This window comes from Pempheris klunzingeri, chromosome 2 (genome assembly GCF_042242105.1).
Source record: "Pempheris klunzingeri isolate RE-2024b chromosome 2, fPemKlu1.hap1, whole genome shotgun sequence".
NCBI classification, from domain to species: domain Eukaryota; kingdom Metazoa; phylum Chordata; class Actinopteri; order Acropomatiformes; family Pempheridae; genus Pempheris; species Pempheris klunzingeri.
In genome coordinates, this window is record NC_092013.1 from 10,692,507 (window position 1) to 10,834,355 (window position 141,849).

The following is a 141,849-nucleotide window of genomic DNA, read 5'->3' on the forward strand; positions in this document are numbered from 1 at the left end:
AAATGTTCTTTCTTTTGCAGCATTAGTATTTTGCAGTTTGGCATGGACCTCAAGATCATGGTTCAGATTTACATGTTATGTCTTTGGCTTTGAATAAACTCTGCTCACAAAGTGAGAATATCATGCTGGAGCTGCCTAAGTGTTTACATGGTTTGAGTGAACAGAAGGACAAGCTTTACATTTTCATACTTAAATGATCATACTAATACGTTGGCTTAGATCCTGAACTTCAAATCATAAACACTGTGTTTAACATCTGTGCTAATAATTTTGAATGCATGCAGTGTTTTCTTTTTTAAATGTTTTTTTCCTAGTTGAAGAAAGGGAAAAGTATTCATTTGCTTCTGTATGGTATGAAAATCAATTAGCAGACTCTTTAATCTGCAGCAGTTTCTGTTCATGTTAAATGCATGTCTGCACTGCACAACCTCATAACAATAATTTAACTTTAATTTAAAAAATGCAGACTTGATGTTAACTGGACCACAAAACTCACACGTCTCTGCAGTCTGAAAAGAAATGTTCTCACCATAAATAAGGAGAAACTAATGGATGAATGGAACAATACAAATATATCCAAATATTAAGAAAAAGAGTGATGTTAAGTATAAGAATTTTATGGTCTCAAACATGTTTAATTCTGCTGATTCAACAGGAATGGTCAGTATGAATATGTTAGCTATGAGCACATGTTCACAATGTCATAAACCAAAGTGTCGGACAAATTGAAAGTTTGAACTGGTGGTAGCACAGATGGGAATCACTAAAGTGATTGAAATTCATCCTGAGGTGGACATGAACATGTGCACCAAATAACTATGACAATCAAATTTCACTCAAGACTCAAGAGAAAAAATGTTCTGTAAACATTTGAGAAAAAGTCAGGAGATCACTAAAGCCAGTAGAATAAGAATCATGGATGTCTGTACCAAATCTCATCCAAATCCTTCCAATAGTTGTTGATATTTTTCAGTCTGGAAGTGTTGGACTGACTGACCGATCGCCACGGTGCTGAAAATGAAAATGAGCTCAGATAGACCAACACGGCCTCCTGCTTTTCCCATGATGTCTTTCAGTCAGCCAGACCAGTTTAGTCCACCTTTCATGGAGAAAACTGGGGGGTCTTGACTGCCAGCTCAGGGAAAAAGACATGTCCACACCTTAAATGCAGAATGTAAGAGCGCCCATGTGCTTTATACCATCTAATGGTTGAGTTTGTGTGTGCACATTGCAGCACAGAGTGTGTGTGTGTGTGTGTGTGTGTGTGTGTGTGTGTGAGTATATGTGTGTGTTCATGCATGTTTTTGTGTGCATCTCTCTGCTGATTCTGTGTCTGATCCTCGGTGATTGCGAGTCTATAAATCCCCTGACTTTCCTCCTCCTTCTGTGAAGAAATGTCTGCTGCTTTGCTTAAGCTGATTCTCCAGAGCTAACCGGTCCTGCCTGTCACACACACAAACACCCCCCCCCCCCCCCCCCCCCCCCCCCCAACACACACACAAACACACAGACAGCAAATAAACAAGATCTGATCCATCTTCCATTGATCTGTGCTCCTTTGTCTCTTCAGTCATTCTCTGCTACCGTCCACACACACATACACACACACTCACACACAAAATCTTATAAAATGTAGAGGAATTCACTGTGCCCTTTGCTGCTGTTCAAAGAGAGGATACTGAAGTTGTGAGACATTGCAGCTATAAGATCTGTGTGTGTGTGTGTGTGTGTGTTTGTGTGTGTGTTACTCTGCCACAATGCTCTGCAGGTGCAAAAGAGAAAGCGACAGAGAGAAGAGAAACACAGCTGACCATTAGTTTGCTTTACCACATCCTTACTGTACCTCACTCCCCCCACCCCCCCCACCCCCCCACACACAGACACGCACACACATAGACACACACAGAGTTGTTTCATCAGTTTTGACAAACACAGTGTGCATGTTTGTTGGTGCATTAATTGTCAAACATTTTCCTGGTATTTTATGTGGATTATGATGAGCTGCTTCTGACCTCCTGGTGCTTTCCTTTCATGTCTGTCTCTGTCAATCTGCATTATCAGATTAGATAATCCTTTGATTTCAGAGTCTGCCTGATCAGCATTCTCAATCTCTTCACCTTTCCTCTCGCTACGTTATTTTCTCTCTCCATATCAGAGTGACAGTTTGGTGGATTATAGTGGAAACAGTCGACACCAGAGACTCTGATACAAAAGGGGACTAAAGAGGGGAATTGATGTGAAGCATCACCAGCAGATATTGTCTTGGGCATGAAGGTTTCAGTCAGTATTTCTGGAAACAAACATTTATTTCACTTTCGTTTAAATTAGTCACAAAAATGTTTTTGAACAAGCATAAATTAGTTTTTAAAGCTTGTTTGTACATGATGCCGTAAAGATAACCTGTCCTGATATGTTCCCCTCACAGTGAAGAAAAGATTTACCGTAAACCTACAATAACTTCAGTGACTCAGCTGCTAAATGCTCCACTATGTTCACCTGCTAGTTGCTAGCTATTGTGTCTGCCACTGGGCAGATAGTGTACAGTGAGTTTTTACAGCTTTTTCACTGAAAATGGCTGCCTGAGACACTCATGAGAGTGAACCAAAACAGTAAAGATGTGGGAGAGTCCACAGAGCAAAGGGCCGAAAGAAGCTTTAAACCTCTTGCTGAAGGGAGCTATCTGAGGGTTCATCACTATAAGTGACCCCTTTCACATATACAAAAAGTCATGTGATCCACTGTTAATATAAAAAGATAGAAATCATAGCGGCTTAAAAGAATATTTGAACTAATAAATTAAGTAAAGCTCTCTTATTATACCAAAACTCAGCACTATGTGATTACATAAAGCATAAATGACATAATTAGATCATCTAAATGTGGATTGTTTTTACAAAATGTAGAAAATGATCATAATAAAAACAAAGTAGTGATTTGCAAAGAGATGCTAATAAAGATAAAAAGGTGTTGCAGCAGAAAGTGCCGACAGGCTCAACAGTCTCTCCACACCAGAGAAGTGTATGATAGGATGGTTTAAAACTTTTTTTTTTTTATCTGCCTCATCAAACCTTGTCAACATTACACAAGATTTTAAGAGTTCAGTGCATAAAGATAAAGGAAAAAATGTGGGATAAGCCAGCTAGGATATAGAACCTGAAAAATGGCATCTCTAGGTCGCCTACTCTTTCAGACTGATCTGTCATACAGTAATGAGTGACAACTACCATACACATAATAATCTTATTACTATTATTCTTAATAAATTCTCATCAGTCAGGTATCAAAGCCCTGACCATCCAATGAATCCAGCTTTGTGTCTGCTGTGTCATGCAAGCATCTGACAGCCACTGTTTACAACCAAAATGAGTATCAAGCAGACAACAAGCAGACGCTGCACATGCCGAGTGTTTATTACATAAATATTTTATCTCATTAAAATGTTTCTCAGTGTCACTAAATTTCACACACAACACAGCCTCTTCCTCTCCCTGAGAAACCTTTTCACCTCCACTTTTGTTGCGCAGATCTAGAAATGACAAGAGATGGAGCGAGGCCTGCCACATGGCGCCCTCTGTGTCCTCCCCTCCCTCCTCTCCCCTCCTCACCCCAGCTCCTCACCACATCAGGATACACTTGTTCTGGTGAATTCCGGTTTCAAACGGAACGCTGCCTTGCACTGGTTTTCTGCAGGACCAGTTTTAAAAGCAGGCACATACTGTCTCTCAGTGGCCCTGTGGTCAGGGAGGGGGAGCCTCTAACGGCCTGTTATGCTCACACACCTTTGAAAACCTCACCCAATTCAGCTTCCTCCCCCTGAGCCGTCCTCCCCTCCTCACCCTCGACAGACCACATGGACACCCTTATCACCATGAAAGCAGATTAAAGAATGAAAAGTTCCTTCCACTGGAGGCCACAGACTCCATCACCTCCTCCCGCCTCGTTCACGCTGTCACTTCACTGATGACACACTGATGCTGAGCCTGTTTCATAAATAACCTCTATATTCCACATTAAAACTGCACCAAGAGCTTATAAATTAAGTCTTTACATTCCTCAAACTCTTTTCATTGTAGTCTGGTTTTGTCCTTTGACCTCCAACCTCACTTATGGTGTCCCTAGTGTTGAAAAGATGCACTGCAAATGTTTTTTTTTGTTTTAGTTGAACCTCAAACTAAAAGAAATGTAATTAAACATTTTGTACACATCAAAAAACATGTTTTTGCAGTGGTTCTGTGACATGGCTGTCATACCTATCAGTCTGAAGCATCAAAAATAACAAAAAAAAATCACATTTTACTGAGATCTATAGCTTTAATAAAACATTTACCTTCTCACCCAGCAGTTTTTCACGTAAACATATTGTTTTGACTGTTTATTTTCATATAGAGCACAATATCTATTGTTATGTACTTTCTATACACAGGACGTTTCTGCCTCTTTGTGTTTGTGACGGAGATGCATTTTCTCATGTGAAAGCGCCAGCGAGACAGAGGGAAAATCATTTTCCAGACTTCCTCATTGCTAAGCAACATTGCCACCTGCTGTTAAATAGGGACGGTCTGGCTGACAGTCTCAGTCTGAAAGTAATCAAGATGAACATTGACGGGCTTCTAACTGTTGATCTATAAAGGCTGAACGTATTCTCTCTCTGCATGGGATGCCTGAGGACCTTTTTGGCCAGTTTCTGGTCTGTGCAGGTCCTTTCTAAAACTGAACTAAATCCCAGGAAGGATTGGAGCTGATTTTCTACTAAAGTGAAATTTTGTCTGTAGCGAAGTCAGACTCTGCCTTTACACATGGTATTGTCACTATTCACCCAGACTGATTACTGGACGATCATAAAAGTTAGATGGACTGATGGATGGATATCACCTGAAAAGATAATTTGACCAATAATCTAAAATGAAACTTACTGCAGTGGCCATTTGGGGATTTTGTTTTTGTTCATATTATCACTTAAGTTTCTGTGACCATCAACACTATTCAAATAATTTTTGCATCAAATGATGAGACACCCTGTGAATGTGTTCCCCCAGAAGGGTGGAGAGTGCTTTCAGCCTTATCTATAAGGCTCAGTAAGGTAGTTTAAAGACGAATTAGGCTTCTGTTTTCAGTCCGATGTCTTATTGTAACACGCATTAATGAGTGACACAGGTCACAGGGGGACTTCCCTCAGGGGAGCGCAGTGTGTCTCAGAGGGATGTGCAGGCTAACCGCTGCCCAGGCTGGGCTTCCGGCCCCGGGGCAGCAGAGTCTGCCGGTACCCCTCACACCCTTCAGCACCACCACTATCAGCCCCACTCCAGACACTGTGCCAGGATACTGTGGTGACACAACCCTGGGCCTCTGTTCCTCCCTTGTCAACAAGACTGATGGATGCAGAGAGGAGAAAAGAAGAGGACAAGAGGACTCATTGATATTAAAGGTTACTTCTACTTCTGTGTGAGGGCTGACTTTTTTTGGGGGAGTGGATTAATTGAAAATACAGAATGGAATGAAAGGTTGAGCACAAAAAAAGGGGTGAATGAGCAGAAAATGACAAAGAGTAGCTTCAAGTGATTTATTTTCATATCAGTAATTGTCATTTTCTAGGAATTAAACTGCATTTGAAAGGTTGACCATCATCCAGCACTGCTCAGAAAATATTTCTCAGACACAAAAATGTGAGTGATCAACGTGTCCACTCTAAATAGACCCACTGCAGGCTTTACCAGCTATATTCAGTTAAAATGCAGCTTTTTTCTGATTCTACAATATGATCCAGATCCACCAGGGGGCAGAACATGGAGCTTATTAACCTTTCAACCTTGTATTGTTGTCTCCAGTAATACAACACACACACACACTATCAAATGAGAAAGCTGATATGTATAATTGCTTGTATGGTTGATTGATCTTGATTACTTACTGTCTACTGTGTGTGTGTGAGTGTGTGTATGTGTGTGTGTGTGTATGTGTGTGTGTTTGTATGTGTGTGTGTAAGCATATGTAAGACAGAGAAAAGGGGAAAAGGAGCTTGTGGCTGCATAACAATAATTAAGGCGGCACGATCAAGCCATCTTAATTGGACGCCATTTTATTTCTATTGTGCACTTGTTTTAATGAAGTCATGCACATCATGCACCTCCTTATCTGCTGAGAGGGTCACTGTGTGTGTGTCTGTGTGTGTATCTGTGTGTGTGTGTGTAAAAGTGTCCACATGAATACAGGCATGTCCCAGAGTGTATAAGTAGTGTATGTGAAATACCGTGACTGGTCGGGAGTCTGTGTCTGTGTGTTTGTGTGTGTGGATCAGAGCCCGCCGAGCCGCCCTCACAGGTTAATATTAGTCACCCTGCTTGTTGGAGAGACTGGCAGCTCATCGTGAACGCTGCTAAAATAGGTGCAGCCATTTACACACACAGTAAGACACACACTCACTGATCATCCCCACACACTCACACAGACACAGACACACAGACAAGCATCACACGTGCACAGTCAAACTCAGCACTCACACACCATCTCTAAACTCCCAGAAAAGCCTTTGTGAAGCACAGCCAGAGAGAGAGAGAGAGAGACACCCGCCTGGCGCCAACTCCAAAAAGCAGGTGAGGCTGAGTGTGTGTGACTTGATAGTGGCGTGGGCAGAGGGCGGTTTCGTGGTATGACAACAGGGTAAAACGGTCAGCATCAGTGTGTCAGACCTGGGAAAGTATGAGCAAGGTAAGGTGAGAAAATGGCTTCTCCAAAACTGGGCTTCTCTTTGTTTAGTGTCCAACCGTGAGCTTTGGCTTTGACTCTATATTAATACTGCTGGAGGGTGAGCATGGGGGCCTGTGGGTAGACAGAAATGGGTTTTAAAAAACCCTATCAGCTCTCTGTCACATGAGCAACATGGTGATGAAGTCTGAATATAAGGAGCTGTGTGTTACCCGACAGCCCCCTGCAGGGTCACTATGACCTCTCAGCTTCACCAAATCAGACATTTTCTCTCTTTACATCATCTGACCTTAAATACATGTGACAGCTTGTAGTATAATGGAGCTAAGGCAGGTGGGTCAATCTTGTTTCATCTTTATCATGCTGTATGTGAATGTCATTACAATAAAATTTATTACAACAACTTCTATAAGCAGATTTTTTTTGTTTCACTGTGACAGAGTAACGGTATAAATGTGGTTTTTGCAAAAGAGAAGAATTATTTTTTTTTATATGTTTTCCTCTTTAATCTATTAGCTGCCATCTGTATGTAGCCGGTGAGTGACATGAAAGCTTCTCTAAGTAGAGTGATGTCCACCCAGTGACTAAAACATCCAACAAATAGAAAGCCGATGCAAAACTATGAGTGACATGATTATTATTGCAGTTTAGCACACGTTCCTGTGGGAACTGTCATTGTTATATCTTTAGGATGCTCCTCCAAAGTTCCTGGGTCTTGTCTTCATCTCCACCCTCTTGAAGGAGTAGCGTTCTCCGGTTCGTCCGTCTGTCAGGATGTACCACGTCCCCCAGTAAATACCATTGGTCACCCCGCTGTAGCGCCCACGGTAATACCGCCCATTCAGGTTTGCTGCCAGGCAGGCATCGAACCACCAACCTGCCCCGTAGTACTGACCACAGTTTCCGGCTGCATAACGGTCATGGTCTCGGTCAGTAGTGCTGAAGGACCTGCCGTCGTGGTTGTAACGTTTGCTGTAGCTCAGTGCATTTCCTGCATCACCAGAATACTCCCGAGCTGTTAGACGGTACCTGGAAGAAAGAGAAATAACATGTGACACATTTGAGAGGGTTGTGTGTAACATCCAAGTGTGTGTGCTGAGGGACCAAGTGGATAGAAACAAAACATACACATACACCACCACCAATCCTATAGGTATGATACCACAATCAGACCAATTAAGTTTGAAGATTTAAGAGATTAAAGATTTTAGAGCTAATTCCACCCATCTAGCAGAAAGTGTGTGTTTGTGCGTCTGCAGTGTGTTTCACCTCTGTGCCTCTGAGGCCACTTTGAAGTTGTTGTAGGTAGCATGGCGCTTCTGCTGGTGCCAGTCCTCCAGCTCGATGCGGAGTTGGTGTTGGCCTGTGGAGGTGAGGGCGTGCAGGGCTGCGTTCCCCAGCCAGTGCTCTCCCTGCGGACTGCCAAAGCCCTCCCGGTATTCCTGCCATGTCCTGTTGAAGTCCAGAGAGCCGTCCCACCGATTCTGGATCATCGTCCACCCACCGCCCGCCGTCTGCATGTCACATTTAGCCTGAACCAAAACAAAGACTTCGATATTATGAGGCCGAGATTTTAGAGATCCACAGATAGCACAGACATCTGTACAAGAAGAGGAGAAGGGTGGGGGTCCGTCTGTGTGTTTCACCTGTGAGGTGAATCTGACATACCTCCAATGCTGGCCTGTGCAGGTCAGGCTGGATCGTGTAGATTCCATCCTCTTTGATCCCAAGCCTGTAAATCTCTGCACAGTCCTGAGGATGTAACCTCTCCAAGGGGGGAACTGATAACCGCACACAGTACATATTTTTTTCAATTCATTAATCAACAACAAGTACATCACGCGGTCGCTACTGATGCCCTCACCTGTGGGTGGATATTGTGTGATGCTCTTCAGGAAAAGCAGCAGGTCTTTCTCCCCCTCTCTTCCCACGGCTGCACTCTCTGTCAACCCCGGCAAAGATCAGGTTATCAGTAAGACACATCACGCTGTTGTCAGGGGTTGAAAATAGAAGCTTTGTCTTTAGATACTACACACAGGGGTCCCAGTTTGTATGATGACTCTTTAAGGCCCCTTCACATCTTGAGCCATGCAGTATGTGTATCTGTGTGTGCATGTACACAGGGTTTGTCTCATCTTTGTCAGTGCAGTTAAATTCCTATGCACTCACCTATGACCGACACTTAGCAGGCCTCATTGAGAGTCTGTTTACTATGTGTGGGGGAGTGACTGCGCTGGCATTTGTCCGTGTCCGTGTGTGTGTGTGTGTGTGTGTGCTGCAGAGGTGGGGGATATAAATGTGTACTACTTACCCAGTCGTTTGGCCATCGCTCCAAGGGCCTGGCTGTGACAGTGGAGGTCACACTCTGTCAGTACAGCTGCCATTAGTGCCAGGATGGCCCCCAGAGAGTTGCTCTCCTGGCCCCCCTGACTCCAGGGGCCCGCTGTTTCCTGGAGAGAGCGCATGCAGCGCTGCAGCTGAACGAGACGCTCTTTGACACCACCGGTCTGCAAAGACGGTGTTCACAGGTACTTCTTAAAAGACATTGTCAGCAATCAATCACGAGTAAACTTCCAAATCGTCTTTATTCATCATGGTTTCATATCTCACAGCTCAGTGGCAGGCTTTGTGTCACACTCAATCTGTCTCTTACACTTACATCAGCCATTGTAATCACGTCCCTCACACACCTGTTGCTGCATGAGCTCAGCACAGCGATATGATGAGGACATTTTTAAAGCAGATCTAATTTTATCCCTTCTTTGATTGCTGACCGTCAATGCTCCGTGGCTGTTAGGTGGTGCCAAGTTTAGTGTGCCGACTGTCCCATGAGAAAGGGCCTGCTGGCCTGTGCCCGATAGTACACTGCTCAGTCTCCTTGGCACACGTGCATTACCAGACAGAGTCAGCTCTACTTCAACATGATCATGTAGACCTCATTGTTGGCTGAGAAATATCTGATTAAAAGTTGCATTATTTGGTTTTTAGTTTCTCATTTTTGTAAGTTAGAAACAATAAGTCTCATTTGGAAAAGTAAAGCACCCGACTGACCACCCACTAAACTATACGTGATGCCACTTACCTTAGGCTGAGCCTGGGGGAAATCATGCCTGTGATCCACCCTACGAGGAACATCTGAGATGGCTGGAAGTGAAACCCTCATCCTGCAGGCTGTTGTCCCAGTTTGACCCTCACAGGCCTCAGAACCCACTCCTGCTCCCATCCCAGGCTGGATGGGTGCAGCCACCAGACTGTCCCTGCAGGGAGGGAGTGTGCAGGCCGGAGATGCATCTGAGGACAGCAGTGCTCCCACATACAGAGACATTAGAGGGAGCAAACCGAGAAAACCGAATGGAATCATGGGAAAATGCACCAAATGCAGGCTTGTCCTGACCTTTGTCTTAAACTCTTGAGCAGTGGTTCCTCCTGGAGGAAAACCTCCGTCCTGCGAATTGTAAGTTATTCGTCCTTTTGTTGTTGATGATTCTCAGCAAACTTCCACTTCCCTTTCCTTTCTGTCTCAATAACTGCCTCTTCAGGTGGAAAGCGTTCGTCCTTTTTGTTTAAATCGTTCTATTGTTGTCCTCGTCTGTCTTGCTTTCTACTCTTTACGTTTCTTTCATCCTCTTCTTCTTCCTTTGTTTTTTTCCTCACTTCATCTCACTCACGGCCCTCTTCTTTCTCCTGCTCTCTGTCTCTGTTAGTGAGGTTGCTTTGGCTCAGATTCCTAGATAACTGCGGCACTCTTTGCTGTCTGACACGGGCTAATGCACCCACCCCCTGATGCACACACACACACACACACACACACACACACACTGTCCATCTTAACTCATCTCATTCTCTCTCTCTCACTCTCTCTCTTAGACTCCCACACAGCCACACATAGTGGTGCATGTTTACACACACGCACACACACACACACACAAAATGTGCCTAGAAATCCTGCTCTGTCTTGAACACATGCAGTGTAACATTACACACATATAAACCACTCTTGGACCTTTTTTTAATGCTGTCAATGAGCTCTGCACCTGCTTCTGTGAATGTACCTGTCTCACATGCTGTATGTTCATGTTAGAATTTTTTATTCCTCTTAAGACTCCCAGGCCCATTCTGGACTGACTCTAACCTCCTCTTATCCTTACACATCAACGTGCATACGCGGCAATGTTTGTAGAGATGAAAATGCAGCAGATGCTCAAAGTATGTGGCTCCTTCGCTCCTGTGTACCATTTTGTCACTCACGTCCTTTTGTGTTGCAGTGTTTGTGTTTACAAACTGAGTTCCGAAGAGGTCATAAAAACTCCACGTTCAATGGGAGCGAGAGGGCAGGAATTCCTCTATAAACACCAGTCATCAGGACTCTGCAGAGGCACACTCCCACTAACAAGGAGCACAAACACACACATGTAGACACGCTTATACATGAACATGGAGCAGGATGAAATCAAGATGAGATCTCTGGTAGACTCAGTATTTTTTTCAGGCGAAAAAATTACAGTCTGTGAGTTTAGATGAAGATGTTTAAGACTCAAAGTGGAGTCAAGATTTGCAAGAATTTAGTGTTAAATTCAAACACTTTTCTTTTGGCACATAATCATTTTAAGCTTCTGTCAGTTTAATGCTGAGAACATGGTGAACAATAAGATCTCCATAAGATCAGATGCTGCTCTTCAGAATTTCTCCAAATGTAATTCTATGTTTTATTTTGTATTTATTTATTGGTCAACAGATCAATGGTGAATCACTATAAAGGGCTTATACGGTTAATTTTCATCTCTTGCCTCAGGCCATATGTTTAAAAGGTACCCTAAAAGTAGAATAAAACAGTAAACCTTATGAAGTGAATATCTATGATATAATAGATATCATGCACAAGATAATACAGCACACATTCACCTATATATAATGCCACAGAAAAAAAACACTATATATGACTATTGTGAGATAATTCAGAATAGTTTAATTTAGCTGCATCTGAATTAATGAAAACATGTTAATAGTGAGTATATTTGTCTTATAACTCACATTCAAGTTTAGAAAATTGATTTCTGTAAACTGAAGGCATGTAGTGGTATAATACCTGACAGACATGCAGCAGTTGTGACACATTTTCCGATGTTATGAATACAGTTGTTAAAAGTATCTGGCATCTATTATCTCTCACTACCCATATATTATATTTCTTTAAGAACATGCTTTAAAGTCTGTCTGTGGTATTCAGCTGTGAGTTTTTGCAGTAAGTTGCATTGTTTTATATTTTTGTATTTAGATGTTATATCACATACTTGTCATAAAGTTCTGAGAGCAGACTTAAACTTTCTGTCAATGTGTGTGTGTGTATATGTGTATTTATATCTAATTTAATACACTTAATCTCATGGACTAACGGTCTGCAGGCGGGCTGTAAAGGTCGACCTGCTTTCCCATCTTAGTATGATTCTGCAGCAGTGTGTTTTTGTGTTTAGGGGACAAAGACAGTCTATCAGGCATCACAGAAGCAGATCACTCATCTATCTTTGACCTCTACACTTTGTCAGCACAATATCAACACCACAAAGTGCTGCAGAACTCCGAAACTTAACTGTTAGCTAATGTCAGGGACCACCGCTTCACCTCATTCGTTCATTCAAAATGAGTCGACACTGTCCTCTGGTGGAGGATCATCACAGCTCTCCATTTTGACTATGACGTGCACTGAACCTTATCTTTATCATAAAGGCAAAAAAGCATCAGAGTTGATTAAAGGAAGAAGGTGAATTGGTATCCACACACATGACGTCCCAAGGTTCAGTAGAAGGGAGATCAGAGAGGTGACAAGAGCCCTACTGATGTATGGACTCTTCTGCAAAAGTCAAGTAATCTGTTCTGTTCTCAGCTGGGCCTCGTCTACTGCTAAGCCATATCTTGGGCAACTACTCTTTTCATCATAACATTGAGTGAACTCCATCTGCTGATGAAGATGATTGTTGATGTGATCAAAAGCTCCAGAAAGGCTACTAAATGGACCTTGACACTGTTTTCTTAATTGATGTTACTAAGGTCAAGAAAGACCTTTGAACCAAAGCTTTTGAAGCTCAAGAGGCCGATTTGACACATGAGGTTAATTTTACTGGTCATGGAGTTTGCTCAGCCAAAGTCTCAGAAAATAACCCTGATGATGTCGGGATTGTCTCAACGTGGACTCAGGAGTTAAACTGTTCACAGAAAAACCTTTGTTTCAACTGGGGGTGATGGGTTTGAAAGAAGTGAATGGAGCTGTAAAGACGTGGATATTTCAGCCTCTGCTGCTTTGATTTTAACCATTCTTTTGTTTTTAATCTCTTTTCTGTGAGCCCCCAAAGAGAATGAAATACTACATTTCTGCAGTACCCCTTCAACATGTGCAGGGACCCAACAAACCTGAACCTCAATACCAGTCTGTAATCTTAACAACATGCTATGCTGTGACGTCCAAAAGTCTGAGACTACATTGAAAATATTTTTCACATGAACCTGGAAACAATCAAAAAGTTTCAGGATTCAGAAACATTTGAAAGCACAAGCCGTTATGGCATGTAAAATGAAGAATAAATATTTAACATTCCGCCATATTTCTAGCAATGAAATGTGACCAAATTTTCGGCATTAAGCAACATCACTCAATTCTTTCCATTGAATCACACCTCCAGATGACACTCATGTGGATTTGATCTACTTCCCCTTTTGGATAAAAGGGTTACGTTGGTCAGTGCTACTAGAAATAGTGTAGGTTCTGAAATGTTTCCACATTTTACATGTCATAATACCTTGTGTTTTAGCTGTTTCTGAATCCTCAAACTGTATGATTATTTCCACGTTTATGTGAAAAATATTATTGTATTTTCATTGTGGTCTCAGACTTAAAAACGACTGAAAACTGCAGCTGATGTGGGTGTAATATTTATCTAACAGTTCTCAAAGATATAACTCATTACCTCTGCAGAGATAATGCAGCTTGTTTGGTCCATAATAAATATTCATGTCGTGAGTGGGCGGGGACTATTGATGAGCTGCGTCTGACGTAAGACGCAGGCGTTGTTTTGGAGGAGGAAGTGAAAGGGGAACAGAGAAGCTGGGGGTAGCAGTTAGATAGCTCGCTGGCAGGCAACCCTTAAAGCAAAGTGCCAAATTTTACGTACCAGGTGTAGACAGCCTGCCTCGTCGTTTTACGACAGGGTTTTTGTAAGTGTTCACGCAAAGGGCAACACATTTTTCTAAGAATTTGAAGCGCAGTTTTACCATATTAACGCTAGCTAACGAGTTCAGTACCAGCGAGCTAGCTAGCTAACGTAACGCCTAGTTAACGCTAACTGTCCTGAACAATAACAGCTAGTTAGCTCGCTGCCAGCTCGGTTCCCGTCAAGAAGTCTTTGCTCCGGTGTGTCACAAGTTGAAAGTAAGTTCTTGCGACGACAACTGTTTGTTCATGTGTGTGATATTTGCTCGCTCGTTAGTTCGTTCAGTGTCCCATTAACGTCAACGCTAGAACAGCTAACGGTGGTGCAATGTTTTTTTCGAGAGGCTGGTTGGCAAAAACAAGGCCGGCCTGTGGCTCCTCTGGGTCGGATCCAGCAAGGAAGGAGAACCGAGGAGATGAGGTCTTTCGGTCGGTCAAAGCTTCGTAATATGATGTCCCCTCCTGCTAAATGTTGACGGAAGGGATGCTGATTTACTTTGATTTTTAATTGCCGTTCATGCATACAGGAAGGGTGCGGGGCACACTCAGCCTTTCACCTCAAAACTGCTAATTTATAGATGGAAGGATGGTTTAATCAAATGTCGAGGTGGGTTTTGGTAACATGTCTTGATGGTGACAAGTAGTTGTGTGTGTGTGTGTGTGTGTGTGTGTGTGTGTGTGTGTGTGTATATATATATATATATATATCTCGGTAGGCTGTATGAGAGAAATGCCCTGTGTCTGTGCCCTAGTGTCGCCAGGCTGACGGACTATTTCAGAGTAGGTTTTGTTTCGGTTGTGACTCAAACGTCACGCAGGTACATATCCATTAGATCACAGCTAGTTCATTTAATCATGTGATGTGGCTACAACGCCCAATAATTGGGCTTACTGTCTGGGATGAAGTGTAACTTAGAAATCTATTGCCTGTATTTCTTCTTTACTCAACTACAAATGTTGTCAGATGCTTCAAACTTGTACTTATTACATGAGATTCAGAGTGTGAGGACTGAAACATGTTATTGCTCTCTGATTTTGGTTTTAATGACTATCTGCCGTTCTTTGAATATAGTTGTTCAGCACAACTTGTGTTCATGTGGACTTGTCATGGTTAAAATGCCTGAAATTTTTCTACAGTTGACATTGTAGCATACACAGCTGCATCTAATTTTACGCTGCACAGTGTACCTTCCCATTTGTTCTGCTGTACTGTTCACTGTTTTTAGTCGAATGCCTTGATATGTCTGTAGGCAAAACAGTTGTTTTTCCCATTAATGTAATCCTGAATTTACGGCATCAGAGGGTTAAAGTGCATTACTAAGTATAAGAGTAGGTAAAACATCCTTAAATTAATTATTTTAAACAGGTTTTGCTGCGCATGATTTTGCACTCAGCTTTCTAACACTGTAGTATAGCACTTAATTCACATATTTTGATTTAGTTTTTTTTCATTCTGTCATTACACTTGGTTATGACTGTGCTGACTTTACCCTTTTTGTCAAGCCTGGGCCACAGGATCTTAATCAAATGGTCACTCGCCAATGTGCACCAAGATGCACATTACATAGCGAAGCAGGAAATGTAAAGATGGCTGAACATCACGACGAGTGGAGATGGGTCTGAGCATTGAGAAACATCTGAACTCCGTCTTCCAAATCTATATTTAGTCCAGACTGTTTGTGTCTGTGGGTGTGCATGCATAATCCATATCAAAGGTGATCTGTGAAATCCAGCAGCATGTGCCAGTGATTTACAGGCAAAGGGGGAAATGTGTCCCATCTTTTACTTTAGTCCAGCGCATGGTTTTAAACACACACATTTCTCAATATGAATACATGAAGAGCTAGATTCTACTATTAGCTAGTGCAGTGATGGGAGACTAACCACGAACAACAGATGAATGAAACACCATAAGTAAAAGCATTTGGCTTGAAAATTGTTGAAAGTAAGTGTAGGTAGCAACAAAATTCACAAATCGGTTGATAGCTATTTTGATGGAGGCACACTAAGATTAAAACAAATGTTAAAACAATAGTGATGGTACTTTTTTTAAATACTGCTCTAAACAATTATTTAAGATAATTTGCATATTACATGAACTACCCGTGGCTACTCCAAACCAGCAGCTCTCTAACACAGAATTGGGGCAAACATATACTAGACACAACACATTATGTTATATACATCAATCAGTTTAAACATTAAGGTAGCCCATATGCTACAGTAATGCCATGTCATCTTGTGTTTTCACAGACATGCAGATCGTTAACAACAAAGTTTTTACATTCACTCATTCACTCAATGGAATCTGCCAGATACTGTTGGTGTTTTAATGTATTTCTGTTGTCCTGTTTAATACTGACAGAATAAATTAGACCGAACTTCCTGTCAGAGATCATAGTCTGCATTCAGGAGTCGTGTCCACTGCTCTGCTGTTTGCCAGAGGTTAAAGATCTGAGTCGAGTTTCATTGGTGATCATGTGACTGTGTCAGCGCAGTGCTGTTGTTCATGTTGTCAGCTAATCTGGTAGCCACAGGAGTGCTGTGCTCCTTTCATTCAGAAATGACACAAGTGTACTTCTCAGCTGCTGATGGGAACTGAAGTGTTTGTGTTTTAGTGCAGTAGGTTCAGAATTTGGATTTACTTTAAGGCCTCCTGATTGAGTGTCCTTCGAGTCAAAGTTGAGGTTTTTCATTTTTTTGTCTTGAAAATTAAAAGAAAAATAATAAGTATGTTTTATGATTTTGTTATGCCAAAACCTGTTTGAGTTGGTGGATCGGCATGTATAAAATGTCTTTTGTGCTTTGTGCAGGATGTGTGTTTACTTACGTGAAGAGGTGATCGGAAGTGGTCAGGTTTTCTGTAAAACAGGTTATTGTGCTTCGCTGCAAAATGAAAGGATGAAAGTAATCATTTGTTTTTCTACAAATAAGGGACAGAATTGTTCATTAAACACATTTTTAGTTACAGATTACAAACAATAGCACACTCAAAAATACATTTACCAAGGCTTTATTTTTATGTATACTATGTACTGTGCATACACACCCACATTTTGACCTTAGTCAGAGTTCAGGTATACTTCAGTGTTATGGAGAAGCACAATCATAGGCTCCATATACTGAAGTTTTTCTTCTTGTCAGCAGCATTGTGCTGGACTGTTTACTTGGTTCAAACAGGACCAAGGTGTGAGAAAAGATAAAATAGACTCTTATGAAATCAAGGTTTATTTTAGTCTGTTTAGCATATTTGAGCATGGATGTGGTTTGCAGATAACCCCTTCAGACTGGAGCACAGCCATTTTTTGTTTATTTAACTGCCACACAGTTCGTTTTGTAATATGAGCCCCCTCCATGAAAAGTGAAGTCATTATATTTTTGTCTGCCATAATGAGCTTTTGGAGTGTGGAGACTGCAGACGGACAGAAGGCAGAATGAATGATAGTAGAAGGACTAAAAATGAGTGTCCATATTGTTCCATATCTCAGACATCAGTGGTCTGTGTTGTACCTTATTAAAGAATTTTCTTTATTCCAGCATTCTTAAGATCACAGTAATTGGCCAAATGCCATATGAATGATATCTTGGGTACAGCTGATTTTATTTTCATTAAACATCAAGGAGCGATATAATACGCCTCATTGCTCCTTTCTAAAAAATTCTGGCATTTTTAAAATTACACAGTTAGCTTCCTCACTTGAGTGAAGCATCTCCCATTTGCAATTTTTTAAATTTTCTAAATGAATCACATCTGCTAGAGGGAGACAATCCAGAATTTGCTTGCTCGTTCACATGTGGGGCAATATCTCAGATCTGGCTTTCTTCCTTTTGATGAGGAAATGACGTACTTCACTGCTCACCACCACATTTGAGTTTCCAGAAATTACACAACTTGCCCAATGGCTAACTACAGTTCTTGTTGAAAGTAACATTTGTAGGGAGCACCAGAGGTTCACAAACAGATGCCAAATTCAGGCAAATGTAAATCTACAGTGTCCCCCAACTCATACTGTATATGCAGTCGTAAATGGAGGTAATTTTACATAATCATATTATCATTATTTACAATGTTTTGTGATGTACTGAGGTCAGCATGTAGTAGCAGGTTGTCTGCTTAGTGACAGCAATATCAGCAAAAAATTGCCAGATATATCACTTCATTGGTGCGGAGAAGGAGCCGGTCCTTTATGAGGTAACTTCCCGTGGCGTGAGAGGGAGAGAGGGAGAGAAAGAGAAAGAATGATGTGTTCCTCGTGATTTGCCCAACAGCTTAGAAAGCACATGACTGGAACGAATGGTATTCAAACCTGATTGGTTCAGGGGCATGAAACTCTACAAACAAAATTGTACACTCATGTTTTCCAAAGGGCCAGTCTGCATAGAAACAGATTTACCTGTGTATTGATTGGATTGTTCCTAAACAATTGGAAGCTGGTGATTAGGTTGTGACTTGCAATGAACAGGTTAGGAACTGTTGAGTGCTCTCTGTATGTTAAATGTTTTTCTCTTTGTCTTTCTGCAGCTGTGGAAAGATGACATCCAGGAAGAAAGTGCTCTTGAAAGTCATCATCCTGGGAGATTCAGGGTGAGTCACAAAAAGGCGTTTGTCTCTCCTACATGCCAAAACCAATCTGTCCGGTCTGTTCTAAGAATAGTTTGGTGCGGAAAAAAAATAACAGAGGTATTATCGTGGTTTTGAGATACAAATGTAATTGTGTTACTTCCCTGTTGGAGGGAGTTATAACTTTACCATAAGCTGTCTCCAGGCAGAACTCCTTACAAGTGCAGCCCTTCTGTTTTTCAAGCAGAATCAGAATGAGAATCAGATTTACAAGGAATTTGTCTTGGTGTTTTGGTGCAGAACAATAAGTTATACAATATTTCTTAAAAAGTTTAAGTTAAGTTAAATAAACATTGTGATGACCGATACTAGAGCAGAGATTTTGGAATAATCACATTATGGACCATATTTTAAACATGGGCTGGGTCATTTTCTTTCATGGCTAAACACGTTCAGCATTGTAACAGTCGCACAATGTCAAATCTGCTTGCATCTGTCAGAGTGAAACTAGTCCAGCACTGTGTGGTGATAATGCACCTGAAGCTATTTGGTAACTGCCAAAAATGTCTGAAGGAGAATAACTTCTACATTTTAGCAGTTAAGTTACAACGAAAAGCCGTTTCACTGGGTTCACTGGGTCGCTAACAGTTAGCCATAAACTAACACAAAGTTGCATTAGTGGACTAACAGCAAGACAAACATTTTGCTCTCACGCCAACTATGACACACACCTATAAACTTTAATATTCTTTGATTCAGTGGTTGCACTGAAGGAGGATCAGACTGGAGCCCTCTTTTTCCTGTTGTTTCAGTGTCGCTCTGGTAAAGGGAGGTTAGAGCAATCAGATTTCAGTCTCTCTGATGCTTTCTGGTCCACAGTTGTTTTTCAGATGGTTAGTTCAGATAGTCATTCGATCCTCCCAAGATGCATGAAGTGGTAAAAGAAAGTGTGGTTGGGTCTGGATTCATTCATTTATCACCAAGCTCTGAATGAATCCAATTACCGCAGATTCGATACTTGATGTTGGTCTACCATCTACAGCTTCCTTTACTTTATTCTCTCTGTTGTCTTCTGCTCTCAGTGTTGGAAAGACCTCCCTAATGAACCAGTATGTGAACAAGAAGTTTAGTAACCAGTACAAAGCTACAATAGGAGCAGACTTCCTGACCAAGGAGGTGATGGTGGACGACCGGCTTGTCACAATGCAGGTACAGCTCATCTACACATAGAAAGATTTCATCCTAGGGAACATTTAAAGCAACAGTGTTTTGCATAATCCCCATGGCCATATTTAACAAACTTTTCGCCCCCTTGTGTTCGTCCAGATCTGGGACACAGCTGGTCAGGAGAGGTTCCAGTCTTTGGGTGTTGCGTTCTACCGTGGAGCAGACTGCTGTGTGCTGGTGTTTGACGTGACTGCACCCAACACTTTTAAGACACTCGACAGCTGGCGGGATGAGTTTCTGATCCAGGCGAGCCCTAGAGATCCTGAGAACTTCCCCTTTGTGGTGCTAGGCAACAAGATCGACTTGGAGAATAGACAGGTTTGTATGAGTTGATAATGCCTCCATGATGGCCTGATTTTTAAATCATTACAAACGAGGCTCGTTTCTACAGCAGATATGTGTAAGCTGCATTTATGAGGCACTTTACGTGTGTAAATTGTTTCATCGTTTTGTAGGCTAATAAAGATTGGTGTCTGTTACCCGCTCTCTAAGAGTGATATAATAATGGCCTATTAGTGTTTAATCAGATCAGATGCACGGAACAAAGAACTTGGCACAGAGCTTTGCTCCAAGCTACATTTAAATTTGTTGGGTTTTTTTTGTCTTTTGACAATTTTGGACTTGTCTCTCATTACAGTTTTTAACGTTAAATGCGCTATGAGTTGTGGGTAATTTCCCCTCATGTTTAGTGTGCACAAAGAGATCAGAAAGTTAGAGAACCACCCAGCATCTTGTGCATCATAGTGTTTATTTTGCTCTTATTTATAATGACGTAGAGAAAAAAGCGAGGGTCATGACACACAACAAACTGGGACAATGCGGTTCTGTGGTATGCATCGAAAGCACTGGACGGACATTCAAACTTTACCTGAAAATGTACCTGAAAATGCTTTCACCTTTCTGCACTACGTTAACCCCATGATTTTTTATATCTTACCATGATCCTAATCCACTTAACTCAAAACAGAATTGCGTGAATAACATTTAGTTCAATGCGTCTGACTCAAAGCTTTTTAAAAAAATTTTGAGACAACCTTGAACCCTCTTATACATACAACCGTGTCGATGAATCTCCTCCTCTTCATACACAGGTAACCACCAAAAGGGCTCAGGCTTGGTGTCAGAGTAAGAACAACATCCCCTACTTTGAGACCAGCGCCAAAGAAGCCATAAATGTAGAACAGGCATTCCAGACAATTGCACGTAACGCCCTCAAACAAGTGAGTAACAGTTGCATGAAATTAAAAATGAATGCATGTCAGTGTCTGTAAAACAATATAATAAAATCCTGTCTGTCTGACTTATTCTGGTTAAATGTTCTGCTGTGCTGATTGTTTTCTCTTTTGATGGCTGCCAGGAGACAGAGGTGGAGTTGTATAATGAATTCCCAGAGCCCATAAAACTGGATAGGAACGACAGAGCTAAACCTTCAGCAGAAAGCTGCAGCTGCTAAGGGACAACTTGGACCATCTCTCTTGGCTTTCTGAAACACCCCGTCACCGGTTACATCACCTGCACCTCGCTCCCAGGGAAAGGACTTCCCTACTGGTCTTCCTCCTTCACGCCACAGCTCATGCCATCGACACAGCCCCCTCACGCAGTCCGCTGCACATGGATGTATCACCCCTCACATAGTACACAAATTAATACACTAGTGTACTCTGATAAAACACGCTGACAAATCCAGTGCCCAAAGATCACACGAGAGAAGAATGACACCCCTTCTGACTTCACAGTCCCTGACTAGTTAGTGAGTGATCTCCTGCCCTGCCCACCCATTTTTCTGACTGTGGCCCCTGACTCTCACACTGTGGGGGCAAAATGGAGCCATGTTCAGAGAGTGCAACTGGGAACTCTAAATGGACTGGCTGATGCTCTGTAATGTGAGATGATGTTGGCTAATGTCAGCATCCCAAGTATCTTATTCTCTCTTTCTGTTTTCTCTTTGCTTTCTTCCGCCTATCTGTCAAAAAATAGTCGAGTTGAACTATATACACATATACATATAGATCAGCTTGAATCTTTCTTCTGTTATATAGTAAATGGCTGATGTTATTTTTCATGCCAATCTGAAACACATACTTGTTTGTTTGCACTTTCTTTTTATGTTTTTTGCCTTTAAATGTTAGAGAGGGATGACTGATTTTGGGCAACGTCTGCTACCGCACACCTTTTGGTAAGCTTCAAATTATACCACTTGTTTTCCCTCTCAAATATCCCCTGAGAATCTGTTGAACACTTTGGTGATTGTACTGCCTTTATCCCTTCAAGGTTGTGTGTTAAAAGGTTTATAACGGCCTCACACTGAAGAGGAAATGTTCCTAAGTAGACATTAAGTAAAAGCTGATAACGCAGTCACAGTGTAAAACATGGATTAATTCCTTGGTATATTAATATTTGCCTTTTATGTAACATTACTTGTACTGCTACTATTACTGCTGTATGTGTTATGTCCGTCATCAGACATCTTTCAACGCTATGGAATTGCAACATGTGTCACCAACACAGCATACACCTGTCTTCTGTCATGTCTTTGTTATTGCTGTTCTCTCTATCTGCTTGTAGCTCAGGTTGGCTAAGTAGTTAATATTTTTAACGGATTGTGCATTACGGTGTATAGATGGTAAAGGTAAAAGGCTCATGGATTGAACTGAAATGGATGGTTTCTCTTTCCATTTAAAGAAAAGATCCAACTTTTTGCCCTGGTATTACTCCTTCTCCTTATAGAAAAAAATCACTGCGATGCCAATGATGTTGTCAAAGAAAATTGGGACGTAAAATAATAAAACTCTTGAATATATCAGTGTTTTAGCATTATGTGTCTCAGTTTCTTTTGTGTTTAAGTTTCCTACAATTTCCTAATGCATGACTTGCACAGTGAGAGATTTAGTTATTTTTATATTGTTTGTTTTCATGTGTGACTCCAAACATGAAATTTGTGTGATACTATGAATGAATTGGTGTTTGAAAAATGTGGCCCCAGTGCCCCCACATACAGCAGCTGCTTTCACTGATTTTGGTTGGTGAGACCTTTTCATGAATGTGTATACACAAGGTGCTTGATGGAGAGAAGTGGCTATAATACAGTGTGTAGATTTTAGAAATACTGTGCTCACTAGTCCAGATTTCCTCAGCACAACCTCACCTACTGGAGAAATTTTAACTGCACAGTTTTTGTTCAATTCCTGTACATTTTTCATCTCTTTCCTACATGCAGCCTACATGCTGTTCCACTATTTAAAAAGCTTTTCTACATGGTCAGGTCATTATGGTGATAGAAAATTATAAATGCCTTTTACTTTTAGTTTTTTAATCCATGTTAACCTAAGATATTTAGTCTATAAAACAAAGACATTTTTAAAAAGTGTGTGTAATTTGTGTGTAATCACAGAACTGCTATATTGCCAAAAATAATACTGAGAATAAGACCTCTGTCCATAATGGTGTCACTACAAACTGAATCAAACCAAAATTGTACTGGTTGCATGATCTCAATTGAGAGAAGTCATTTAAGTCCAGAAATTTTAAAACTTTGCTCCTATCTCAACATCATCCATTTATTATTTTTATGATAATTTGACAATGGGAAAGACTAGAACAGAAACTCAAACTGGAAAATAGAATAACCTATTAAACAAATACTAAGCAGTTAGACTAGTATAACATGTTTTGTCTCCACTGAGTTCACAATTTTTGATGAGGGAAAAAAGGAATTATTCGGCTTTTTCTTCAGCTAGAATATTTCCGAAAACACACTTAAATTACATGTGTTGAATATGCACAATATTTACTGCTAATGGGTCATTTTTGTAACCCCTTTCCTCCCACCCCGATAACCACGCCCATGACTGCGGGTGCTTCATACCAGAAGTAGCTCGGAGGCAGAGTTGACTTCCGGTACGTTAAAGGAAAAGCTCTGACAAGTGTAGCTACTTCCGCCTTTAGCCGCCTCTCATCATTCAGAGAAATGGTAAGAGAAATGTGACATATTTGCTGATAAACCGACGCAGTTAAACACTCACACGCGGCAGTCCTTGTTGGTATTTGGTCACTGTCGCTCCCAGACTTGCGCTGCATCTGTTATGAAGGCGCAGCTTGGTTTTATGTGAGTCTTACCTGGACTAGCTAAGCAGCTAACAGGCTAATGCTAGCAGGCTGGTTTTTAGCTAAAAGAGGAAACATTCGAGACGATAGAATTCTACTTCGTCATTGATAGAATGTTGTTCGTAGCTCGGTAGTTATACGTTGTTGCTCAGTAACAGTGGAATTTGAACGTGAATGGTGAACAGCAGAGGACACATCTGGTCAGCTAGCAGCTAGCCAACCTCACTAACAGTTGTTTATATGCATCAACTCGTTTTATAATTCTACCAGAGTGCCCTGCTATTCTCAGCACCGACACCTGGTGAACTAGCTGGTACCAGCTGTCCAGGTGATGTTGTGGTGGAGTCACACATTCCCTCAGCTTTGAAGAAATATCACAGCTAAAATTAACACTTGTTTATGTTTTTCACCCCTTTTTAGAAATAGTACCTGTCGTTCTCAGCAGCATGTGGCTGATGTCCTGAAGCATAGTGTTACCTTAATGCTGTTAGTATTGGTGTTGTATTTGGGTTTGTTGAGCTGTGGTGAGGTAAGATAAGAAACATCAGCTCTTAACTATAGCTTGATCACGATAGTGGATTTTTGAGGGCAATGTTGTTAACAGAGAGCTTACAAAATCAGTAACAACATCTGGCTAGATATGTTTTTACATAAACACACAATAGGCGATCCCTTAAATTTGTGGGTTGAAGTTATGTATTAAGCATTACAGGTTATAGTTGATAAGTAATGCAACGGAGAGTGTGTTTTATTGTAACTTAATTGTATGTTTGGCATTTCTGTCTTGGAATTCCTTGTCACACATTTGCTGTTGAATTACCGGTAGGGCTTTGCCTTGGGGCTCATAGGAAAATATCTCTGAACTGTATGTCCTACAATTTAAGTTGAATGATACTCTAATTGTCAGCACTTGCAGTATCAGTAATAATGTGTCTTTTGTCGTAGCTCAAGGATGTTTTGACTCTGAGGAAACAAACCGTTGTTTGTAGACCAAAGGAGGACATATCCTTCAGATAATTGTCATTATAAGATCATTTGTATCTTGTATTTGAACTAATTTATACTATGTTCGTGTGTGAAACAATTTTAAAATCGTTTTGACAGAATCTTAGTGATGTTTTGCTGATTGTTTTACTTTGTGGCACAGTGGATGAAACTTATTATAGATCTTTGAACACTTGACTCATCTTAAGGGTCATCACAACACCGAAGGTCATCTGAGTAAAAACTTCAAATTTATAATCTGTTCAGTTAAACCCAGAGTGACGTGTTATGGTTTAGCCTTTGTGGTTTGAGTGCATTAATCTCTATCATCTGAAGTCACTTTTAATCGACTCAGAGTTATCTAAACATTTTCCATGTCAAGAGCACTTTCCAGGCTCATTGAGATGAAGTAAAAGACCCCACAGAAAATAGAGACCAATAGCTAAAGGCAGTCCATCACCTTATTCTGTACGCTGTTATCACACCAGCTAAAACCACAGAATCTACATCTGAGACTCGCTGATCCACTGGACCCCTCATCAGTCAGTCTCACCTGCCAGTAGATTTTCAGACTTTCCTCTTTAGGAATGTTTCTCATCTGCTCTTCCTCCCTCAGACGGCAACCTTGCGCCCATATCTCAGTGCGGTGCGTGCTACGCTGCAGGCCGCCCTCTGCCTGGAGAACTTCTCCTCACAAGTTGTGGAGAGACACAACAAGCCAGAGGTGGAAGTACGGTGAGTGTGACTCTGGAGCGATTAATGCCAAGCAGTACATGAAATCTGAGTTTGTGACAGTAAATAGTTTGCGTGTGTGTCTCCCACTTTTAGGAGTAGTAAAGAGCTGCTCCTCCAGCCCGTGGTCATCAGCCGTAACGACAAAGAGAAAGTTCTGATCGAGGGCTCCATCAACTCTGTCAGAGTCAGCATTGCCGTCAAGCAGGTCAGTCAGGCTGCTGTCTGAGTGCCACTGCTTGTGTGTTTATGATACAGAACAGATGGTTGTGTTAGTTGTGATTGATATTATTTATGTAAAGACCAGAACTGTATCTGTAATCCAGACTGTTCCTTTTTAATAATCTGCCGCTGCAGGCCGATGAGATTGAGAAGATTCTGTGCCATAAATTCATGCGCTTCATGATGATGAGAGCAGAGAACTTCTTTATCCTGAGGAGGAAACCAGTGGAGGTGAGTGGGCGTTGAAAATTAGTCACATTTACAGAGTTCCCACTTCCCACTACTTATTCATATCTGATTCATATTCACCAAAATAGACAGATAAATAAAGAGCGGCCTGTAAAAGGTAAAGTGGAACTGTAATGAAAATTATTTTGTCATATGATCTGTCTTAAACTGTCTAAAACACTAAAATTTAGTCCAGTTAATGTTGACATTTATGTTTTGTAAATCTATGAATCACTTGGAAGAGTTAGAACTCTTGAATGCGCCTTGATTGCTCCAGTTAGTGGTGACAGCTGAAACAAAACAGGGTTTTGTCTATGACAGGTTTTCACAGTTTAATGGCCATAAAAGTCAGTTGCTACAGTTTAAAGGTTACCATATTCAGCTCAAATGGACACGTGACAACTGGATCGTTAACACTCTTCTTTTGTGATCCACCTCCATTTCGCAGGGCTATGACATCAGTTTTCTCATCACCAACTTCCACACAGAGCAGATGTACAAACATAAACTGGTGGACTTTGTCATTCATTTCATGGAGGAAATTGACAAGGAGATCAGTGAAATGAAGCTGTCTGTCAACGCCAGGGCTCGTATTGTCGCCGAGGAGTTCCTCAAAAATGTAAGTCACAGTTTTCCGATGTTTTCTGTCTGAATTTGCAAAACTGGTTTATTTTTCATAGTTTTTGCATTATGTGTACATTAGATGTTTGCATGGTAGGAGTCAGTCGTATTATTCTCTTATTTTAGTGCTAGAATAATATTATAGGTGATTGAATATATATTATCAGAATAAAGTTATACATTGTCTTTTATATTTACTGTAGCTTTGATATCGTTTTTGTTTTACTCTTGCAGTTCTGAGAGACAGAGAGAGAAAACCTGGGAACACATTCCTTTTGCTATCCTGGCCGTCACTGTGGAGCGTTCACATCACAGGGCAGAGAGGAGACAAAACATGATCAGCCGAGAGGAGCTGAGACACATAAGACAGTACAGTAAGGACGTACAGGCCAATGGGGTTTCACCCTTCAACCTCAAAATGCCCCTTTGCTCACAAATATTGATGTTTGTACATAATAAATATTCACATCAGACATTATTTCTGCCTTGAAGAACAACAGAAGTCAGGGCAGGTCCTTTAAAAGATGTATTTGTAATCGATATTAATGAGCACAGGGTAATATGGATTTTAAAAAATTTTATTTAAATGTTTTTTTTTAATAACAATATATTATATGCACATAAATTTAATTATGCCATGTTTTGTTATGACAGACCTTAAACCATGTGGGCAATCAATTGGTGCATGTTTCTTGTTTTAGTACACAGAGTAAACCCTATTGTAAATGAAAAACAATTAAGATAAATATACTTGCTGGCAGTGAAGATAAATAAAAGCATTATCCTTTGTATTTCAGTGATTTGGTTTAATCTGTCGTGTTTTTGTTAAGTACAAACAGCAACTCTGTTTACCCCAAACATTGAATGTTTATTGAGACTTCGGTGGAGACAAACAAGGCATCTGTACTTAAATTTTTAGTACAGTAATATACAATATCAAATGTATAATATTACAGAAATCATACAGAGTTCTTCAGGAAACAACATACGGAGCAATACATGTTGATTTACACACAAAACATACAACAAACAAACATGCGAGTGTGATTTCCGCATTATCTGTAAAATCTCAAACAGGCATTTATTTGAGCCACATAGTCACGAGTCAATCAGTAATCGCCTTTTAGAAGTGACAGACAATTACTGAAAATTTGTCATAGCATTTCATCGTATCTCTTGAAAAGTGAAGCCTCATGAAGTTCACAGCAAAAATTATTTTTGGTTCTCCCACAATAGTCATAGAGGCTAGGCCTCGTCTCAAGATTTCAGTTTACAGATCATAAGCTACACCTTAGAGAAAAAGTGTCAAGATACACGGATCACAATGGCTGTCTTTTTCATTCTTTTTAGGCAGAATTTCAGTGATTAATTCATTTTAAAAGCTTCTGCTCAACAGTCAGGGATGAAAGAGTAGTTACAGTCTTCTCGCAGCTTTTTGGGAGTTGTACTTGTTTTTCATACAATGAAAACATCTTCAGAAACACTGGAAGCATATGGCAGTATACACAGTACACATTATAATACACGGATATTAAATAATACCATAAAAAAGATGCTCAAAGTTAAGGGAGTATCGTCATTGCAACAGTAACAGTAGACTTGCATATCAAAAATATTGGCATGTTCCTTTAGATTTCCTCACTGGGATTGGAGCTACAGTAGCAGTAACGTCATAGTTCACAGACCAGATGTAAAAAAACAGATTACATTTAGTGAAAGTGCTTTACAGTTCGAGTCTGGGAAAATGTGTCAGTGAAGAAGCTGCCGCAGTGGGCAGTTGAACAGCACCGTTCCCATAATGCTGTTCAGGGCTCCTGACAGGCAGTCTGACGGGATCTCAGCCAAAACAGGAAGTGCAGGCAGTTAAAAGTGAGCTGGGACTGTTTCCAGAGCGTCTTCAGTGGAGCGCTGCACAGTCACATTCTGAAACAGGGAGGAAAAGGACTGCGTTATAATCCCAGATTACTTAAAAATATATTTAGGATTTTTGAATAATTCCTTGATATTCAGGTCCTGATTAACAGCAATGTGACTTGGATACATTTCTTCATACATTGATGCTTTCTTCTGGTATTCAGAGAGTATGAGCAGACCTGGAGGTTTTTTGTTACAATAGTTTGTTTTTGCCATAAAAACATTTATGAAAAGAGGAGTCCTTTTGGGCCACAGAACTCGCATACTTATTAATGACTTTTCTAACTATTCATACATTACTTACTGCTTTACTGAGACAAATTATTCACTGTTTGGTCCCCCACTGACATACACACATTTACACTTGGACACATAATAGTCAGTGAACTCAGAGCAGATTTGACAAAATGATCACTGATGTTTTCACCAGAAAAAAGTAACAAGAGAAGGAGTGTTTGTTTCAGTTTAGATTTTTATATTTTCATTAAGTAAACTTTGACAAACACAAACAATATGGAAAAAAATCACATTTGAATATATAATTTGAGCATATTATCCAACAACTAGTTAGCGCTATCAGTGATGATTTTATAGTAAACGGTACATCTTGATTGGTACCACTAGTGATTTTAGTGGGGGTTGCAGAGTAACCCTTCACATTTAAACTGTTGACAAGGCTTCATTTAAAACAAAAATATTACTGGAATGAAAATGATAGTTTATCAACTCATACAGCAAAAAATCTATGTTAAGGTTCAGTGTTATTTGTCACATGCGTCACTTGTATAGATAAGTATAAAAAGACAGCAAAGTTGTAGAACATAAATGTCTTCATGTAATAATACAAAACACAATCAGTGATATTCGTTATTTAAAAAAAAAAAAAAAAAAAAAAAAAAAAAAATCGCCCACTGTGACAGTCTACAGATTCAAAACCAATACTAATGTGATGTGCTTGTAGTCATGTTCTCTCATTCATTCAGTATATTTATTCCACAGCACACACACACACACTTCTACTTCTATTCTTGTGAGGAACTTTGCTGACAATGCATTCTCTAGTCTCTGACCCTAACCTGAATTTAAACCCTATTCTAATCTGCCCAGAAGTCCTGAAAAGTGTCCTCATTCCTAAAGCCAAAACAGTCACAAGGGTCTAAAAATCAAACACACACACACACAACTGAGTGATTCGCCCTAAAACTGGATTCCAGTTATGTTATTCCCAAGATGTAAAACTGAGGAAAAAATGGTTGTCCAGAAAACATAAGCAATGTAGAAAACATCTCTTCAGCCCATTAACAGCAGTAAGTTTCTATATTGTGTTTTTTTCCCTAAAGGATACACATGTTGTCAGACTGATGATGTTTTCTTTATTTGCTTGTGTTTTGTCTGTGCATGTGTTTTTTATTTAAAGGTCCCATATTCTGCTCATTTTCAAGTCCATACCAGGAACTTGGAGTTCCTACTAGAACAGGTTTACATGGTTTAATGCTCAAAACACACATTATTTCTCTCATAGCAAACATGGCTGCTGCAGCTGTTTTCAGCCTCTGACTGAACGCTTAGATTTAAAAGAACAGAACAATCTGCTGCTTCGCTCTCGCTTTTGCACAAGCTGATGTTAGGGAGATAAAAAAAAAATAATAATGGCAAGAAGAGGTTTTCAGTGGGAGTGTTGGCCTGTTGTAGAGCTAGAGGAGGTCACATGATCAACAGATCCCACTTATGACATCATAAGGAGTATGAAATCTAAACTGCGTGTTTTCACACACATTTACTGAAAGATGGGGCTGGAGCAACAGAGAAAGGGCGATCTTTTCTCATAGATTGAGCGTCTCTAGACACACTGAAGACACATTTATGTTGAAAAGACTTTAAAAAGTGCATTTTGCATAATATGGGACCTTTAAGTAATAATAGTGTGTTGAGCTCTCACAGCATGATGCTACCCATTTCTGCTCCCACTCGGAGACAAAACGTTAAAGTTAAAAGGTGCAGACGGGATGGAGGTAGGAGTGTCAATGAGTGAAGTCACAGTTGTCAGGGATCACTGGTGGACGGAGGCTAAACACGGCTTCCTCTGCCGTGCCCGAGGGATTTACATTCTCTGTGCAATAAGAAGAGGAGGGGGGGTCAGCACTGACTGAGTGTGCTTGAGGAGGGAGGTGCAGACAAAATATGATGGAAGACAATGGAAATCAAAGAGAGTCACACACAGCTTTTAGAGTTTAAGCGTTAAAACTGCGAGACATCCTCCTGATGGAGTCCGCGGTCACAGGTGAGCTGGATGGAAAACGCAGTGAGTGGAATCACCCTCGGATTGGATTCAAGTTGTCTACGTCTGTGTGCTGCCTGGGATACCTACCTCTGGTCTGTCTCTGTGTGTGTTCACAGAGTCCACGCCTAAATAGACAGACTCCACTTTACATCCTGAGTAAAAGCAAACGGCACAAAGGTGATTAATAGTTGCACCAAGTGGAGATACAAACAACTTGTCATGCTATCTTTTGTCTATAGGTGGCAAGTTGTTATTTTGTCAGACAAAATGATACTTTTTTTTGAGTAACTTATAATGAATTTTGTGTTCATATAAGCCTAGAAAATTACAGAACTCACCGTAAGCCATGGGGGTCAACTTCAACACTGTGTGCAAAGGGCACTTAAGATAAGGCAACTCAACTGTGGAGGCAGACAGTCAGAAAACATTGTGTTTCAGGGTCATGTTGTACAGCATATTGTCAAATGAATGTAAACACTGGCCTGATGTGTATACTAATGCAACAAACAACCAGTGGACTATAAGTCCTTCAAACCTGCAGTCTTGTCCAGGAAATACGCGAGAAGACAGCGCATGACGGCCTGGTGACAGATGACCAGAATGTTCTCCTGTCTCTCCAGCTCCATGATCACAGGCTCCAGTCGCTGCACCAGGTCTTCATAAGACTGGCGGATAATCACAGAGTTGTGACAGCACGCAGATTTCAGGACACAAACAAATCCACTGACCTCTGAAAAAGTCGACAGAGACGCTCACCTCTCCTTTAGGATAGCGGTAGCGGTACTTGTCCTGGTCTCTCAGTGCAAACTCCAGGGGGTAATGCTCCTGGATTTCCTCGTACATCATTTCCTCACACACACCCTTTTTTTTTTTTTAATAAAAAAAAGAGGGAAGAGAGAAGATGTGTTAAGCTGGAGTACACAAGTGCTTAAAAACGTATTCACGTTAATAATAGGGGAATTGACATACGGCATCTATTTCGTTGAGAGATTTCCACTGTTCGTAGGGCACCCCCAGGCACTCGGCTGTCTGGATTGTTCTCTTCATCTGGCTGGTCCACACTTTCAGATCTTTGATGTTCTGATCCTGGATGAATTTCATCAGTCTTTTGGCAAACTAGAAGGTAAGAAACCAGTGGAGAAATATACATATGAATCCATCCAATGAGAACAATGTCTCAGTCTCTTTAAAAACCACACAGACATGCAAACACACACACACCTCTTTTCCTCTGGCAGACAAACCAGAGTCTCCTCCGATCCGTCCCTTAATGTTGAGGTCGCTCTCGCCATGGCGACACAGGTAGATGGAGCGTGGCGTAATATGGATGTTCATCAGGTAGTAGACGATTCGGCTTTGGATGTGGTCGAGGACTCGGTTCACCAGGTAGCGGCGGCCCACATCCATGATCTTTATGTAGGACAGATCCCTGCGGGAGGAGAGACGAGTCGGCGTCTGCGATCTCAGGGAGGCAGTTTGATCTGAACCGAGTCATTCTGTGCATCCTCACCTGTCCAGGACCTCGTCCAGAGGCTGGTAGGAGGACTCGTAACACTTGATCCTCTCCATGAAGTCCTCGATGGCCTTGTCTGTGTTGCAGTGGATGTAGTCTGGGCTTCCTAACTTAACTTGCTGCAGAGGGAGGAAACGAAGGGAGATGATGTGAGCAGAGGAAAGGGGAAGTTAGCTGTCTGACTCCATTTTAGGTTCTGTTTCACATTGAGTCTGTTTGTTAAAACCAGAACCAGAGTTTCAGTCTTCTGGGTCTACACGTTGAATCTGATGCAGCCTTTGTATTAACAGATTTTAAGGAAGGTAACTGCTCTCTGATTTGGACGAAAACACCCCAATGCTCACAGTTTAAGCTAATTTGTCATACCTACTTTTTAAAGAATCAGTTATGTCAGCAATTTTTTGTCTAAATAAATACAGTATATTGTCTATTTATTGTAATTTCCATTATTTGTACTGAATTGAATAAAAAAAAGACACTGAACTTACCACTATATTTTGTGCAATGACGTCTGGATCCTCACACACAGACTCCACAAAAAAAACCTGGATTGGAAAGACGGTAAAGTAAAATCAAAGGTCATCAAGCCGAGGTGAGTGTTTCAATTTGATAAGACCCTGCAAAGGTTGACGTACTTTAAACCCATTCTGCTCGGCGAACTTCACAATGGTCCCTCTTCTTTCTCTTGTTGTATTTGTGGCATCAAAGACCTGAAACAGCAGGAAAAACTCTTCAAGCAGCCCTAATGGACAGTGTGAGTGTGTTGATATTGTGGCCATGGAGAACTCAGACAGAGCATCAGGGACTCACCGCCACCTGTCCTCCTTCGACACTCAGGTACTGCCGAACATCATTAAGTGCCGACATTGCGCACTGACTGTGGACACACAGTAGAGAAGATTAGTAATGCAGCTTCTGATCACAAACCAGCCTCGTCAATGTGAATAATTTTTTTTTTATACCAATGAAGACGTCTTGCACCCAACAAGCTAAAGGCAAAATAAGATGGTAAAAAGGCTTTCACTGATAAAAAAGAATGTCTAATCAAATTAATATTTAATATAAAAACAGTGTGAGCGCACAACTTTGGGAAGAAAAAAGTTAAACCAGATCTAACTGAACTCTCACAAACTGATGATCATGTTTTTCCAAATATGTAGTTAAAATAAAAAACAGGTCCTAAAAAACATTTTTCTTAACTTATCTACAGAATCATTTACATAAATATAATGTGTTAACATGTGACCTATTGACTTACACACATTTCATTGAGCTTATGTTTCACTGTATTTACCATCATATATTCCTAATAAATTTACTGAAGTACTGCAGTTATTCATTACTAAGGTGATTTCACAGAGGAGCTCCTACTTCCTACTGCAAGACGTTGTTATCAGTGGGTGGAGGCTTAGTTGGGAGGAAAACTGGCACACTGTTGTCTCGTCATTGCTCTCGGTTGGCCGGCCCTGCATGCCAGACTCACCGTCTGATTTTTAGGCCCTCTTCGTTATCTGGACGGAAGAACTCGAAGGACTTGTAGATCTTCAGACACTCCCGCCGGTACTGACCAACATTGAACTCTGTTACAGATGAAAGGGTTGTGTTTTTAGCGATGGGAGTATAACCGGCTTCTACTGAAAAACAAAAACATGCAAACACATGGGTGCATGTGTTGGGGTGCAGCTGGTACCTTTGGTTGGCACACCTATCCAGTTCAAGTAGCGCGTGAGCTTCTTTGAAATGTAGGTCTTCCCTCGGGCTGGAAGTCCTACAGTCACAATGAGGGTCGGGCAGTTTGTCATACACACTGTGGGAGAGAGGAAGACAGAGAAACACACTTTTAACAGATTTAACTCACTTCACATACATTCCCTTTGCCGAGCATTGTTTGGCGACATTCCTCCACTCAGAAAGAGTTTAATTACTCTTGAAGGTTGCTCATAATCACACTAGACAGTGAGAACACTTGGTGGAAACACTTCGGCTCACTCTATGTGACAGTGACACACATAACTACAGAAACTCCCCGGTAGAGAGCAGAGATAGCGTTACTACGACGACTGAAACGCTGCACTGAGTGGAAAAACAAGTCACTTTATTCTCTGGACGCTGAAGTATCTTATCGGCTTTTTCAGGACAAGGACAGGAAACCATGAAGGAATGAGAAATTAACAGGAATATCAGGAGGAGATGAGCGTTAACGTGTAGACAGGAGACGGCGACGAACAACAAACGTCAGGCTGGATGCTACAATTGACTGGAAGTCAACCTCACTGAGCCCCAGAGTTAGCTACTGGAAATCTGAAAGTTGAAGATGTTTTGTAAAGAGATGAAGATGAATTCTTGGCTTCTTCTTACCATAACTGCACGGCTCTTTCTGCGTTTACGCTACCATTATTCAGGAATATCATGCACAAAAACAAAATTTGATTCTGCAGCCACAAATTATTTCCCTTAATTTCCTTTATATTGTTTTTTAAAACACTTTAAATCAAAACCGTATTTTTTTATACTCAGGTTGAAAGGTATTGGCTCAAAGTGCCATACTACTGCTTAAAAACATTAAAAACATGATCAGTCACAGCCCTGACGCCTGCAGGACAGCATCCTCCTAAGGTCCACTGAGACAGACTCACAGACGATGTGGGACAAGATTTTGGCCTCATGTCTGAAGAGGCTCTTGCAGTGAGTCTTGTGTAGCAGGCAGAAAATGACTGGACACAACACTGAGGAAAAGGTGTTTTGTATCAGACGCAGGACTGGACGAGTTGCAGTCTGTCTTAAAAGAAAAAGGCAGAGCTTGACTCAGCAGAAAAAAAACAAGCCAAGAAGACGTACAGAGCGGCTGGCTTCAATAAAAAAAAAAAAAAAAACAGCTGCTCTCTCTCACATCCAGACTGAAGGGCTAACGCCATCAGACATGCAGGCTGGGAGTGGTGGTCCTGGGTGTGTGCGTGTCATACGGTCATATTCACCTTAGCGAGCTTGTAATTATTCCCCCTGAGCTCGATTTAAATGCACCATAATGCATGTGGTGTCGGGGGGGTAACCAGCTAGGCTGAGCATGATGCAACACTACCAAGCACTGAGAGAAGGAGATCTTCAGCTCTTCATTAGTGCGCAGCATCCAAAATAACATGAATGTCACAAAATGGGACATCTATGTGTCCAAAGCCAGACTGGGCTCAGGAAAACATGCCCGAGAGAAAGCACGATGAAAAGCATTGTATAGAAAAAGCCAGCACATCAGCAGACGGCTCGCATCACCTCCCGGTCACATCCTCTGGCCAGCTGCATCTTACCCCGTCTCTGGGCAATGTGGCCGTTTCTGCACGGCATCCAGATCTTCCTGAGCGGGTTCTGGGTGAGCTCCCGCGGGGAAGTCTCCAGCATGAACTCCTCGTTGTCCAACATCCTGGACGTGTGATCACCGATGCTGCCCTCCGTGTGAGACACTGAGGCTGCAGCCCCGGCAGTCTGATCCAGCAGGCTGCAGGGGGGTGGTGGATGTCACACATCAGCTGAGAGACACCAGTTTCTCATTACCGTAACGATCGGAGACCGCGCGCAACACGGAGGAGCAAAACAAGCAGGAGGCTCCAGGATGTGACTTTGCTTAACCAGCGTTTTCATCAGAGTTGTTTCACCCAGTATTTGCACTTGTTTACTATGTTCCCAGGTGTTTATCACTTCATTTAACTTATCAGCACACAAATTAACTTTTTTTATTTAAAAACTGGGAAAGCTCGTTTCAGTAAAGATATTTTACTCAAAGGAATTAATAGAAAACTAATGATTGTTTGCCTAAATAATTCAAACTTTAGGTCGAATTACTTGACTTGACTTTTCCTGAACTTAATATGAAGATAACTGTAGAGCCAGTCCATAGAAATAAAGGGATCCAAAAGTGAAGCACGAGTGTCATTAAAACCTCAAATAAAAGATACTTTTCTTCTGTCCTCCACTTTATATATCTATCATTATTCACAGAAAGATACTATGCATGAATGGGAAATTTTACATTTCTTATTTATGAGTCGCACATTTTGTTTTTGTTGAACTATCTGTGGTGTAAATGCAACGAAAGCTCTTTTCCTCAAATGTTTTCATGAAGACCTCCAGACAAACACACACTCGAAGAAAACATGTTACCGTAATAACGTAGGAAAAGCTGGGGCACGCAGAAATTCAGACGAAAAACAAGCGCTCAGCTGTTCACATGCAGCACACATGGGCAGTGAGTGCTGCCGAGCGCTCAGCCAATCAGAGCAGAGACCCGCGGCCAAGCAGCCAATAGGAGAGACGGATCGGGGATAAGGAGGGCGTGCAGACATGGCCCCGATCACACCGTCCTCATGTGGAGGAAGTCTCACACACACCGCAGGATGTCCCCTCTGTGACGATGTAAATATTTACATTATCAGATGCCATAAACAAGATAGAAATAACCCATAAACTGTGCCAAAAATGTGGTGCCCTTATTACTATTATTGTTGTTGTTGTCTCAGATAAAATTAGCCACACAAGAATCTGTTAAAATATTTTGTAAAGTTAAAAAAAGATTCAATTTAGGGCTACTTTTTTAAATTAAAATCCTCTTTTATTCTGATAATCGATTCATCTGTTACTGTATAAAAGCAATAAAATTCCAACAACTGAAGGGATTAGTGGAAAACTAATAGATGATTAGATGACTTGACTTGACTTTAGATGAGATGACTTGTTTTAAAGAAAAGGCAAAACAATGGTTTCAGATTCTTAAATGTGCGAACTTGCTGCTTTTCTCGCTTTAATGTGATAGTATGCTGATTATCTTTGGTTTTGGACTGTTTGTCAGACAAAACAAGCCATTTAAAGAGTGGGCAAACTGAATTTAGCTTTTTTGTGACATTTTCTAGGGGGGATAAAAAAATCAGTCAGTCAAGAAATAATCATCTGACTAATCCATAATGAAAATCATTGTTAGTTTCCTCCTATAAAAAAATTCCCACAGCCCAAGATGTCGTCTTCAAAATGCTTGTTTTGTCTGAAAAATGGTCAATAAGATATTCAGTTTTGTAATCAGTTTGTAACCATTAAGACACAGAAAAGCTGCAGGTCATCAAACTGAGAGGTTTAAATCAGCAAGTGTTTGGTATTTCTGCTTTGAAAAATTATTCAAAACTGTTGTCAACTAATCAATTTTATGCAGGTCAACTAATTGGTTAGCTGATTTATCTTTTCAGTACCTATTATTTATCCTCCCGCACAGTTAACTCTTCCATGAGGTTTGGGGTTCAGTTCCAGCGTAAATGCTTTAGTCTGAATTAACTTTTTTTCCTCTTTACAGCAGTGAAACATTTGTCCACACATAAAAAACACTGAGAAAAGTCCTCACACTTAGGCACAGCAGCCATTTACATACAACCAGCTCAGGTTTCACTTTGGAGTCATGACTGGATCAAATTTAAAACATCCTGACTTGTGATGAGACTTAATGCAGCGTCACAGTTTTAACAGCAGGTGGCACCATGAACCCAACTTTAAATCACACGAGTCTGAAAATCAGAGAAGAAGATCAGCAGTCCTCCAGCTTCTGTGTCAGCTGTACACTCCATTTACACAAACCCTTCACGGATTTATATATTTTCAAATTAGTTGAGCTAAAGTGTATCCACCTCCTCTCTGCAGTACCTCAGGAGGTAAAAGCAGCCCTGGTTTGGATTCACATAAGCAGACAGTGTAGCTGAGACAAACATAGCAGCTGTGTACAGTAAACAGAAAACACATCCACAGCTCAGAGGACACTAGTCAGCACGTCAGGAGGACTAATCCCACCAGCAAGACAGCACAGCGTTAAGCTTCTAGCAGTGATCCCAAAAACATGAAAACACATACAGGTTTTCCAAACTTTCAAGATGTACCGAAGCACACTTGAGCGCAGGGCAGGCGGAGGAGCTTTCCAAAGCTAAAAGTTAATCCTCTGTCGCAAATTAATCAGCTGTTGGCAGACAGCTAAAGCTGGTAAATGTCACTACCAAACTGCTGAAGAAGCACATATGAAAGACAAAAATACAAAGGCAATAATAAATATAGACAAAAGTAACCATCAATAACATGTCTGTAAGCTTAACCTGCTTTGATACATTATCTAAAATATAAACTAGTCAGATGTGAGTATGAAAATAAAGAGTATGTAAGTGAATAAACTAAAAACTAAATCAAACTCTAGAAAAAAAAAACATTTAATGTCTTGGTAGCATTGCAACTTCAGGATTTAGCTACCCTGGTTCCTCTGTTTCTCCAATAGCCCCTGTTAATATATAAAACTCTTTAGTACATCAGACAGTTAACTAGCAGAAAGGGACAGAAGTCAGTGTTGCTGCCTGTGTAATTCCCCAAGACTCCTTTTCAGTAGGACTGCAACTAATGATCATTTTCATGTTCAATCAATAAGTTGATTATTTTCTCGATTAAGCGATTAAGTTGCTTGTGTAGATGGGCCATGATTTTAGAATATTCAAATAGTCGTCAAAGTATAAAAACAATCATATAGTTAGATAGAACAGCACCATATTGGGTCGGGAGCAGTAGATTGATCCGGGGAGCTCTACAGGTGTCTGTAGATGTCGGCTCAAACAGTCTCTGATTTTTCGTCCCATTTCTCACAGCTCTTCAAATGTGTAATTCTGCCATAAGTAATGTGTGTTTCAATAACAAAGCCAAAAAAATGGCAGATAATGGATATAAATTACAATCACTATTGTTTTTCGAATAATCTTCCAATAGTTCGTAGTGACTATTTATTTTCCTTGAAATGAACATCCCTAGTTAATTGGTCAATAAAATGTCAGAAAATGTCGTTCAGTGCTTCCCAAAGCCCAAGATGACGTCCTCAAATGTCTTGTTCTGTCCACACCCTAAAGATTTACTGTCCACACCAGTTTACTGTCACAGAGGAGTAAAGAAACCAGAAAATATACACATGGGATCAGAGAATTTTGACTTTTTCTCTTAAATAATACTCAAGCCAATTCATTAATTAACAAAACAGTTGACAACTAATGAATCAATCAGTTAGCTCTATCATAAATATATTAACCACTTCATAATCCTACTTTTACTCGCCCTCACTCATCTAATCCCAGTATTTAACAAGCAGGACATTTTAAAGAATAACAAAAGCTACATAAGACAGATCAGCCACAATTAAAATCATTATTATAACTTTAACCGTCTGCAGCTAACTGTGGCAACATTATTACACCAACACTTCACAAACAAGGACTTTTTAATTAGCAAAGTAACTCAGACAACTAGTTTGAACACTATAACATAAAGGTGTGTCATATCAGGCCTCCTGTCACATTAATTTGAGCTATAACACTATATGTTTTCATTATTTTTGAGACCGTATTTCTTCATACAACAGCTGCTGGTAACTATTTGCAGTTTGGCCAGTGGCAGCATTTTTAAAAAAATAACATTTCTTATTTAATTCAGGGTTAAAGTCCCTTTTGTATTAAATGTTTCCACCATTTTGTCTATTAATTACGTTTGCAGTATCATCTGGATTAAAAGCTGCATTGCTGTGGCCCTCCCCATTAGGTTATGTTGAGCATGTAACAGACGAACACAAGAAAAATGTATAATGTTGACTCTATAATCTAATAGCGATTTCATCTTGAGCTCATCCAGCTCTTTTAGTTTACAGACATCAGGACCTCAGTATTTATGTTCCTGCTGACCCCTCAACACTTCGACGCCTACGTCACACCCATATGTGACGGATTGGCTCTGTTCAGGCCAGTCAGGCTCCTCTGCACCAAACTTAGAAAACCACCTCTCTATGGACATACTTCTGTTAGCAGTTTGGGAAAGACCTATCCTTTTTCCAAGATGTACACAAAGATGGAAGCATACTATTGTCCTGAATATTACTGAATGCCGCACCATCAGGGTTAATTAGAACTGAGGGCTCAAGTAGAAGCCATGGAAAAAAACAGGTTAGGAATAAGAATGAATGTTTTGTCCAGTCAACAGTCTGAAACCAAAAGATAAACTATTTACAACGATACAAGCACTAGAAAATCTGCAAATCCACACATTGGAGAAGCTGCAAACACACGTTTTTAGCATTTTTTGATCAACAAATGACTTGTATAATTACATTATCAAATATGCTGGGAATAAAATGTATGTCCCTCAGCTATGATTATGAATGGAAAACTCTTTTTGGCACTAATTTGTATCCAGAATAGGTTCCTATTAGGTTCCTATTGTGTTACATGCTGGCTGAAGAGGCGGGTTCGCCTGAGCCTGAACAAACAAGATTAATGTCTCCTCTGTGCAGAAACGTTGCTACATTTGCAAGCATAAACATACAAAAATAACGCTAACAACACTGAACTCAAACGGTCCCAGATGCAGAACATCTGCTAGATGAGCGCACTGAGCAGGCGTACAATGACTGCAGAGGCATTTCACACACACACACACGAAGGCTACAGCTATGCCTGAAGCCTATAATGAGATTCTGAGAGAGCGGGTGAACTTTCCCCCAGATAGAGAGCAGACACAGGGAGGGAGGGAGGGAGGGAGGAGCAGAGAGCGAGGGAACGAGCCCCCCGAACAAGGATGAGAGGAAGTGATTTATTGTGATGATTCAGAGTAGGGATTTAACGAAGATGTAAACAGAAAAAAATACTGATTACGTATAACAGAAAGATGGAAACAGAGGGTGAGGGGAGGTGGGTTTACTGTAGCTGGCAGCGTCTGAGGCGACCTCTCAGGCAGGGAGATAAATATCCAGCAGGTTATACAGCCACTGTGGAGCACACGTAGGGATATAATCTGTGTCGAGTCTGCTGCACCCACTGAAGCATATTTCTCTCCGTCTGCAGTCAGAAACACATGTAGGCTATGAGGGCACTCTTGAGACAAAGATAGCTTGATGCTTTCCCACCCATTGTCTTCTAAACATCATATCTATATCGTTGTAAACAGCAGGGACGGCCTCATATGCATGTCAACTCTCTTATCTAAAGTAGCTTTCATTGTTCTTGAATTAAAACAGACCAACAGGCAAGTATGTCACTTTCTAGCATGTTTGTCCTGTTTTTCTACTTAGCCCCACCTCCCTGTGTGTTGGCAGACAGACAACCAGCAGAGCACATCTCCTGCTCACCAACACAGCCTGAGCTCTGTTCATCCCTCGTGCGTCTGCCACAACAGCTCGGGCCACAGACATTTAAACCACTGTGACCATATTCGTACAAGGGAACAGCAGTAAATCCCTCCCCTAAGATGCAACATCTATCAGAGACTTGCTAGAATTTGTCCTCTCAGCATGGCATTCATCAACAGGACGGCACAGTAACATGTTAAACAGGCCCTCAAGGCTTCATGCTCACTAGAATTATGTAACAGCCTATTCTTATAATAACTGACTCACTGGATTATATAGGCCATAGTATTAGCATTGGTTTAGATATCGTTCATACGCACATAATTCTTTGTAGTATGTGAAGTATTTGCCAAGAAACACCTACGGTGGGGTTGACAGCAGCTCAGACTGAAATATTTAGAGCAACATTCAGGTACATTTGACGTAAGGTGGCACCTGTTAGACCAGGATTTTGGGCCCAAATTAACACTGAAATCTCTTCTCCATCTGTCCCGTCCGCTGCTGCACACGTTCACGGCAGGCGTTGCTTACAATTGATTAAAATGAGCGTTATACAGATTGTGTGGCTACAAGAATATACACAATAACAAGGCAAAAGCAAGTGTACCATTTCCTCTGGAAACAAACTACATGTGTGAGCCATGTGGGGAGCTCCTGAATTTGCGATGCATGAGGATGATGTTAGAAGACTTACAGGGAGACTCAGGTGTTCCCTAAACAAAAGTCAAATTAGTTCAATTGAGTGGACGTAACATGAGCCTGAGGGTCAGGGTGTGCAAAGATGACCATCTGATCCTAAGTTTTACTCTCTTTCTGCCACACAGTAGGTTCACACAGTATTTTCCCACATCAATAACTAACTCTAGAAACAATCTTGGGCCTCAGCTTAACCAAATAGGATCTAAAACCCAATAGAGATCTGTTTGGGGGTCTTTCACACCACATCATGAGGTTAGGCTTATAATCAATTGGTGACATAATGTTTGCAAACCTTTCTGTGTTTACATGCCCTCTGGGTGTCACTCTCCAGCTAGCTTCCCTGCTAGCTAACCAGCAGCTGCAGCCAGGCTGAGGCTTAGCAGCTCACAGGGAGGACACGAAAAGCATCCTCGGCGTGGGGAAAAGTAACAAACTACGTCTCTGCTTCATGAAACCAGAAATTTCCAGTCTCTCCCACGTTTCACGGCGTGGCGTCGCAGCCTGTCTTAGCTGTACAGACCCCTGTCAGCTCTGAAGCATGCCTACGTGACACAGACTTGTTTACTTCATCCGCTCGCTAGCCCAGCTGCTCCGTAGCGCAACGTCGCCTGACAAACAGTATCAGAAAATAGAAAAGAAAAGCCAAAGTGAGAACTCTGCTGCAGTTTGCGCCCTACCTGCTCCGTCCCGCGTGTTTCTGGAGCGGCAGGAGCCCCTCATGGTCCCGGTTTACAGCCTCTTCTGCCCGGCGTGGAGGGGAGAGTGAGTCCCTGCAGCGGCTCAGGCAGGAATGAATGAAGCTAAGAGAGCTGACGGGGGGGGGGGGGGGGGGGGGGGGGGGAGTGAGCGCATGATCGCGCTCACTCGCACGCGCGCACCCACTTGTTATCGTTCAGCTGCACGCGTACACCTCCATTTTCACCCCCAACCGCTTCTAGAGATGTTTGTTGCCTTTTTTCTCCATCAGTCACACCAGGCAGTGCATGCAAACAAACCTGGACTCCAGACCCCTAAGTGGCTCCAAATGCATTATTTCCATTTGGTAATTTCATAGAATTTGCGAGGGAATTTGCAACTGAGGTGAATAGTAATAATGTGTCAAAATGCAGTTATGATGCACTGAGATGTGGGGCATTAACTTTTGCTCTCATAACAGGATAATCTGGCCTTACGTAAGAATCAGGGACAAAAAGCAGCATTTCAGTTTTTTTTAATCAGTGTATCATGCACAGGAAAGATAAAAAGTTTTATATATTTTTTTATTTAAAGATGCATGTCACTTGTGCCTGGCTGGAGCAGTTGCTTTTGTATTTCTCTCATTGCAGTCAGGATGTGGTCACCATTTTCTCCAACTTTTGAGGAGCCCACCTAAAAAAGAGAAGTTACCATCATTCAGTCCAAACATTTTACATAATTAACAGAAATGTAATAGCTTGCGTTCAAGTCATCTTACGTGTTTGAAACTTGCACTCTTTCTCATCCTCTCCGGGATAGCTGGAGCAGGAGGAGCAGGAGGAGGAGGAGGAGGACACAAAGGGTGAATCAGACTCTGGTCTAGCATGTCTGTGCCCTGCAATGTCTGCTGGGAGGTGATGCTGCCTTTGATTGAGGGAACCGGCGGCAAAGGTCCTTTCTTCAGAGCGAGGGAGATGGACGCCGCAGCAGCTCTCGGCAACGTCTGAGACACTGGGCCTGCCGAATTTCCAGAGCACTGTATTACTCTTAAATGTTTGCTTTTGAAGCATAGAATAAACTTAAAGGGAGCATACAAAGTACCTCTGTTCCTCAGCTCTCTCTGCACAGCCTGCAGTCCTCCGAATTGGTTAATGATGCAGTCGACAGCTTCAGCAATGTCTTTGTCTTTAAGGTCTTTCTCACTGAATTTTGCCTGCATCAACAGCTTCCTCATATGGGGGTCCAGATACTTTGCCAAGCAGATACAGCAGGGAAAGGACTTTTAGCGAGTTATTCCCACACGGGTGCATTAAAATGTGACAGTTTCATGATGTGAATTTCTGTCTGTCTGACTGTCTACGTAGGCTCATGTATAATGTGACTTACCGAACTGGTGACTGGTGTACTGTTAGTGGCTGGTCCGTCCAGGGGGAACTGTTGCTCCCCATGCAAATGGTCCAATGGTTTAATTCTACAAAGAACAGAAACAAAGAGTAAACCCTCAATTTCATCCTCTGCCCTCTTATCTTCTTTGCGTCTATGAAGTTGTAGCGTTTTTGTCACCCTGAATCAGGTGGGTCACTAGTTGAGCTGTCCTCTTTTTGAGTGTTTGCTAATTCAGTCATCGTGGTCATCTTTTCTGAAAAACAGCAAATGTACATGTGAATTGCCGGAGGTGCTCTGATGTGCAGAGATCAAACATATCTTTGTCATTTTAACCTTGGTTTCTTTGGACAGCCTCCACAGCCAGATGAAATTCCTCTGCCTCGGTCTCATTTGCAAAGTTGAGGCCTACCTGGTGGCCCTGTGCAAACACACATAATCCACCTTAAACACACTCGAAACTAATACTCTGATGAGCATGTTGCAACCACTGATACTTTACAACAGGGTCACTTACATCTGCAGGGAAAGTGTGGAAGAACGTGCGAGTTGCAGTGTACTTGAATGGGATGTACAGCTCCTGCTCCCACAGTAACTTAGCACGCTGTGTTTAAGGATATATAAGGGAAGGATAAAAGAAAAGAGGGTATGAGAAACGATAGCAGAAGTTATGTGAAGAAAAGTAAAGGCACACCCATAAGTCTCCCTATTGTTACAAAAGGGAAATAGCTAATTAAAGGAAACACTCCAAACTGTCCCACGTGAGCAACTTCACCCAAACACACAAAATGGAGCTACAATGTCAAGTTAAGGGAAGAGGTGTGTTTGTTGTATCTGTAATCAGTTCAGCAGTTCCTCCTACCTTGACGCAGTAGAGACGGAGGAAGTAGGAGCAAATGGACTCATCCTCAATGAGACACATCGTGCCACAACCGAAACAGCTCCAGCCTGGACTCTCCCCACGGGTGTCCTTGGCCTCTAATACCTGTGCTACTGTAGTTTTGATCAGCTGAAACACACAAGTAGTCATACAAATCACAACAATGGAATACACATATTAAAACTTGTGTATTTATATAAATATGACCATACCAGCGCCTGTAATTAACAAATAAATAAATAAACACAGCACAAAAATGTAGAGGAAATGGACTCCCTGACACTATTTAAATTATAAGACTGAATCTTGAAGAAAATACTGAATGATCTATACTGTGGCTGAAAAAAACATTTAATTTTACATGATATTCTAGCAGACTAAATGCATTCTATTGTATTGAGCTGTTTTAAAGCCTTTTCTCTGCTGGTGCAGGAAGGGATTACTTTCAAGTTCCAAAAAACTGTTTTGATTTGCTTGTGTAGGTCAGTCAGTGTTTGTGCATTTTTCCTTTTCTTTTTCTTTTCTTTTTTTAAACCAACTCATATCTTTTGTGACTGAAGAGCCAGATATCTTTGTGGGTAACCTTTGAGACATTCTGATTTAGTTTCACAGCTGTACATAGCAGAAGGTTTGCTCCTCAGAGAGACTGTGACCTCTTTTTAGAGGCTGATGATGCTGGGAAATGAACTATTTAACTTCTGCAATATTCTGTGTGAGCTTCAGGAGGTCAAACCACTTTATTACACCCTCATTTAGTTCCTATATCTCTTCTTAGTAAACACCAGCAAATCATTATCATAGTTCATAGTAGAATAAACATGTGGGGTCCCAAGATTAAGGTCTCATGTTTTCCTAATTAATGATTCATTTTGATATTGAATGTTTGCCGTTATGTTGATGACACGATGTTATAACTCTCTATGAAACCAGCTGCTATCTCTCATTTAAGAATATTTTCAAGTAGTAGTAGTAGTAAACACTTTTTTCAAAAATTAGTGCAACTCTCTGTAGTCCATAAGAGACCTGTCTGTGTCATCTCCAACCTTTTTGATAAAGCAGCTACCAGAGTTTCTTAGCAAAACAAAAGGCTTTTTTGATCACTTAGGGAATGATACACCACAAGTTGTAAATCTAATTAAATCATGGTTTGAAATCCTAAAGCTGGCTCAATATACACCACTTTTTACATAACAAAATGTTCAACTCACTGTTAGTTTCCATGTGTTTGACATCTCTTCTACATTTCTCCCTTCATTTTGTTCTGTTTGTGCTTCAAAAAGTGTCACATGGAAAAAGATAAATATTATAATTTTTACATCTTGCAGCACCTGCTCTGGTAACATGGTGTGGTAGTGCCTGGCAACCCAAACAGCAGATAACTAACAGTAAACAAAACAGCCCTCACAGAGAGCCCATTCATCCACCAGGCCACCTCTGATAGATGCTACTGATAACATGAAAGCAACCCCAGGAAATGAAAGAATTCAAGTTACTGAGTGGAGTGAATTATGATTCAGAGAGACAGGCAGGGAAACCTAAAATAAAACTAATTTAGTGTCATTCACATGTTCAACTCTACAGATGAAAGTATTACTTTTCAATTATTTTACTTTTATAACACACATTCATGTTTTGTTAGCAGTGTTATATATTCATGTTCTAAAATTTAATTCCTCCATTTCACATGTTTATACACTGTTGTCCGTAAAGTTGGAATAAAATGTTTTTTACCTCTTCTCATGAAATGATTGTGACAATGTGATTTATTCTTGATAAATAAAGTGTATATCTTCTCAACTTTATTGATCAAACTCTTCCAAACATATCACAGTGAAACTTAAACCACAATTAACCTTTGCAAACTGTGTATTCAGGCTTTAACAAAATTGGGGGTATTGAACAATTATTCCAACTTTATGGGCAACAGTGTACATACACCAAAACCTGGAGGTACATTGTTAAGTATGGATATAAATCTGAAGTGACAGTAATGAACTTAACTGACCTTACAATGAGGTTCGAGCAGAGTTAACAGGACACCTTTCTCACGGATAGTCAGGAGATCACTCATTACATGACATCCAGGAGTCAGACTTGACGCCATTGCAAGACTCTTCTATTCACTACCTCGTCCTTTCATACTTTTAAAATGAAATCCACTCACCTGTCCAGGACAGCTGGTAATCATGCAAATTTATCTGACATCATGTACACTGTGTATGCACTGTGGTTGATGAATTTGTTAATCAACCAGCAGGCTTTTCTGTTTGTGCGTGTATGATTCACATACAAATCCTATGATGAAAAGAAAAAACTACACTCTTGTACAAAGTAGTTAGAAATTAGCTGCTACCTAGATTTAAAACCATCAGTAATAATTTTGGGTTCAGGTTTATAACGATATAACCTTAAACCTTGAATTTATTATTCATCATTTGACACTTTAAGTATATTTTGTCACTAATACTACTGTACTGTATTTTAAATGCTTTTTTGAAATTTAAAGACTTTTATTTGTGATGAAGGTACAGAGTACATCTTCCACCACTGACAACACTTATTATGTTCCTGTACACATTAAAAATTAACAGTGGGTGTTGGGTTTGCAGTTTCAGTGCTGTAGGTCCTGCTAACCGACACTCTTACACTTTTTGCAACATTATATTGAAAAAATGAACGACATTTGTCTTTTTGACTTTTCTTTGTTATTGGCATACAGCAGCCAGCATTAATGGCTTGGCAGAGGTTCTCAGAGGAAGAAATTTCAAGTGTGCGGAAATGTCTGGTAAGGTTGATAGATCGCAATGTGCCAGAGCATGTTAACACCCTGAACTCTCATAGTTTACATGCCCTTTGATTGTACATTTCATAATACCCGCATGGTTAACCATCAGAAAAATGTCCCCATACTGGACTCAAAAGTTGGATGTAATCTTGCCTCATAAAAATCCTTTATGTCTTCCGCTTACAGTTTTTCTTTGTCTACAGCACAAATAACCAATTTCTCACACTGCCACGAAATCTCTGTATTCAACACACTCATAATAACAGCGGCCAAAGAGGTTTTATACTTATCTCAGTGTAAAACAAACTGTGTAGCATTAGGTTTCCTGTACAAAAGGGAGACAACACAGTTATAAACCATAAAAAACAAAATTTTATTTCAATGCTAGTGTAGTAACAATCAAAATAAATGACATTTATTAGAGTTTTGAGCACAGTGATACAAAAAGGAGAAAAAAGTAAGTAAAATACAATAAGTGATGTGTAGAAGGGAACATATTGCTCACTCTGGCTTTCATAGTTTTATGCTACTTTTGTCAAATGATCATTTTCCCTTGCTCATCAGAAAATGTGATTTCTCTGTGATTATTACACACCACTCCTCCATCTCCTTCATCACCATCTCCTCCTGAGCTGGCTCCTCCAGACCTGGGCCTCTTCCGCCTCTTATTGAGCAGAGGGTTGTTGGACATGTCCAGGTCTTTGATCTTCACTTGGTCATAGTCAACACGCATGGTGGCCAGGGCGCTGGTCATTTCCTCCTGTTGTAACGCGGAAACATTTTGTGCTGTAAATCTGGTGCTTTACTGCCATCTCATGGTCATATTCTGAAAATGAACAGATCTAGACAGTGTGGGTCCCACCTTCACATCGTCCCACAGCTCCCTATCCTCCGTCAAAACCCGGGAGGTGTGGAGGGGTGTTGGAGGGACTACCATTGACTGCTGCAGTATAAACACCAAACACCAAACACACCAAAATCTTATAAATAAAAGGGGGAATAACATACAAGTCTATAGGCAGAGGGCTTACAAAGTGATAACTTACACTGATCCAGGGATGGTTCACAAACTGTCCAATAGTCATCCTCTCATTGGGCTCTGTCTTCAGTAACTGAATGATGAGCTGTTTGGCTACAGTAGACATAAGATAAAACATTTAAACAAGCATTTTGTTGTGTCTTATGTGTTAACTGGAGATGTTGGGCAAGATGCTCAGAGATGTTCAAACATATGATCGTGTCAGTGTTGTATGCCAGATTTAAATCTACATAATTCTTTTTTTGGCGCTTGGGCAAAGTGGAAACTAGCTGTAAACACAACACATATCATCACCTTTAAGTTTGGTGAATAGTTAATTACACATCCAGCAGATCACAATTTATTTATTTATATGGAGTTGTGTTTCTGGCCACCAGATGAATGTTACTTATATATTCACTTTTAGCTCTACTTTTGGTCTCCACCATTTCCTGAAAAAGACATCTGGCTCTTCAGCTGCTAAATGCTCCACTGTGTTCACCAGCTAGTTGCTAACTTTGCCTGTCTGTCACTTGGGGCTGAGTAGGAAGGATACAGTCTATTCATCAGGGCTTATTTTGAGGCTGGAAACAAGGTGAAAGTAAATGAAAGTAGATCAGCCTCAACCAAAAGAGTGAAGTTGTGGGCTGGAAAACCAAAACAAGGAGCTGAAAGTCACTAAAATGCTCTGTTAGGCTGCGGGGAACTGAATTCAGATGATAATTCACTGTGGGTTTGTCACCACGAGTGATTTCTTTCACATCACACATAGTAATTTGCTGCATTGTTAATGTCAACATTTAAACTGGGATGTTAAATTTTATTGTGAATATTATTCATTATATGCCACATCTACTCATGACTTTCTCATTATCTTCATACAAAGTAAGAAGTTGGTTTAATGAAAATTTGCACAACCACGTTCCAGTTTTGAAATCTTTTCCTTGTTATTCATGAATTTTAAGTCCAAAGCCTGACCTTCCTCAGAGACGTCAGCCCACTCAGGATTGGGGAACTCATATTGGCCCAACCTGATCCTCTGCTTCATGCCTGGAGAGATGGCCTGACCTGTGTTTGAGTAGAACGGAGGATACCCACACAGACTAGAGACCAAGCAGAGAAGAGGAAGACACTATTTTTACTTTGCTGTCTTCTTTCACCAAAACATTGTTATACAGTATACCACAATAGCTCTAAACATTTCACCAAGTTGAATCAGTCGCTGACGCACAAGGTACTCACAGAATATACATGATTACGCCCAGAGACCACATGTCACATGATTTGTCATATTTCTCTGGCCCAAGCACTTCTGGGGCTGAAGTGACAAATAGATACAGAATAAACAAACGCAATGACGTGGAGGATGACAGACACACAAGCAGGTAAATATGCAGACACACATGAACAACATGACAGTGAATGGCAGCAACCATATCCAAAGACTATGTCTGTAATTGCTCGTTTATAAAACTGGTGCAAATCTAGTATATCTGCTGATTTTCTGGGAACTCAAACCACAGCACGACCGCAAACACTCACCAACGTAATATGGAGTGTAACAGGGAGTTTGGAGGGAGTTGTGCAGTGTTGTCTCCTTAGCAAAGCCAAAATCTGTCAGTTTTAGTGTGGCATTACTCTCCTTGGTCGTATAGAGGAGATTTTCGGGCTGTAGGAAGCACAAGAAGGAGAGAAATAAAACAATTTATGGTTCAAAAGCTAGAAATTCCCTGTGAGGAATTACTGTGACAGCAGCACTACCTTTACATCCCTATGAGCAATGTCCATGTGGTGGAGGTACTCTATGGCCGTGCCGATGTCGTGCATGATCTCTGACGCCTCTGGTGGACAGACATGACATTGATGTATGATGTGCAGAATACAGAAACCCATAAATTTAAAGTGCGTCACGTGAACTCCAAACCCACCTCTCTCGGTGAAAGCCTGGTCCCCTCTGGCCTGAATGCGGCTGAACAGCTCCCCTCTCTCCATGCTGCTGGGACAAGATTTACAAAGAGATCAGAACTGGGGCAGCGAGGGGACTCTTGGCAAACAAGCACGGCTCTCCACTGCAATCGTGGTTTGACCACAAAGCAAGTCATTGTGCCTCACAATTTACTGCTCAGATGAGTCCAGTCTTCTGGGCAACAGCAGACTGAAATGACTCAAGCAGTAAGGATGCATTAAAGGGAAAATTCACCTAAAAACATCAAACTATTTCTGCATAGTTACACTACAAAGAGAACAGAAACACATAGATATATAGTGGTGTTAACAGGTGACACTTGATTCCATGGGCTCAAAGTTTGTTTTTGTTTAACATATTGCACATCCATATAAGCTTTATTTCAAAGTGCAGCTTATAACGTAGCTGTGCATCAGAAAATGTTTCCATATTCCAATAAAACTCTGTGACAGGCAGTGTTAGCATTATATAAGTTGTGTTTGCTCGAATCCCAAGTGGACGCTGCTACATACAGGTGTGTGAACACAGCTAAAAGTCACAATGGGACACAGTGGCACCCAATCACTCAGGGATGCAAATGAATCATGTCTATTCTGTGGTAAACAAATAGCACAACAAGAGTTGCTGACACTCTGTGTCGGATTATTACCATCTTGTCCCTCTGTTGCTCTGCTCTGCTTCTGTTTCAGTTTAGTTTTCACTATGAGTCTGAATTTAATTATTTACACAAAGAACAGAATAACAATGGAAACTACTGTATAAAGACATGGGGGGGGGGGGGACAAGCTGATATAGTTGCTATTACTATTCAAAGAATATAAAATATCAAAGATATGTGGATTATGTAAGACAGGCTTCCAAATATATTATTAAACAGAGTCCAAAGTCTTCTTCTGTGGGACTAAGGGGATGTAACTTTAACAAACCAAGAAAAAGGTGTTCCATTAGTTACTAGTATATTAGCTAAAAGCAGTGATGTGGAAGAAAACTTAAGAACAAAAAGCAATCAGCATTTTAACTGCCAGTTGTTTTCATCCAGGAAACAAACAGAAACAGGAATAAAATGTATGGGATGTGTATTTTCTTTTGTTTAGGACATTTTCCCCAAAATGTCCAAAATCAAAAGGAAGCCAGATGTGAGATGCAATCCAGCACAGCTGGATCTAGATGATTCTATATGGAAGATGCTGGTTCTGAACTGGACATCACAGGAACTGCTCCATTACGAAGCAACTTCAGGACGCAGGATTCAATACAGTCTGTCTGTTCAGCTTAAGGAAAGACTTTTTGAAATTCTTAAATCAACACAAAGCTGTACATCATTACACACGTGGACACTCTCTGAGCAACGATTTTCCCTTTAAGGGCTGTAACAAGCTGACAATAAATACCACTCACCACTCCATTATGATGAGGAGACATTTCTTCCCCTGGTGCATGTTCTCGTACAGGCTGAGTATTCGGACGATGTGGGGACCTCCGGAAACTCGCCAGTGCAGCTCAACCTCCCGTCTGGCTTTAGGAGTATCATATAGGATCTGCTCCACGTAACAAAAAAATACACGACAATCAAATGCTTCTGTTTCATATTTGTCTAAAAAGTAAAGTTGTACAATCGCATTTAGGTTTGCAGATCCAGATTAGTTTGACGTCCTTGTTAAAAAAATCAATATTCAGAGACAAACACAAGCCCCACTGTGTAGACACTCCCTGTTTACTGCACGATCAGTGGCCACTATTAAAGCCATCAATCTACAGCTGTTTGCTAAGCAGTGATTTCTACAGAGTACATTAAGAGTGAATACTTAAAGATTGCATTCAGCAACAGGCAGAGGTTATCCTATTTTCACACGCAGACCCCAGCCCAAAACCTTATGGGCTTTACAATGCATTTTGAGCACTGGAGGAGGAGAAAGGCTCAGCTATGAAGGTTTATGAAGCAGTGATTCTCCTCCAAAACCACTCACAGCGTACTTACACAGTTAGAGCAAGCTCCTGACATTTCATCATACCTTTTTGGTTGTGGCTCACCACCAAAGATATTCTAAAGAAAACATGTAGAGGCGCTCTTGGGGCTGCTCTTCCTGTTTGTGTTTTCTTAAGGATTTGCTGCAACCCTACAGTCATCTGTTTATTGACTCACCAGCTCTGAATTTCTCACTACGCCTATTTCCCAAATTGGCTTTTTAAAACCATTGTGTAAACATTTAATAAGATGAATACTTAATGTGGGGTAGGTGAGTGAAAACGGGCATTTAAAAAAAAAAAACAGGGATGATTGTGTGATGTATTAACAGAGCAGCTCATTGTCCATTCAACAATAATGGAAATTGTGTCAAAGCATCCCAGACAGCACATCACTGTCTGACACACACATCCACTGTCTGGGTAGCTCACTCGCTGTATTTGCTTTCATAATACTGCTACATTCATCCATGCTTGAACTGATGTTTCATCTGCGCCACATAAAATCCTCCCATCATCACAGAGCGTCACAAAATCAAAATTCTGGACAGTTTTCCAGCACAAGACACAATAAAATGGTGGAGATCACAGAGAGGAAATAAATAATTGATGGGAGCTCTTTTGACAGCAGCCTCCATAGGACTGATCAGACCACACAGGATAAAGAAGCAGACAAACACACACCTTGAGGGCACATTTCTCTCCTGTTTTCTTGCAATAACACTCCAGCACTTTGCCATTGATTCCCAGGCCAAGGACCTGAGATGTGACTTTATAGTCATCTGTCACTGCATGTCTCTTAAACTCCAGTTTAGCAGGTGGCTGGAGGTCAGTGAGGCCCAAGCTGCTCTCCAGGCTGTTGGACTCACTGCTCTGTGCTGTCCCGTGCTGCGCAGTAATTGGATTTACCGTCTGCTCCCCCTTGTTATGATGCATTTTATTTTCCTCTGTAAAAAAAAAACCCAACAGTGATGCAGAGCAAATCACATCAGTCTCTGCCGCAGAATGTATCCGGTGTCATCCTACATCATCCCGGTTCGTCCAGAGGACTCTGCTACTTCCCGAAAGAACACCTCGACCCACTTTACACACCGTGAGACCAAAATGAGGTATGCAGTCTATAAAACCTCCTAGGAGCACAGGAAAGGGGCGGTGGTCTTAAATCGCACCGCTCTACTGGCAGAAAGAACTTCAAAAACACTTCAAATTATCTCGGGATGTATATAGAGAAAGTAAAGCGCACTAAGACTAAGTGGCTGAGAGAAAGGAAAATGCTACAAAAATCTGGTACCCGTCTGGTCCTCATCACAGTTATCTGCCCCTTCCTGCAGGGTACACCAACCTCTCCAATTCCCTTACGTCAGCGCGGAGCGGCTCAAATTCATTTTCTTAAAGGAACCACCACGCGTAAAGACGCACGGCAGAGCACCAGCGCAGAGAGCAGATGACCAGAGATGAATGTAGATGGTACAAATCCAGTGGCGTAGGGAAGGACAGTGGATCCCCTTAAAGAATAGACTTTATACACTTTCTGTGTCCTGTATTTAAAATTTACATTAATGGCATTAAGAGGTTCAGAGTGTGAGAGATCTTCAGGTGAAGTGATAACACAGACTTGTCTGGAAAGGTGCTCTGTGGTGAAGCTTAGTTTAAGTTTCACTCTGAACCCAAGCATCTCCTTAGTCAGTTTCCACCACTGCTGGCAGCAGGAGGACGTCAGCTTCCCTCCAGAGCATCTAGCTTCACTGTTGGAGGTGGACTGAGGGACCATTTATTACTGTTACTATTACTTTCATTCTGACTTGACAATGTTAAAGAAAATTCTAAAAAATTATTTTAAATGATACCAATTCTATTCCATGCAGCACGCTGATTTTGCTTGCTAGCGCGTATTGTATTTATTCTACAGAAATATTTTAATAGATAAAGGCCTTTTTCAATAACATCTATGTAATCTCAGAGTGACTCCAAATCAGTGTCAGAAATTATAATTTACACAATTTAACAGCATGATGGGATTAAATTTGTAATTTACTGATGGTCCCTAAATTAGCAGTCTCAGTATCAGTTTCAGCATCTTCTGCTGAAGGGTCCTTAGTGAATGTCTGTTGAATATCCCATTTAAGACTAATTTCACCGTAGTTCATCCTCCCCACGTCCTTCAAAAGGTAGTGCAGATGTTAACGTAGCCTGTGCTCTACATGTAGAATGTCAATGACGCCATTAACTAAGCACTCAGGATGTGAGAGAAAATATGTGCAGTTGAAAAAAAAACCTGTTGCTGTGGTTCTGTCCCAACCTGTCTTTACTCTCGATGTGCAGAACGACATCTCCGTTTCAGTTTTGCACAATATAAAATGAACAATAACTTAATTTCCCCACAGTTAACCTATAGTTGACATTTTGGCTGTGATTATTGGACACATTATTTTTGTAGATTGACGTACAGATCACTCGTATGGACTATTATTTGTACAGACTGGCAGTTTAATTTTCAGCACAAAAAAAACAAAGAATATACTCTTGCAGATTATATTACTAAAACAGACTGCCACATTATTGTGGCCTATGTTGCATTCTGGACATTCATGGCAAACAACTTATGTAACAGCATTGCCACTGATTCATTAAGTTCTGACAAATGTTTCGAAGGTTTGCAGGATGCTGAGCTGTGTTTGAGAGTGATTTCTAGAGGTCTGAAGCGTATAATTTAAGCAGCTGAATAGGGCCTGATTCAGACACTAGTGAGGTGATTACAGCTTCATGCAGCTGGCTGTTAACCTATATGGCTAGCCCTGCAGGGCACGGTCCAGCATACACTCATCCTGCACAGGAAAGGGCATGGTGACACGCAACTGCCTGTTCTCCTCCATGGTGCGCTGAATGGTCTCATAGGCGTTGGAGTTTCCAGACCAGCAGCGACGAGCCACCTGCAGCACACAGAAACAGATCAGAGCCAGCCAGCAATCATCTGCAATCGCACATTGTGAACAATAAGTGAAGCTGGGATCCATCATGCCGCTCGTCGCCCTACACTCTCACCCCGTTGGAGACGTCCCAGTTTAGCATCAGTCTGGCGCGCTTTGCTGCCTCGTCTGAGCCGTCCAGTAGCAAACCGAACCCTCCATTCATCACCTCCCCCCTGCAGGTGAGGCAGGAGACGAAGCGATAAACACACTGACTGGCTGGCTTTGATGAATCGCCATAAACATTCACACTGATTAGTATTTACTGGATGACCTGCCAGCCTTACCAGCCAACACCACCACCGTTGTGCAGGGCTACCCATGTGGCGCCCCTGAATGCATCACCGACAAAGTTCTGGACCGCCATGTCTGTAAGGGGGGAGACATTGTAAGCTTTCTCTTTGACTTTTTTAAAATGTTCCCTGAAATGTTACTGGTTTATATGAATGAAGAGAGACTGGGAAGCTGGATGAAGGAAATGGAGGTTGAATCAGAGCTACTTCAGCAGTAAAAGATTCTGTGTGGACTGCTGTGCTGCTCACTTAATTTGCAGACTGAACACTTGCTTCAGGTTATATAACACAATGAATAGCAGGTATTTCTTCACTTTTGTGATGTTATTGGTGTCTGGTGATGCATTTGAATGCAGAATCTGACTGTTCCTCCCAGTCTAAGATAGAAAAACTGTCATATTGAACTGCAGACTCAACAGTTTGTTCTTGTGTTCAGCTGCAGTGAACATAACACTAACCTGCACAGAAGGCAGATCCATCATACACATTAGAGGTTTCTCTGAAGGGGCTGTCTGTGCCACTGACATCATGATGGTCTCTGCTAATAACCACAGGAGCCTGAGCAACACAAGTAACAGAAAACACTGCTGAGACGGCGGAGAAAACTTTTACATCATGAAAGACGCAGTAAACATGAAATAATCTTCTTTGAAATTCTTCTTACTGAAACTTTTCCATCAGCGATAGCCTGGTTTATAGCCAGAGCAATGGAGACTCTTCCTTTCTGGTCAGAGTAGAGGATTCTGGCTTGGGATCCCACAACCTAAACAAAGAGAATACACAGAGGAAATCAGCTTTTTGCGGCTACATATCTCTTGAGAGAGCAAAATGCAGCCATTGGTGGCCCACGAAACTACAGACCATTTCATGTTTTCCAGCCTCTCTGATCCAGCGGATGTTGTCATTGTACTGCTGCCTGACACGATCGGCCACGTTGGCACCAACTTGCTTCAGGACAGTAGCAGCAATATCGTCCGTTACAGCGAGATCTTGGGGGTCGCCAGATGTGCACACCCAGCGAAATGGGCCAAAGCCCAAAGAGAAAATGTCCCTGCGGCAAAAACAGCAGGAGAGACATCACAAACTATTTATCAGAGGAAGAAATGATCCGATCACAGCTTATTGAGCTGACTTTTTCTAGACTTGCTCTATTACAGGATCAGTGCTCGATTGAATGAATAACATCTCACCCCATAATGTGCTGGACATAAGAGGGGTAGCGAAATTCTGTTGCTCCTCCACCAGACTTTTCCACATCTGCTCCTACGAAAAAAAAAGAAACACAAGCCTGTTTATTGAGCTGAATGACAATGATGATATATGTGAGTGTTTTTGTATGAGTGTTAAATGACTGACCTGCTCTCTGGGCCTCCAGGAGAAACGCGTTGCCATAGTCCCAGAAGAACATACCAGCATCAGACAGCTTATTGATGGCCTTAACCTGCCTTCGGAGGCTGCGATCATGTGTAAAACAGGTTAAAGGACCCATACACTGCAGGAAATATATCATAAAAGTCAAGTCCATGTGTGCGATTAATTTTTTACCTTTCTTGGATCATGGTTCGGAAACGTTTAGGATCAGTCGACATTAGCTGATTCGCCTGGCGGAAGCTGAGCTGGACTGGGTAGTAGCCCCCGTTGTGTGGGTTATGGAGGGAGGTCTGGTCTGAACCCAGATCCACCAGGAGCTCGCCGGTCCTCTCATACTCCAACAGCAGCCTCTCCCTGGTGAGACAGTCATAGAAGCACGGCAAAAGGTTTCAGGACCACGAAACAAAAGGTCTCCCTGTGGCTGCAGACCTGAGCCGTCGAGTCACGAAGTCTCACTCACCACAGGTCTACAATGTTGCCATGGTAACCCAGACTGAGGGGAGTCTTGGAGCACTTGGCCTCCCTGAAAGACACAAAACAATAATAATTACTGAATCATACAGCAGATGGATCCCAGTATGGGATACATTACACTGTTTTTTCCCCTAAATTTGGAGCAATGCTAACATGCTGAAATGTTGAACATACATCATATATAAATAGACCGACTGTGATCTGTAAAGATCATTTACTCAAGTGCTGTACTTATTAAAAAGGCACTTGTACTATACTTGAGTCATTTTATACTTTTCTATATTTCAAAGGGAAATATTTGACTTTTTACTCTACAACATTTATTTTACAGCCATAGCACCATGTTACTTTTCAAATAACATGGTGCTGCATACTAATAAATAATGATACTGTGTTGTAGATAAAATTCTGTGTTAATTTCACACTTTGCTTTTTGCAAAATGAGATACAACATATTAATTAATATGCTTTAGAGACACTGATCCAGACTGGCTGTTTATGTCTCCAGTTTTTGTGCTAAGCTAACCTGGTGCTGCTTCATATTCACCGTACAGACACAAGAGTGGCATTAATCTTCTCATCTGACTCTTCCAATTTCCCGACATGCTGAACTTAGATAATCTAATTATATAATATATGACTGTACTCACAGTGAGCACTTTAATGTTTGATACTTCCAGTGAATGTACTTTTACTGAAGTCACATTTTCAATGCAGGTCTTTAGTTGTAATTGAATATTTTTACAGTGTGTTAACCAAGTCTGGATGGAACTGACAGTATCTCACACTCATAAAGAGAGATACAAACACTCACACACTAAATGTTAATAAAAACCCTCTGGCCCATCTGTAACAGTTAAATGGAAGACAATAAATATGTAGCATTTTTTACTAATGATGCTCACAATTACTTTTTTCTGTTACCTGATGCGTTTAATGCAGTGCTCTATGCTGCTGGTGACCTCCATCAGCCAGCCCTGCTCATGTCTCTTCCTCAGAGGAGCCTCGTCCACCTACATAAAAATCAAATTCACACAATCACGTGGACGCACAGTGTTTCCCTCATTCTCGCTCAGTCAGCAGTGAGAAAAGGACCGTGTATGGACAGCAGCTGACCTCTGCGATCACGCCAATACAGCCGGCAATGACGGCAGCTTTCGCCTGAGCTCCACTCATGCCCCCCAGGCCAGAGGTCACAAAGACACGCCCACTCAAGTCCCCAGAGCCCAGGTACCGCCGGCCGGCATTCAGCAAGGTCAGCTACACAGAAACACACATGGAAACTAATGACAACAAAGCAGCTACTACATACCGGTAATGTGTACATTAAAGGTCATGATGAAAGCAGTGGTTTCCAACTTTTTGACATGTGACTGGTTATGACAGAGAGAAGTCTACTTATTTTGCTCCTCAAATTGTTTCATTTCAAGAATTTTTACAGGTATAAAGAGGTGAAACTATTCAGTATTTCACTAGAAAGACATCAGAAAAGTCTAAAAAATAGTGGAAGAATTACTTTTTTTCTTCTTTCATTAATCTTACGATGTCTTGGGTGGGTCCTAACCCTCAGGTTGGGAACCACTACTAAAAAACAATCCATATTCTGCACGAGGAAATTAATTTTTAATATCACAAACCATTGTGCCATGAACAATCCCTTGAGGTCCAATGTAGCAGTAGCTGCCTGCTGTCATTTGACCGTACCTGGAAACGGACAATAAAAGAACACAGATTACATGAAGACATCTGCAACCACATAGGAGCCCTAATATAGCATCATTTCCTTCCCGATAAAAAGGAAGGTGAAAAGTATGAAAAGAACCTTTAAAAACTTACATCGACACACCAAGAGCAAACATCTTTTCATACTGCTCTTTGGAGGAGTAATTTGGAATAACCTGAGTGATGCAAAAAGAATATTAGGGGATATGTCTGTGCACACACACACAAGCTAAAAGTATCAGTGTATTAAATCAGTGTGTGTTGGGCCGTTACCATGCCGTTGGTGACGATGGCGCGGGGGGAGGAGGGCAGGCTGGGGAACAGGCCCATTGGATGACCGCTGTACATGACCAGAGTTTGTTCCTCTGTCATCTCCCTCAAGTAATGCATCACCAGGTGAAACTGCACACACACAAACACACACAAATCATCAATATTCATCTGTTTGGGCTCAATGCATCATTCCCCAATCCACTCAGGGCTTACCTGGGCCCAGTTACTAAACACCTGTCCGTTCCCTCCGTAGGTGACCAGCTCCTGGGGGAACTGAGGGACGAAGGAAAACAAAGGCGTCATTGAGACAATAAAGCAAACAGAAGACATCACGTGGAGATTTAGTGAACGTAGCTACCAAGTTAGCACAAGCTGTGTTAGAGGCTCACCTGAGCCACTGCTGGGTCCAGGTTGTTCATGATCATAAGCATGATGGAGGCTGCCTGACGTGTGCGGCACGGGTACTGATCTATGGGGTAAGCTCTGAGGAAACAGAGGGAAACTCACATCACTGCTGCTGGTGGAGCAAAGAACACCAAGACAATACCATCTTAAAACAAGACTTTTTCACTGGTGCATTTTATTGGTTGTGAATTCAGCTTTTAGATCGTGTTACTTCTCCTTCTAAGAGTCACAACTTTGTGCAAAAGCAAAAGGGTTGGTGTAGATATCAATAAAGCCCTGCTGACAGACGGATCAGCAGGTCGATAATGATAATATTACATTCATACATCAGTATCTGTGCTCTGGCTCTGTTGCTCTATTGTTTTTAGTCTTTTATTTCATTTCCACTTCCATAACCAAAGTCATCTTTCATTTATTGTTACTGTCGTCTTAATAAATAACAATCACATGTAAAATATTCTGCCTCGGCATAGATCTTTGTCTTAACCTAATAACACAACCTAATATCAATTAACAGTATTTTTATTAATTGTATCTGCACAAAAACAGTACCAGCCAATACATATGTATGAGATTTATTTTACTCTCAATTTTCAATATGGATATTGGAGAGAAAATCCCATATCAGTCGGACTTTCCTCCACATGTTGCCTCACCTCATGCGTAACGTGGGGCAGAAGCGGTACATGTAAATGTGCCCGTACTGCCGCAGCTCTTGTGCAAATTCGGGTGCAAGCGTTGCGTGGTGGGAGGCAGGGAAGTAACGCAATGCATTTCTCAGCGCCAACTAAAGGGAAGAGGCAGCGGAGACAGTAGGACAGTGAACACAGACAGAAAGATGAGTAGATCTTGTTACACTCCTAATATAACAGGCAGGGAGACGCTCACTGTGTCTCTTTTAATTATTGACTGAAGCCTTTGCTCGGAGTTTGGGGAGACAGTTGAGGCCCTTAGAGAATAATCAATTTTTAGGGCAGAACCTGAGCCAACAGTGGTGATGCAATGAGTCAGAGTACAGAGCGATGCATCATGGTTGTGCCTCCACTGACACATTAATGGTAAAGCAGTTGCCTGACACGACAGTGAGCTGTGGCCTCCCGTAGATCGCTCACATTACTTCACAACAATGTCTGAAAGTGGACTAAATCTTCCGTTTGATAGTAACTAGTTGATAGTTTTGACTTCAGCCAAGCTGATCCACGTGCAGTGGTCTCCAAACAAACATGACATATATCTTCATCATAGAGATAGAGTAAATATCTGACTTCTGCTGTCGGGCACTCAAAAGAATTATCGTAAAATGTGCCTGAATTACTCATTTTCAAATGAATGAATTTGAAATGCAATAATCTAATTGGAATTATATTTGTTTGTATCTACTCACCCGTTCCTCCTCTGCTGTAAGGTTGGGGGTCCGAGTGGGTGCATGCGGCACACTGGGGTCTCTTCCCCGATTAGGGGGCAAAGGCTCCAGGGGTAGACCACTGCATATCTCCTTTAAAGAGGACATCCTGCTAAGTATTTTCAGAGCAGAAACCTGGAGACAGAGACGACGCCGGAGACCGCAGGCAGCCCTCTGTGGAGAGAAAGACTGAGCTCTTGTGAAGGTTTGAGGGCGATCACTCGTCACTTTACTGTCTCATTGGCTTTTTGGTCGTCTTTGCCCTTTGCAGTCCACCAATGGTACGGCACGGATAACAAAGGTTGTTTGGTAATTATTGATCTCTGGAGGAATTTGAAGTAGCACATGCTTCAGTGGACAAACACTGCTGCAGACCTCCGACCCCTCATACTTAGACATGTAACTCAGTTAAACAAAAGAGTGGCCAGAACCTTTGGACAGGTCAACAAATATTATGCAGAATGGCGTTGCTTCCCTTTTCAGTTCTACTGGCACTTTTACTGATAAAAATGCACATTTACAACCTAATATCATACTTTTTGATGAGTTCTAATAGGTGTTTATGCTAATCATGTAATAATATAGACAGTGAAACATTTATAACAGTTACAGAAAGCTGCACAACAGCTAGCGTGTCAATTTTGATAGTTGAATCATATTGTGCTACTGACAATTGAGCTGATTATAAAAATAATTTGAATGAACTGAAATCAAATCAAATTTAAAGGAAGTAACACATTTCTCGTTCACTCAGTTATGGTCAACTCAGAGTTACCTTCCTCTACAGCAGTTCATGAGTTCACACATTTGCTCTTTCACCCTTTCTGACTGTGTAGATTTGCGGTTTGAGGACCATCTGAGGGCATTACTGCACTGTCAGGCTTGAGGAGATATAAGGAGTAAACAAGAATACTTCACAAGTACCAGAGAGGTATAATACATTTTATTACAAAACTTTCAATAATGTTCACTTCAAGTTGCTTAAATAGGTCCTGCGCTGCACACAAATAGTTCTGTTAAACTGAGGTAAAAGTTTTAAGTCTGGTTATAAATTAGCAGAAGAAATGTTTGCAATGTATTCTTCAGTGCATTATTCACACCTCTGTGAATTAATAACTTTAACAGCGACTTCACCAATATAAACCTGGAGTCAAAGTTTAATATGAATATAAACTTCATATAACACATGACGTACATGTAAAATGCAATATGCTGTACATCACAGGAAAACAGCACAGACACATGACAGGATGGAAATGAAAGTTTCAGACCTTGTTAAATCACAGCATGAGCAAGTAGAACCTTTACAAAAATAAAAAAAAGAAATGTACACTACACCCCTTGGTGTGCACACTAAGCTTGGTCCTCTAAGCTCTGGATTGAATTAAAGATCCTTTAATCTTGTTTTGCATGAACCCAAACGCAGGACTGAACAACTTCATTTTAAACACACAAGACGTCATTTTTTTCAGTGATCACATTATGTCAGTTTTACAAAAGTAAAAGCTCGTCTTTTTCATACCAGAACGTTTGAAGTCCAACTGAAATGAATTGCCATCTTTTTCTCTGTCTGCTCTGTGAACCACATGTCCTGTGTTCCCCGTTGAGGAAAAATCCAATAAAATTTATATTTTAGATTTTTTGGTTTCATGATGGCGCCTCCCATTATTTTGCCTTAATTCTTGAGAATATCTTTAGTTCTCCCTCTCTGTAGATGGAGAATCTGTTTCCATACAGCCCATCAAATTGCATAATTTTGAACCATATTTGCATAATGCAGCAGCAACAGACTTTACTACTTATCTGACTTATAAACACACGTCTTGTCCTGCACCTCATCTTGCTGAACAAACCACCAAATAAACAACGGGGAAAGGGGCACTGTTAATCAACTGGTCAGCTGCAACACACTAAACAGTCTGTAAACATACCTGGAAATATCACTTCGGTCAGTTTACATGCTGGTACGTTCCAAACTATGTAAATTGCATGTAAGCTACGGTGCATGTTTGTTAAGTTTGCTGTCAGCAAACACACACAAGCCTCTCAAGCCACTGACAGCTGTGGTAGAAACAAGTGGTGTCCTTAAATACAGTGAAAATTAACATTTCTGATATTTTCCCATTTTCCCATATAATACTTTTATTTCCTTTTAATAAAAAACAAATCTATTAACAGTAAATTAACAGGCGATGACTAAATGTGATTTCAGTTGGACTTTAACGCCTTGTGGCTCACGCTGCCACCAGGGCTCATTATTAGCTTTCTGCTGAGCCCTCTGTGTTGGGTTGTGTGGTGTGAGAGTCCTGCTCAGCGGCAGATGTTGAGTTTGCACCTGACGTTTCCGCAGATGCGGAGTCTTGTGAGGTCTGGTCGGTTTCTGATGATTGTTTTTCCGGCACCTTCTCATCTTCTTGAGGATAGAGCTCGGGGTAGCGCTGCATACACTCCTGCATGGCCCTGAACTGCTCCAGGCAGTCGGAGCCCTTCACCTCCTCCTTACTGTAGTGGAAACAGGAGAAGGCGTCCTTAAATGAAGTCCCACAGGGGCCGCTGGCCATCCCACCCAGGCAGGGGCAGTTCCAGTTGATCTCCCCACTGGGAAGAATCAGACCTGGGATGGAAGAGGAAGTTAATTTGTGGGTGATAAACTTTTTAAAACTTCACCTGAGCTATAATTCAGACATACAACAACAGGTTTCTCTTTGTTGTTTTATGGCTTCTCACCCCGCTCCTCATATGGGTCATTAGGGTCTTCCTCTACGAGCTCAGCACTGCTGGGCATTGCATGATCCTCTTTGGTGACAAAGATGATTCGGTCTTTACCTGTTGTGTAAAATGTGGAAGGACATCGCACACAAATCGTCAGTGATAAGACCTGTGCCTCCAAATCTTACACAGGCTCCCTAAATGGCATCTACAGCCTCTACTTAACTTAATATCTACTGAAGCTGAAATTCACCATTTGAACAGTGTCCTGCAGCTTCCTTATTAGAGCCCGATTGATCAATTATCAAGGTATATAATTATCAGTTTTTGGTATATATTAACTTGTTTTCATTACATAATTTGGCCACTAGAGGCATGTTTTCAACTGTAGAATGCATCTGTACATATCATGGTCAATATTCATTATTAAACCTAATTTAAAAAAATCCTGGGCTTTATTCCAAACTTATTTCTGTGAAAGACATGTCATTCAGACGGCGGCTGCTGGTACACTTCCTAGTCCCTGGTATTAGACATGTGTATAGGCTATATAGATATGAATCTAGAAAAATTGTTTGTATATATTACGACATACGTAGGTTAAACTCTGAAATGTTTAGTCAATGAATCCATCAATCATCAGAAAGAAATTTGCTGTGCAGAGCTTATCAAATGTGAGGATTTGATGCTTTTCTACTTTCACGTAGCTCATCTAGATGTGGAAACTGAGTGGCTCTGGGTTTTAGATTGTAATTGATGGCCATTTTACCAATTTTTCTGGCATCTTACAGACTCAAAAACATTAAAAGTTCTACTGGCACTACTACTCTACTGGCATATAATAAAGAGATCAACAAATAATGGAAATTCAAAATAAGACTATCAGCATGCCAAGTGAAGGGATGAGGGACATGAACATGTCTGTGATTATGGACCTGTGACTCTTTGAATGTGGCCGGTGCAGTGGTGCAAGAGGCATTTGAATCCTTTACTCAACCATAAGTATCAACACAACAATGTAAAAACACTCCAGTACAAATAAAAGTTGTGCATCCAAACTCTACAGGAACAAAAAGTAGCAAAAGTAAAAGTGCTCATTCTGCAGAAAAATTACTCCTGTGAATGTTTTACCAGTGCATGTGTACGCAATACATCACATCAACACATAGTTTGGACTATTGTCTTGGCACATCATTTTTGTACTTCATATTGTGAACATTTGCACATTCATGCACAAACTGTACAGCTCATGTTTTAATGTAAATGTTTCTACTTTAAATTAATCTTTCTTGGCCTCTTGACACTGGTTAAAGTCCCTTATGTGAGAAAATAATGTGGCCAACTTGTTTAAAAACTAATTTCCTGTTATTTGTAAGATAATCCTGAGTTTTTATATAAAATATATATCTGCAGAGTAGAATCTGTAGATGCCATACACATGTAATGGAGTATAAAGTTGAAATCTAGTGTTGAAAACAGCATAAAATACTCATATAAAGTGCTGAGTAACTTTCCACCACAGGAGCAGTTTATCCACCGAAACCTGGACTGTCAGATGATTTTATTAACCTGACACTTTGCTTATAGTGAAGACAACCATTCAATAGTCAAGGTGACTTTCCAAGATAAACACCTAAAGTTGAGTCTCTATAATACAGAGCTGTGGTGTTGATGCTGGTCAAGGTTAAACACTGATGGTCACAGTTAGCTAACAGTCCTGTTCAGTGATGATGTCGCACACAGACTTCAACAGTCCTGACTCTCATTACAGCAACAGGCCTGTTACTACACTTTTAGCAGCAGCGTGATTCACCAACACTCATTTTTCATTCAGACTAAATTCAACTTCAGAGTTAGCTTCCCAGGGTAAGTTAGCCGGCTAGCACAGCATGGTTACCTTCCTCTCTGACCGAGCTCATTTCTTCACGCTGATGAAGATTAAACTCTGAACTCTTCTTGATTTACCGCAACAGCACCGAGGATAACGACTCTTACTGACACACAACACAACACATGCAGACGCCACAGGTTTTAGTCCAGCTTCAGCTAACGTGTTTCACAACTATCCTTGCTTAATTATGAAGTCCTCCTCTTCCGCCTTTTCCTCTTCTTCTCTCTTCCTTTTTCCGGTCGCGCAGGCGCCCTGGGGCGGTGCTGCCCCCTACAGTTAAAAACACTGCATGCGGAAACATCTAAACACTCCTTTCCAATAAATAATGCTTGTGATTTCTCACAGTAAGGTTTTTGAATAAAATGAGAAAGCTTGGGTCCCTAACCTTCTGCTCAGATTTTATTTCTCAGTCAAACTACAAATGTGAAATAAGATATTCTTAGGGAAAATACAAACAATCTACATTTCTCCTCTTTTCTCTGAGCTACACACTTACAACAACTGTGCCACACATATTACTATTCCCCTCTTTTATATTTTAGGGGTGGGAGATTAGGATAAAAGTTCTGTTGCCATAAAAGTAACAAAGTCCATCTTTATAAATGCTGTAAATATATTTACTAACATATAATCGCAATGTAAAAGTTGTATAAAAGAAACAACCTTATTCAGTCAACTGGCTCTTTTACTCAGATAAACTTCTACAATTGTCCAAAAAAATTATTTCCCCATGCTCTGTGGATGAAAATACTACATGGTATGACAATTCCTATATGAAAGGGATATTTAATTATCGCCCAGCTCTAGTAGTAGTTATTACATGGCTTCCATGAGACCATATATGAACTCAAAACATTGTCTTTTTAACATTTTACTTTAACCCCGCCCATTTTAGCAGTATATAATTGATTTTTTTAATAATTACTTTTTAGATTGTAAGACATTATAATGTAGTTGTAAGCAGATATAAGTGTTAAGTGTTGGGGGTATCCTTAAGTGAAGGGATGATGAATAAACATGTGGTTTATTTATTTAGGTATAAGTGTCTGTATGTGCTTCCAACTACATTATAGTGTTAGACATCATTTGTTTATATAGTGCTTATATATGCTTAATACAGGGGTAAAAGTAAAATGCCAACCTTAAAGTTGACCTATTAAAATAAGATAAATATACAAAAATTCTAAAAAGAAAAAAACTATTTACATAACTTGTAACATAAAATATCAAAAAATGTTGGGCAAGCACATAAAATGTATATCAACACCGTATTTAAAAAAAAACATTGTATTAAAAAGGGGAAACGACCCTTCACTGAACCCGTCATCTCAAATCATCAGCTTCTGTAAATTCATCAAGAAAAAGAGTCGAAAGATGAAGAGTTTATCCACAAAAAGGTTTTATTGAGAATGTTTTCCTATAAGTTTGTTCTGAAATGTATTTATTTTTACATATTCAAAAGACTTTTATCTTACACATAAGACAAATTCAAAGGTATTCAATGCATGGCCTATGTACAGAAAATCATATCTTGTCAGGTGTGTGATATTGCCAGTATGCTTAGAGCAGACAATGAAAAAGAAACCAGAACAAAAGAGAAACATCTCAGGATGTGGGTAACGAAGACAAATGTGACATGTGAGTTAATACTGCAGCTCCCTGGGAATGCCATACATTAAGACAGCAGGGAACCTTTTTTTTTTATTATTTTTTATAAATGGTTCATCAGATGAAAATAAGTTCTTATGACAGGCGGACCCCACTGTGAGCTCCACACCCTCCTCTCACGAGGCCCTGTTCATATAACTGCCATAACACGAGGCCACAAACTAGGAAAATTACAGTACTTGACTCAGCGTTTGACAGTTCAGCTTCTGGTCCACACGTTCACGTAAATGGCAGGTTGACAGAAAAATAAAATAAAGTTGGAAGTAAAAGTAGAAACTCAGATAACACCAAGCAGAACATAGAGTATTTTTACACGCGCAGCAGGCAAGTTGACCTCCGTCATCTGTGTCGAGTATGCCTGCATACTGAAGCGCTCATTTGTCAGTCTGAAAAAAAAAAAGGACCAAACTCCTGCAGGACTTCATTATGTTCACAAATGAAGCCTTTAAATGAATCTGGGGCAGCTGAAGTCTCGAGTGAGTTAGAAAATCTGATGATGAAGATGATGATGATGATGACGACGATGATGATAATGTACAGCTGAAATGTCAGTCGCTGTGTTACTTTGGAGCGACAAGCTGTGCAGCCCCAACCACCTCGCAGGTTCCCATTTCAGCTGCGATTCCTGAAGATTCCTCAAACATCCTGAAACTCGAGAGCTGATGGTGCAGGGGCTTCACGTAGATGTAAAATAAATGCAAAGTTGGCGATCCTAATAAAAGTTGGTATAAAGGTGGGAGGATATGGGCTTTTCTAGAAGAGCAGGGCTCCCATGCTGCCTACTTCGCTCTGTTCTTTCACAAAGATCTCAAAGTACTGATAGATGATGGTGACGGCCAGCAGGATACCGGTGCCGGAGCCAATGGCTCCGAGAAAGTCTGCCATTACTGACAAACCACCGATACACAGTCCACCAAAGGCAGCAGCAGTGGGAATGTACCTAGAAGACAAAACAGAGAGATTGAGATGAATATCAACACATGGAATTTCACAGATGCCAAGTAGCAGGAATGATAGACAGTCAGGAGGACAAGGCTATGGACACCACTCTCAGGTTGGTCTGATAAACATACAGCTACAGTCAGCAGCATTATGCCTGGAAATGGGAGGAAACCAACAGCCTGGACAAAGTGAAAAAGTGAGTTTTCCTTTAAGTGGTGCCTACTGGAGATGCCCGAAGAAAAGTTTAGCAATAAAAAAGGCTGTCATAACTGCTGCCCTACTTTTATATATTGATTTTGTCAAATGTATTTCAAATAGCTTTACGTTACTCTACTACACAAACACACACAAGACCAGCAGACCACCTAAGTCCAGAACCGATTGTGTAACAGGCCTTTTTCCTCACAGACAGTGTTACTAATAATGTCTCTGCTGCATCCAGATGTCCCAGTAAACCATGATAGTGTGACAGTGAGCCAGCGTGCACAATACCAGGACCCTGAACCCGAAGCAGCTAAATGGAACCTGCGCTGAAAATCGCATTGTTTTCCACACTGTATTTTTACAAAAATATGTTTACAGGAGAGACAGAATACACTGAGCCTGGATGTGCAAGCCTGAATTTCTGTACATATATCTCACACTTTGTTCCCTGAACGTAACAGCTTTGCCCAACACTCTTGCTCAATTTCCTGACAGACAATCAGGATTTGGTCTGAAAAACCATTTCACAATGAGTTTAAGACTTTAGGTTTAGGTGAGTGTCACACTGCTGAATGTAGTGCCAAGTGGCTCTAAGTGGAGTGAAGGAAGGTGAGGTGAAATATGATGACAATGTGTAGCTGTGATTAGAAAATGTGAGTTATTTGGTTTGTGATGAAACAGTGACAAGCATACTGGATCGTGTAAATTTATGATGAAAGCTTATAGCCATTGTAACTAATAAAACTAGTTCCATATATGGTTTATGCTGCTGATGAGGCGTATAAAGGAAAAACAAGACGGATTTGTATGCGAAAAAGGTGTTTGGTTTTACCTGTTGAGCTCATGGACCATTGAGGTTTCTCTGTGTCCCCTCATCACCATCTGCTGCTCCTTCAGCTGTTTCGCCACCTGGACGAAAACGAAGAGCAGAGCTATAAAACACAGTCGATTTCAAATAAACCCTTAACACCATCCGCTCCAAAGTGGCGACAACTCACATCCTTCGCAGAGGAGCCCGACACTTCGATCCAGGTTTTGGAGAAAAAGGCACATGATCCGAGCATGAAGACGATGTAGATGAGAGCGTGGACCGGGTCATCCAGAACGGAGCCAAATGACTCGGGGGGAGAGAGGTAGTAACAGAGTCCACCTACGGGGTAGGCACGGGCTGGACCACCTGACGACGTGTCCTGCAAGCATCATACAAGAATACAAGCTTTAATGGGCAGAGCATGGTTTAGCATCCAGGTTCTACACAAACAACAAAAAAGAATTATTAAAGTACATCTGGAGGCAACAGGGTCAAAGTCATTCTTCAGAGACTGATTCTAAGAAAAAAGCTACACAAGCTGAAGGGAAAAGTGTGATTAAATGTATACTTACAGACCAGGTTCCGAGCAGATTAACCAAGAAATTGCCACTGAAGCGTGTGGAAAGCATCTGGGAGATGACATACAAGTTGGAGACCAGGGCAGACTGCAGGATGATGGGAATGTTGGAGGTGTAGAAGAGCTTGATGGGGTAGGTGTTGTATTGGCCGCGGTAGCGAGCAGACTTGATGGGCAGATCAACCCTGAATCCCTGTGAGAAGAGATGAACATGTAGGTCAACTGTGAGCACTAATACCTTTAATAATCCATAACCACATCACGTTCACCACTAGTAATTCCTATTTTAGCCTTTCAATAAAGTTGTTTGTTAAGAAAGGCCAGCGACTCACCTGAAAGTATATAACTACAGCAAAGACGAACACAGTGGCGATGAGGTTCATGAGGTTGGGCAGATTCTGCCTGTAGAAGGCCTCTCTCAAAGCACGAACTTTGTCTGTACGAGTGGCCAGCAGGTGGAAAAGCGCAATGATCGCTCCCTCAAACTCCGTACCTAAAAACACAAACGAGCCACAAGAATGAGGCGCAGCTCTGTGCAGTGAGGACGAGCAGCAGTGTGATGGACTGTTAGGACTTTTACGTTCATTGATCAAAATCATGGATTCGACGACCACTTTGGGGTTTCTTACCTCTTCCGGTATTCACAGTCGTGGGGCTGAAGGCCTTCCAGACGATCGTCTCACAGATGTTGGTAGCGATGAACAGTGAGATCCCTGAGCCGAGACCGTAGCCCTTTTGGAGCAACTCGTCCAGCAGCAGCACAATCATCCCGGCCACGAACAACTGTGGAATAACACAAAAAAAAATTTAGTCCGTTGAAAAAAATTTCACATTTCTCTGGAGAGTCTTTATTATAACTTGTTGCTTTCATAACTAAACTTAATAACAGTGTGAGCTTTAAAGAGCAGGACCTCCACTGGAGAGCTTTTTACTTTGTGAGCAAACCCAGTTAATCTAAACAAACCTGTTATGTCATGCAATTCCAATCATAACCAGTGGACAACGACTGTCTGACTTTTATGACATAATAAAAAGTTTCTCTGAAATGACCTTGATGCACCTCCTGCACTTCATTTTGAAGTGACGTCAGTTTCACGCTGTTTCATTCAAGTTGAATTATATGTTTATGTGTCAACATCACTGTAGGAGGTGTGTTTGTCTGTGATAATAATGACAATGTTCACCAGTATTTGGGAAACACTGGAGAAGCTGATAATCCAAGCTAACAGACGTCTTAATTTAAAGAACACAGGCAATATAAATGTACATATAATATTCATCTGTTTATTCTATATCATATTGTTCTTTTTTCACATCATAATCTTTAGTTTCTTGTTAAATTACACAATTGGTTCTGACAAATTTGAAGAAAATCCCTGTTCTGACCTGAATGATGATGAGCAGACAGATTCCTGCGCCCATCTCTGAGGGATCTCCATACATGCCGGTCATCACATACACGATAGCCTGGCCAATGGTGATGATCATTCCAAATACTGAAATACGTTAACACAAGGTTAGAGAATCTGTGGACGTAACTACAAATCATATGATCACAAATCACGACCCAGGGAGAGTTTACTCACATTTCTGAGCTCCATTGAAGAGGGCTCTGTCCTTTGGCGTGTCTCCAACTTCAATGATCTTGGCTCCAGCAAGGAGCTGCATTATCAGGCCTGAGGTGACAATAGGCGAGATACCCAGCTCCATCAGGGTACCTGGAGGGAGATTTTCAAGTTAGAATACAGCAACAGGAGAGCAGACATGCATTTAATCTTCTGTTAATAGGTAATTAGCTGGATAAATACCTCTGTTTGAGGCCAGAATTACTCTCATCCAGTAGAATGGATCTGCAGAGTCTGAGGACATGATGCCAAACAAGGGGATCTGGAGGAGAACAGTTTTCACAGTGTTAGAGGGTTAAGCAAGCTCTACATTAAGCCTTTCATTCACAAAACGTAACCAAATCATTGGTGTAAAAGAAAACTAGTCAGTGCAACGCTATGTACAAATTTATGGTATTTCAACTTCAATAGTTGGACAGATATCATTACACACGTTCCCAAACAGACAACGTACTCATGGACAGTGATAATGTCTCTCGAGGTGATTTAGTTAAAGATTAGTTGTGATTATACAAAGTAAATAATCAAAAACCAGCTGCACACTGAGACCACTTCAACTCACTTTATTATCAGTTTCATTATCAATATTTTGGTCCTCAGACCTCTGATGAAGGTCAGTCAAGAATTTTATCTGATGAAGGTCTGAGGACCAGATTGTCATTAGTAAACAAGAGTTAAAAGTGGTTGTAGTGTTTTTAAACTTAGAAAATCTTTTCATTTAGAGTAGTTGTTTAACAACTAAGCTGACTGAAGCAACAGATTGTGGGAAGACACTGACATTAATTAATGGTGACACTTACCTGGCAACACACCAGGAAGATGAAGAGAGTGATGGCAGTCCATAGTACCTTCTCTCTGAACTGGATCTGTTGGATTAAAAAAAAAAAAAAAAAAATCACATTATTAGAGGTTTTATAACATACAGCTGAAGCAGAACCAATGTGTAGATTGTTTTATTGCCAAATGCAAATAAATGAGTGTATTACACACCTTTCGTTCAGGTTTTTGAATCTCTGGCAGCACTGCACAGAACGGCTTTATCACCTCCAGGAATTTGACTGTAAAAAGGAGAACATGAGAGTTTGATGTGAGTTAAGGTGAAGCACTAGCTGGTCATCAGAAGGACGTGGCACTGAATGGTGGGCGGACTCAAGGCACATTTGAACGAACAATTGAAAACCAAACAGATTTGTGTGTCAAATAAGGCATTCTGTATCACGGTGTTTCTGTCTATGTTGTTAAACCTTTACAAAATCATTACCAAATGTGTCTGATTAGCACGAAGCAGAAGGTTTAGGAGCAGCAGGCTGGAGACAGGACTGGCTCTGTTGTGCGTCGTCATCACTAAACTGTCAATGTCTTTGAATGAGCGGCTAACAAGTTAGCTAACAAGGTGTTTCCAACAAACGAGAGCCACCGTAGTGCTCATAAAACCTCACTACAAGTCAGAAAGCCAGCTTAAAAAAATACTGCCAACCTGTTACCAACGACTTCTCGTCAGAAAAGGCTCACAATAGTACAAAATCAGCTGCCAACTAGCTAGCTAGCTAGCCACGTAAGCTAGCCTGCTATCAATGCTAACACCGTTAGCTAACTAAGTTGTACTGGACAGTGAAAGCAGCGTGTTGTGTTTAAATGCCCAGACTGCAGATATCATCCTCATACAGCCGGTGTGTCAGAGTCATACTCACTGCCCATGATGTCCCGACTTCACACCTCTGTGCTCCTGTACCGAGTAAATCTGATCACACTCAATCTCACTACAAAACCACCGGGAGGAGGAGGAGGAGCAGCAGGAGGAGGAGGAGGAGGAGCAGCAGGAGGAGGAGAAACTTTAGAGACACGTCACCACTACAGACCAGACACCACCGAGCTAAAGCGGCACACTGCACGGATGTAAATGACAAGCATGGAGCATTAAACTGCAGAGATGTTTTTCTAAGAGTCAGACACTCAATTTCTCAATTTTATTGGGAGATTTTATTGGCACATTATACATGAGACGGCCAGTTCCTCCTTATTGTATATATAAAACATAAATATTTGTAAATATATATAAAACACACAACAACATACGCCTTTCCACATTTAACCACTATTAAATAATTTCTTGATCAATTTGGGATTTATCGCTTTTATTAATATCACCTATGAGCAATTCTTACACATATCTTAGTTTATTTTTTATTATTCTCTTCCTCCTTCTTGGCCTAAAAACCTTATAAAACCGTATAAGATAATGTCAAATTCTCTACATTATTATTATTATTATTATTATTATTATTTTTGTTAAGTGTTATCAAATAGATAATAACAATCAATAATACAGGATTAAACTCAAATACTCTACATTCAGCATAATCTTTTTTCTTGAATTTTTTCTTATCCCTACTATAGCTTCAGTATAGGAACTGACTATTTCTTTCGCTGCCGCTGAAATATGGATAAAGGGAAAGGAACAAGTTGCTGCCAAATTATTTAAATGTTTCCACATCAGCCGTCACTGCTGGCAGCCAGACACTAGTAGGTATCAAATCCTCCCTCCAGGCGCCCATGCATGTCTCCAGCAGAGAGCAGCAGTGGCCTGAAAATGCAGACTGAAGTCAGAGCTTTTCCCAAGCGAGCCTGACTGTAAGCAGCTTGACACTGTAAACGGTAGCAGCCCTGCAATAAATCCTTCATTTGTATAGATTATTATGTTAGATATTTGTGTTTGAGAGATGACCTGTGTCAAACAATAGTAAACGTGACACCATAAACCTCTACCAACAACCAAAACACCACAGACAGCAGGATGTAGATGAAGTACGTGCATGGCAAGACGGCTGAGGCCAACAGATGTCTCAGTCACAATGCAATCTTTCTTTCTTTCTTTCTTTAGAAGATGACAGATGAGCATCAGTCAACTGGATGTCGTAAAAAGTTGGTGAAGCATTTCTCACATAGTTGAAAGTGGATAGCGCACAGACTGCAGCAGAGAAAGAGCTCAGTCTTTCAGATAACAGAGTGCCCATAGTGTTGAGGCACAAGGGAAAAGATAACTGAGATTCTGCTCCAACAGGATAAAGCCTTATCTGAGGTTGTGTCTATTGGCAGGGAGGCTCTTCATTTGGTTCTCACACTGCAGGGCGCAGGTGTGCAGAGGCCCGTGCCAAAACCAGTTCATACCTGAGACACTTCTTCATATTTTGAATAAATTTCAAATGTCTAAACATCCAGAAACAGAAACAGAACTGTAAAGGTCAACAGCCCCAGGCTACATGGAACAACAGACATAGAAACGTTTCTGGTCATCAACTCAGTGACTAAAAGAGAACAAAAAAACTAAATGTGTACACAGTTTGGTAGGTATGTCACATACTGTTTTTTTCTCTAGAAAAAAAACGTTTCTGCACTTCCTTAGATGAGAGTTCAATGAGAAGGCCGATACCACTCTCGTGTTTGAACTGTAAATATGAAGCTACCACCAGCAGCGAGTTAGTTTAGCTCAACACAATAATGACTGAAACAGAGGGGAAAAAAAACCAGCTGTCCAGTAGAAGCGAAATCCTCCCACCAACACCTCTAATGTCATATCTAGTTTATTTTATCTGTACAAAAACCAAAATGTAAAAAATGCAGTTTGCTGGACAAACAGTGAACCCCCCAGGAAGAAACAACGGTCTGTTACATAACCCCTGGTAAAAGTGTGAATTGTCATTGTTTATTTTTAGATGATTCATGTTTGCTTTTCAAACTTAAGAGTATGGAGGTGACAGCTGAGGCAAGGTGTGTCACTGAAGCAGTGGATATTGGACTGATTACAGTATTTAATGAAAAAAAAATCTAAAAATTACTCAATAGTCACACGTTTCCCCACAGTTTCTGGGTTAAGTAATGAGAGCTTTAATGATAACGGCATCCGTGTGGCTCTCGAGCTTACACACTCTTGTTTAAATGACTTCTCACACAAAAATGTTACTCGGCAGCTTGCGTTACATAAGAGTCTTTGACCTTAGTGTGACGTGAAGGAATGTTGAATTCTTTTAACTATTGCTATTGTTCTTACTTTCTCTACTATTGTTCTCACTGTTATCTAATTCTGTGTTTTGTCTCAGAGAGTTCATCCTCCTCTGGTGCGAGAGATCCTCGAAAAACCAGGTCACTCACCAAACACAATCGCTCTTTGTTTCCATAAGTGAGATGAAAAGGCCCAAGTTCACCTCTGATCTGAACTGATTTTGTGTGTGTTTGAGCTGCTGGTTTGTTTGTGCTTCACTCACTGCCCATCTATGTGTGTGTAAAGCAGATTATCACACTGGTAGATAACCAGGATGGGAGGATCCTGAAGTAGGGAGGCAAAAGCAGCTGTCAGAGGCTTTGGAGAGGCCACAATCTGATGTTTACAGTGACAGGATAATAGTACGCTCTCTGACATGGCCCACCTCCCTGGATCGTCCATGATGCTCTTCTAGGGTAAGGGGGGGATCCACACAAGAAACTGCGTGGGAGTAAAGAGTCACAAGATCACCATGAGGCCGAGCAGTGGGAGCCCCTCCCTGCTCAGCTGTCTTATCCCACCATAACAGGAGGCCGCAACGCTTGTCAGTCAAGAAAAGCTTGTTTAGACCTCTACATCTCTACATCTGTGCCGTTCCCTTGCTTTTCTTATCGTCTTAAAAATCCTCTAATGATTGATTTTTGTTATATGGTGGATTATTTGGGTTCGCTTGTGGTTTACTGTTGACCAGGATTTACTGTTGCTGCTCTGATGTCCGAGCAGACTTCATTTCTCTGATTCAGCAGGTCGTCCGTGTGGCAAACAGCTGTTGGCGACCAGCCGATTGCTGAAATACAGCATGACTCTCGTACAGCCTAGCTGCTGTACCAGAGGTCAGGGGTTAACGCCACTGGGTTTTAACTGGTGGATTTAATTGTCCCCGTAATCCAGTGCAGTGATCCAGCAGACAGAGGAACACTGTGTCCTCGACCTCACGCACCAGGTTACATAAACATCACAGATCAAAGACCCCCGACTCCTCCCCGCAGACATTTTCTCACACAGCTTTAGAGGGTTAATGAAGAACAGCTTCTGCCTTTAATAAACATGGCAGGTTTGTTACAGTGACTGCATCAAATATGGAGGGAAAGACACCCATGTAGATGTGCCACTTGAAATGAAACGAAACTGAAGCCTACAGCCAAGCTAGCAGCTCTGTGAGGCTGTGTTTAGACACTTTGCTTTGGGGCTTTGAGCTGAATGCTAAAGTCAGCATGCTCACAGTGACAATGTGAGCATGCTGGTATTTAGCAGGTATAATGTTCACCATGTTCACCATCTCAGCTTAGCGTGTTAGCATGCTAGCTCACTACATCTAAATGAAGCCAAGCTGAGACAGAGGGGAATACTCATAGACTGTAGTTTTGCAGGTATTCAGCACAGATTGTGGTATTTAATCTTAAACCCAAACGCTATACAAATTAAACTTTGATGTGATGATGGTGCTAGATGAAAAGTCAACCACTAAAGCTATTACAATTAATCCCAATGAGGGACATGAACATCAGTGCTAAATTTCACGGTAATCTTTCCAATAGTTGTTGAGATGTCTCACTAAAAAAACACAAATGGTGGTGTTAGAAGAGTCATTAGGACGCATTATTTGGGAATCATGAACAAAATGTCACCATCAAACTGTTGTTGTTGATTTTTACAGTCGGAAGCAAAGTGGTTGACTCGCTGACATTGAGCCATGCCACTATAATGGCTAAAACAGATAACTGTTACCTTTAGTCCTGCTCAATTTATATATAGACAGAGCGAAAAGAATGAGGAGGATACAGGAAAAAAGTGACGTGGGAGGTCTTAAATTGGAGATGAAGCTTTGTAAATAATAGCACCTTAAAATCCAGAGGGTTAGAGCAGGCGGCTGTTGGCTGTTTTTGGTTTTGTTGTCCTGCTAATCTCACTCCAACAGCTTTGCTTAGTGCAGCTGTTATATAAGCTGTTTAAAGGTCCCCTGACCTCTATGCTCTTAATGCAAACACAGACACGACAGCCAAATGACCCCAGTGGATGCGTGGAGTCTTTTTTTTAAAAATCAAAATGAATTACGAAATATCTCAAAAGGCCACTTACTGATTATGCTAATGTTCAGAATAGGAGGCAAAAGCTAAATCTCTTTGTTATTGCAACAGCTTAGATAAAAACATCTTAAAGACAATCAGCAGACAACTTTACTGAAAAACTGTGAACTAGTGAACAAGCCAACGTGACATGAAACCATTGTCTACTGCTATAGACTTTATGACAGTAATTAAAAGGTATCCATTGACATCATTGTGCTGCAGATGAATGGGAGTGTGCTAATTGGCTACTAAGGACTTTTCATTGAAACACACCTCCTCCACCCACATACAGACACGCTCACTCATTATAATCCTTCTATGGGCACTGCAATTACTTCAGGGAAAGATTCTGGTTTCACTACATATATGAAGTGGAAAATGTATGTGAGGAGGATTAAGGCAGCCATGTTTTTAACCAGCAGGGAACCAAAACAGTCACACAGGACAGAAGATTGTGGTATGTGGCTTGAGTGAAAAAGCATAACATGACCCTGCAAGAGTTAACCATCCTTAACTGGACTGCAGTCATCAAGCTTAATCCAGATTATTCCAGACTACGGACTGTACACTCAGAGCTGTCTCTGCCTGTCTTGTCCTGTCTGGGTTATTTTAAGCCCACATACTCATGCACTTCGCTGTGGTTGCTGCAGGGAGAATGAGTGTGCGCATGCTGTTTTGTGGATACAAATACCTCTTTTCTTCACATCTTTTCGGGTGGTTTGACTGGCAGACAAAGGGCTTCTCGCACACACAGTACTCACTCGGTCGTGCACATCGTTGCTTCACGTGCTCGTTTACTTACTCACTCTTATATAAAGTGCTCAGAAATATTATCTTCACAGTGGATGTCCCTCAGCTCTGCAGATATAGCCACTAAAATCAGGCCCACAGGTAGTGTGAGACATTAGCATCACACATATCACTCGTCTTAAAGTGACTTTTAAACTTGGTTATCTATTAGGGCACAGATGGCAAGACGTACAAAGACCTAAACTGGCTGGTGTGTCAGTGGGAACATTAGTGACGTCTGCATTTAGAAGTATAGGAACTGTACAGGCCTGAATGCTTGATCCCGACAGTGAGGAAGTCCGATGGCTCATTTATGCCGTTGGAGGCATCTCTCTGGCGTGGTTTGGCTCCCACTGTCCTCTTAGAGGAAAAGGTCACTGCCAGTCAATAAATACATATGCTGTTTGATCACCTTTGTCCTTTCATGAAATATTGCTATCCTGGCAGGAGTGAAAAGGCCTCCATCCACAGGACACGAGGGGTTGCTGAATAATATGATGATTTTAAAGACATCATGAGACATATACTGTGGCCTTCGCAGTCAGGTGGGAGATTTTTCACTGGCATGTTGATGCACAGTCTGACCAAATAGTGGAATGAGAAAATTAACGTCCTCATCCTCAGGAAATAGCTGCCGCTGCATGAAAGCTTGGTGGTCATATTACCTACTTTTTTTATGTGCCGATGGCAAAATCACAAAAAAACTGAGCTAGACGTTTGTTACTGTAGCTGAAACTATCAATAGATTGACTATTCTATACTAGAAAAATTGACTATGATTCAATAACTATCAGTTGTGGCCCAAATCAAGATGGTGTGCTCCCTCTCAGTGGAGGACTGAAGCTGTTTTGAGGGGCTTGTGGTGATCCGACACATTACTTAGACACATTTTTTTCTCTTTAATTTATCAACCATCTGTATAAATATGTAAATCGGATCATGTGGCAACATTCAACAGACACACTCCTGTGGATTTGGTGATATAAATAGACTTTGAGAACAGCTGTTGATGGCTTGGCATAACCCCTGATGAGAATTAAATCTATCTATCTATCTATCTATCTATCTATCTATCTATCTATCTATCTATCTATCTATCTATCTATCTATCTATCTATCTATCTATCTATCTGTCTGTCTGTCTGTCTGTCTGTCTGTCTGTCTGTCTGTCTGTCTGTCGTCTGTCGTCTGTCTGTCTGTCTGTCTGTCTGTCTGTCGTCTGTCTGTCTGTTGTCTGTCTGTCTGTCTGTCTGTCTGTCTGTCTGTCTGTCTGTCTGTCGTCTGTCTGTCTGTCTGTCTGTCCGTCTGTACGTCTGTCGGTCGGTCGGTCTCCAGTGATAAGACTCTATATTAAGACTATATTAGAAGGGTTACTTCTGCTATAGAGGTAAAACTGTGATACAACTGACCTGAAAAGAAAATGGGCTATCAGTTGTGAGGACACAGTGTGCTCAGGTTTATTGTATCATAAATTCTCCCTCTGATCAACTGTTATTTTATTCCTCCTGGTGGCTATGGGCTGTTATCTGATCAGGGTTCAAGGAGGACTGCATAAAAGCTGCTGTGACATCATAGTCTTTGGACATAGTACATAGTACTACATAGTACATAGTGTTGTTGCATTTACATTGTCACAGAAAGGCTCCGGATGAGTGCAGCCCCAAAAAACATGAGAATGGTTTCATAGAGTCTCCAATAGTGTTGTTGTGAGGTTTTTTTTGTTTGCTTCTGATCCAGAGGTTATGAAGAAACCTGGTTCGGCTCTTCCAGGAAAACACTGTATCATACATATTTTGTACTAGTCTCTATTTGGAAATCTTTAAAATATTTAGCTCTGATTCAGATTTTCTGTTTATGTATAGCGTTGATCTTCCGCTGCTTACCCTTTGGTAGTGGCTCAGCCTTGGTAGTGGATGAGATGGTATGCATCTACAGTATCAGATGTATCAGTCATAAAATCATTCAATACTCATGTAAGCATCTGAAGAAATCTTGGTTTCCAAAACAATATTTCACCCTTAAGCTCATACATTTTCTTTAACTCTGAGTATGGCTCTCAGAGCAGTGATAGCTTTCTCTGTCCATTGTTTGAACCCATACACCCCTGGCCAAAAACATTTTTATAACAAACAAAAACTCGTAGCTCCTTCTGCCTTGTTGCTCCTGTCTGGGTTATTTTAAGCTCACATGTATGTCTCTGCTGTTGCTACTGGCGAACGTGAGAGTGCATGTGCCACACTGCAGGTTTAAATCTATTTTTTTCACATCCTGTTTCACCACTTGATTTCACAGAGAAGTCGCTTCTCATTTGCAGAACAAGATAATGCCTGCAACAGAATGCCTTTTAGAGCCGTCGGGCCGAGAAGCTAAGGGAGCCAGAATAAGAATTAAACAATTTGATAAGAATGTCAGCCTTTGAACTGTGACGACAGTCACCATGTACGCACTGCAGACTTCCTTGTAGCAAACGTAGACACCTGCACATACAGCATGGAAGAACTGTGCACTTGTGCATTATCATCAGAGAAAGATTTATCACCCCAGGTCATAGCTCACACTGCGCTATTGGGGTCGATTATTCTTCATGAGTTCTTTTAGTGCATTGCAAAACCACTACTTTGTTCCAATAGCAATTAGCCTAATCACACTTACACTAAACCTGCGTACAGTGCTGTGCTAATTGATGTTTTCTTGCAAGATTTGGAAAACAGGAAAACCTTCTAATCCTTTGAAAACAAAGGGATGCTTTTCTGGTTAGTTTTCATTTTCCTCCACAATATGACAGTTCCTTAAAATGAGCTCTATGCCAGGTGTCATTTATTCAGGTTATGTGAATATTTTTGGACGAGCAATGAGGCCAAGCTACCCCTGCAGTTTGTAGTGCAGAACTTCTAAAAATACTGATGCTGTTGCCATAGTAATGCATCACTGTTAAAAAAGTCAGTCACCAAGGCAACTGTCCCCCCCCCCCACACACACACACATACACACAACACAGACACAACACAGACAAGCAAGCCCACACCTCTGAAAAAACTCGACACGACAGAAAAGATCAAATCAAGTGAAGAAACGTCTCAATGCACAGGGGAAAGAACACGGTCTTCTTTCATAAATCAAAAACATTTGGGGGCTTCATCATTAAAACCATATGAAGAAGATTGAATCAATGCCATACTGGAGCAAAACAGACTCTTCTAAATCTGTTTTGCAGCAGGCAGCAGATGAGCGGGGAATGTTCGGTTATTTTTAGATCTGAAAAGAGGAAATGATAATCCCTCTCATCTCATGCCTCGTGCTACCACCTCTCCACTGCACCAAACTGGGCCAACACCCCCTAACATCCTGGACAGGCTGACAGATAAAACATGGAGCAATGTGAAGATTCATAATTAGCTAAAATCAAACGTCTTGTTGTTATAAAACCTTAGCAGCCATTACTGGATTTGATGATCTATTCAAGCTAATAAAACAGATGAGATCCTGCTGTGACTAGGTGTTTGTTAACGCTTTTTGTTGTTATGTTATTTTTGGCGAGATATACGCATGAATTATCTTGTAATGAATGCTGCACATAAAGCGTGGGTATGTGGGTCATCTGAAGGCTCTGAGTCAGTCTGTTCCAGCCAGATGCAAGCAAGCTATGTAAGCGATGATGATGTGTGGTTGTGGGAAGAGAGAGCTGCGTGATGCCACAGAGGGCCTGCGGTTTGTTTACCTGGGTGTCATCAGTCAGACCAGTGTGTCCTGTAAGCTAATGTCGACAAATATGTGTCTTTGCACATTGCACAAACATTGTCTTTGCAGATGATCCAATTGCTCAAAGTGTCTGGATCCACAATCACGCAGCCTTTAGAAATGCACTCCACTGTCACCGAATCGCCTCACCCTTCATGTGCAGCAGTTGTGCCAAGTTTTCTGAAAAGTGACAAAGCACACAAGCATGCTTTCCACACAGCCAGTTTCCGTGGACTCACCCTCTTTAGCTCAGAGTGTTTTCCGGTGCTAGAAAGCCGATTAGGCTCACTACAAAGCTGCTGGTTTTGACAGGCAACAACTTTCCCTGTGGAGTTCAGGGTGCATACAGTATGTTAAACAAGCGGTTTTCTGAGGTTGCTGCCTTGGAGCTGTTGGCGCATGTGGCAGCTGGCTAACACCTTGTAATGCTTCCTGCTTAACATTACAGCTCTCGTGGAAGTTTTTCACGTTCAAAGTGTACAATCTGAGCCCCGGTGGAGCTCAGTCACCAATGGCGCCATTGAATGGCAACCAGGTCAAAAACCTCAACTAAACTGCTTAATGATGAACTCTGTAACTACAATGACGCATTCAAAGTGAGGTTTGCAACCTTTGTTTATGCACATTTATGAAAACAAAAGGAAAATCCTGAACGAGCAAAGCTTGTTCCCCCGGTGGAGACTTTTCTTTGGATGATCTTTGTCTAGCAGAACACACAGAAGAAATAAACAAATCAACATCCTGGTGTTTTGGCTCATAATCACACTGCATAGACACTCAAGTCACTGTGTTCAGTGATCCGTAACATTAGCATCATCACAGACCCCATAGTTTTACATTTCAGTTGTTTGATAAGTATCCGACCGCACCATGACTTTAGATCTCGTCTGTCAACCTCACACATCATCATCATCATCATATCCTATTTCTCCGCCAGGCCAACGCACTGGTTTTTGTTTGTCTCTTCACTTCGGAGTTAAGAGCTCGCAGCAGCTAAACCACGATAAAATCTCAACCATCAGACTCCATCTCACACTTTCTGATCCAAAAGCAAGTACACCAACTGTTCCCTGTTGTGTGCAGTGTGAGCTTCCTCCCTTGGATAGAGGGCTACAATAGACCTAAAGATGATTCACAGGTTGACTAAATATGATTTGATCTGTTCCAATTTTGTGCTTCCTACTGTGAAGTAGACACACTTAGAATACTTCATAAAAAATACTAAATCTTGAATCTTAATCAGCAGTAAACTGTCCATGAAATCAGATGCTTGGATCACCATTTCTATTAGTCTGGATGAGTTGAGAAAACTATTTCATAGTAGATAATTGTCAATACTATCTCTATATACTTTAGATATGCAGAATGAGCAGTGGAACAGGCTTTCACCTCTAAATACACCATAGAAACTGAAGCATTGAATCCTTCCTCTGCTGACTGAACAGGTCTTGCGCTCCTTTCAGCGCATGGTGTAAGAAAGAGATACACTACTCACAAAAAGTTAGGGATATTCGACTTTCAGGTGAAATATATGGAAAATGTAAAAAGTGAATGCTACAGTGATATTATATCATGAAAGTAGGGCATTTAAGTAGAAGCATGCAATGGTAATTTCTTCATTTTAAACAATTTATTGAAAGAAAATCTAACAACAGTGGTAGGTATACCACAACAAAAAATTTTCAGTGTCTCAATAAATTGGGATGTGGCCAAAGGACGTCCACTCCTCTCCTTTCTGTGACTCTTCCAGTCACTCTGTATCTCTGTTACAACCTCCTGATGACACTCTGTGACCCTCTAAGCTCAGTGAACACCTCCGTCTGAGGACTTCCTGTTTGAAGCCTCACAATGGCGAGGTGCTACTGATCAATTGTTAGGTGTCGTCTTGGTCTCATGATGTCAGAATGTGAACAGCACGATGAGGAGGACTGTTTAAATACCAATTCTAACTGAAGCAGGAAATGTATTGGTGGATTCATGGATCAAACCTGTTGTGAATTTTGCTGTTAAGCTTCTTGTTAGAGAACAGCAACTTGTGCAAAAAGTACTGAAACACTGAACAGTTGGACATGTGCATTCAATAGTTCAGAGAAGGTCACATTAAGTTCACCTGGAAAGGTTAGAATGCATTTTAGGTTCATCCTGAAATTTCACCTGAAAGCCGAATATCCCTAACTTTTTGTGAGTAGTGTATATCACTTTAGCAATACTATCAAAGGCGTTGTTTTAATTGTACTTTCGAAAGAATGACAAGGCATGGTAGTTTCTATTGTATTCAACACAAAGCTTGACTCATATTTTCCACAGCATTGCTTCCTTTTGTTACTGCAACAATCTACAACTGCATTCACAGAACTGGTGCCAGCTTGCTGCTCACAGTTTGATTCCTGTTTCAACTTCCTGCCCAGTGATGGCATACTATTCATAAACACTGGCTAGTGAAAAAGGAACACAAGACAGACAGGAGTTTTTACCACAAATGAATGCCTTTATTTTCCAAGACACTGTTAACACACAGGTATACAAGAGAGGTATCGGCTCTTGCAATAATAAAATAAATCAAAATCGTTATCAGAACAAAAACATTTAGAGTGGTAATATGGAATGTAGCCGTTTCCATTTTTCAAAAGTTTTTAAACAATCCTTTCAAATAAATAGTCTCTATATAGTCTTTGTAGCTAGTGTTTTTAATCAATATATTCTCTTTGTTTAGTCAATGTTTCAGGAATGAAGAAGAGGAGAAAATCAGACAAAAACAGAGACAGTGACAAAGCAAGGATGTTATAATTATCCCCTTTGAAAAAAAGTCTTTTGTTTATAGGCAAAAAGGTACAGGGGAGAACAACTGTTGGAAAAAGGCAAATCCCTTCTTCTAGACCTAAATAATCTTGTTCTTCCACCAAAAGTGTAAATCAGAGTGCCCGGTGGACACAAAAAAATCATGTTCGTTTACATCGGTCTTAAGAGACACCAATATAAAACACAAAATGTCCTTCTTAGAAGCTCAAGTTGCCGATTGCTACAAGGCTGCTGACCCAGCCAGCCAAGGTCAGCTTGTACAGTCAACTTCCCCACTAATAATGTACTGTGCTGTTGGGGGCCGGCAGTCCAAATTTCATCCCCTCCCCCAAGAAAAATGTATGTCATATCACAGGTAAAGCACCACTTCAGGATCCTAGAACTACACGAGCTTCAATTATCTCCGCCTCACTCTTTCTCTCTCAGAGAGAACGTCATAAAGAAACTCGTCTGTACCAGAGGAGGAGAGGGGGAGGAGGGTCCTTGGATGCTACAGGAGTCCCTGCGTTTGTTAAGACGCTGCCGTCTCTTACAACAATTCTCCTACCATGTATAACAAAGAAAAGGAGCAGTCTCAGAAAGAGAAAAGTGCAAGTAAGGGCACAGGCAGCCCCGTCCTCTGGCAGGTAAGGGAGAGTGCGGAAAACGACCACACAGACTCTCCCCCGACCCCATGGTGTCTGAGCTTCCCTCCGAGCAGAGGAGGGTCAGACCCCCATGTAGGCGTAAGGACGATGCACCACGGAGTAGCAGGGTTTCAGCTCAATGAGCTATTCCCAGGCTTCAAATTCAGACCATGTTGGCTCCAGTGCAGCCTCAGTCAGTGCTGTGGTCCTCCAGCTGGGAGATGATGGTGATCAGGTTCTGGAGGCCAAAGATGAACCCGCTGTCCTGGCCTTCGTGCACCACACTGTCCTCTCCGTAGTGCCGACAGGTGGTGTGAGCAAAGTCAATCATGCGCACGTCCACCACGGGGCTGCTGGCCTCTCCTGTGCTATGGGATGAGCGACCGCTGCCGCCGTTGCTGCTCCCTCCTGCCACGCTGGCACCGCCACCCGCCGAGGACGAGGAACGAGGGAAACCAAAGGCACCTTCCTCTTCCTCTTCCTCATCCTCCTCGTCTTCCTCCTCCTCTTCGTCGTCAGATGGCTCATCCTCATCGCCGTCTTCACCACCACGGTGTCTGGGTCTAGTGGGAGTCCTGGGTGGGTCTCCGTCGTAGATGATGAGCAGGGAGCTGGAGTAGAAGCGGTAGGACTCGCAGGCCTCCAGGGCGGCTTGCATTTCTCTGAGTCTGCGCAGCACAGGGGACAGCAGCTCTCGGCGCAGGCGGCGCCCGTTGTGGAAGAACTGGTAGAGAGCCTCCTTGAAGCCTGCAAGGGTCAGCTTACGGCCATGGTACTTATTCATGAACATCAGCTGGCCCGAGTCAGACTGGTACACCTGCAGGTCACACAGAAACATGAGCATTACAGCTCCACATGTAACCAATACAAAAAGACTTCAAAAGCAGAGGAGTTGTGTTGCGTCTCTGCCGTACCTGCATGCCACAAAGCCGCACTCCAATAGAGGCAGACGTGCTCTGTTGACACTTGCGAATCTGGTTGGCTTTCTTTTCCTCCGATGCATCGTCCCCATGTTGGCGAGTTCCCATCTTCAAGTCCAAGACGCATGGCACTGTATAGCGCCATGTCAGGTTCTCCAAAAGGATAAATTCTGTGAACGTTGGTCAAGGATCACACAACAACAACAGACCTATAGACTAACACACCGTGTACACGTTTATATTAACATTTAAAACCCATCCCCCCCACTTCACTGCACAATGAAACTGCTGTTCCTTCATGAAAGGATACTGTATTGATTACGGTGCTTTGCATTCTCCTTCATCCTCTGTAGGTGCTGCTGGTGACATTTGAGACTCCAGGGATTGTGTTTGATCTGTGGCACCACATTGCCTTTTTCCAGGCTGAAGTACAGAACCTCTGCCTGCTGCTGCTGCTGCATCTCATCACGATTGTAACTGTAGAAAGTGGCAACACAGGAAAAATGTCAGCTTTGGTGTTACAGAACTTATCCAGTGAGTGTCTGTTGTTTATGAAAGCATTAAAAAAAAAAAAAGAAAAGGTGCCGAGTCAAGCATCCTCACCTCATGATCTTGTCCTCTTTACGGCTGTGTCGAGCTCTTTCTTTGCTGTAGTTGTCATTTTCCAGAAGTAATGGGGACTGCTTCTTGTTGCTCCACTTCAGCATCTTGCTCTTGGGCTCACAGTCTGATGAGGGATCTTTGTTTTCCAGGTCCCCTGATTCGCTGTGGAGGGGGTAGGCGATGAGGCACAGGTTCCCTTCCTCATCCTCTTCGAAACTGACTGACACTACACCTAAAAGAGGGTGAAAACAAGACCGTTCATTTGCACTGTGGAAGGAATTATGGATATCATATTAGGTTATCAATTTCCAATAACTTACAACATTAAAAAACAAATTTCCGCAAAGATACGGACACATTCATACAGCCATTTGCATGCTCACCTCTCCACATGCACACACACACACACACATTAACATGTTCTATGGAGGTTGAGGTTTTGGATGTGACAGATGAAAGAGGAAAGCAGGACATTAACAAACAGTATTTACACCACTCAGGTAACAAAAGAGACAAAATACCACGCAAGGCTGAAATGTGTCAAACTGAGCAGGACTTTTATTAGGCAACTGCTAAACATCTTCATAAAACAAGAAAATAACTCATGATACAGAGTTTCAAGCAGTCCACAATGACATGAGAAATGAGGTACAGTTCTTTTTCCAGATATAAAACATACAAACGACAGTTCAATAAGCTACAGAGAAGGGTTGCTTAATCCCATTACATGTGATCATCAGTACTTTGACACGATTCAGTGACAGCCTGTGTTCACAGTTTGTTATACAGACCTTAAATGAAACAAGAACATTTGAAGATGTTCTATACAGTTTGTTATGGAGCATCAACCCCAATTTTACAAACTCAAAAAGAACCCAGAGAGACCAACAGATGCTTCTACAATCACCTTAATGATAAAATAAACACAGTGTACTTAAATACCAATAATAATCTGAGACACATTCCACAAACAGGCACTCTAGCAGGCCCCCACAAGCCCCCTTTAAAAGTCCCTAGAAGGGCCTGTGTGTTGCACGTCTCTGTGCAGGGTGGGGGAGGTGTCGCACTGAGAATAAACACCACAGCTGCAGCGGCTGATACAGATAAACCACAGACAGGAAGGAGGGATGTGGTCAAAACTGATTGAGAGAGAAAGACACGGAAACAGCATCCGGGGTGATACACAACACATTTTGCATCCACCACAGGTGGAAGTCATATTACAAACAGCTGCCCAACAATGGAGAACAAACAGCAGGCTAGTCTGGGAGCATCCTGAACAAACAGAGCCAGTGTTTAAAAAATGCGTTTAGTGTCTTTGCATGTTACACGACGGGCCTGAAGACCCAGCATCCACCTTTCTTCCGCAGCTCGAGGCCTGACTGATGTCATGTGCGCTGACATCACCATCCTGCAGGAAGCCCCGCCTCTCCGGTCTGTCCTTGAGGACTGCAATGTCCACTCAGAGCTGCATTGTCATCGCGGGAACTTATGAGTCACTCTGACATAATTCACAAGACGGACTCATAAATTAGTGACAAAGTAGCATCAATTAAGAAGCTTTACTGCCCAATACTATAAATTGCCTGTAATATACCAGCAGGTGGTTACAGATGATTATCAATTACTTTTGTTTTATTAGGGGTAGAAGTTCTAGTTGCCCAATCCTGCTTTCATGTATCTTGGAGTTACAATCCTCTACATCTTCATGCTTTACAGTCATTTTACTAATATCTCAAAGCTTTAAAGTCCTTCCCTAGCTTGTTTACATAACTTAATCTTCATCCTCTATGTGATAGTTTTTGTGTTCCTAGTATATTATGCATTCAGTGTACAGGTATGAATATCTTCTTTATTCCTTGAACATGCCACTGAAAGATGTCCCTGAGGCCAGATAGATAAAGTAGATATTTCTCCATCTCCAGGCAAAGTGAATAAACTCCAGAAATGAAAGCTACAACTCTTCCTTTTACTATTATGTGACATGTGAGAGACAGCAGAGTGAGCGTCCATGTTGAGGAGCATTCAAATGCCCCAGAGATCCTCCACTATCTGCTCTCCAAATCCCACTCCTCATCCTGGGTCTTTTTATAGTCCCACGCTGCATTACTGTGGAGTCAGATACCACGCGTGTGTCTTACCTCCGTCATAAGGCCGCCTCAAGACATGTGTATCAGTATGTACAAAGTCTGTGTGGATTGTATGGACCTGGATGCAACCAGGAAACGTGATATTCCAGTGAAAAGCGTGTGCGTGTGTGTGTGTGTGTGTGTGTGTGTGTGAGAAAATGCTTATTGGCATCCATGTTCATGTGATGGACCTGAACCCAGACAGACCTGGAAAACTCCTCAACGGGCTCGTGAATTTCTCCCTTTGGTGACCCGTCTCATTTAATTATAATCCCCGTTGGACGCCATCTCATCCTGACACCGTAGCCGCCTTGAAAGCCAGGCACCGCATTTAAAAGACCTCTGGCTACTCATCCTCATGGGCAGGGAGTCAAGCCATCAGCTGGGATGCTACTTGAAACCCCCCACCCACACACACACCTCCACCCCTTGAACCCCGTCTTGCCTGCCAAATGCACCAATATGAGTGACACTGTACCTTAGCCACATTATGAGGCCATTGAAAACAGTTCTGCATCTATCTATAGCTATGAAAATACATTTTGTGGTGTGCTGGTGTGTACACGGTGTTCTTTGAGGCCTTGCAACAATCCATTACATCCTTAAAGCAAAATAACACCCTCACGATCTGCACAGATGCATTTCTTGCAACAACATTTAATGCAGCAAAGAGTGCATTACATATTGCAAATGTTAGAACAAATAAAATGGAAAAGTAAGAATGAAAGGATGAGCCTGTGTACCAAAACATCACACATGCGCTGTTTTGCCAGAGACAGTGGCACTTCCTGCAGATTTGGGATGCACGTCTTACCTTTATACTGAGGGGTGAACTTCCTCATCTCTGTAGGGAGGCTCTTGTAGAATTGATGCTCCCGGGGGATGAGGGGCTTGCAGATTGTTTGCTCCCCAAACCGTAGCACGCAGGAGTGGCCTCCCACCTGGTGCACGAAGGGCTCAAGCATCACCCCTTTCCCGGGATATGGAGTCCCATCCGCCTGCATGAGGGCTTCCAGAGCGGGACTCATCCTCACTCCGCATCGGACAAGTGAGCTGGGGGGACCCACGTCGCTCGGGAGGCAAGAAGCTCGGCCGCTCGCTTGGCTACCTATCCTCGAGCTCTGTTCTGGTGGCTCGCGCGGGGGCGCTACTGGTCGCCTGCTCGAGGGCAGCAGTGAAAAACAAAGGGCTGAACAGGAAGGACAAGAGACGGCGACAAAATCCCTTATTCCCTCCCTTTTTCCTTGTAGGAGGACAGATTATAATATTCCTCCGCTGGGCTGGATATTCTCCGTGTTTGTGCGTTGAATAAAAGCCTATTTTAAAGCTGCTTAAAACACATTTAAGCAACGTGTGTTTGCGTCGTCCTGGTCCTCTGGCTGTTACCGAAACTGACGTCTGAGCAAATCCTCCAACTAGAAATACAGCAGAAGGCACCGATAGGACCCTCCTCTCCCTGCAACCAGCCAATCAGAGGGCCGCAGCTGTCGCTGGGAGGAGACAAGGCACCTAAGAGATGATCGGGCAGATCAAGCAAACAAAGAGGAGGGCTGGAGAAAAGGGAGAGAAAACAGGGGGGGAGGGGAGAGCAGGAAAAACACCAGACACAAAAACACAACCATGACGGCATTTTTAAATGTGTTTTTAAGTTTCATTCTTCTTGTTAGTTTGGAGAGAGGCTGCCACCCGCATTTTAAGTTAATCTCGCTCTTGCAACATTAAATAAACTAGGAAGGAAACTGCTGCAGGGGATTTAAAACGAAGGAAGGAAACCGAAACTGCACATAAGCAGATGTTTTTCTAACTATAAAGTCAATTTACCTTTCCATACCTCAGATTTAAGGGCATGTGTTTGGGTGGCATAAGGACTTGTATTGCATGTGAAATATAAAATCTATTTAAATGTGTTATCAGTGTAGGTTTTAAACATGAATGTAAGTAATAAACAACCATAATGAATGATTGGCCTTAAACGAAAAAACCTGGTTTAGAGGATCTTAAAGATGATATCCTTTGCCTTACACCAGTGGCACAAATAGTTGGAGATTAATGCATCATACATGATATGGGATTGATGGCAGAGATGGGAAAGATTCCCATGTTTACATCTTGGAAGGGTAAATGTCATCAGACAACCCAGTTGGTCATGTGATGGTTGAAACTGCACAAACAACATCATCCACTAAATTGGCTCTAATTACTTGGAACGATGAAATCTAACGTTTGACTTGGATATTAAAAGGTCCCATATTATGCAAAATGTAGGCGACTTTTTAATGTCTTTTCAACATAAATCTGTGGCCCTGGTGTGTCTAGAGACCCTCAGACTCAGAGTAAAGACAGTCCTCTCTTTTTCTCCTGCTCCATCTTTCAGAAAATGTATTTGAAAACACTCCGTTTCTATTTGGCTCCCCTTATGATGTCATAAGGAGATCCGTTGATCATGTGACCTCCTCCGGCCCTTCAGCAGGCCGACTGTCCCCACCCACCGAAAACCTCCCCTCCGCCATTGTTTTTTCTTCACAAACACCAGCTCCTGGTAACAAGAAGATGCCAAAAGTGAGAGCGAAGCAGCAGATCGTTCTGTTCTTCTAAAACTGAGCGTTCAGACAGAGGCTGAAAACAGCTGCAGCAGCCGTGTGTGGTACAAGAAAAATAATGTGTTTTTTGAACATTAAACCATGTAAACCTGCATTATTCAGACCAATAATAGGGCTGTGTTCAGAAAGCTCAAGGGGCTGCATTAGTGTGACCACGTTGGAACAGGTACAGGTGAGGACGTGGCACACGGTCCAGGAAGTTGAAAGCATTAATTGACGGTACTCTGAGACGATGGCAGTGAAAGCTGCTCATCCAAAGAATATGCCAAAAGACATGTCTTGGTATGCTTACAGGTTGGACAGCCCATTCCACATTAGCACACTGTCTCTCTCTGTGACGTCACCCCCTAGACTTTACATTTGAGCCGACATGACACACATAGATTTTCTAAGCTCAGGGAAAGTTTTATAAATATTAAACCTTCATGGATTAACAGGCAAGGTGACAGCAAAGGTTAGTGGGTAAAGCAAGTGGGAAAGTTCCACATTTAGGTGCGTTCACCTTCACTTGCTTTACTATGGCTCGGTGTAGAGTGAAGGACCGTTGCTCACCCAACCAGCTTCACCCATACGGACCGAACTAGTGGTGAGTGGCAGTCGACCTAATGAGTCTGACCGGTGTGCCAGGCCAGACAAAGCTGAGGTACTGTAGACAAGCTCAGGTCACCGGACGGTTACAGCCTAATCACGCACTAATCTCTGATGTTCCAGTTCTGCACTGGGATTACTAATGGGAAGAAAGGATCCCAGACCCAGGCAGGGAGGGGATTAAATAATCAGCACTTGAACAGGGCATCCACTATTCTCTTTCCATTGGTCTCACAGGTAGGAACTCTCTGGTGGGCTGGTGTGAAATGTGGGTAAGAACAAAGAGTGGTAGAGTGTGTGGTAGAGCAAGTGTGTGTGTGTGTGTGTATGCGTGTGTGTGTGTGGGTACACTCTGGGCTTCCCAGACGTTTTGATCCTGGGATCAACAAAACAATAGTGACTTAATCATGCCAGTCCATCTTTCGGGAAAGAAAACCATGGCCGTGCTGTGTTACCGTGTGAAGGATTTACTTTTGTGATTGCAAAGGTGTGAGTGGGCCTCCACACTGTGGTGAGGAGGACATGTGTGTTTCTGTGTGTGTGTGTGCTCTAAACTTTGTAACATCAAGGACTCTTAGTCCAATGTTAAAAAGCCCAGAGATCTCATTCTAAAAGTAACTTACTTAGAACTAGAAATGCACGTCTAGGAAACTTTTTGAAGTAAGTGAAACCACCACAGAAACTGACAAAAATTCAACTTGTCATCATTGCTGTTTAACACAAATTGTGACTCAACTCCTACTGAAACTCACAACATTATAGACACCATGAAAGATGCAAGAAAGTGTGTGTTCATGTGTATGAGTTGCCGTCTTTCTAGCCTAGTCACCCTGGCCTCACTGATGCGTCAGTGTTATGTCAGCTTAGAGAGGCTTCCCCTCTCATGTCATGGGTCCGTGCCTCAGGACAATAGGTTCAGGCTGTGCCACAGGGCCCTCAATCCAGCTATGAAACAGAGCAGTGATGCAATGTCCAACAACCTCCTCCGTGCACATTGTATAATGCATGGCCTTCTACAAACACAGAAGTCATTGTAAACTCCACCCACCACAGGCGCAGCAGCACGTTTCTAGAAGTAAAATGGCTGAATGTTTTCTTTTCCCTTTAAATCCACTTCATCAGACTTGGCACTCATTAGGGATGCACCAGTCTGATGCATCTGCTTGGCTCCGATACTGACCTTATTACTGATCGACCCACATTAAATACAGTTTTTGACATTGCTATCAGCAATCCCTGGCCCCATATCAGAATACATGATCATGCACTATATTGTACCAAGTATAGTGACCTAGACAGTGTGACCTGCCTCTGCCTTTTTACGCCCATGAGCTTAGCGATCACTTGAGTCTATCACTCATCTGTTTGTAGTTTGGCCCAGTTTGTCTAATGGATTGTTCTAAATAATGTACGGTCTCACCCCACTGCATTGGAGACAGTTCGATCACTAAAGTGCATTTGTCAAACCAACCAGTTAGTCTTCGAGTCTTTTCTCTTGTAAAACCGGAAAATGCTGTTTGAAAGCACAAGTCTCATCTTAGTGTTGTTTGTCCTAGAAAAGTTCCATGTTGACGTACCTTGTTCGCCCCATATTGGGCTCATTACTGTCCCCTGAGGCTGAAAACACTCACTGGTAATTGACGTGGCCAGTATTTTCCCCCAACAGCCACAAGGGGCAACAATGAGCCCTTTCCAAACGTGAAAAACAAACTTCGACAAGTAACAAAATGTGAAATTCGAGCTCTATACACGAGAAAGCATGAGAAAAGGTTTCAAGGAAAGGTGACAGGCCTTTGCTGTTCGGGCCCCTCAGCTGAGGGTCTCAGGCAGGCAAACTCAGTATCTTCTTTTAAATCTCACTTTTACCGTTACCGCTTTTTCTTAACTATTGGTGATTGCTGTCTATGTATATATGCATATATATGTATATGTGTATATATGTATATATTTTAGCTGCTATATCTACTTATTTTATTCTTTTCTGTCGTTTATTTTTGTAACAAAGCACTTGCCATATAAATTAAGTTATTATTATTATTATTATCATTATTATTATTAAGAATGAAGACTAAGTGGTTGGTACAAAAACGGTCAGGAAGGTCAGGAAATCCAAAGCCTAATCATGGACTTTTCCATCATGGTAATGAGTGAAGGATTTGACAAGCTCCTTCCACCTCAGGAGGACACAGGGCAGTTGTAGCACAGAACAGCTGAAATTGGTGGGTAATATTTGTGCTGTGAGGGAAGGAGGGCTTTGCCTGTGTGGGGGAGATCACAACAGTGTTATTCCCCCAACTTGACATCCCATTTTCCAGTGTATTCAAAAGCCCTCCCCCTCATTCCCGGACACGTGAGGAAGTGAAACATGGGCGAGTATGTGAGCTTGCAGAGAGGGGATGGGCCCATATGCTCCTACATTTAGGCTACGTGCCGCTGTGGTGCAAATAAATGTGTCGATGCAGATGAGTGTCGCTGACAACCAATGCCACGTCAAGGGCAGCCTTGTTTACTCCTGCATTTCTCACCACTGCCCACACTGCTCATATCATTCCTTCTGTCTTTCCTTTTGTTGATGATGGAAAAAATCTAATCACAAGACACTGATGCTTGATGATAAAAATACAATCAAAGCACCTGTTTGTCATAAGGTGTGTACCCGCCAACAACATAAAAACACACCCTGCATTAATAATAACTTATTTAGTCTCCCTGAGTCTTCAAGACTGAAATTGCATAGAGAACTTGTGATCTCTGTGCAATTTCACTTTTCTTCAAATAAAACACAGTAAAAGGCACTTAGCTGCACTTGTATCAAAATAATGTGACTTAATTCTGCACATAATTTGGATATCTACAGTTACATTTGTATCAGTCAGTGAATTCCTAGTGATAAGGGGCTTTAGTTGATCTGTAAAAATAAGCATACATTGTGAGTCAGGGCAATATACAGTAAGTAAATAATCCAATGCGGGATAAGACTTCCTCTATTGATGTCACACAAAGCGACACATGAGGTAATAAACCCTCCTACAGTAAGACATAGAAACACAAACTAGCCTTTTGTGTGTAGTTCGTTTTACAAGAGAAAATGTTATCAAAAGGAGGTGTTTCCGAGTGAAAAAACTTCACTTCACATAGACTGATGATGCTGAGGGGAGTGGGTTTATTTTGATCCTCAGAAGTTAGCAAGTTTGAATATGCCGAATCAAAATGCCAGTTACGCTAAAACTGCCCGACTACTGCATATCTAGTGATGGGAACTTGAATTTCTTAGTTCAAATAGGCCAAGATATGTCAACTTCTTTGGTGATATCTTCACTTTCTCAAACCACGGCTTTAGAGAGCAACAAGTGTAACTTTAAATTCTTCAAGTACATTGACACATTCCTCAAGTAGATTCCTGAAGCCCATTAAATTGTAACACATACCTGTGCATAAGCATTAGCACGGGCGTCTGCTACAATGGTCTACAGCAAGTGGGCAAAAGCTTGTGGCCTGGCTGATCCCAATAAATCAAGTTCCTCCAGGTTACAGGCAGTGGGAGAATTGAAAGTGCATTCATGTAATGTTAGGTAAACTGCAAGGAGCTAAATATTCCAGTGACAAGCAAACTCACGTTCACTTGAAAACACTGACACAGTGGGAGTGAGCTGTGAAATTTACAGCATATCATGTGCATATGAGTGAAAGTTGAGAACACGTGTAGCCTTCTGGCAGTATGCCAGCATACAGTAAGCTATGCTTGATCTATAGAGCAGAGGCAGGAAAGCCCCTAACAAGTGGCAGAGATAAACGCACGCAGTCACCAGATGCCTTGATACCAGATGATCACAGTGTTTAAAATTGTTGCAGCCTCCTAATGCTGTTGGAGATAATACCATGCTATCAGCCTGACACTTTCAGCCTGTCAGTGAAGAAGCAGCGAGACTCTGACCCACTTTGAAGCAAGCAGCTGATTGGTCTGCATGGGGTGGGGGCATTGTTCAAGGTGGGGGCACTCAGGATATCTGTTTGTAAACCAACACATCACACTGTAATGTGAGGCATGGGGAATTTTTCAGGAGATGACTGAGTGAACGTGTGGGCAAACAAATCGCTGGGAGTGTCGCAGTTTGTTTCTCCCTATTGTGCGGGCCATCTCTCACACGCATGTGCTCAAAATGTTGAATGAAACATGTCATGGCCCAGTTTCAACGTCCAGCAGATCAATGCTAGTGCTGCACGAGTACGTCACCATGGGAACAGTCTTGAGAGGACAGCATGTATGTGAGCAGTGTGGGAAGAGATACTCAAGGCTTGGGTTGGGTTGTGGTAAATTAAGGTCAGGATGCAGACCGGTTTAAGAATGCAGGGCTTACATCTCCAGAAAGAAGTATATTGCTAACATACAATATTCAAAAACATGTGCGATGTTGGATAAAAGTGTGCCACCTACCTATAAGCCATTTGATCCAGTTTTTGATGTCTTTTCTGGCCTTTATTTTAGTCTTCGTGTAAACATGAACACATATCACACGTCTGCCTCAGTTTATTTATAGAGCCTGACACATTGACACACCTCCATCCCCTAAGCTTACCCCTGACTCCTGACCTCCAATAGGTAACTATAAATGAGATGCTGTGCATTGGTATCAGCTACCCAGGTTCCGATTTCTCCCAGACATGGAGGTAAAACTGGGCCAAATTCCTTGTACCTTGTCCAGGTTTTGGGCGGCCAGGTTCTGTCTGCACGTGGGCTTTGCCAGCTTTCCAAGCTGCTGCACCAAGTCTGTTCCACGTGCTCTGCCTCAGACAGACACCCACAGCCCTGCCCCCTCCTGCCCCACATCCTGTACGGCAAACCTTTTACATCTACATCCCGTCAAAGTATAGAAAGTGTCACCCTTGGACAACATCCATATTTCACACATCCTGTCCATTGCTGTGTGAACCTTTTGCCATCCTGTAAATCTACTCAGCAGCTCATTGCAAATCATGTAGGTTATTGTAGCCTTAAATTCTTTCTGAAATCATGTTTTTAAACTGAAAAATTCTCCTCTTGTTTTCCATATGCTGCACACTTCTTCCAGGATAATAACCACCAACATTTTGAAACATGAAACCTATGATTTTTGATTTTCTGATCTTTATATAAAGATACATTTCAAACAACTAAAACTCAATAAAACAAAGTTTAATTGATATTCCATAGTAGGAAATGTAAAACGTTTGCCCATGCCTGTGTTGCTACACACAAATTGTTCTTCCTTAAATCAAACAAAGTTCCCTTTCGCCACAGTTTTTTTTTCACTATAGCCACAGTCCAACTAGCTGTCGACAGCTCCTTTATTTAGGAGCACCCTGTAGCACTCATATAGTTTCCTGAGAGCAACAGACCCACATGCACACACACACACAACACACAGATACAAGGATAAATCAAAGCAAGATGTAAAGTCAAAGTTCCCATCTTTTGTACATGTCAATACCTGAATAGGAGTAAGTCAGCATCTTTTCCCTGTATTGACATGTGAATCAACAACATGCTACTAAACACTCAGTCTCAGCATTATAGTCACATGTTTGGAGCCAAGCGGCCACTGTGCTTCTTAAAAACTGCAAGTGTTATTTTTGGCAAATACAGGACAAATCAACGCAGTAAAGTGCAAACTAAATTGGATTTTGTGGTAGCGAAATAAGCACACATTCAACTTAGGTATGAACTTGTTGCACCTTAAAAGGTTAAAATTCTGATCCTGTCCAATACTGACTGAGAGCATGCAGAAGAGTCCTCCATGCCTGAAAAGCTTGGTGGGTGGAGTCTGATGAGAAAAACAAACTTTCTAACCTCATGGCCTACATTAGTATTTTTTTTCATCAGGGAGAAACATGAGCAGCTTTATCTCTGGTATTTTCCCTGTAGCCTTCTCAAAACCTGGAGATAACTGGCAGCAGCAGGGGGATGTCAATGTCAACTATGTTCAGCTTTGAACTAAAACTCACAAATCCTGTCTCATGAATGCAGTCTGTAGGGTTTATTGTGAAACTGAGCGACGTTTGTAACGGAGTGCATTAGTCAAAATGACACAATCTGATTTGTTAACTATGGGAATGTGTGCAGGTTTGGCAGCTCTGCATTTCTCCTTGTGGCTCGCTGTATATTAACGAGTTCCATATGACCCAAACATGCAGGGAGAGAGAGAAAAAAAAAAGATTTATATAAACAAAACCACTCCTCCTGCTCTCCACGTGTTACACAGGATATCACGTGGCGCCTCAGACTGCCAACATTTAGGACCATAATATTTTGATTTTCATGCACGCACACACACACAAAATATATATTCTGCCTGGGCTCAGACTCGTGCACGCTGAAGATTCAGCCCAAAACAAACAGAGCAAGGAGACGTTTACCACTCAAGAGCTTCCAAGAAACTGAAGCTCATTGGGTCGCATGGAAGTAAACTTTCAAACCAAGGAGCAAAATTAAGCCTTAGACACCCGTTTTACAATTCACAGAATTTATTTACAAGTCTATTCCCCTATTCTATAGTGTAGCTCAACTACTGGATATGAATGTTCTTTTAAAGTTTTTGCAGTCCTGCAGACACTGTGCAGGATTAAATGGAGTGGGAGGTGGATGAATAGTTTAGTCAGGAGTTTTGTTTTGCATCTGGGACAAAGACTACACCTGCTTGTCCCTGCAATTCAGATTAATGAGATTGAGATAAAATGCTGGCTTTGTTTTTTTTGTTCATTTATTGTGTTTTTGCTGGTGGTAGGTAAAAAGTGCAATTAAGATCTTTTTTAGGGACAAAGGTCATGAACATGAACTTGCTCACCGCCGTATGCAGTGGTCTCACTGTCAAGTGCACTTTTGTGTAGACCAGTTCTCTTTTTCCTGGAAAAGTGGGATAAACATCATCTGTTAAAAGTCAGATTCAAGACTCCTCCCCACTTGGCTGAACATAGAGAGCATGTTTTTGTTTTCAGTCTGCAGATGTAAGGGATTTTGGAGTTCCCTCACATATCAGTGGTGTGTGTGTGTGTGTGTGGCCTGGGCGTGTGTGTGCATGCTTGCGTTTGTGCATGCACAGATGTGTGTGTCTGAGAAAGAGCAACGAGTGAATATACATTCTGTGTGCACGCCCTGCATTATGTAACAGTCCAGCGAATCCAATCGGACTCTATCTAAACCTTATGACATTATATTGCCACAGAGTACGAGCTGTTCAGAGGTGATAGCCATGCAAAAACACAAACACACTGCCATGCTTTCACAACCAATTTCCCACTGACCATCATATTAAAGAGAGGAATCTAGTTTAAGCCTGTAGTTTTAGTGTATTTTGCTAGTCTGCTGTTGAAAAACAGTTTAGTATTTAGTGTTTACATATCACTGGAAAGAAAAAAAATGCGAATGTTGTGATTAAACTGTCAATGTCTTAGACCCCTTGACCCCGAGATTAGTCCAATGAAAATGTACAGTAATTTTGACCTAAATAACTAAATGAAAAACAGCGATTGTGACTGTGATAAGTTGCCAATTTCAAGCCAGTTCTAAGTCTTTATTTGTTGTTTTCATGTTCAGTGTTTTCATACTTTTCCTGAATAAAACCATACTGCCTTGGAAATACAGAAAAAAGGAATGCACTCATTTCATGGTAAATTCACTAGAAGCATAAACTTACTGTGTTGAAAAATGCAGCGCTGTGCACGCTCAGGGTTGAATCCAGGAATGGCAAAGGTCAAGAGTTTAGAATGTAAAAACTTTGGTTTAAGTTTTGAGGTAAGCTAACAGCTTGTGGATGGCTATGGATGCTACTAAAGTGTTCTCTGAACAACTGAGGAGAAAAGCAAATGAGACTGTTGAGACACTGACTATTGGACCATACAACTGTTGCTCTGTCACCTCTCTGTGTTCCTCTGTGTTCCTACATGGGACACTGTGTTAGCTTCCCCCTCTCCACTCCCACACAGATACTGTGGCATTGGTTTGTGCAGGCAGATGAGGTCTGGCGTACTTCCAGCTCTCAGTACAAATCACACAAAAAGTTGAACTTTACCTGGGCTGCTACGTCATGTGGATCCCTTAATGTGGACCACAGCTGTCATTATAGTACCAACTCAGACAAAATCAAACTGACCGCCAGACCGGTTTCATTTGTCTTTAATTAGCGCTCTGGCTAGCCAGCACTTCAGTAACACTAATTAATACTAACATGGTAAGAAACCATCAATATCTCCCACTGTCAGAAGCACTTTAGGCTGCTATTGACTCCGCTGCATTCACTTTGTCTGAAAAAACGGACGTTCATCAACAGCAGTGAGACAGGTCAATGATACAGCTCTGGGTCGAGAGATTTGTTCTCAAAATGCAGGGCATAAACATGTCGTCATGTGCAGCCATTGTTCCTTAGCTGAGTTTCTTAATGAGTTTCTTAAAATACTGTCCAGATGGTTCTGTTGACTTTGACCGACTCACTGCCAATATGATTCAAATCAGCACTATATATGAAAATGCCATCCCAGAGTTTTCTGGTGTGAATTAGGAGGAAGAGAGAGGTCTGGCCTCACGTGTTCCCGGGACTGCTGACAGGAAAGAATTATAGCGAAGCGCTTAGAGAGCACTCATGCATTCCCCAAAATCACCATTTCAGATCCAAAAATTGACGTAGACCTCCTGGTATTACATTGCTTAGAACTGCTATTGAGATACAGTATGTGGATGTGATCCAGGCCTGCATGCTTGTTAGTTTCAGAGTCTCAGAGTTTATGAGGGATCAGGGTAAATATAAACGAGCTAAAGCACACGAGTGCCTACATTAGCCAACACTCGCACCTCTCTACACTTATAACAGGAAGGAACGTGAGAGACCTGAGGGGCTACCAAGTCTAGACTCCAGACATTAATCAGAGGCCATCCAGACCCACAATGACATCAGTATCTCTGCAAACATTTCCCTTTTTTAACTCCCTGAGACACTCCAAAAAAGGTGGACTGACTAAAATTGGTTTGTGAAGGTTAACTGTAACAAGAGCTTGGCTGTTAAGTTTCAAAGCACAACTAAAGTTTTAATAATTCACAGCGGTTGAGCAGAATTTCCATGATGCACACATATCCATTTGTTGGAATAATTTGGATTACCACAACTTGTTCTGTTTTGGACCTGGTTTTAACAGTCTAAAGAGTGTCTTATAAATTATCTTATCTCCTTCCTCTATTTTTGTCATTAAAGAGCACAGCACCAAACATTCAAGTAGTCATTTAGATAAATATCAAAAATGTGTCTGGCATAAATTGAGTTTTAGTTGCTTGAATGTCCGTCTTTCAATTTCAGCTCTTAAATATTAAGAATTGATTTTGTTATGCCTGAAAGTGGTTTGCACATAGTGGTTTACCTGCAAGTATATCTGATGGTGGTTTACACATGCACTACGACAAGATGACTCAAACTGAAAATGATAGTAGGCTAAACCTGTAATATAAAGACAGCATAAACCTTTTTTATATTTTATAGACGCTGTTTGTTCCTGCTGTCGCATCTCAAAAAGTTTATTCAATTCCCTGAACAAACTTCAAAGTGCTGACTCGAAAAGCAGACCTGAACTCCCCTGCAGCACAAGTCACTCTTTGCAAATTAAATCAGGCCTAAAACAGCACTGCTAAAAACTGGAATGAGTGGCACTCAGGACCTAGCCTCATTATAAATAGAAGTTTCTGAAAATGTGGACTGAGTATAATGAACACCATAATGAGCACACCAGTCTCCTCTTCACGTGTCACTATCTTCCCTAACTTGCCAACCACTTGTCAGTCCATCTGCAAACTGTGTGATTTGGATCTATACTGCATTAGACTAGTTGTGTTGAATCAATCTGTATGGAACAGATCCCTAAGGCAGGTTAATTGATTTGTAACATGGTGACGTCTGCTTTGTGGCACTTTGCCCTGAGTGTGTTTCAATGTGACATTGCTATCTAGTCTGAGTTTGTGTGACTTTACTTTGAATGCAGGACAATTAAGTATACCCCCCAGGAATTGGTGGAGACCAAAAATGAAGCTTTAAGAGAGTGATTATTGGACTTCCATTCATCAGGTGGCCAGAATCATGAATGACAAACAATGTTAGTCCATAATTGATGTGTAAAAAATGTGTTTGCTAATAGATTTGCCAGATCAACTTTAAAGGTGAAAATATGTCAGTGTTGTGTTTGCTCCAACCAACTATAGATTCAGTGCATTGAATGAAAACCTGTGTCAGGCAGATGTAAGATAAGATATGATGTGCAATAAATGGAATTGCTGCATAAATCATCATCAATCTGTGTTTGAATATACATGAGAAAGTAAATGGCATACATTTCCATTCACCTGTATAACTAATGTGAATGGAGTTAGCATAGCTTGTATTTAAATGCAGTATTCCTATGGAGGTGGGGTCGTGGATTAAAGCCACAGTTTTGAGTTAAGTGTTTGTGCCAGCTCTAAGCAGTAGTATTGGAGTGCTGCAGCGCTTTTGTGCTTTTATTCTCAGTACACGTGATGATGGATGCACGTTTCTGGGGAGGTTACTCTGACCAAAAAGCTGCACCTCTCCGCCCTTCCATCACTCACTACCTCGAGATTTACCTCATCTCTCTGCACAAATACACCTCTCCCTCCTTCCTCTTCAAACATATTTACACAGCTTGTAATATTAAATAGCCATTATTTTTATGTCCTTGTGAGTCTGTCATCATTACGTCCTTGTCGAGGTATAATCTTCAAAAAATACTTAATCCTTCAAGTCATTGCTTTCCCCTAATTTTGCCATGTAATGTTTCCCCCTTATAATCTGCACATGCACTTATTCAAAATGCACACACATCCTTCACCTGTCTCTCTTATCTCACATCTCACTTACAATGTTTGCATTATTCAAAGTGTAAACCTGTTCCTACTCCCACGACATGTTCAAAAACACACATCATCCATCACTTCTCTCCGGCAAATTCTCACCCCTTCCCTCCTGCATCCCACCTGCGTGTCTCTCTCTCTCTCTCTCTCTCTCTCTGTCTCTCTCTCTCCCCCTCCGCTACCTCCCCTCTCTCTGCTGCAGTGTGGAATTTTCCGAGCAGTGCTGCAGTGCTTGAAGTGATGGTGTAAAGGAGGATGAAAAGGAAGGAGGCAGGATGAAGGGTAAATGCTACTTAACACATACCACAAAAAAAGAAAAAACCTGAGACATTGTGATGAAGGACCTGCTGCCTCATCCTCCTTCACAAATTTAGTGGAAAAATACCAGACAGACATAAAGATAGAGAAGCAGCTGAGATGGAAAACTCCTAAAACAAACTGAGGAGGTGGCTTGGTCATATTATTAGTATTATTAGTATTATAGTATTGCCTAAGCACTGATGGCATCAAGAACTAATTTAATGATTAAATGATTAAATAATAATAAATGATAATTTAATGATTAAAATGAATATATTCAAAATATAGATATACATAGAAGAGGGCATCAGCTGCTCCAAAAAGCTTGTTGCTTACTGTTTGCAGTGTGATAAAATACTATACAAAATACTAATCATTAATTCAGGACAAATAATTGTGTATATAATTCAATTAATGAATGAAGAGTCTACATACGGTACATCAGTGGAATTTAATCATAGATTTGTCCATTTTTCTTGAGGCAATTACAGCAAATTACATTATTTTATCACAATTTAAATATACTCTTGCTAAATTCCCATAATTTCGCAATTAAATCTTATTGCTCCGCTATATTAGTCTGGCCAGTTACATTGGATGGGCTCAGGGATTTTCTTAGTATTTTTATGCTTATGTACTTGCTCATATCATTATCATTTCCTAAAATCCATGAGACCAGACCTACATTTTCAGAAATGCATTGAAACAGAAATAATTCCAGTAAAATGACAGGAAAAGTAAGAAGGCCCAAAATAGTCATTTACAGATGACTGTATAATCATAAAATACAGCATCATTACGGAGGACAACTGGAGGATGTGCGTTAATTCTCAGCAGGACATAAACTGGTTGTTAAGGACGAGCAGTTCCCAGCAGCTGATCAGTCATGTCACAGCAAACTGCAGCATTTTTGGTGTGAAAGTGGAGGAGGCGATTGGAAATGTGTTAATGACATTTTGTGAATGTGACAACTGTGCGGCAATGGGCCTCCGAGGTAATGTGGTAATGGCTGCAGTTAAGGTCGTTTAATGGGTAAGTGGCTGGGGCAGGTTTTTGCTGCAGTCTTTTGGGACAGCGTGAGAATCATGATGTACTTAACGGCGGTGAGGGAGAGGGAAGGTGCGTGTGCTTTACGACATCCCACATCATTGCCCTGCGTCACCGGTGATGTGTAGGTCAGGACAGCATTTACCTGCTTCTGAGACCCCTCATATCCAGACACCTCAGCAGGGACTTATCTGTACAGTATATACACTCACGCATAATCGTACTGAGCTGAACTATAACTACATGTACACTTTTCGTCATATAGGTAATGGGATGACTGCAGTTTGTATAGGCAACATGTAAAACAATTTAATTGGTTAATTTATTTCATTTATTTTAGAAGAAAAAACACGTTAGCACTGATGTCTTTGCAGCAAGTGTACTCTGAATTCTCTGAACTCTGCAACGTAAAGTGGAGTAAGTGGTTCAGTGGACCCAGGGTAATATAAAATGCACACAAAGTTGGATTGGAAATGTAAGCATTATTATTTGGCACCCAGCCTAGCTTGTGATTATATCAGGGGGTAGGGTAAGAGGTGTGGGTTAACACTACAGACAAGTGGAGCATTGGCAGCAAGCTGACTCTAAGTCTTATTAAGCAAAATAAATGTTCTCTAATATACTGATCATTACGATTGCACATGTTGACTGGTGTCTTATAATAATTTTGATTGTAGGTTTCTAACTTCACCAGAGATCCTACTGGACTGTTGTATTGTTTGCTCACAGATCTTCATCACTGACACATAGCAGAGCATAACAGATACATAATTAGGAAAAATAGTATGAAAAAAGCTTGGATGTGCATGTGATAAGCCTCAGCCACTCCTCACTGAATCCCATTAACATTTGTTGCTCTCTTTCTGTCACTTTCTGGTGCCAACAGAAACTAGACCCAATGAGCCTTAGTGACAGAGGGCGTTTTATGGGAGTCCCAATGCCTGGGACCTGGGCCAGAGTAGGCCACTGCCAAAGGTGCCACTCATCTGTCCTTGTATGCATAAGCTAAGTGACACTGTCAAAGCAAACTACCAAAAGAGAAGAGGAGGAAGGTTTAGAAAGGCTGAAGTTAGGTAAGAATCTCAAAATACAGTTATTAGGTAAATCATTTACAAGAGACAAATAAAGCATCGGCCACTCTTAAACACAACCTCAACCTATCAGCACCTGACATGAAAAAATGAAGTGTATTCTTTCCTCTAATCAGCTTTAGGAATGTGCCTGAACCTCTGGCCTATCTACTGTAGTTTCAGCCTGTCTGACCGATTTGTCCCATGGAATAATCCTGGGGTTACATAACCCTGACCCAGGAGTCCACCATCACGACTAGCAGCGGTAATTCCCACAGATCAAGAAAGGGATCAGACAAAAGGAGGACAGAAAGAACAATGAAGAGGCAGGACGAAATAGAGGGGGGTAAAGCAGTTTGACTGGCAGGCAGCAAAGGGCATTTGGCCCTCTCCTCTGAGAACACAGACTGGGTGAGAACATTGTGGCAGCAGACGTAGGAGACTGCCAGAAAAGAGAGTGGCTTACGTTGTGAAAACAAATGTCAACACAAAGTTCCAATGAACGCCATGTCCATTTGCCTTGTGCTGCCATGAACACAAAGGTGGCTAGGCCAAAGCAAACAAGTCAAATGAAGAGTTAATTATGCCAGCAGGAGCTGCACTGGTATGAGACAGTGAATGAGGCAGATGAGAAGTCAGGAGGTTTTCTAACCTAATCCGTATTTCCCACTTCTCACTGATGAGGCTCACAGTCATGATGCTCTGCCAAAGACAGAGCTGGGAACTAGGACAGGCCTCCCTAGGCAAAGAGGTAAAGTATTTGAGAAAGTTAGAAATGAAAACAATTAAAAGGGAGCAGAAATCTTTTTTGGCCTTGCAACTTGCAGGGAGGGACGGTGGAAGTAACCATCGGAGACGATGCTAAAAACAGCCGGGTAGAGAGAAAGAGAGGTAAATTACCGCCTGTGCCAGAGGATAAGAGGACACACTTGCTCTAAACGAGAACAGCTTAAATATAGCAAGGAGAGGAAGGGGGAGTTGAGACAGAACCCTTGAGAGTTTGCAGTCACCTCTCTCCATACATCCCTCTGAACATTTTCCACCCTTGCTTCCAAGTAAGACGGCTAATATCCACTGAATGGAAACACTTTGAATCATACTGTGAATGCAAGTCATTATCATTGTGGAGTAATATTCACCAGGATATTATGCTCCTGATCATGAAGGTAAGTTACACAAATGAAGCAAGTTATTGATAAGTAGCACAAACAGCCAGTGGGTCACCTTACGGTGGCATTTTTTCACAGTATGAACCCACCAGTAGACAGATGTGCTTTTCAGATGGCCTAACAACATCTAAACCTCCTTCCTCCGACACCTTTCCGAAATTGAAATTGGTGAAGCTGCATGTGGCAATTTCTGTAACTTTCTAAAACTGACTGTTCACACCCGCAACACGCAGCAATACACTGGGTGCAACACCATGAATACCTTCCAAGAGAGACTCAAAATGTGCTGTCATCCCTATGTTAAACAATTTATCGCATTTTGCCCTTTTAAGTGACGGCTGGTTCTTTATATGCTGGCTGGCTTCTGACCCCGCCTTCAGTTGGGGGGATGTGGAGCTACAATAAACACTTCTGTCATCTGATGTGGTTGGTGACAGAGCTATGATCCATTACGCCATGTGAACTAGTTTTTTAAAGTGCACCCCAGCCTGAAAACAGAGAAGTCAGCAAAAGTAGCGGTATTTACGTAAATACACACGTACATGACCGCGTCTCATCTTTCTAATCTTTACGTCTGTATGCCCTTCTCCTTCGTTCTCCCTGTGCCACCTTCCTCCCACAGAGCATGATCTAACCCTCAGAGGACCGCAGAGAATTCCCTCAAGAGAATCCCCCTTGCATAAGATGGAGGGTGAAAAGTGAGATGTCAGCTGTGTCTGTCACCAGCCAAAGTCAACACCCAATTCCTCCTTACTTCTTAAACACAAATACACTTTGTGTGTGTCGCATTTATTCACTTCATCTTAATAAACCAACAAAAACGGACTGTACGAGTATGAACACGTGTTTGTCTGTAAAGTACTGATGCCTCTGCTTGTGTGTGTGTGTGTGTGTGTGTGTTTTTTTGTGTCCCTGCATGAGCAGCTCTCTATCAGCCATTTATCTTCTGTGGCGAGCCGGTGTGTAAGCAGAGCCTTGCTGACCTGGAAACCCTGCGAGCATCACCACAAGGAGCAAGCAGAAGCAGAAGCAGAGGGTCAGTGACGCAGTCGACACAAGCTGCACACAGATCTTTAGCTTACATAAGATTCAGGGAAACTGATCTTTGTCTGCATGATAAAGCTCCACAACTCCCAGCAAATGCACTGAAAGAGGCACCTGATTCTTCTTAAAGTTGGCTGAAAAATGAAGACAGAGCTAATCTTTATTCTTTCTACAGCAGAGGGTAGGAGATTCTTTGAATGGAATAATTATGTGTAAGATGTGTAACACTCTCTAATCCTGAAATACTTGAAGATAATAGTTATAAACTAAGCTAGACTTTAACTAGAATTACCACCTTGCAGTTGTATTTCTTCGCCAAGCAGTCATGTTGCAGTTTATATCCACGTTTGTCCATACTCATATGTTGCCATGGTTAAAGGAATTTAAACGATGTCACAGTAAAGTTGACCTTTGACCTTTCGGATATAAATTGGAGGACACACTTGCTCTAAACAAGAATAGCTTAAATATAGCAAGGAGAGGAAGGGGGAGTTGAGACAGAACCCTTGACAGTTTGCAAAGTGACAGTGGCAATTTCTGTAACTTTCTAAAACTGACTGTTCACACCCACAAAGGAAGTAATTCTCTCAAAGGTATTGCATTCACCAGAATGGAACAGATGGACAGACAGAATGACAACCTGAAAACATAATGCCTCCAGCCATGGCTGTTTCTGGTGTGAAGGCATAAAAATACCTTTAATAGTAAACCTACTTCAGTGACACGCACAGAGTTTTTGACAGTCAACATTACACACCTGTGATCAGGGGTCAAATTGGGCCGAGGTTGTCACGAGCCAGAGGACACAGGCCTGCGGTCTTCTTTGTCATCAGGGGCCCCGCGTATGCGCTCCTGTGAATTTAACGAACCGCCCGGACCCAGAACCCCCCTACATAGCAAATCCCAATTTGTGATAAAGTGGGCTTGAATTCATCCTGGGACTCCTGTCACATGTCATCTCCCTCCTCCTCTTCACTGTGAGCTCCAACAAAGATAGGTGGGTTCAGGGACCAGCTCCCACAGGAAGGATCTTTTTTCCCCCCACCATTACGTAAAACTAATTTCTACAGTGTCAAAGTTATAAGTGCGATATAAGAGCGGAGACATTCCAGCAGCATGCTTCATGTCGCTATATGACCAACACTCAGCAAACTAACAGCCAGAGAACAGCAAAAATTCAACTCAGTTTTATGACGCTATAACCATAAATTATGTCTTACCTTTATCATGATACCTTAATTATATAAATAGACCTTGTGGTCGTAGAAATATGTCCTATTAACTTTGGGCATGTGTGCATGTGTGCATGTGTGAGCAGAGGCCCAAAATAGAAGCTAGGGCTCAACAGGATAATCATGCTCATTAAGAGAGGAAGATGGGTCTTGTAAATTTTATTTAGATTGAGAAAACATTATTTCAACACTGTGGCTAACATAAGATCTTACAACAGCCTTCAAATAGGAGCCAGCCAGAGAAGCACTGTCCATGCTTAAGATGTATTAAGTGTCTGCACTATATATACTGTATTTACATATAAGATGCCATATCTCTTTACGTACTCTACAAACATGTAAGAATTCTCATTTTTCATACCTGCACCCATTCCTAGAAATATATTCATGCTACATAAATGTATAGATTTCACGCAACAATTAAACAAACTTTATAGCTAATTTATCTAAAACTATAAATTTGAATATGTGATGTGTTGCATCTGATGTGTGTAGCTCCAAACATGTTTTTATTCACAGCACAAAGGCTTTTTTAGGGGGGGCTGGCACAGTAGCTGTAGTGCTGCTGGTGTTACATGATAGTGTGTCTCTGTGTGTCAGGGCTCCTCAGGGCCTGAGCGCTTCACTTATTCATCCCAACCCCTTCACCTTGTGTTCTGAGATGCAGGGATGTGGTAATTCAACACTGGGCAACCTTTGATGTGTGATGGCTCAATGGCTCCAGCGAGCCTAACACCACCCTAGAGCGCCTCGCACGATCAATACCCTTGTGTGCTACTATGTGCATGTGTAAGTCTGTCAGGGAGAGAAAGACAGAATGAGTTCAGAGAGATAATAATGCCGAGCCAATAGACTGTTGTTGATGCTCCCAAGAGAAATGGTAAGAATAGAGCAAAATGATCTCATCTCACACTGACCTCAGCTACGTTCCAACACGTGCAAGAGACGAGGCGACCTCGAGGGCGTCACAATTACTCTGATAATTGGGGCATTGCTGCTGTCAATTAGTGATCTTAGCAGAGGATCCTCATTTCAATCAAGATCAAAATCTAGTCCAGATACAGAATGTTAATAGAAGCAACTGGAGCAGGAATTTTACTGGCTGGAGCTGATGTTTAGCCAATTTAACCTACATACAATCTAACAGCATATACAGGGAGACTGAAATCTTGATAAAATATATGAACCAGAAACTCTTAATTTAGAGTTTCTAAACACAACAAACTTGTAAAGATTACTGTCTACTGCAGCAGTGGGGTCAAGTCCCTGTGTAAACAGGAGGCAGGGCCGGTGAACACACAACATCAGGTCTACATAAACACACACACAGGGCGGAGGATGATTGTTAGGCTTGCAAAGATGTGGTTGCTTCACCTGGTGTTTATAAAACCTCATATCTGCTGAGCTGACAGTCCTACCACACTTAATGTCGCCTGGCAAAGGCAATGCCAAACGCTGCCAGTGACTCCCTGTTGGCCACAGGTGTTTAACAGATGATACCCAAGTCTCTGTGAATCCCTGAAACATCAGAGGTGGAGAATCATTGGGCTTTGGCTGGACCAGGTTCCCTATCATCAGAGGACTTGTCAACTGTTTATCTATGATACGAAGCATTGTGAGGTCTTTAGAAATCCTTTTTTTTTTGCTGGAGTCAGTGCTGAGTAAGACTCTTTCTCCAACTGTCTCACAAAGATGTACACATGCACACTGCCAACACCCTTTTTGTGTGTCCTTCTGATCTGAGTAACAGGAAACGGCTATGAGAGGGACACAATGTTCTAGGGGTGCCAGCAACATCAACCCCCCGACACATTGAAGCAGCCCCTCATGCCAGCACTTTTTAAGGCTCATTCCCATACTATAAATAAAGACTTTCCAACTGACTGGTCAATGGGAGTTCCTATCCTCATATAGAAGGCCTATTACTGCAAGTCCCTCTCAGTGAGGTCTCCACCACTGTGGCATGCGTCTCACTGGATCGGATTACACTGCTGTCCATTAACAACTGGAAAATGAGGAGAGGAGAGGAGAGAAGAGCAGAGACAAATTGCTGAATGCTTTCTACCAAAGGACATCTCTGCATTTGTGCTGTCACATTTCACAATAATGTCACATTATTACAGTGGATCAGTTGCTAGATTTGCTGGCTAACGCACAAAACATGGTTCAGACCACATGTCCAGACGTCTTACCAGCTTTCCAGAGGTGTTTTCGTTCACTGCTAAGTTTTTTGCAAGCTGTGGTTTGTACATATAATATATCAAAGTTCAGCTATTTCAATGTAAATAATCAAATAATGCTGCCTTCTTCTTTCCTAGGAGCAAATATACTTTTTTCATACAGAAAACTGGATCTGATAATCAAACTTTCTATTTTATTTTGTGATGACAACAGGAAAATAGGAGCCGCAGCTATACGGCAAACAGAATCCAACTATACCCCTTTCACTTCATTGTTTGTTGCTGACAGGAAACATTTCAGCTAATGTGTAATTACAGTCCTGAATGCACTGAACTTCCTGCTGTTTTCCACAACAATTAAATGCTAGGAAATATTTGGCATGTTTCCAAAGAGTTCATTCTGAAATAATGGAAAGGGCTGCACTCCTTGGAATGGAAATGAAAGGGAAAGCAAAATGAAAAGGGAAACTTGATTGGGATTTTTTTCCCCTGACATACCTGAAAGGATTTTTGTTTCCATGTTTGTGGCTGTCTGGGGTGTGTAGAATAAATTACGAATGACTGACCAAACACCAAGATCTCCCACATCATCCCTGGCCATCACATCTACCACGTATGAGAAAGAAACACGTATTTTAACGATGGACCAAATGTACCCACTATTAGACGTTAAAGCCCTGATGTTCTTGTCAGACTTTGGGTTACGATCAAATGGTAACACTGGACTTTCTACACAATAAGGTTTGGCACAAGAAAAGTACCTATAAGGCTATCAAACTATGACACTGACTAAGTTCAGGACTTCAAGTTGAGGGTCAAACTCTTCACCTGTTGCTACCATTTTGTAGTTCATGCAATGACCATAATCACTCAAACTTTACACTAGTGTCTGAATACTAAAGCACAGAACGTTTAACATACATTTTGGATATATTTCAGTAAGTTCTCATTAGTGATATCAAATTAATCAGTGAATTGAACCAGCTTTATGTTATTCAACAGCATAAGGAAAGCAAAGCCTCCATAGATTTTAACTCAAATATTCAGCAAAAAACAGTAGTGAAAGGTCTCACACGTGACCCGGTGATAACACAAGGAAAAATGGAGGGGAGCTGTTGCTCAACATGTACACAATTACAGGGCCTTAGACTGCCACCTACTCTGGATTACAATGAGTTTTGGTGCTCTTTTTTGGTAATTAACGGCTTATCAGAGTCTCACCAGACTGGATACATAAACCCATTAGCCAGCCCCTCAGTGTTATTTTCTTTTGTTCATAATTGTGATTTTTTATTTGTAGCTGACTGTAAGCCAACTGGGACAGGTGGGACTTTCCAAACATCAGGGAATCAGACTGGTATTTGTGTGTTTGGCAAGGGGCCTGTAGCTAATAGAGAAACCACAGTCTGCACTTGTTGACAGCACATTTGAAAGCAACAATATCTATCCTTGGTTCTTTTGTGTGCCTGTCTCTCACCTTCTCCGACTTCAGTTCATGAGTTACTCTGGGGCGCCAGCCATCCTGTTTCCCACCCAAGTTCAACGACCATTTGCCTTTCTTTATATGCCAGTGAGCTGCAGGCTACAGAAGGGCAATCTGAGGTCTGAAAAGAGGAAGTGCACTTGGGAGTGGGCTGGGTAAATACAGGAAGTGGGGCAGTTTTGAGTATCTGTGCAGCAAAACAAAGCACTCATCCTGTTCTCTGGCTGCAGAGCTGACGCATGAACTCAACAAAACTGCTGAGTGTACAACATTTGAGTCTTCACAGGTCTTAATCACAACACTGAACAAACAGAAGACTCAGCGGCTGAAACAAGAGAATACAATGGACCTTTTGCACGGCAGACATTTTGGCTCTTTGTCACAGAGGTGTACAGGTGATAAACCACGTGGTTCTTTTGTAAGCATCACTTAAACAGTGAGCAGGATGCTGGTGTTTCCCTGGCAATGACAGGGTTAACACACAAAATTGCACTAAGTCTCTTCAAAATCTCTGCCTGACCACAGAGTGTCAAGATGATGTGAAACAGGTGAGTCATATCTGAATCACAAATCCTGCCACTGCGTCAATAAACTCATAAAGGATTTGTAAGACAACTTTACCAGTTACCACGAATCACATGACTGCATCCTCGATTGTCAATGCAACAATCAAAACATTATGGGTTATGATACCACAAAATGTGCATTTTGCTTCCCCATGTTTTGCTGGGATGTTAAAGAACAGCAAGCTTTGGCAAAACTGACAGACTTTCACAACCGCTGCCTTGTACCAAGGTCAGAGTCTGTTGCATAATAACACTACAGCTGAACGTTAAGAGTTATACTTTCACTAATGGCAAAAATGTTTCATAAAGGTAATCTAGTCTTTCATCCTTTTCTGCATCCTTTCTCGCCAGAGCGCCTGAATGTCAGCAAATTATTAACACTCAATGTGACATTCACATCTGTGAATCAATTACTCAATCATGAAACAAACAATAGTAAATTTTTTACAGGATACTACTTCAACACGTTCCCTGATACAAAATAAATGTGTTGGTTTATGAATTCGAAAATTCAAAGAAAACAACTGTTCATGAAGGTTCCTTAACTTTTTATCTTTTGAAGAAAACCTCTGTAAATAGTGTTAGATACAGATGTAAACAATGTCTGCTAATCAAAGTCAAGTTCAAACCCAACCTCTCCTTCTGCCTGTCTCACAAACACACCGACACACACACAAAATAAACACGTCACGTGCCGTGCTCGGAGTGCACTGGGTTCAGCCCTCCCTGGGAAAGGTGTTCTTAGAGAAACTAAGGAGTGGCATCTTAGCTGGTGAATTGTCACAACCAAAGAAACTGGTCTGGGAAGTAGTGAGAAGAGAAGTGAAGATGAGTAGATAGACAGTGATAAAGATTTACTGTGTTCAAAGGTCAAAATACACACACACACACACACACATACACACACACACACACACACACACACGTGGTGGTAAAAGAGTGAGGAGGTCCTTGGAAGAGCATTACCTCTGAAGCTGTTTAGTTTGTGACTTAACGTGCATTTCGAAAGGTAGACAAATGACCTTGTTTGATGAATTTGCAAGATTTATATGACAACTTGTAAAACCACAACAAAGTCACGCTGTAAAACAACACTTAATCTAATGAGGTAGGAAGAACTACTGTAGAGAGTAAGGGGGTAAACGCAGAGAGAGAGAGAGAGAGAGAGAGAGAGAGAGAGAGAGAGAGAGAGAGAGGCAGTGGGTATCAGGTTGCTGCTCGTGAGGAAAGCAAACATGAAATGAGGTGTATACGTGAATTGACATCTATGATGGCAAGTTATATTATACAGTTATGGTTTGGTTTTTGTATGGCCATTCAGAAATGTGCCTTCATTTGAGCTCTGTATGGTTTTCAAATAAATCAATTTCCAAAAAAGTATAAATTGTACAAACAATAAACAATAACATATTCTCTAACTCAAGGACGTGTTGCTAGTAAGTGATGGTGAATGCCCAGCATTTAACCTGCACGGGCTATTTGCACACTTGAGTCACACAGGTCACATGGTGAGGCATGACATGTGAGGCAAGAATTTACATAAAGCTGTTGGGATGAGGGTGCATTTAAACCAACAACAAGATGAGGGGACAACAAAGTAAGGGCCTGTGTTGGTAAGTCACTACAGAGTAGAAAATTATACATAAACCAAGGCGTCCAGTCTGAAGGCTTGTCAGACTCTAAGACACGACAGGGGGTTTATAGTCTTTTGAGGTGGGACTGTGCAGGTAAACTAGCACTATGCTACACAACATACAATAAATGCTACAAGATATTCCACCTGGTGTGAAAGTGCACCAGTTTTATTGGCCCGAACTTTGTATTTGCTGTTTTAAAACTTTATATACAGCTCTACTTCATTTCCCAGAAGGGGTTGCAATGCACAGCAGCAAATGAACCAGTCTTATTACGATGGTCCATAGCCCCATCAGAGGAGAGAGTAGAGGTGGTGGAGTCCTTCAGATACCTTGGCTTTACACTACACACTACACACTGCAGGACCGGAGCTTCTATCAGCATATGATGTACATTTAAAAGTGTTGTCAACAGAGACTCACAGCCATCCGTGAACTAAAACCCATCTGTGCAACCACATCTTCTCCTGTACTGCAGTATTATTGAGCTGATTCTTCAGTAAGGTGACATGTTTTTTGTCTTCTAAATGCTTAAAATGAACAATAAGAATAAACTCGTAAAGATTACTCATTTAGCCAATTAACTCATTGGTACTCTCACCCTTACTTATCTGATTCTATCACCTCATCCCTGATCCGCAAAGCACACGCAATCAGACACTACCCAGACCCCCAGCCCCGTCCTTCTGGGCCTAGGTATAGACTAAACCCATGCAGGTAAAAGCTTTGTGTCCCAGAGCCGTATGAGCCTTAAATAAGTTCAGAGGATCCAGTGGTGTATCCATGTTTGTGTTTCTGTTGTGTGACCTCTGCAATAAAGTGTCCCTATTGATCCTGTATTTCTATATAGTTTGAATATCTTATTTGTTTGTGATATTGTATGCACCTACTGTGGAAAGGAATTTCCTCCCTGAGGACAAATAACTAATAACTAATCTATATCTACCCTACGTTTTTTGTTCTCTCTCTCTGTGACAACAACCACACCATTCTCTCAGTGTACTGAGAAACCCCACTGTGTGTCGGAAAATGGCTTGCTGAAACCCTGCTAATGTCTAATGTACCCCTCTGTACCCCCAACGTCATGTCTAAGAACTGTTGAGCTAAAGCTGCAGTATTGATGGTATATTCATGTCTTATGTAAAGCACTTTTTGAAATGTGCTATACAAATAAACTTCATTATACTGTATGTCGCACATAAGCAATTTGTTTATTCAACGTTAATTTGTTTAGGGACAAGCACATAGCATAGACAAATGCCACATACCACAGCATGTGTGGCCTAAACTCATGTCCATCCATAGTTTGACACTTGAAATACATAAAACCCAACGATCAAATAGATACAGCACAAAACACACATCACAGTCCTCTCTTTCAAACATATGATGTTCCACGTGTCCTAAATTCAACTTAAACTTAAAATAGCTCCAGGGACTAAACCCAGGAATTTACCACATTTTTCCTCAGTATGTGTGCTTGTGTACATACCTCACTTATATCACCTATTTCAACAGCACAGATGTTCTGCTCTTGTGTTCATTTGTACATCGTTGACATGGAGAAACCTGGAATGTTAATAAATAATTAAATTAAGTCAAGTATATCCTATTGCTTAAAGTCTGCTACCTTAAACACAATCACATTTTCAGACGGTGATGCTTGACAGAAATATTATGCAGCTTTTACTCATTTCCACCATATAAAAAGTGTGTCAAGCATGCCACTCCTACTGAAATATAATATTTAGCTTTAAGCAGCAACTACACTTGACTTTCAATGCCCTATGTATGTCTATGTCTGTATCTATTTGAACTTGCTATGGTTACATGCTTACCTGCCCTGGCATGAACTGCAGATGGGATTATTTTTAATCTTTAATAAAGCGCCTCAGTTCAATGATTTATTGGACCACATCGCCCCCTGGTGAAAATGCATGTTAACTGGTTTGCTTTCAGCTTTCAGCACTTCTGTAGCTGTTGGACGGTATAAACAAATAGTTTTTAATTGTAGTATGCAGATTGCTGAATCTGAATATGTAAAACAGTGAACTGTAAACCCAAATATTTGACAGAGGAGGAAAATTTGAGTATTTAATTACATGCATGAGGTACATTAACATTAACAGAGTATTTCCTGCTTTTTACTTCTACTAAACTATGCTTCAGAGGGATGTTGTACCATTAATTTCACTATTTCTGTAATGCTAATTCACTGATAATACACTATTTTTTAAGCGCCTTTGTGAAACTTAAATATGCTTGTATTAATTTGTCCTGCACTGCAATCTAACGCAGCACGAAGACGAAAATTTAAGTTTTAAAATTATTATTGAGTTAACTCTCTCGAAAATAAAAGTTTTACACACTAGAATTAAATGCAGAGACCATGTTGTACATTAGGGGGTTTGACTGTCAGCTAAGTGTAGTTATATTAAAACGTTAACAATAATGTGACAGTAACAATAAATGTTTCTTGTTGTACATGTGCATTAACCACTCCTTTGACATTAATATTTGATTCTCAAGTGTAGCTTAATATATTTAGTAATTAATTAATTAAATTAATTTAGTTTTCGGCAAGTATGTACTTTAAGCTAGGCTAGTTTAGCTAAACCTTTTAGAATTAGCATTTTATAGAGTACTTTTCCATTATTGTGTAGGTTTTGGGTGAAATGTGTATCTTATCACGTAAATATAAGTAGTTGCATTCTGATATATTCTTTCTCAACTTGATATATTGACTGTCTAGCTTATTCTTATTAGCCATATTAGCTAACTAGCTATAGTCCACTCTTACGTGGACGTATTGATGAATGAGAAGTAAAAGGAACCACCCTCGCTGCCGAAACCCGGGATCGAACCAGGGACCTTTAGATCTTCAGTCTAACGCTCTCCCAACTGAGCTATTTCGGCGAGCGCATATGAACGAATGGTCCATACAGACTTATATACTTGGGTAAAAACACTCACAACGACTTGTTTTTGTTTCTAACATTTGTTTCTAACATTAGCTGTGTGACCACAGTTAGCTAGCTACACAGGGGGTGTAGCTAGCTAACTGTGAGCACACAGCTCCACATTCCCTCTTTTAACACTACGGGAGAACCGCTAAAGGTTTACCAATCAACAGGACTCTGACTTCCGAAGAAAAACCGATATCATTAACAAAAACACAACAACTTACTCGGTAGCTAAACAAGTAAACGTGGAGATGAAAACTTCAGGGAAATGAACTCCTTGTAAGCTGCATTTACCGTTAACCGTGTTCAGCTAACAGTTGCTCCAGCTAACTGTTGAACACAAGATGGCGCCATTGTTGAACAAACAGCTGGTTGACAGGCTCTCCACTGTGGACCTCAGTCCTCTGAGAATAATAATAATGGATTAATGACACAGCATGAGGGTTGTATGAAACTGAAATCTGCCAGGCATTTTCGCTCAGTCTCATTTCCTGTTTCCTTACCTTTCCACAGCTGCGGTGCACTCTCAGTCTAAAAGCCTCAATCTCAACCAGTCCTAGCAGATAAATTCTATTGTGTAGGTGTAGTGAGGTTGAATTTATAGCTATGAACGACATTATTCTATTGCATAACATTTGTTTTTTCCTCACAAACAAAATCAAAGCATTTACTGTATGGAGAAATAACACATTCTGCAGCATTACCTCTCTGTGATATAGACTGACATATGTGGAAGGCATGTGCAAGCCTTTATCATATTTATATGTTAGCACATGCTGTATGTAACACTGCATATCTTAAATATTTATATATATAGTGATTTACTATGTGTGTTTTTTCCAGCCCCTTCTGAAGCCGACATTTCACCATGCAAAGAGCGCTTCCTGAAAAACATTAGAGGTGGAGTGATTAAACATCTGAGCATCACATAACATTAAAATCTATTCAAGTGTTGCTGCAGCAAGAACTTGGACCAGCAGGTGCAGGGAGCCTATTTTTCTTTAGCCCCATCCACTACGGTGGGCAAAACATTTGTCAAAGTCTACACAGGTTGAATACCTGGCCATAAATCACAAAACAAAGGTCAGACATTTATACTTACTTGTTGGCTATTGTGATGTATGACTTAAGACACCCAGATGTGAGGACATTTCACAGTATGGTTGGCAGGAGCAATAGTGTGAGACTCTACTGTACAGTGGTAGAGAACAGTAAGGCTAGCTCATCTTACTCTGCACTTCATGTTTGTGTTTTTCTCTAAAGGGGCTCTGCAGTTTTTTCCCTTTATTAGTCATATGATGTCCGGATGCCAGCTTCTATTCCTCTCATCTCTCTTTTCCCCCTAATCTCCTCTCCATACTGCCTCTCTCTCTCTCTCTCTCTGTCTCTCCCACGTTTTTGTTCCTCTGTCATCCTCCAAGGTGACTTTCCTTCCTTCACAGACACTGCAGCTGTTCCTCACTTTGTTCTGGAAGGCCTGAGTGTGGATAAGAGATGAGAGTGATGCAGCCTGGCAGAATAAAGAGAAGGAGAACTGAGAGAGGAAATAAGGGTGTGAAAGAGGAGGGGATTGATGAGATTATCAAGCAGGATGGAGGAATCTACGGTATCGACTCAATGCACAAATCAGTGAGGCAACAAACACACACACACACACACACACACACACACACACACACACACACATACACACACGCACCACATACACAAACAGATTTGCTAAAAGAGGAAAATACAGTGTCAACATCAAGAGGTTGAGCTGTGTCGACAGATGCTTACCTGACTAACAAGTTTCATCGTCATTAGTACTGGTGATTAGCACAGTTGTCACATCACTGTGAGGCATAGCCAGGGTTCAGTACAGTCAGCATTAAATACTGCAAGTATCTGGGACGGAGTTTCTAAATTTAGGGATCAGAGAAAACGCGGAGAGGAAACAGGAGATGTAGAAAGGGAGGGACAGCTGTAAAAAAGAGAGAGACAAATTTGGACAGCAAGGTCCAGAGGAAGAGGGTGGGAGGAATTCCCAAGTTACACTGAGCAGGATGAATCCAAGCAGCTCCCTCTTAAGACTACAGAAATACAGCTGCATTTGTGATGGAAGCCCAGTGACAAAACGGTCTATTTAAAAGGGCCCTTAATTATGATAAAAGAGTGACAAAATTATTACAAATTATTTCAGTACTCCATTTAGAGATCAGATTCTTGTGTATTCTTAAATTGTCAGAGACTTCACCACATAGAGAGAGTTCATTGTCAGTCTGCATTTATCTGTAAAATTATTCTGTGAATGATTTGGACTATTAAGCCTGTAATCACTACATGTTGTCCCAGGTTGTTAAATTGAAAAACAGTGTGCAATTTCTTCTAAATTTCTTCCAAGAAATTCATGTAGATATTTTTCTTCTTTTCAGTATTATAGCAGATTCTTTTGTGAAATTAAAACCAACCAATAGAACTATGAATGAACATGAAATGTGTATGAATTGACACAGTGAACTGAGCAATACTTAGATAGATCACCTTTTTAATACAGATTCTGTTCTGTTCTATATAATAACACATAATATAAATCTTATACAATACTAATATTTCTCTATACACATGGTCATAAATGTACAGTACAGTATACACACATACAGTATTAACACAAATACACTTATTTCTCTTTACAGTATCTTTCCAACCCGCTCAGAATTTATCACAATGGCTGATTTTCTGTCCGGCAGATGATTGTGACCAAAAGAAAAACAATCTTTTTGACTAAAACCCAAAACAGACACTTCAATATTTACATCCCTGAAAAATGTACATGAATACACAAGAATTATTGTCTTCTGTCTGGCTCACAAATAGTGTAAAAGGGGTGAGGATGAAGGAGATAGCCCAAAGCCCAAGAAACTCCCCATGACTTGAGCCCATACAAAGTTTAAAGTGTACTCTATCTACTTACTGACATAAATCTTTACCTACTGTAACACCCATAGCACAACAGCTGATTGAGGGCTGGCTTATAGTTTTATGTCCAGCACGAAATGAGACATGAAGCCCTGAGGAGAAAGAGAGACACAGATGTAATGTAACATGCCCAGGACTCAGTCTAGAAGCTGACAGAGGCTTGTCTACCCCTGCAGTCATTCAAAGTGCTGTCCAAAAGAAGTGACTCTGTCCTCCAGAGCAAGAAAACAGCTAACATGAGGCGATGTCCCATGTCAGAAGTTGGGATTTCTCTGGTTTACAATGCTAATTTACCTGTAGTGACAACAGATACAATTTAAATGAAGTTTTAACAAAATGCTGCCCTTTGATTTCCACTTTAAAACTGAAGTGATACAATTTCAGCAGTATTACAGTGGGCTGTGTAGTTACATTTGCCCCTCGTAATTTGCTTTTATGTTATGCCCAGTGGCCTCTTGCTGATAATCAGTATATTAAGTCCCCTTTCTTCTCTCTTCCCCTGTAATGTAAACCATAAATACAAAAGCAACAATTCTGTGTTCACATTCTCTTTGTTCACATCCTAGGGGTCATTGCTTTGCTCATGATTTATTGCACATTATTATGGACACGCACAGCCATTTATTCATTTACGCATACATGCACTCATGCAAACATACAAACACAATCACGCATCCTTCCGCCCTACACCACCATCATCATTATCATCACACTCGCAGTTTATTAAAAAAAAACATCATGCCTTTTAGCTTGAATTTGCACACATTCATCTAAAATATGGTGCTTACTGGAAATTAAATCGGAATGAGTTTTTTTTGCAGTTTCCTGGTTTCATATGAGCCTGTAAACTTTGAATCTGTATCCTTGCATTTGCCTGCCATTAATTTGCTATACCATAAACAGTATGTGCAAATGCTGTCACACATTGTTGTAAACATACAGCACCACGAGAATATATTAATAACTGAATTAAGGCATGATAAAATAAGGGAAAGAAAGAGAAGTATAACAGACTTCCTTTAATATTTTCTCACTGAGATTATCTGTGCAGGTAGATATTGGTGTGCTTTCACAGATAACGATTAAATATAGATCAATGTGCATTAAGTGTAAGTATGTGTGTCCGTCCGTCCGGTTGTGTCTGTCAGTCTTTCTGTGCATATGTACATGCACATGCAAGTTGAGAGTGCACACAGGAGCAATGCTGTCATGTAACCCTTACCCTGCACACGGGGTGCACAAAAGTATGTTCAGTAGCTGTGGCTATAGTGTTGTCAAAATGCTTGGCCAGTGTTGCCATGGAGACACAGTGGCCACCTTGTCAGTCAGGAAGTGGACTAATGAGGGCCTGTGTAAGGATGGCAGAAAGCAGGCTCTAATTAGAGCTCAGGATTCACCTGTCTTCACATCTGCATGGAACCAGAGGTCATGGGATTTGTCCTGACCTTTGAAAACTAACTGGTTCTCATTTTTCTCACACCCATGCACCACTATTCACATAATACATCTCCAGCAAATTGGTGAGATACATAAAATTCGTCAAATTCACACACACACACACACATACACTCACACTCACACACACACTCTCACACACACACATGCAAATACACTCTGACGACCAGACTCATTCCCTCACTGCCTCTGTGAGGCAGCGATCAGTGCCGTCGCTGGCCTCCACCCGTGGCTTGCGAGCCTTCCTCTGGCCTCCTCCCTCCACCCAGGAGTTATGAATAACTGTCCCCCCGCTGGGAGCTGGGTCCACCTGCAGAAGGGACACTACCCTTTTCTTGACACGTGTTTTGAGGGCACGGCGCAGCTTCTGCCTGGTGAAAGCGTAAAGCAGAGGATGAAAAATAGTGGTTCCATAAGCCATCGCCAAGAAGCAGAGGCGCAGCCGCACCAGGCTGTCGCTGGGACCCAGACACAGGATGAGAACATTGACTGCAGACAGAGGGGCCCAGCAGCCCAGGAAGGTGGAAATAATGATTAGGGACATTTTTAGGACGCGCCGTTGACGTTCTCGACGGTCCCTGTGCCTTCGCACTGCCCGTCTCAAGGCGATGATGGCAGAAACCGAAGCCTGTACACCCATGGAGGAGGCAGGCAGCGGTGAGGTGGCGTGCGTCTGGGTGGTGGCTGAAGCCGGCGCTGGAGAAGCAGGGGTTGCTGGTGTGGTGGCAATGGGGGTGGTGGCAGCAGTACTGACAGTAGTGACTGTTGCTCCGCTGTCAGACACTCCCTGGGGCATTGAGGAGAGTGGTGGGGGCGATGTTGGTGTAGGGGTGGGAGAGGGAATGAGAGGAGGATGGGCAAGGTTCTGGTTCTGATTAGAGGACACTATCTCTGTGGACAGGCTCAGGTTCTTCTTCCTCTGCCTCCTGCAGCGTATACTGCAGGTGGAGTCCTTTGCACGCTTACTCCTCATCATGTGGGAGCCAATGCGAATGTTGAGGGCCTGCAGGATCTTGGAGTAGGTGAACAACATGACAGCCACAGCGATGAAGAAGCATGGCACTTGGAGTAATAAGTGGTAATACATAGCCAGACCTGTGTAATACCCCTGCCCTCCTACACACAGCAGTGTCCTGTTCTGCCATACTGGAGACAGTTGGTGTGAAGGGGAGGAAGGATGAGTTGAAGGTAAAGAGGAAGGAGAGAGGGAGGAAAAAATGGGGGTCAGTCCAGTGGTGAGCTCAGAGTCATGGTTCTGCCCTTCTGGGTCCTTCTCCTCACCGTCCTCAGCCCTCAAAGAGAAGAAGTCCCCCTCAAGGAAGGGCAGGAAGAAGACGGCCAGAGACACAGCCCACACAGCTGCCAGGAGCAGTGCTGCACGCCTGGGGGTCAGCAGACGACTTGCAGGACGCACTGAGATGTCATATCGGTCCAAACTGATCACAAGCACATTGACTGCCGTGGCCACACTGGTGAACGTGACACAGGCTTCATGAAAGCAGCACAGCGTGGCCAAGCTGCTGACTCCACTTTCATTAGCTGGTAGCAGGATCACAGCCACAGTCAGTGGCAGACACAGCACACAGACCAATATGTCCAGCACATGGAGGTTCACTGTGACCAGGTTGCTGACTGAATCCACCAGGTTGGACTGAGCACAGTAGAGCACAAGCACGGTCAGGTTGCTGCTGAAGCCCAGTACCAGCTCCAGTATCAGCACGGTGGTCAGAGACACCTGAAAGCCCAGAGGGTAGGGTGTGCTCCAGCCTTCCTCTACCCCCACCTCTCCCCCTCCCTCCAGCAGGCCTACCCCCTGACCATCGCTGGTCTCCAGGAGGTCACGATAGCCTTCGGTTTCCATTGACGCCACAGCACTCCTTCACACATAGCAACAGCGGCCGCCACACCAGACCATGCTCTGTCTTTCCTTTTCCTCTGGCTCAAACGAGGCAGTGATGAGGATGATGGTCAGCTCTGTGATTGACTCTATGAAAAAAAAAGAAGAGGGAGAGATGTCAGAGGACATGGAAAGATCAAGCAGTTATCAGTCAGTTTGTCTCATATTTACTCGAAAATAACACTGTACAACAAGTACAAGTCAATCTTGTTAGAATTCACAAGTGAAGGGACGCGAGGTGCAAGTGATCTTGGCAGTCAATTGGAGTCATGGGGTGCAGTTCAAGCTGCTCCTGATGACCCATGATGTCTCACTGGGCTCAGGCAGTTAGACAACAACATGCTTCGCATAGACAATACTAGGAGCAGTTCAGACAGGAATTGGAGCAGGATGTCTCTTGGGGTACATTTGCAGGTATGAGTACATAAAGCAGACTCAGGCTCAGCAGAGGATCCCCGAGCTGTCTACACATTTAAACAAACCAGTGGGGATTTATTTCCTGACTGTGCTCACAGTTTATTCACTATGCTGAATTCTGTTACAAAGATAACCATGCTTCTCATGAGCATGAGTGGGTGGATGTTTGATTCATTATTATGCAACATACATTATACGGGGCCAGAAACAAAGCTTGCAGTATAATGCATTTGGAAACATACAGAAACCAACTACACCTGCACTGATAAGATGGCAGTGACATACTACATGTCATTTATACTTGTAAGATCTAGGCTGGTCCTCCATGATCGACAGCCCACCTTGTGAAGTCCTCCTGTTCAATCCCCTATCTTGTTTTTTTCCCCCCACAAGCACTATAGAACTGTCAGTCTCTAAGTCCAAGAGGAGAGGTGGCAGGGACATTGGTGGGCTGGTAGAGAGACAGTGCAGTACATGTCAACATAGCAGGCACCCAACTGAGGGTGGCAGCAGTTAATAGTTCTCAAAGGGAGGCGTAATGAAGACGAATGGATCAATGATCCACAGACAGTGGCACATAAACAATGCTATCAGAGAAAGACCAGCTCCCCTGGCATCCTCTCCCTACCCCCGCTCGTTCTCATTCTTCGACATCCCTCACATTCATTCCTACTCTGTTCCCTTTTTACTTTACTCGCTGAGAGAAACTACTTTGCATGTAGAGTGAGTTATTCATGGCTGGCTGGATGCTCCTCCTGTGCTTGGAATGGAACCAGATAAAGTGTTGGTTGATTAAATATACTGTAGGACCCCTTGTTGATATACAGTAAGAAAAATCTGTTCCCCTAGTCTCTGAACACAGAGCTACAGGTGTGTCCTTTGTGATATCGTTGACCCCGACCTTTGCTGTCAACCTTTCCTCTGCCACAGCTTTTGTTCTCACCCTCTAGTTTGCCCTTTTCCCTTTGTTTCATTTCACAGTTTTTCCTCCCATTTGTCATGTGGAAAGGACCTGCAGGCAGAACAGGACTCAGTGTGGAACAGTGGTCTATCTTAATCCACTAATGGGTTCCATGGGGTTTGCGGTGTTGCTGGAACATTGATTTAAAGCATCATCGATCTGCCAATTTAACAAGCCTGAGGCAAGGGAGCACAGAAACACAGTCCCAAGCTCATCCTCTCTCGGGTACCTGTAGTCTCATTTGGAGTGCTGCATAAAATTAGTTTTATTCCTTCATTCCAACACCAACTGCAGTTAAAGATTTGAATGAATTTATTTACCATTAACTTGACCACAGTTCACAGTATGATGACTATGTGACCTGTCAGTGAACAACAGTAGTGTGTTTAAAATGTACATAGTGTGGTTAATATGTACAAGTATATATATGAAGACAATGAAGATTTGTAACCCAATACAGATTTGGCCTCTGGGTTGCAAAATTACAGCATAATCATCTGATTCCTTATAGTAGTCCAACAGAGAATCGTGGAGCAAATAAAGACTTTATATTTAACAGTCAATCACTTTACCTCAATCACAGAGGCAACAACCATGTCAATACTGCATTGACCAAGCAGTGTCTTCTATCTCTTGTTAGTGTTTATTCAAGCACTAGAGTAAATTAACGCCAGGAAAGAAACTGATAAACTGTGCCACCATAGAGGTTGATGTTTTAAATGTAGGTGTGCCATGACTGCCAAAAAGTGGAATGATATAACACAACAATCAACTGTAATCTACTTTTTAATATTCAAAGATAACGTGGAAACAAAACAGAGACAATGTTTGTTTGTTCTTTTTGACAAGATTATCAGTCCCATCAAACATCAGGCCACGATCTGTTTCCCTTAACAGTCCTGCCATTAATTACAAGGGGATGGCTGTCTACTGGTGAAATGAGCAGGCTGAATAGCTTTCAACAAGAGTAATTTATGCTGTTCTATGACTAAGAGAAACAATGAGCTACAATCAGTCCTGTGATAATGGACACTTAATAGTGTGTGATGAACTGGTAAGAGATACAAAGAGCCATGGACAAAAGAATAGAAAAAGACTGTGTTAGTGTGTGGTTTGGGGGCATGACAAAATGTCTGGAGCCCTTTATATGAACAGCTGTGACTCTGACCTGTGGCCAGGAAAAGTCACTATATTCGCATATTTACAGGGAGAGAGGGACGAAGAAAATTAAAATGTTTGGACAGGGTGCTGAACTTCGGGTTGTTTTTCTAATGACCAGTGTGAGTGTTTTTCTCTGGGAATTAAAAATGCTCGGGTTCATTTGAGGTTGCATATCAGTCTTATACAATGTGTGGTCTTGGTAACTGAAACACAAGATGCAGAGATAATAATAATAATAATGTAATAATGACCTGGTTCATTGTGTTATTGTGGCACGCTTGTTACAACAAACAATGGTGCTTGCGTGTGTTTGTTTGTGTGCAAGTTGGTGCACATTTGAGTTGAGTTGTCACAACAGAAAATAGCTGGAAACAAGGTGAAACTTAAAAATTAAATCCAGCTTGTGATTGACACAGCAGACAGAGGGGAAAGGCAGAGGGAGCTTAAGGCTTGCACTACATAGCACGTTATATAAAGAAATGACCTAAACAAACAGGCATTGGAATCTATAAAGCCTGACAAGTTTTCTGACAGCTCTGCTTTGGTATCTAATCCTGAAGACAAGCAAATCTGAGGCTCGATTTTCCTAAGCATCAGTTATGTTAAGTGATTGTCACAGGGGATGATTTCATTTCAGTCACAGAGTCTTGAATTGATTTTCTAAACCCATGTGCGATCTGCGCAGTCATTAATCAACAGCATAACTTGCGATCACGTATTGAAATCGAAATAATGTGACTGGTTGGTTCAGTACAGAATTGAATGAAACAATTTTTTTGTGGTTTTATGGATGATTTCATCAAATTTGGAGCCTCAGTTACTGTACATTCTGTGCTTTGCTCCAAAACAACAACAAGCCGACAGTGTCCTAGACTGCACAACCTCCTGGACCCTGCTGTCTGGGTTATTATAGGTGTCAGGTAGTAGATGACAGGTTGCCAAGCCCCCTTTCACAATAGCAGAGGGTAAATGCTCAAGTGGATTTTGTTGTCAGTTCAGCATCTCTCTTTCTTCTTCCAATCCTGTCTTTGCTTGTGCAATCTTGCATGCACTTTGCACACAGACACTCGGAGCTATCTATATATTTAGTTTTTTCTTGTTTCCTGCCAGAGGCTAAATTACTTCAGCCCAAAACAAACAGTAGGCTTCGTCTTATACAACACAGTGTAAGATATTTCATTATCTTGGCATATTGGTTGGTTATGTCATGGTGAAATGACGCACAACATCACCACCTTTAGAGGATACCTTAAAGAAAGAGGCTCAAACTAACACTGAATTGCTCGCATGGTAGGAGATTTGTCTTCAAAAGAAATTATGTGCACTGAAAAGATGTAAAAGGGTGTAGATGTAGGCACTGATATGAACTCATGATAACTGCCGCAAAACGCTGTAAGAGATTTATCAAAAGAATGCAATTAACATGGCGCCGCAGCAGCTCGGTGGAGTTTAAATTGAAGTTTTAGCTTATTGACACAGTCACAACTCTTTGTCCCCTATGTTTAGTCATTGTGTTGCTGTCTTTTCTTTTGAAAGAAGCTACTGACCACAATCGCCTGTTAATGGTATACCTACACAAATATTGTGGAGGCTGAAAAAATCCCACTCAAAACAGACTCTCACGAACTACATGAACTTGCAAACACGCCATCATCTCTCTTCTTTAATCCAACCTCAATGGACAGACACACACTTTACCTATTTCACACAAGATGCACCTCAAATGACAACTACACTTCCAGGCCAGTGCACCTGTCTGATAAACAACACCTCACGTTTCCCCATCTGAAATGAGGCAGAAACCATTTATTAAATCTGGCCCTTTGTGTCATAACTGCTGTCCATTGTGCTGCCGTGTGCCGCTCCGGCACCGGTCCCTAGGGTGCTCTCCCATTTTCACCTCAGTCCTCTGCAATCTAGACGCGACAATGCGGTTAGTGCACATGAGAGTTCAGTATGCTAATTATTTAAATGGAAGCGCCGCCTGTGCCCTCAATAAACGTCATGCGCTCAGTTTGCATATTTCTGAGGGTGTAACAACTTTCCACAAGAGAAAAAGCCTGCTGTCTCTTATAAATCATTTGTGTACTGCTAGAGGAAGTGTGGTGTAGTTTGTTTCTGGTTTGTTGATTTCAGCCTATGTGTCCATCTTAGCATTGCTGTAAATTGGACAATACAAGTTCAATAGCTTGAATAAGAAGCAGCACTTTCATAAGCTGATGTTTCAGTCGTCTGACATTTATCTGAAAAGTCTTGTTTAGGAGAGCACGCAGGTTTGAGTAAGCTACACGATGGATTGTTTTGAGTTAGTTTGTCTCTCTGGAAGGAGCGCTTCTCCTTATCTGCTCCTGTGGTTTATATTCAGGAGTTGATGATCCAGATCATCCTTGAGTCAAATTTGCTTGCATTCACCTCAGCGACAGGGATAGTGCTGTTTACATGAGGACAACAATAACCAAAGTAAGATCTGTTGTGTAGCATCTTTCTCCCAAAAATGAGATTTGAAAATATGTGACATGCTGTGGTAGTAAGCAGTGCCTGCTTGTTCAGATAAAAAAAAAGCCATTTACAAGAGGATATTGTGTCTGACTACAGATACACAAAGATGGACGCGAAGCTGCATTGTATTATGGTTCATTTAGGGTGCTATGTGTGGAGAAACGGTTAACCGTTTCTCCTTTGATGGATTCTTGCTCATAAAACTGTAAAATGTCAGTTCAAAATAGTGAGACTAGAAAGAGGCCTTTGCTGTTTGATTATATAGCACTGACACCAAAAGTTGACATTTAGGGAAGAAAGGGAAACAGATGAGAGAGACAGGAAAGAAGGGGAGTGAGGGTGAAAAAGGGGGGAAAAAGAGAGAAAGCAAACAGGATGATGGCGCATGCAGCACGCTGACTCATGGCTGTCTTAGGTATTCCTAATGTCTGCAGTGAGACAATCGATCAAAGGCTTAATTTTCCCACTCAGTTGGTCCAGCAGCGCGGACAGCAAGCAGCCCAGCTGGTGGGCAGCAGCATCCCTGGCGTGCTCCCAACAAACCAGCCTGGACTGGCCGACAACACAACCTGATCAGTGAGAGCAACAACATCATACCCTATAATGTGTTTCCAATCAGGACAGTTTCAGGGTGTTCAGGAGACATGCAGTTTGAATGTGAGCACGGACATCAAACTGAATACTTTCCGTTTCTCACAGGTGTAAGTGTAACTCTGGAAGTGTTAAATCCACCACTGTTAGCCCTGATGTGAGGCCATGCAACACTTGACACTGTAAAATTTGAAAATGGGTTATCATAACTCCTGCCAAGCTCGCCCAAGACACACAAGACACACAAGAACACCATGTAGTCCACAATGTATCGCTAACTGCCATCCACCCACACAGCCACCCACTGCCAGCCCACATCTCTGCACACGCTCCCTGCCCGTATGCTCTCCGCAGATAAAGCGGAAGATGGATTGCCAACTGAGGTGAACGACATCTTGTGTGCTTAAGAAACTGCTGAATCCCATCCGCACTTACGCCTGAGACAAGTTAGGGAGAAAGGGAAGGGGGGTAACAGGAGGTAAGATGAAAATGGGAGGTAGGTGCAGTGAGGGAGTGATGGATGGGAGGGAGGCTCAGGGGTGTGCAGATGGATGCTGAGTCGTGTGCTCGCTGGAGGGGAATGTTTGTTCCCTGCTCACTACCTCTATCCATCTCTCTTTTGAATAGTCCCAGTTTTGACGCCTCCCCTCCCCACTTCACCATCCATCTTACAACCAGCACATGGCTCTTTGCTTTTACACTGCACGATATCTTTATGCAATCCCCCCAGATCATCTAGATAGACTACTCTGTGATTCTGAATATTAAAGCCTCATAATGCAACAGCGCAGTGCCTCTCACAGATTCCTGTCATTACATCAGAGACTTTGTTGGTAAAATACAGACTCTTAGTCCAGTCACTGTATATCCCACAATTCTGACAGGCTGCTACCAGAACATCAATAGGGAAGCTGTAGCAGGCAGGTTAATTATCATGGCCTGTAATCTATAGGAACAGCTCTGAGAGAGAGGACCTTGGTCTCTAGAGCTCTGGTCCACAGGGTGTGAGGCATCATTATCACCTGACAGCATGTTCGATGGATTTCATTTGGCTGCACCAGTCATTAAAAGCTCTCTTTGTATCCTATATCTAGCTATGACGTCCCAAGCCTGTAATTTTGCAATTACGCACACCCATCAATAGGCACTAATCAGGGCCGTGCAATCACTGTTCTTTAAAACAAGAAGAAATCAAAATCAAGTGTGAAGCCTGAATGAATGGAGTGAAACTGAGTCAGAGCAAGTGGAGTCTCTTACATAAAACACCGTTCTGTATGGCTACTCACCGGCCCATCGAACAGAATAGCAATGATTAGCAATAATGATGATAAGACAATAAAACTGGATAAAATGGGGAGGTATAACAGCAGTTGTTATATTATACCAGTAATTACTCCTACATTCACTGTGTGTTCTAAAGTGATTGGTTGTGACTGGCAATGTCTCCCTCCACATCTCCTTTTCAAAACCACTTGTCATCAGGAGTTAATGGATTGTCCGAGTGCAGTTGTCAGACTCAAGTAGTCTGTATGCTGCACCAACCTGTGTTGATTCCCGCTGCGTTGAAGTGTGGTGAATAAATAGTCATGTCAGAGTGCGAAGTCTGTGGTCTCTCGAATGCTGCTCTGGTGACAAAGCACCGAACCAGCAGCTGTTTGTGTGATAACTGGCCTGATTGACTTTTACAACGACAAAGCTCTGACCCGTGCGTTCTACACGCACAGACCAGCATAACTGTGCTAAACATACCCATACACAAACACTGAAAAGCACACACTGAATTTTAGACATTTAAAGGTGCACTCCGCCAATCATGAAGACCACTTTACTCGCCATATGGAGTATGTTCTGTATTTCTGTACATTTTTAACAGAAAGCTTTCAGTATTGACTTTAGATGGAGTTTTGATAACAATAATTGTTATCCTGGCCTCTGCTGTTGCTGAAAAGAAAATCAAAGCATTCTCGCACCTATCTCTCTATTGCAAGCACTCAATTTACTGTCAAAGCTCTCAGTCCAAGATGCTCTTACAGTCTGTTTGACCAAATGTGCAGAATGAATAAATTGGGTGTGTGCAATGGAGACAAGTGTGAAGCTGCTTTCATTTATTTTCATTTACCACATTGAAAGATGAAACGCTCTTAAAGGTGTCTTGGGAATTTTTGTTGTAAACCAAAATTCTGCTTTACCAAATTACTAAAATGGATCGTTTGTATCCTCGACACATAATAAATGTGTTGCATGCATTTCCTTCCTCATCAAATATTTACAGTTTTTCTGCATTATTTACATTCATATTTACTTGCTAGAAGTTTTCTTCTTTGCCCGTCTTTGTCTTAGTGCCATGCTGTGTTTCCTGGCGCATTACATCCAATGTGTATTATGTCGTCTCAGTACTCGTGCATGTGCATAACATGGAAACGAAACTGGGCACCCACCCGTAAAAACATTACTTCATAGCACTACTAGTGTTCCAAAACCCCAAAGGATACCTTTAACAAGGCATTGCAGTGAAACAGTTGCAACAAGACAATTTTGTTCTCTTGTGGTTTTCACTTTCGGCTGAAATTTAATCACCTTGCTTCAGCAGATCGGTTCTGGCAGAGAGGGGAATCTCTCTATGTACCAAAATATCATGCTCCACAGCCGCCTGAAACAGACTCATGCTCCGAGTCCATGAACAATCGGGCTTAAGAGAAGTGGAGAGCAGATGAAAAGGTCAGATAACTGGAAAAATGCATTTGGAGGCAACGGAATAAGAGCAAAGGAATAAGTGAAACTGATGGGGCACTAGAAAAAGAAAGCCTGTAGCTGTCTTCGGCAGGTTAAGATGATTAAGCTATTTCACTGAAGAAGGCAATTAGAGCTCAATTAATGTCATTTATCTCCTGTAGACAGGGCATCATTGGCCAAGAGGAGAGAGTATCACTGCAGGCATCTGTGCTGTCAGACAATAATGAAAGACAGAGGTCTAACCTGAGGAATGGAGGACCAGCACACACTCATACACACAACAAAAAGAAACAAGGATTCATTTTCTATTCCCACAGGAAGAGGTTGAATAAGGAAGCCAGGAGGGGCAAAGTAAATTAGACACATACTGAATACTTAGTGGTGTCGCTATAACCCCATTTACACTTGCACCTAATGCCAGTCAGCTTCAAACTAATGTAGCAGATATATCAGCAGCATGAAAATATACATGTAAGTATTTCAAAACGTGCCCAAATATGTTACATATTCCTTTTTAATGTCCATGGGTGGCCACATTGAGCCCATTAAGACTTTGTACTTCCATGCTGCCTCTGTCTCCCTCTTGATTGTCTGTTTCGCCCTGGTCACTCCAGCTCTAATGATTTATCGTTCCATCTCTTCTCTCCATTTGCTGTTTGCGCGTCTTACTTTCTCACCATCGTCCTCCTGCTTTCGTCCCATCTAGCGCCAAGATCGGCTGCATCTCTATGTTTCCCTGCTCTCACGCACTTTGAGGAACATTGTTATTTACTGTATTAGGTTAGGGAATTAAGTGCAGTGTGCTTTTAATTTCACGTGGTGAACATGAGCACTGACAAGGAGGATGAGCAACCTCAGCCATCAGCAATCAATACGTCTACTGTATGTGTCAGGCAGTGTTTCTTTTTTTTTGCACTTTTTTTTCTGCTGTTATTGTGGTTCAGGGGCAGATTTTCATCTGTGCCTCATATTATTTCTTGCTAGGTAGTGTGCACTTGTGTGTATTGCTCTACAGGAACACAAAGGTTTCACAGTTTATTTCTGTGGCTTAGGTCCACTGGGACGATTAAAAAAAGAATGAGGGCCAATCCAGTCCCAACATTGTTCTAATTAGGAAAAAAAAACAAATATAGTCACTGTTTAAATTCCTTAAATAACAGCTGCTGTTAACGCCTGTTGCTGGAGTCTTTTACAGCAGTAAATGTGATTGTTTGTAGTTACTGCAGTGACAGTTTGCTCATTCACTAACACCTGCCATGCGTCCAAACAGTCTAGCCATTTGTTTACAATGCAAATTAAAGATACAGTGAAAAAAAAATTAATTAACATGACAGCTCGAAAAATCTGAATTGTCGTTGAAAAATAAACTCATGGAAGCATTTGTGTTTGCAAATCAGCAATGCAGCTGTGCTGACCTTTAAGTGTACTGTAAACATAACTCGATTATTTTCACGAGTAAAAGGCTTTTAAACCATTAAATTCCAAATCAAAACAAATCCAGCACAGTCAGCTTGCTAGAATCACAAGGTGCGGCACTCCTTGGCTCGTTGTGCTGAAACAAAATATGACAGCTACCTTCAACTGCGCTGCGGCAGCTAACTGGAGAGTGACGCGTGTGCTGGGATATTTTCCCACCAGCAGCATCAAAGCTTCTCTATAAATACATGCACAGACGCAAACATACAATGACCCACATGCAACGCAAACACACCGGCTGCCACCATGCAAGTGCATGGAAATTGGAATACGTAAAAACAATTGTCCTTTTGGGATTTACAACAGGGATTTAATGTGGAAAAGAGAAAGAAACACACACACACACACACACACACACACACACACACACCGTAACACAGTAATTCTCTGCATACTCTGGTTTCATCAAAACATTTATTTGAATGTGAACAGTTCTACTGTGGGCTAATATCAATATGTCAGTACTTTAAAGTAGCTTGTTGTGTTATAATTTTAGAGTAATTACTGAACTGCAGTATCAGTGAAGACTGATTGTTTGGTATGATAGAGATAGATAATAATAACATTGTCTTCTTGGGAAAATGTGGTTATGTTACAATGCAATACCATCCTCCTTTTTAGATGCATTCATTTCATTTTAACAACTAGACTACATCCTCCAGATAATAGTATCTCTTAATGTTAGAAAGTCTCCATAATCTGCCAGTTTTACAAATTACATAACCACACTTGCAGTGCTATATAACCACACTGGGTCTCTTTTTTGATGGCCAACAAGGGGAAACGTTCAACAACAGTCCAAAATGTTTCCATTGGGAGAAATGTGCTACAGCTTCGGAAATGACAATTCAAAAACAAATTTAAAACGACGCAAAGTCAAAAACACACAAACCCCAAAAACAAATACAACAGAAAAACACCCAGTCTTTTACAATAATTTAAAAGAACTTCACAAAGCAAACAAACTCTTGTCTGGTCTCTCCATTGGCTGTTCCACTTAGAGCTCCCCCCGGAGGGCTGGAGCAGCATTTTTCTGTTGCATTTGTTTTTTGGTTTTTTAATTTGCAGGGTGTTTGTTGATAATGTGTTTGTATTACGTTTTTTTTTTTAGTTGCAGCTCTTTTCTGTTGTTTTATTCTGGATTTTGATGTGTTCGAATTGAACAGATGTGTACTGGCATTGTTTCTGAAGCTAGTGCACGTTTCCCCTAATGGAAACGTTTTGGACCGCTGTGGCATGATGTTGGCCACCATAATTTTGGGCCACGTAGAAAGTAAAATTCAATAAGTTGGCACATTGTTCTGGCATAGCACTGGATGTGACAGGCAGAAATAATAAATTAGAGAAATCAAAAAGAATGTGAAAGTAGGAAAATAATGATGCCAGAGATTGCAATAAGTGTTGCACACACAAAAGTACCGTAAGCAAACAAAAAAGTTAATATGAATGAAATGTTGTTTAGGAAAAACAACAGCTTTAATAGGGGCAGTCACATGATTGGTAACAAAAAGCAATGTCCCTTCGGTCATATGATACTGACTGACAAATGCAACCAGAAAGCATCTGGACATAAAACCAGCTGGAAGTGTGACCTTAACTGGAGAATATGTTCCTTTAACACTCAGCAGAGCCATCAAAGAAAACCACTCTACCATCTTCCAACAACATAAGTTCCCATTTCACATTTCATCTACAAGAGAGCAGTGATGGAAACAGTCTTTCACAGTATCGGTAGATTTTAAAACCATTACTGCGATTATAGGCAATTGGGGGAAACAAAAGGACTGTGACACTGTAACAACAATATTTCAGATTTAACATTTACATAAAAGCAGCAGTCAGGCAGAGAAAATGCAAATTTCCTCTCAAGCGTCCAAAAAACATAGTTTTCGACTGTTTTCCCCTCTTTCTAATGAGGGTAAATAAACGCAGAGGAGCCCTCATAAACATGCCTTTGAAATCAGTCTCATGGGGCGATGACAGTTGAAGCCCAGCTCATCTCATGTACAGTGTGGATTAAATCTATGTGACTGAAACATTCAATGTCAAAACATTAGATGGTGAACTGATCCTTTGCTCTTAAACATGATCAAAGGGCCACCTTCATGTCAAGTGTGGCGCATCCATGTGACTGAAGCACATCAACAATCACTGTGGGTCCCTGGAAAACAGGAGGATCCAAAATTACTATAAACCCACTTGGATCAAAACAAATATCCCTACAGATCTGCTGTTTTCTGACCAACATATTTGGATTTTCTTTTCCTCTGTGGTTCAAGTGTTGTCTGGCTACTGCACAGAACAGGGGAAAAAAAGCCTAAATGGTAAAAGAACTGCTGGAGGATTATTCTTTTTTGGTCAAACGGGCATTAAATATCCTAAAATGCAAAATCACAAGTAGGGAGGCTGTTTTCAGGTCCCTCATAAGTGCTGGTCTGACAATGAGGTGATTTGTAATTGTCGCCTCCAGTCCTGAATCAAAACAGGTTCGGACTGTCTTGTTCCTCCACAGACAGCCCACCATTTATTTCATTTTGCAGAACATTGCATCCCTTTGATAGCCAAGATCCCTCACAAGTCCAGTTCTCTCAGCTGAAACACATGCTCATTTACTATATTTGCAAAGACATTATCAAAATAATGATGGAGATTTTTTTTTTTTCCATTTAAAATTTCTTAAAAATTAGTCTCATTAGTAGAGGTGCTGTATTGTCGAGTGTTAAACTTACCAGTTTGGTGAGTGGGAATCCCCTTTACATCCTACTGCAGGTGTCGGTGCGCTGCGCTATCACCAACACTGGACCCCGATTCACTCCAGCGCTCTCCAGGACAGCCGGCTGTCAGCCAAAAACGTGACCAGAATAATTTGCCTCCGTTTTGTCATAAATATTACAGCGGGAGGGGTGTGTGTGAGTGTGTGAGTGTGTGTGTGTGTGTGTGTGTGTGTGTGTGCTGAGGGGGGGTGGAGGGGGTCCCTCCACGGCTGCAGATACAGAGCGCAGCAGTGGTTGGTGCTCGCTCACAAATCAGGTAATATCACAATGTTGTAGCGTTTCTCTTTTAAATCCCCACTCAACGCGGCGCGCTACACCTGTCTCCACTTTTATGACTTGTGCAGCATCCCGCACACGGACCGGCCAAACGCAAGATTATGCGCTAAACAAGCGCTGGAACGCAGTCGCTCCATCCCAGCGACCAATACGGTGATCTGCAAGCGGAGGGGGGAGGGAGAGAGAGAGAGAGAGAGAGAGGGGGGGGAGAAGGTTTTTTTTTTTTTGTGTGTTGGAAGGAGGAGGAGACAGGGATGCGGGTGGAGGAGTGGGGGCCTGGGGTGTGTGTGTGTGTGTGTGTGTGTGTGTGTGTGTGTGTGTGTGTGTGTGTGTGATGGGTAGCCTTCCACAAGGACGACCTGAGATTCCTCAAGGGTGAACGCTCCTCTGTAGTAATTCAACGAGATTTCCCAATTACTTGCGTCTCCCTCCTTCTCCCTCTCTCAAAACATATTCCACACACTTTACCTGATCTCCCTCAGAGGAAAAGAGCTGGATTCAGGTCTGACTTGATGATATCAGTCTCATCCCTCACTATGGAGGAGGTGTTTGGAGACTTCTGTGTGTGCTTTGCTGCACACTGGGGGCTGTACAGTGATTGTCATGTCAGACTCTGCATGTGGCGGCTCTGTCGCCGGTGGATGATGAGCTGGTTAGAGAGCAGATTCATGAGGCTTGAAGCCATATTTTATGTGGTATTATCATCTCGTTGTGCGGCGCATCCCTCCACCTGCTGTACCATGAGCACCCTGTCACTATGAGCTGTGTGCAGGGATCAAGGTCACTGACTGTTAAATTTGTGACCTTGGACATGCAATAAATATGAGGTGCCTGTCGCTGCAGTTCTAATGCTAATTCACAGACCGTTGTTTTAGAGAGGGGCGTAAATTATTGTCACAGTTAAAATGTGAGATAAACTGTGCAGAGGGAGATTTGAATAAAAAGTGTGAACACTTGGGGTCTCTGAGGGCAGTGGGCAGTTCACTGTTACTCCCACGTTTGAAAGTGGGCTAAAGTAATAAAAATCATACATTAACACTTGATATACCTGCCTATTCCCAAATGGGTTTATTATAAAGCCAGACAATGAATATTAACTTTATTTTGAATTGTTAAATGGTTCCCAGAACTTGTTACATCTGCATCTAATTTTTCCATGTTTGGCTCCTGCATGCTAATAAACAGATGGTGGAATAATTGCTGTTTATTATAACCTTGACCAAAAAACATTTGATGCCTCTAAAACTAAATCAGTGTAGACCCTCCTGTACCTCCATCCACCATGCAACCCCACAAATACTTATTTAACACCTCAAACTTGCATTTTTTAGTGTCATCATCATAATCATCATCATGCTTTATAAGTTATGTCCCTCAGTTTTAACAGCAGATATTTTACAGCAACAGACATTTGCTTTCTTGATGAGAGTTAGATGAGAATGGAGATGCCGCTCTCATATTCGTTCGGTAAATGTGCGGCTAAATCAAGCAGCCAGTTAGCTTAACTTAGCATAAAGCCTGGAAACGGGGGAAACAGCTAGCCTGGCTGTGTCTGAACGTAACACAACCCACCTCCAGCACCTCTAAAGCAATGTTGTGCAAGAATCTCACCCCAAAATAAGTAGTTGTAATAGGGAGCCTCTCTCATTCCCACTCCACACCCTGAAAGTCTGTTCCTTCACTATGTAACTGTGGATGAGTGGGTACGATCTCTGCTTTAAAGCAGTACATAAACACACCACTACCTTTAGCGAAGTCTGTTCTCTTTTAAATATTTTTGCTCATGTTAGAATAATGTGCTACCCCTCGTCGCTCAGAAATCAACAGTTATAAGTGCCCACTTCCTTTAATTACCATTTGTAGCAGAAGATTCCGCTGTTGCCGCTGCTCATCAAAAGTTACATAGTCTTGCTTTAAACCTCATCTTTTTAATCTGTACAAAAACTGTAAACAAAACAAATTGCAAATATGAGACAGAATATATCAAAGTGTCTCTTGGTTGCTTGGCAACCTCAACACTAGCAGACTACAGTCTCATAACAGCAACAAAAAAACAACATCTTGTCGTTTTTACACTTTGATTTTTATAAAGATAGAACAACAGAGATAAGTTTTAATCAGAGACTTTTAGAGGCACTGGTAGGTAGATCTTTTTTTACCTTTGGTCCAGTCACTATGCTAAGCTAACTGGCTGCTGGATGTTGCCATATACTGTATATGAATATATATGTTTACCATATAAAGTGACTACGTGTATTTACAAAAACTATTATTTCAAAACTCAACAATACACTGTTAGTATTCTCGTGGGATATGATACACCTATTACCCAGGCTCAGGTTTGGTTCATTGTGGACTGACCTACTGCTGTGCATCAATCTACAGCTTCGTGCGTGTGCATCGAAGAAATGTGCATAAAGGAACTGTAAGTATTTGGGGGTTTTGGGAGGAAAGACAGTGGAACATATTGACTTTGTGTGATCCTTCACAGATTGCACTAAACACTTCATGGTCTAAAGTCTAAAGATTTTAGCAGGCTTTTGCACATTTGTCGCCCCCTAACCCACTTCACACCCCACCCCCTCTGTTACCATATTTTCCCCGAAGCCCACCTTCTCCCTTTCACTGCACCACACATTTTTACAGGATACCCCCCAGCAATGAGCCCAAAGCCACCTCTTTCTAACAACAAGCACCACAAAAACACGGGGAATTGCCCTTGCTACCGATCTGAATCTCATGTGAAAACAGTCACTTACAAATGAAAAGCTAGCCAGTGATTAGGAGCATCTGCCAAACACCCACATGCCATATGCCTGTGTCACTCAGCCAAGGAAAAATACAGAAAAACATCAAAACATGCACGTGTAATACTAGAAAGCAAATAAAAACACGCATAATGTAGACAGAAAGGCTCAGAAACAGACATATGCACATATAAACACACATGCAAACACTCCCAACAGATTCATACAGTTAACATTTATGTGCTGAGACACACTGCAGCCTTTACATCAAGATGACATTGTGAAAACCTGTGAGGTCCACATTCAAGCAGCAATCACAGCAAGAATCTGTGCAACATAAATGAAAATCCTAGCACACTCCAACAGCTTTCTTATGATAAATGGCACATGGTTACTGCTTTGATGTGTGCACCTTCTCTTGTGTCTGTGTTGTGCCACATATTTACATCACCTCATCTGTTTTACTGATTTCCTATATTTCCCAGAATGCCTTTCAGCGACATAAAGACATGGGGCATGAAACTTGCTACATGCAGCTGTGGGTGAAGGAGCAGCAGTGAGAGCAGAGCACATGCACATGTTTTTCCAGGCAAGAAACTACAAATGCTACATGTGATTGAGCCTGTGGAGAATCTCATGTATCTCCTTCCCCTGCGAAGGATTTCCTCCCATGTGGTTATTAAATGTCAGTACAAAATGCAAAGGCTAAGAAGAAACCCTTACATCAAAAATTTGACCCTTTTCTCTGGCATGTTAGAGCAATGAAAAGTTTTCTGTCAAGCCTCTATGTAGCTGCACTGGAAACATCTCAAGTTATCTGCATTACCTGCAGGAATGAGAGAAAACATACCACCAAACCACAAGATGCCTGTCATTATTTGTCTTTAGCTTCTAAAATAAAAACTGTATCCCTAAAAGATCCAATTGTGCTTTTTTCAGTATCCAATAATGTACAGTGCTGCGATCTCCCTGTTTATCCCTCAAGAGAGACATCAATAAAACATCACATCAGTCTTCTCCCTGTGGTTTTATTTTCTTATAAAGGCAATGAATGTAAACAGTCACTGGTCACGTTTCCCGATCAATGTGGACTTTAAAGATTTTGGATTGATTATATGCGTTGGCTTGTGTACTTACTGTAACCTCTGTTGTGGGTTATCGAGTACGTCCCTTTGTCCTGTCTGACAGCATGCCCGCCAGCATCTCCGTCTGTCTGTCCCAGCATCAAAGAGCCCAGCAGAACCTCTGGTAAACCTGGACACACGTCAAAGACCTGT

General features: G+C 41.6%; 11 protein-coding genes and 1 non-coding gene across 15 annotated transcripts; 2 read left to right on the top strand and 10 right to left on the bottom strand.

The window, feature by feature from the left end:
- Positions 1-7,155: 7,155 nt before the first annotated feature.
- LOC139207242 (fibrinogen-like protein 1) lies at positions 7,156-10,063 on the bottom strand. The gene is made up of 6 exons (XM_070836907.1): positions 9,785-10,063; positions 9,014-9,209; positions 8,567-8,644; positions 8,371-8,483; positions 7,972-8,234; positions 7,156-7,731 (listed from the first exon to the last, which is right to left on the bottom strand). The coding sequence occupies exons 1-6, from the start codon at positions 10,061-10,063 to the stop codon at positions 7,389-7,391; spliced, it is 1,272 nt and encodes a 423-aa protein (XP_070693008.1). The 3' UTR covers positions 7,156-7,388.
- Positions 10,064-13,786: 3,723 nt separating this feature from the next.
- Positions 13,787-22,491, top strand: LOC139208870 (ras-related protein rab7-like). Its single transcript, XM_070838642.1, has 6 exons — positions 13,787-14,122; positions 18,426-18,488; positions 19,547-19,673; positions 19,791-20,009; positions 20,783-20,911; positions 21,049-22,491. Exons 2-6 carry the CDS (start codon positions 18,436-18,438, stop codon positions 21,142-21,144), a joined length of 624 nt encoding a protein of 207 aa, XP_070694743.1. The 5' UTR covers positions 13,787-14,122; positions 18,426-18,435; the 3' UTR covers positions 21,145-22,491.
- A 1,113-nt stretch (positions 22,492-23,604) lies between these two features.
- arpc4 (actin related protein 2/3 complex, subunit 4) lies at positions 23,605-27,373 on the top strand. The gene is made up of 6 exons (XM_070838653.1): positions 23,605-23,661; positions 25,396-25,514; positions 25,608-25,719; positions 25,869-25,964; positions 26,410-26,580; positions 26,817-27,373. Exons 1-6 carry the CDS (start codon positions 23,659-23,661, stop codon positions 26,820-26,822), a joined length of 507 nt encoding a protein of 168 aa, XP_070694754.1. The 5' UTR covers positions 23,605-23,658; the 3' UTR covers positions 26,823-27,373.
- Positions 27,374-27,684: 311 nt separating this feature from the next.
- On the bottom strand, positions 27,685-42,929 carry pfkfb4b (6-phosphofructo-2-kinase/fructose-2,6-biphosphatase 4b). 3 transcript variants are annotated; one of them, XM_070838610.1, is made up of 14 exons: positions 42,833-42,929; positions 33,981-34,097; positions 33,774-33,870; positions 33,101-33,167; positions 32,926-33,000; positions 32,779-32,835; positions 32,288-32,409; positions 31,999-32,206; positions 31,747-31,893; positions 31,534-31,638; positions 31,313-31,442; positions 31,116-31,178; positions 30,865-30,929; positions 27,685-28,505 (listed from the first exon to the last, which is right to left on the bottom strand). In XM_070838610.1, exons 1-14 carry the CDS (start codon positions 42,873-42,875, stop codon positions 28,446-28,448), a joined length of 1,356 nt encoding a protein of 451 aa, XP_070694711.1. In that variant the 5' UTR covers positions 42,876-42,929; the 3' UTR covers positions 27,685-28,445. The 3 variants fall into 3 exon arrangements, with proteins under 3 accessions (XP_070694711.1, XP_070694695.1, XP_070694703.1); XM_070838594.1 differs by lacking the exon at positions 42,833-42,929 and adding an exon at positions 35,593-35,767; XM_070838602.1 differs by lacking the exons at positions 27,685-28,505; positions 42,833-42,929 and adding exons at positions 29,887-30,606; positions 35,593-35,767.
- A 420-nt stretch (positions 42,930-43,349) lies between these two features.
- LOC139216821 (actin nucleation-promoting factor WASL) lies at positions 43,350-47,173 on the bottom strand. 2 transcript variants are annotated; one of them, XM_070848054.1, is made up of 9 exons: positions 47,099-47,173; positions 45,076-45,222; positions 44,731-44,817; positions 44,550-44,634; positions 44,394-44,469; positions 44,217-44,301; positions 43,932-44,079; positions 43,609-43,847; positions 43,350-43,523 (listed from the first exon to the last, which is right to left on the bottom strand). In XM_070848054.1, the coding sequence occupies exons 1-9, from the start codon at positions 47,162-47,164 to the stop codon at positions 43,419-43,421; spliced, it is 1,038 nt and encodes a 345-aa protein (XP_070704155.1). In that variant the 5' UTR covers positions 47,165-47,173; the 3' UTR covers positions 43,350-43,418. The 2 variants fall into 2 exon arrangements, with proteins under 2 accessions (XP_070704155.1, XP_070704163.1); XM_070848062.1 differs by having other exon boundaries at positions 43,609-43,866.
- Positions 47,174-48,227: 1,054 nt separating this feature from the next.
- Positions 48,228-54,147, bottom strand: LOC139212964 (MAP kinase-activated protein kinase 2-like). Its single transcript, XM_070843555.1, has 10 exons — positions 53,512-54,147; positions 52,261-52,400; positions 50,825-50,889; positions 50,658-50,737; positions 50,439-50,565; positions 50,139-50,214; positions 49,875-49,999; positions 48,925-49,010; positions 48,741-48,821; positions 48,228-48,638 (listed from the first exon to the last, which is right to left on the bottom strand). The coding sequence occupies exons 1-10, from the start codon at positions 53,761-53,763 to the stop codon at positions 48,414-48,416; spliced, it is 1,257 nt and encodes a 418-aa protein (XP_070699656.1). The 5' UTR covers positions 53,764-54,147; the 3' UTR covers positions 48,228-48,413.
- Positions 54,148-55,302: 1,155 nt separating this feature from the next.
- Positions 55,303-61,892, bottom strand: uroc1 (urocanate hydratase 1). The gene is made up of 19 exons (XM_070845382.1): positions 61,716-61,892; positions 60,988-61,118; positions 60,316-60,409; positions 60,140-60,199; positions 59,927-60,055; positions 59,768-59,829; positions 59,569-59,635; positions 59,048-59,191; positions 58,856-58,944; positions 57,918-57,980; positions 57,632-57,811; positions 57,443-57,540; positions 57,277-57,349; positions 56,948-57,137; positions 56,751-56,849; positions 56,545-56,644; positions 56,081-56,162; positions 55,870-55,969; positions 55,303-55,757 (listed from the first exon to the last, which is right to left on the bottom strand). The coding sequence occupies exons 1-19, from the start codon at positions 61,839-61,841 to the stop codon at positions 55,617-55,619; spliced, it is 2,028 nt and encodes a 675-aa protein (XP_070701483.1). The 5' UTR covers positions 61,842-61,892; the 3' UTR covers positions 55,303-55,616.
- Positions 61,893-63,474: 1,582 nt separating this feature from the next.
- Positions 63,475-66,496, bottom strand: chchd4b (coiled-coil-helix-coiled-coil-helix domain containing 4b). Its single transcript, XM_070846969.1, has 3 exons — positions 66,340-66,496; positions 64,461-64,559; positions 63,475-64,347 (listed from the first exon to the last, which is right to left on the bottom strand). Exons 1-3 carry the CDS (start codon positions 66,359-66,361, stop codon positions 63,992-63,994), a joined length of 477 nt encoding a protein of 158 aa, XP_070703070.1. The 5' UTR covers positions 66,362-66,496; the 3' UTR covers positions 63,475-63,991.
- A 1,228-nt stretch (positions 66,497-67,724) lies between these two features.
- Positions 67,725-73,935, bottom strand: sec61a1a (SEC61 translocon subunit alpha 1a). Its single transcript, XM_070840561.1, has 12 exons — positions 73,852-73,935; positions 73,151-73,218; positions 72,961-73,026; positions 72,344-72,422; positions 72,122-72,253; positions 71,922-72,031; positions 71,165-71,318; positions 70,868-71,028; positions 70,531-70,728; positions 70,146-70,337; positions 69,980-70,056; positions 67,725-68,941 (listed from the first exon to the last, which is right to left on the bottom strand). The coding sequence occupies exons 1-12, from the start codon at positions 73,856-73,858 to the stop codon at positions 68,755-68,757; spliced, it is 1,431 nt and encodes a 476-aa protein (XP_070696662.1). The 5' UTR covers positions 73,859-73,935; the 3' UTR covers positions 67,725-68,754.
- An 11,333-nt stretch (positions 73,936-85,268) lies between these two features.
- LOC139209737 (inositol hexakisphosphate kinase 2-like) lies at positions 85,269-91,271 on the bottom strand. The gene is made up of 5 exons (XM_070839578.1): positions 90,687-91,271; positions 87,744-87,975; positions 87,451-87,617; positions 87,135-87,310; positions 85,269-87,037 (listed from the first exon to the last, which is right to left on the bottom strand). Exons 1-5 carry the CDS (start codon positions 90,898-90,900, stop codon positions 86,411-86,413), a joined length of 1,416 nt encoding a protein of 471 aa, XP_070695679.1. The 5' UTR covers positions 90,901-91,271; the 3' UTR covers positions 85,269-86,410.
- Positions 91,272-118,507: 27,236 nt separating this feature from the next.
- On the bottom strand, positions 118,508-118,580 carry trnaf-gaa (transfer RNA phenylalanine (anticodon GAA)). Its single transcript has one exon. It is a non-coding gene; the product is annotated as a tRNA-Phe (tRNA).
- Positions 118,581-123,212: 4,632 nt separating this feature from the next.
- LOC139218309 (G-protein coupled receptor 22) lies at positions 123,213-124,901 on the bottom strand. Its single transcript, XM_070849876.1, has one exon. The coding sequence runs from the start codon at positions 124,899-124,901 to the stop codon at positions 123,213-123,215; it is 1,689 nt and encodes a 562-aa protein (XP_070705977.1).
- Positions 124,902-141,849: the final 16,948 nt, after the last annotated feature.

Bases quoted from the DNA above. Each gene is read 5' to 3' on its own strand.
- LOC139207242 (XM_070836907.1), bottom strand. From the start codon at position 10,063: ATGATTCCATTCGGTTTTCTCGGTTTGCTCCCTCTAATGTCTCTGTAT. The intron at 8,484-8,566 runs GTGAGGGCATCA...TGCGGTTATCAG, and splicing joins CACACAATATCCACCCACAG to TTCCCCCCTTGGAGAGGTTA. The intron at 7,732-7,971 runs GTGAAACACACT...TCTTTCTTCCAG, and splicing joins GTGGCCTCAGAGGCACAGAG to GTACCGTCTAACAGCTCGGG.
- LOC139208870 (XM_070838642.1), top strand. From the start codon at position 18,436: ATGACATCCAGGAAGAAAGTGCTCTTGAAAGTCATCATCCTGGGAGAT. The intron at 18,489-19,546 runs GTGAGTCACAAA...TTCTGCTCTCAG, and splicing joins ATCATCCTGGGAGATTCAGG to TGTTGGAAAGACCTCCCTAA. The intron at 19,674-19,790 runs GTACAGCTCATC...GTGTTCGTCCAG, and splicing joins ACCGGCTTGTCACAATGCAG to ATCTGGGACACAGCTGGTCA.
- arpc4 (XM_070838653.1), top strand. The intron at 25,720-25,868 runs GTCAGTCAGGCT...CTGCCGCTGCAG, and splicing joins TCAGCATTGCCGTCAAGCAG to GCCGATGAGATTGAGAAGAT. The intron at 25,965-26,409 runs GTGAGTGGGCGT...TCCATTTCGCAG, and splicing joins TGAGGAGGAAACCAGTGGAG to GGCTATGACATCAGTTTTCT.
- pfkfb4b (XM_070838594.1), bottom strand. From the start codon at position 35,704: ATGTTGGACAACGAGGAGTTCATGCTGGAGACTTCCCCGCGGGAGCTC. The intron at 32,410-32,778 runs GTAAGTTCAGTG...CTCCCTCTGCAG, and splicing joins TCATTGCACAAAATATAGTG to CAAGTTAAGTTAGGAAGCCC. The intron at 31,894-31,998 runs GTGTGTGTGTGT...CTTACCTTCTAG, and splicing joins TGTCTGCCAGAGGAAAAGAG to TTTGCCAAAAGACTGATGAA.
- LOC139216821 (XM_070848054.1), bottom strand. From the start codon at position 47,164: ATGAGTGATCTCCTGACTATCCGTGAGAAAGGTGTCCTGTTAACTCTG. The intron at 45,223-47,098 runs GTCAGTTAAGTT...TGTGTGTTTCAG, and splicing joins TGCTCGAACCTCATTGTAAG to CTGATCAAAACTACAGTAGC. The intron at 44,470-44,549 runs GTTAAAATGACA...GCTGTTTTTCAG, and splicing joins GGCTGTCCAAAGAAACCAAG to AAAAGATGACCACGATGACT.
- LOC139212964 (XM_070843555.1), bottom strand. From the start codon at position 53,763: ATGCATCATAACAAGGGGGAGCAGACGGTAAATCCAATTACTGCGCAG. The intron at 50,566-50,657 runs GTAGTGCTGCTG...TGCTTCCTACAG, and splicing joins TTGCTCATAGGGATGTAAAG to CCCGAAAATCTCCTCTATAC. The intron at 50,215-50,438 runs GTGAGTGTTTGC...TTGTCACTTCAG, and splicing joins TTACACTCCATATTACGTTG to CCCCAGAAGTGCTTGGGCCA.
- uroc1 (XM_070845382.1), bottom strand. From the start codon at position 61,841: ATGTCCTCTTTAAAGGAGATATGCAGTGGTCTACCCCTGGAGCCTTTG. The intron at 60,200-60,315 runs GTGAGCCTCTAA...TTCGTCCCTCAG, and splicing joins TGGACCCAGCAGTGGCTCAG to TTCCCCCAGGAGCTGGTCAC. The intron at 60,056-60,139 runs GTAAGCCCTGAG...GTGTGTGTGCAG, and splicing joins TGTTTAGTAACTGGGCCCAG to TTTCACCTGGTGATGCATTA.
- chchd4b (XM_070846969.1), bottom strand. From the start codon at position 66,361: ATGAGCTCGGTCAGAGAGGAAG. The intron at 64,560-66,339 runs GTAACCATGCTG...TTTACACAACAG, and splicing joins GAGCTCGGTCAGAGAGGAAG to GTAAAGACCGAATCATCTTT. The intron at 64,348-64,460 runs GTGAGAAGCCAT...CTTCCATCCCAG, and splicing joins TGACCCATATGAGGAGCGGG to GTCTGATTCTTCCCAGTGGG.
- sec61a1a (XM_070840561.1), bottom strand. The intron at 72,423-72,960 runs GTAAGTGTCACC...GTTCTCCTCCAG, and splicing joins TCTTCCTGGTGTGTTGCCAG to ATCCCCTTGTTTGGCATCAT. The intron at 70,338-70,530 runs GTAAGTATACAT...TGATGCTTGCAG, and splicing joins ATCTGCTCGGAACCTGGTCT to GACACGTCGTCAGGTGGTCC.
- LOC139209737 (XM_070839578.1), bottom strand. From the start codon at position 90,900: ATGAGTCCCGCTCTGGAAGCCCTCATGCAGGCGGATGGGACTCCATAT. The intron at 87,976-90,686 runs GTAAGACGTGCA...ACCCTCTTTTAG, and splicing joins GTTCACCCCTCAGTATAAAG to GTGTAGTGTCAGTCAGTTTC. The intron at 87,311-87,450 runs GTATCCTTTCAT...CAACGTTCACAG, and splicing joins AAAGCACCGTAATCAATACA to AATTTATCCTTTTGGAGAAC.
- LOC139218309 (XM_070849876.1), bottom strand. From the start codon at position 124,901: ATGGAAACCGAAGGCTATCGTGACCTCCTGGAGACCAGCGATGGTCAG.